Consider the following 144,179-nt stretch of genomic DNA (forward strand, 5'->3'; position numbering starts at 1 on the left):
GGCGTACTTTGCCGGCTGGACGCCGCGAAGTGTACGGCGTGTATGACGGGGCCAAATGGGTCAATAGTTTTGTAATTAGCAGCCGCATACTCTCGCCGCGAAGCGGCATGAACGCAGGCAGGGCGCACGAGTGTACGCGCGATTGGAGTGCCGTTGGACGGCACTGTAGGCACGAATAAAAATTAAAGCTCCGTCCGACGTAACTTTAATCCAAGGTTTCGAGATGCGTCCGACGGAACTCGAAATAAAAATTAAAGTTACATCCGACGTATCTTCAATTTTTATTTCAAGTTCCGTCGGAAATAGCGCTAGACACTGCGAACTACGTATAGATTTATGCGTTGTTACGTCGGACGTAACTTTAATTTTTATTTCAGGTTCCGTAGGACGTAAAGCTAGACACTGCGTACACCGTTATGTTTTTCGTGTGCTTTGTGCGTTTACCAAACGTGCGACTTTGTGCCTGTTGTTTTGGCATTCTGAATTTTTGATTTTATTTCGGGTAGTTGCATAAAGGCAGTCTACAGCGCTCCTTCAAGCGCGTTTGCAATAGCTCCAAACTAGCAATTGAGGGGTTGACCATCGCACCCGGAGTTGCCGTCTGCCCACCCCTGTAGACAAAGTCGCGTCACTGGCAGACTCCATCAGGGTGAGCTGCGTGTTCTTACTGTGCTCGTCTTCATTTAAAGCAAGCACTGTAACATGTGCCCTCCTGAATTTTTTTGTGGAAGGCGCCGCGTTCCTGGTCTATGCTAGTGTAAGAAGTGCTGTGTTAAATTTTCCCTTTTGGCCAGATTAGGTATCTATACAACCAGCCTTACCCTCTTGAGTTCTGCAATTGCCTTTTCTATTTTGGTATTCTATGTCATGCATAGTTTGTCCGTGCACCCGAATAATTCTTGACGAAGTGTAAAAGTGTATACCTGATCAAATTATACTTTTTGCAGGTTATCTCAGAGCTACTCGGTTCAGCAGCAGCATCTTCAACAGGCTCCTCCTTTGTTGCTGTTAACAACCTGGCAGAACCAGCATTGGAGGAACCGAGCTGCTCAGAGCCACTGACCGAGGACGAGGAAGCATATGAGTGCCTGGACTTGAGTATTCCCCGTGTGTATCATGTTGACACGGAGCATTATTCGGAGGCGCCCACATGTGACAAAAGTGTACAAGTGTCAGTGGGTCTCACAATGAAGTCGCAGCATGTTCAGAAAAGTTCTCCTGCATAATCCATTGCTATGTGAATGATGCAGTGAAGGTGTATTGGTGTTACTCATTTAGGAACAAAATCAGCGCTAGTTTTATTCCAACACATGTCGGAGTGTGAGCCAGAGCACGCACCAGTCCTTGGCTTGCCCTACTCTGTCTCAGTCTATCAGAATGTGTGAAGTAATGTATGAAAGGAACAAAAATGTTTACTGGTATTCATTAGCGTGAGCTACCTGTGCTTTGAAGCAATCTAGAATTTTAGTACTCATTTCCACCACGAGAACCATAGTAAACAACTTTTATCACCTTAAGTAGCTTGAATAATTTACTTTTATGTGTATCTTTCTCTAACAACCAAACCTTATAAGAACTATATAGCTCATGCACTATTCGAACAATGTACAAAATGTTTTTTTCTTGAGGTGGCAATGACCATAACAGGGTACATGATATGACAGTATCGCTTCATAAGTTCACCTGCTGCAGTTTCAATGAAATTAGCGAGTTTGAGTATATACCATACGCTAAGGATTTTGGGCACATAATTAATTTCTGCTTTAAAGTCACAGTGTGAGCCTTTTCTCGCAACGCAACAATAACAAATATGCAAAACTAAAACTCTATTCTTCATTGCTACAATGTCCATATTTTTAGAAATGCAGTAATCATTTGTAACGCTTTTCGCATCATCTAAATTATTTCTCTGCAGGAGTGCAGGCTTCCCGTCTGTACACTCATGCGAAAACAGAAACAGAAGTGAACTGTGCATGCAATTGCAAATCAAATAACATCAAGGGAGGGGACGGCAGTGACGAGATCAGCCAACTAGAGCCTGGCACCGACTTGGAAGATGAGGAGGAGAATCTCGATCTTCTTTCGGAAGATCAAGATCAGGATTGCGATCTTTCGGAAGACCATGAGGAAAGGTACGCTCAGCTTGTGCGAACATCAGTGACATAGAAATGGCCTGATGTAATAGGGTGAGACGTGTTGACTAAAATATGAGCATGGCAATTCTGTGCAGCCTACACACGCAACTCTGACCGCTACATAATCATTATTCTCAATGAATAAGGAACGTGGAACATGATTTTGGCCATGGTTCTCCAGCGGAGGAGTTAGACCACGCACCGGGTTCTCTGCAGTTTTTTTCTTCTGACTGTACACATCACTTTTACAGGGAGGCATAACCAGAGGCGGATCCGAGGGGGGGGGGGGCGCCTCCCCCAAACAAAGTCGACCCCCCCCCCCACCCCTCCCCCCTTGTATGAGGGGAATTTGCCTTAACGGAATCCCCTTGGTGATATTAAAGAATGTGAGGACAGTATCCTTACAAATTTTCTGACCCACCCCAGAACGGAGTTCTGTATCCGCCCCTGTGCATAACGTTACTGAATGAACCCTCGTCTTCGTATCAAGTACCAGTAGATCACACTGCCGCCCCACCTGCAAACTCATAATAAAAGGTTAAATAATCTAAAAATTTCTTTTTTTGACAGCTCCAGTGAGACAGACACAACATGGCATGGCAACCGTGTATTCTTGGTGGCGGAGGACAAATTTCGGCAACTCTTCAAGGTCTGTCCGGAGTGCTATGCCAGCTGCAATGTGACGATCGAACCTGTGGGCACAGTCGTGGAGGTCTTTTCTGCGTGCCCTGCAGGCCACCACTCCTACTGGGTCAACCAAGAGATCGTGAATCAGCAACCACTTCTCAACTTGCTGCTCTACGCGGGTATCCTGTTCGCAGGGCAGAACCCCACTCCATCCTTGAGGATGTTGTCGAGCATTGGTGTGCAAGTCGTCAGCTGCTCTACATTTTTCACCCTATAGCGGACTCACTTCTGCCCGGCTATTGGTAAAGAGAGTGTTGACATGCTTCTGCTCAATCACATAGCCAATGATACTAACACCCTACTCACTCACTGCTTGTCTAATGCTTGAAATATCAATATAAGCCGAAAGTTACGAAGTAGACATACTATCTTATTTGCAGGTGTGGAACCAAGAACAGGCCTCTCTGCTGGAAGAGGCGAGGGCCAATCCCCTAAGGCTGGCCGGGGATGGCCGGGCCGACTCGCCAGGGTTCAGCGCCAAGATCGGCCCATACTCTGTGCTGGCTCTCGAGACCACAAAGCTTGTTCATTTCAAACTTGCGCAGGTATGAACGTAGCACTCTGAGCATCAGTTTAGTTTTTTTTTACATGCATTTAGACAAACCTTTAGGAAGAATGTCTACTGTTGATTGTACTAGCGAATTTGAAAGTCTGAACTTTTCATTTCAAATATTGATAGGCTACTTTAACCCTGTAGTGCCTAATGTAATGTGTTTTCACTTGACAGTCTAATGAGGTGGGCGGCAGTGGTCGCATGGAGCTGGAGGGGCTAAAGAGAAGCCTCAGCTTTTGGGAGGCGAAAGGCTTGACCGTGGAGCTCCTCATCACCAACCGTCATGTACAAGGAAAAGCCTTCATGAAGAAGGAAAAGCCCGAGATTCGCCACGAGTTCGACGTGTGGCACGTTTCTAAAGGTACCGTTTGCCTGTTTTGGAATCTATGTCTGAATCTCCAGAGCTGCCTTCCTTTTGTAAAAGAAATCAGTAGCTAATGGAACACAAAATATTGCAATTAAAACAACTCTTTAATACAGTGTGTGTGCTGGCTGAAAGTTTCGAACCACAAATGGCTGAAATATACAACAAGTGGCAAGCTGTAAAAAAAGCCTCTGGAACTATGTGCAGCCTGCATGCCCGAGTTCGCTAAGCCCAAATATAAAGATTGAACAAAGGTCACAAGATAGCGTCGAAAAGGCAGATTTGTTATATTTATCTCATTATTGTAGGTCGATATTTATTCCATACTCTGAAGTCTATCCACTGTGGCCCACTTCCTCTTTAAAGTTTCATCATACTGCAGTCTGGTGTGCTTGCCTACAAAGTTATGCGAAAATGAATCGTGATGAAGCGTTCAAAGATTAAGGGGCTGTACAAATAGTTATTCTTGTTGTTAAACAAGAATTACAATTTCTGTTATTCCTCATTTAGCTGAATAAAGTGCTGCTGTTCTCAGAAACGCATATTCTTATTCTCAGGCACCAAGAAAGAGCTTGTCGCGGCCATGAGGAGCCCCACCTGTGCCGAGCTTGTGCTCTGGAGCAGACCAGTGCAGAACCACCTATGCTGGGCGGCTGCCTCCAGCCAGGGAAATCCGATCCTGATTGTCCCTAAGTGGCTGTCCGTTCTAAACCACGTTCGGGACATCCACAACCACACGGACGCCCGATTTTCCTCCTGTGCCCACGGCGAGCTTGAGCCCAGAGATTAGCAGTTGGATGGTACGTATCAAATCTTGACTACTACTCATCCTTTCTGGTCGCGTTACCATCCCTCCCTAGCCGTTTTTTCTCTCACAAATGCGCTCATTCCAGACTCTGTGGCCTTCGAAAAGCTTCAAGCCATCGTAAACAAGCGATACCTGCTGGCTGACTTGCCGAAACTGTCCACGCGCTACCGGACATATACCGTGGAGGCGTTTCATGGGCTCTTGAACCACTTCTGTCCCAAGTGCTGCCAATACTCGTACAAGGGGATGACGGCAAGGTGAGTTGTAACACGGCAAGATCTTTTCATGGGGCAGCCTCAAATGGGCGTCATTTTCATCTAATAATTGTTTCATATTTTTTAATAAGGCAGTTATGAGAAATACAAATAAAAATATTTATGCACTGCTATTTCTGTACATGTCGTGGTCATCCTAGCACGATGTTGGTGCGAGATCATCTTGACACTTACCTCTGGAAAATCATTGTTTGTCATCATCTTCACAATTATCTCTGGAAAATCATTGCTTCTCTTCAGAACCCAGCTGGCAGTCCTCCATTTCAATGAAAATGGCAACCGCCCTCAAGCGTTGACAGAGGAGGGTGACAAGTGCTATGACATGAAGCACCCCAAGGCCAATGGAGGAGAACCAGTGGCAGTCAAAAGAAAAGAGGGACGAACATATGGTATACATCAAACAGCTTTTTTGTTTATTTAGCTTGATTGCACAGTTTTAATTCAAGATTACAAACTGAAAGCAAAAGGGGCTACTGGTACTGAAGTCTGATTGTACAGCAACATTTAAAATAGTTATACCATTCATTGAACTCAAGGTGATTATGTAAATCTGAAAAGCTATGCGCAGACGTTTTAACACTCTGCACGTGAACTAAATTTTATTATGTTGAACTATTTTGTTACAGACTATGTCAGGAGGCTCCTTGATGTGGTCAGAGATGGGGCCCAGGTGAAAACCTGAGGCCTCGTCCTGATCACGCCTTCCGAGGATCCACCACCACTCTGCAGCTCTGTGAGGAAAGTTCCGCGGCGGAGCTGATAGAAAGGCATAAAACAAGGTTCAACAAATAAGGTTTGTTTTATATGAGGCTACATATCACATTTGGGAGCTTTTATTGCTTTGTCCCAGTAAGCTTACTGTTGGTACACTCTAAGAAAAAAAGTTGGCCTCAAGGGACTAACGGCAGCATTTGGTCCTCTGAACTCCCAGTTGCTCCCCGAAAGGACCATCTGGCTCAAGCTAGGTACCGTGCGCAAAAGCTGGGGACTAACTGCGCTCGACTGGGACCAACCGATCGGCGTGCGCGAGCAAAAGCATCCGTTAGTCCCCCTCAGACAGGGTGCATCTGTATGATTTAGTCCCCGAAGGCAAACGGAATGTTCGCCAGGAGGACGGATGCTATTTCGCTTGTCTTGGGGATCGGCGAGACTCAGCCCAGCACGGCTGAAAGTGTTGACAAAACTCGGACGAAACTGGCGAATTTGTTTAATGTGCCACGAACGTTAAGACATTATACATGGTAGAGCTTCACGCGTTGTGTGAATACGAGTGAACGAAAGTGTTGACTCGACTTCACCCAACTATCTCGTCAAAAAGGAACTGTTGACATTACACAAGTCCCATTTACGTAATTTGCCTTCGCGCAAAAAATGTGCATTTATCCAAACGCAACACCTCCAAATACTAACACTCTTTTTCTTTTTAAAATTAAACTTAACAGTTTGTAGAAGCCACGCTTTTAACACCGGAATCTCGCAGTCAGAATAAATGGTCCCTTCAATCGCTAAAACTGCGCATTCCCACCGGCGATATAAGCAGTAGCGCGATGCGACTAGATCGCATCGCAAAAAAAAATTAGATGGTCACACCGGCGTGTGCGATAAGCGAGTCTAGCGCCTTCGTTGGCGAGTCGTTTTTTGAAAACTCTCGCTCCAAACGCCGTTGATTGGCTCAGCCGCTTCGCGACTAGATCGCATCGCAAAAAAGGCGGGTCTAGAAGCGACTGCTCAAATTGCGTCGCTTTTTGCCCGCGATGGTCGCTTTTGCGATGAATGTTATCCCGCGACTAGATCGCATCGCCGGTGGGAACGCGCCTCCGTCTCTGCGTGACAAACCTTTCTGGGTAGTCCAATGTCGAACTCAAAATCCGCAACGACACACTTGATGCACGGCACGTTCCACTTATAGAGCACATTCAGGGGCAGTATCCAGACGCCTTCATGCCATCGGCGTCGCTGTTTCCAAAACAATCCAGATGAACAACGAAGAACGAACCACGCCCGGAACGTCACACCTGGCAGCACCCTACTAATACAAAACAAATGCAGACTAAAGAAAAAGAAGCCACTCGAGAAAGCTGAAAATTCTTGAGACAGAGAGAGAGAAAAGAAAGAAAAAAAAGTGTTTGCTTGTACGTCACTCGACCGGCGTGTTGAAAGTGGCGACCTTCTCCCGTCCTTGGAGCTCTTCGGTGTCCTTGTGTCGTGGGTAGTGGGAGCGGGAAAAGAGATTATCTTCTGCGCGCACTGACCCCTCCCCCCAATCCCCTACCCCGCATTCTTTGCTCCTTGTACATCGGGGGGGGGGGGGGGGGGGGGCAGATGGGGTCCGTCGGGAAAATGGGAAGTGTCTTTGTTTGAAAAGAACCTGTTTTTAGTAAGTTGAAAGTCGAAATACAGCCTTCGTCGGAGGCTGGTCGCCTTGTGTCGTCTCCCATCATGGCGGGATCCGGTTTGGATTCGCGGTACTGAAGCGCTGCACTTGAACTGTTCTGAAGTCACAAGTCAAGGGAACTCGATTAAGGTATGTCGAAGTGCTTCTGTTTATGGTGTATTTATTAACTGCGGCTTTAGAAAGTGTTTTATTTTGAGCGCGTTCGCTAGCTTGCAAAGCGCGCGTCATGCTCTATTCTTTTTGGCACCATGGTTGCTGATTTTGTTATGCAGCACAGAGACCTCATATTCAATCGTATCGAGCGAAACGCCAGTTCTACCTATGGCTTATTTTTTTTTTGTGTATGTTTCGCAGACACACAAATGGTCAAGCAGGATCGCTTGACCATAAACGCCTGTCCACACATGCAGCGGAGCGCTACAGGCATAGCGCTGACCTTGCGCTAAGCGCGTGCTGACGGGATCGGTCACGAGCTTTGTATCGCACCGACAAAACTCTTGCTCATGGCAGTCGAAAAGTAGCTCATGACACGTGAGCAGCGCTACATCAGCGCTTCGCTGCGTGTGAGAACCGGCATTAATAGAGAGATTTATTCGATTGTACACTAGACTTTCGCGTTGATGGCGGGAGATCGTTCCGTCACTTTGAAGCATAGTTCGAGCTCGCACGCGCTGGGTCTGTAATTCGCAGCGAACGGTCTACTAAAATCTAATATTGCGCTGGTCTGCTGTCAACAGATCGCATGTTGGATGTGAACCATTGTATCACTTATGCAGCCTATTTGTTAATTTATTATGCATGTGTTATAACTTATATTTCATATATTTGTCAAGCGACTGGGTATTTACGCTGCCCTGTTACTAATGATCTAAATTCCTCGCAAACAGGCAAGAAGCTGCCGATGCCCCAATAGACGGTGCTGGAACCACGACCGGCTTGGACAGACGTCCCAGTGTCCAAGCCATCGTCGACGCAAGTGCACTCGTCGGAATTTGGCCTTATCGTGGATTCTACCGCCCAGGAACTTCGACTTCAGTCATCCTTGAATGCGATGTGTATCTACGAGGCAATAAAGCTACGTTTAACCTGAATTCCACAATTTCGTTTCGGAGATTTGTGGCTCGGGACCAAATGTAAAGGATAAACATTTAGTCCCAGAGGTCTAAATCCAAGGGCGCAACGTTTAGACCCAGCGGTCCAAGTGCAAGGGCCTAACAGTTCGTCCTCGGGGTTCAATTGAAACGGTGTAACAGTTAGTCCTCGAGGTGCATTTGAAACGGTGTAACAGTTCGTCCCAACGGTGCTAGTGCGAGGGACTAACTGACGGGGCGCAACAGTTGCTCCCGTTACAGTTGCTCCCCTAGGGGACTAATGGTGGTGGCAGCGCATTTGGTCCCCCGAGGGACTAAGTCGCGCTCCCTTTTTTCTTAGAGTGTACTCCCACTTTTTCTGTTCCCAATGCAGATGTATTCTGGAGTACCCTCAGTCCACTGGGCACCCGACCCTAGGATTCTCCACCTGCAAGCCCTGCAACGTCGCATCATCTCGCCCAGTTGTCGCACGAGGGATGTATTTTTTTATGGTACACCAGCTTTTCCTTTTCTTTCTGATTGGGACCAGTGTGGCGTTTTTTTTTTCTTATAACTTTGCTTCAATCCTGTTTGTAAATTAGGAAAGGTTCACATTTATTATGCACATCTTCTGCGTTTCCTAATAGGGAATATTTTTCTCTATAAACTTTATTGAATTGAAAACGTGTTCCTGCCTTGGATTGGGGGGAGGGGGGGTTAGTACACATTCCGAAACCCGGTGTAAGCTTGGTCCTTTGATGGGAACTTCGTTCGGATCTTGTTGACGACACATCTTAGAAGGATCCGTCTATTCCCTTTGCCGAGACGCTTCCATGTTAGGAGTGCAAACTCCCTGTATGCAATGTTTTGCATATGCCTAGAAAGACAAAAATGAGATATTGAGTGGATTCTTTTTGTTGTTATGCACTGTGGCATAATTTCTTTCTTTTTTTTTGCATTGTGATCTGACAGGGTTTGTACCCTGCACCAACTCTCTAAGTTGATACAGAGAGCACCATTCATTGTACAAATTGTTCTAAATAATTGCTGTTTGTTGAAAAAAACGAGACAGTGATTGCTTCTTTGAAATAAATATGTCATGCTCTGCACATTGGTATACTCACCTGTCTTTCGGATAACAGGGTCTGTAACCGTCGTCCCTCCTGCTTGCCAAGGCGATGTCGAGAAGAGTCTTGTTGAGGCAGGCTTGTTTAAATATTGCCTTATTCGTCACACATTTGTTATTTTTCAATTTTTTTTAGGTTTCTACCACCTCCTGGCAGCACATGCTCTCCTCTTCTGTGGTCATGGTTTTGCACTCTTCACAGGAACACCTATCGAAAATAGGAGAATAAGCCTGTTGAGAATAAGCGATATGGAACTATTTACGAATTGTTATTTTTATTTGTTTTCATATCAACTAACCCTTTGCAAACGAAACGTATGTGCATTCAATAGAGGTAGGAACTTGTATGACTTGCTAGAAACCTGAATGAAATTTTATAGCGTGGAATGAGTGAAAAAAGACAAAGTACACGTTTTGAGAGGATACCATCGGATGTGTGATCTAACGAAGCGAGCGAACGTCAAGCAGCACAGCTCTGGAAGAACACAGGGATTTTAATACGCTCGACACGAATAGACGATTCGGAAACTTTTGTTCATATCAATAAATCTGTCATGATACCGACGTGCAAGCGCACCAAAATGTGTCTCGTGTACGGGAATGGTAAATAAATAAAAAAAGGAACGGGTGATGAGCGCGAAAGCGCGTGCCGTTATTGATTGAGACGAAGTGTACAGTACACCAGCGCATTCGAGGAATAAGCTCGCGAGCTGCACGAAGAGTAACAACAACCTGCAAGCGCACCAAAATGTGTCTCGTGTACGGGAACGGTAAGTAAATAAAAGAAGGAACGGGCGATGAGCACGAAAGCGCGAGCCGTTATCGATTGAGACGAAGTGTACAGTACACCAGCGCATTCGAGGAATAAACAAACTCGCGAGCTGCACGAAGAGTAACAACAACCTGCAAGCGCACCAAAATGTGTCTCGTGTACGGGAACGGTAAGTAAATAAAAGAAGGAACGGGCGATGAGCACGAAAGCGCGAGCCGTTATCGATTGAGACGAAGTGTACAGTACACCAGCGCATTCGAGGAATAAACAAACTCGCGAGCTGCACGAAGAGTAACAACAACCTGCAAGCGCACCAAAATGTGTCTCGTGTACGGGAACGGTAAGTAAATAAAAGAAGGAACGGGCGATGAGCACGAAAGCGCGAGCCGTTATCGATTGAGACGAAGTGTACAGTACACCAGCGCATTCGAGGAATAAACAAACTCGCGAGCTGCACGAAGAGTAACAACAACCTGCAAGCGCACCAAAATGTGTCTCGTGTACGGGAACGGTAAGTAAATAAAAGAAGGAACGGGCGATGAGCACGAAAGCGCGAGCCGTTATCGATTGAGACGATGTGTACAGTACACCAGCGCATTCGAGGAATAAACAAACTCGCGAGCTGCACGAAGAGTAACAACAACCTGCAAGCGCACCAAAATGTGTCTCGTGTACGGGAACGGTAAGTAAATAAAAGAAGGAACGGGCGATGAGCACGAAAGCGCGAGCCGTTATCGATTGAGACGAAGTGTACAGTACACCAGCGCATTCGAGGAATAAACAAACTCGCGAGCTGCACGAAGAGTAACAACAACCTGCAAGCGCACCAAAATGTGTCTCGTGTACGGGAACGGTAAGTAAATAAAAGAAGGAACGGGCGATGAGCACGAAAGCGCGAGCCGTTATCGATTGAGACGAAGTGTACAGTACACCAGCGCATTCGAGGAATAAACAAACTCGCGAGCTGCACGAAGAGTAACAACAACCTGCAAGCGCACCAAAATGTGTCTCGTGTACGGGAACGGTAAGTAAATAAAAGAAGGAACGGGCGATGAGCACGAAAGCGCGAGCCGTTATCGATTGAGACGATGTGTACAGTACACCAGCGCATTCGAGGAATAAACAAACTCGCGAGCTGCACGAAGAGTAACAACAACCTGCAAGCGCACCAAAATGTGTCTCGTGTACGGGAACGGTAAGTAAATAAAAGAAGGAACGGGCGATGAGCACGAAAGCGCGAGCCGTTATCGATTGAGACGAAGTGTACAGTACACCAGCGCATTCGAGGAATAAACAAACTCGCGAGCTGCACGAAGAGTAACAACAACCTGCAAGCGCACCAAAATGTGTCTCGTGTACGGGAACGGTAAGTAAATAAAAGAAGGAACGGGCGATGAGCACGAAAGCGCGAGCCGTTATCGATTGAGACGAAGTGTACAGTACACCAGCGCATTCGAGGAATAAACAAACTCGCGAGCTGCACGAAGAGTAACAACAACCTGCAAGCGCACCAAAATGTGTCTCGTGTACGGGAACGGTAAGTAAATAAAAGAAGGAACGGGCGATGAGCACGAAAGCGCGAGCCGTTATCGATTGAGACGAAGTGTACAGTACACCAGCGCATTCGAGGAATAAACAAACTCGCGAGCTGCACGAAGAGTAACAACAACGTGCAAGCGCACCAAAATGTGTCTCGTGTACGGGAACGGTAAGTAAATAAAAGAAGGAACGGGCGATGAGCACGAAAGCGCGAGCCGTTATCGATTGAGACGAAGTGTACAGTACACCAGCGCATTCGAGGAATAAACAAACTCGCGAGCTGCACGAAGAGTAACAACAACCTGCAAGCGCACCAAAATGTGTCTCGTGTACGGGAACGGTAAGTAAATAAAAGAAGGAACGGGCGATGAGCACGAAAGCGCGAGCCGTTATCGATTGAGACGAAGTGTACAGTACACCAGCGCATTCGAGGAATAAACAAACTCGCGAGCTGCACGAAGAGTAACAACAACCTGCAAGCGCACCAAAATGTGTCTCGTGTACGGGAACGGTAAGTAAATAAAAGAAGGAACGGGCGATGAGCACGAAAGCGCGAGCCGTTATCGATTGAGACGAAGTGTACAGTACACCAGCGCATTCGAGGAATAAACAAACTCGCGAGCTGCACGAAGAGTAACAACAACCTGCAAGCGCACCAAAATGTGTCTCGTGTACGGGAACGGTAAGTAAATAAAAGAAGGAACGGGCGATGAGCACGAAAGCGCGAGCCGTTATCGATTGAGACGATGTGTACAGTACACCAGCGCATTCGAGGAATAAACTCGCGAGCTGCACGAAGAGTAACAACAACCTGCAAGCGCACCAAAATGTGTCTCGTGTACGGGAACGGTAAGTAAATAAAAGAAGGAACGGGCGATGAGCACGAAAGCGCGAGCCGTTATCGATTGAGACGATGTGTACAGTACACCAGCGCATTCGAGGAATAAGCTCGCGAGCTGCACGAAGAGTAACAACAACCTGCAAGCGCACCAAAATGTGTCTCGTGTACGGGAACGGTAAGTAAATAAAAGAAGGAACGGGCGATGAGCACGAAAGCGCGAGCCGTTATCGATTGAGACGATGTGTACAGTACACCAGCGCATTCGAGGAATAAGCTCGCGAGCTGCACGAAGAGTAACAACAACCTGCAAGCGCACCAAAATGTGTCTCGTGTACGGGAAAGGTAAGTAAATAAAAAAGGAACGGGCGATGAGCACGAAAGCGCGAGCCGTTATCGATTGAGACGAAGTGTACAGTACACCAGCGCATTCGAGGAATAAACAAACTCGCGAGCTGCACGAAGGGTTGACTACCCAGGCAGCACACCATTGTTGGACCCCCACTGGCCCAATGTTGGCAAAAAATGGTTCCAATATTGGTCTGACGTTGGCATTTTCGAAAACGCCACCCGATGCAAGGGTGGTCCAACATTGGTACCAATGTTGGACCACTAGTTTGCCAACGTTCTAGCCCACGTTGGACCAACGTGGTTTGCGCTTTTTTATTCAATATTGGCATAGACGTTTCACAGTTAACTGAACCAACATTGGCATCCAGCGCCTCACACATTGGCTATTCCAATGTTGGCATCCAGTTTAATACACTGAATATTTTTGCATCCACTGTCTATGCCATTATTGAATGCCTTTTTTCAGCCAGTGTTCTAACCAGCGTCACAAAAACAGTGCAGAGAACCAAGCAAGTATCTTGCCCTTTTTTCTCAAGCACTGTTTTCTTTCTGGTACTAAAATATAATAAATGCAGCAATTTTACCATATATCGACACTTCAGAAATCATTAAAGCATGCAAATGAATTGCTCATAACGTTTGACAGTTCATAATTTACTTAAATCGAATAAAAAGATTTAAAACATTGTGCAACCAGGGGGGCCTAGGCAGACTCGGTGGCAGACTCGGCGGCAGGCTCGGTAGTGGACAGGGCGGAGGGCTGGGCGAAGGGCTGGGCAAAGGATCCCACGCAAGGGCCTGGCCACAGGATTCTGAAAGAGATAGAAACGGGGATTTGGATTCAGGTGAAGAGTTTCAGAGGCTCTCAGTTCTCTCTTACGCTTGTCAATAATGAATATCAAAATAAAACATAGCTTGATTATTAATCGCCGCCCTTTAATCAACTATTCGATTAATCGGTTCAGTTGCTATTCAAGTATAAAATCTCGAAAGGCCTACCGACTTTTTGTATGTATACTTTTCCATATTATAAACTTTCGTTTCCAGTGAACTATTTTTCGCTATTTTGTATGTAAAAAAACTCAGTGCTGCCTTCTAAAATAAACAGATGCGCAGGTAAGACACCGGGGCCGGCTTGCTGGAATCATTGTCTTAGCTGTAACTGGGTGAAAGAAAGTACTGTAAAGGCTGGGACGCGCGAGCGTCTTGAGGCGAGGTTTGAGTCCCGTTCAGATTGTACGCTGGCTTTGATAGTGCTTTTCTTTCCCCCGTCTCAGCTGTGACACTGTTTCTAGCAAGATGGCCCAGGCGTTTACTATAGTTTTGTTCGTCCGACTTGTCCTTACTCAGTGCTCAATCAATCTAGATTAAAATATTCATAGTGATTTTAAAAAACAATGATCAAATAGTACGAAGGTTATTTTGTAAATTGCTTAGCTCTACTCTTGCAACATCATGGCGTCCCTTAACCTTTCATCTAGCTTTAAGAAGTCTTAAGAATTACAATCTCGCTATTTAATCGACACAAATATTTCCACGTTTACTTGAAAAGAAAAAAAAAACGTTTTTATGATTTACGGTTTTTGCGGCACAGAAATATATAGTTATAAATGTACCCATATTGCCTTTATAATATTTAAAATTTATAAATCCAACCGCTGGCCTCCCTCTTCAGCTCACCAGTGTCAAACGCGCTACTAAATTAACAGTTCAATAAATACCCCGTTATACGTAAGAACCTGACAGTTGAACAAAACTGGATGCTTGAATCAATCAAGAATTTAAAATAAATCACGCACATAAAATAGCTTGTCGTATAAAGACAATTACAGTCGCAGAGCGCGGTGACATAACTGACACTCCACTCGCATCCAACAAGCCGAACCTTGGCAAATAAGGACTACTCAACGCTCTGTGGTATTTGGCTTTAGGCATAGCGGAAGGACGTTTTACTACAACACACATCTACCGCCTAGACGACAGCCATATTTTAAGAAGAAAAATGGAATACAAATGGCTTTGAACGCAGATATAACCGCGCAATCAGAACGTCTCTCACGGTCTCTTAGTATAAAAAGCACTTACAAAGTGTGCTGTACAGGGCCTTTCAGGCCAATCGCTGTGAATTACACGTTGAACTCGTAGGAGATTCCTGGCACAGAGTTCGACACGGTTCAAACTGATCGGATAGTGACAAAACGTACATTGTGTAGCAAGAATACCTATCCCCATGGTCAGGAGGACCTCTCCTTGTCATTCACATGGAAGAGAAGGCGGTCCTTCGTGTCTTCGGTCCGTCAAAGCTAGTGGTCACATGTATGCCCACAACAAAGGAAGATCACCGATGTGTAGGTGCTGTCGAAAGAATATCCATGGTCCTGGCAATCCGCATGTTGAAGATCGTGGATGGCGGAGATGCCGAGCCACTTCGCCCGATAAAAACAGTCTGCTAAGCAATCAAGTGCACTCGGACAACTTAGAAACGGACACCACGATGTCCTGATATCCGCATGATCATCTTGCCGTTCTTGTTCCTTGGAAAAAAGAGCTATTTCTGCGACAAAAAAAAATTATGCATAAATTGCGAAGCGCATCTGCCGACCTGCAGTTCGCGGATGCGCGTGTTGGAAATTGAGGAGACCGTCCCCACCGTCTTCCAGTCGCTACCCTATCTATGGCCTTGGTGCACGCGATCCCACTTTCTGTGTGCGTGGGTGTGCGTGTGTTTCGCCGTCTGGACTCCATCACGCCTAAGCTGAGATTGTAGAGGATGCTAAGAAGCTCGGTGAACTAATCGTAGATCAATTTTAATCACGTGATCACGCTCTCTCCCGTAAACACGCGCAGAGAGCGGTGCAGGTGATGACTCGTCCGGCCGGCGCGTAGCACCCACGGCACTGTCAGCTTAGGAGTTGGCAGTGTCCTCCTCCCTCAAGGACGCTGAGTCTTCTTCGCTTACAAAGCAGACATTTAGAGAGATTAGTGACGGCGTGGGGAAAACGAGGGGGGGGGGGGGGGGGGAAGGGCTTCTGGTCAAAATGTCCAACGAGACGAAATGTCCATCGAGTCAAAATGTCCAATAGGCCACGTGACACCCGTGTCAAAATGTCCATCGAGACAAAGTGTCCAATCGGGTCAGAATGTCCATCGAGTCAAAATGTCCATCGAGACGAAATGTACAATCGGGTCAAAAGGCCCATCGAGTCGAAATGTTCATCGAGACGAAATGTCCAATAGGGTCAAAATGTCCATCGAGTCAAAATGTCCATGGAGACGAATATCCAAAGGGGGTCAAAATGTCCACGTCAAGGTGCTCTATCTTGGTTGATTGACTACCCACAACCCTCGGTTTAACACAAAAAGCGCTAAATTCTTTTGTTTTCTCTTTTGTGGGTCAAGGTCCGTGGAGATACAATTTTGTTCAAGGATTTCGCCCCACTGTCGGGGACACTGGGTCCGATCGGTCGGTGACCCCGTTTAACACAAAGGACCCTGTTTAACGCAAAAGTCGCCGATTTCTTTTGTCGGCCAAGATCAGTGGAGGCACAATTTTGTTCCAACGATTTGCTCGTGCAATGAGTAATTTCTTCTTGAATCTCGTTTTAAACGCTTCTGCTGCAAACGTCCGCATGTGAACCTCGTGGACATGGGCACGAAGCACCTTCCTTGGTTTTTATATATTAAAATTGGCTCAATATAAGATAACATTGTAGAGGCAAAACGATACAGACAAAAAAGAAGACATAGAACACAACCTTTCTTTTTTTTTCCTTTTTTTTTCGTTTGTGTCTTTTTGCGTTTTTCATTCCTTTTAGTCATGAACCAGCTACCTAATCCCAAGTTTTAGTTAGCACTATTTTATCTTTGCTTCAATCACCGTATCCTAACTACAAAATCTATTATTGCATTTGCTGCCGTTATTCATCACGTTTAATTATATTGCCTTAGCTGTCTCCTAATTTGCAGGTTAAGGAAGGAAGCCCTGTTTTAAGCATCACAAAAATAAGCTGGATATCGCGGTCAGCAATAACCCCGCCAGTATATAACTCCAGCAGCTGGAGCAATTAACTCAATTTTTCGGAACATAGCGTAGTCTGATTCATTTTAGGCAATGAGCTGTCACAAATCCGCAAATGCCTCCCGAGCTCGAGACCGATGCAGGCTGGGCCACGAATGCCTTATGCTGCTGTCATGTCGGCGAACGCGAGTGCTGCTCCACCTACCACGAATGCGTCTGGGACCCTCGATCGACAGTCTCGTCAGCTTGGACTACCCCTGACATCGGCAGTCACAAGACGGATTTGAACTACGATACCGCTACATCGGCTGCGTGTGCTTCGACGGTCGCGGGCCGTGCGGGCCAACCTGGTCCGGGGGTCAACTCCCCAACGAACGTTACCGAGGACGGTTTTGTGCCGTGGAAGTCTCGACGCCAAGCAAAGGCCTCCAGTGGAACGTCCAAGAACTGCAAGGTAAAATCTGCACCGCGCAAGGCGCTGTCGAAGGCCCTGTTTGTGTCTAGGCTAGATCCGGACACATCGGTTACAGAGGTGCTCTATATTATCAAGCCTGTTCTGAAGGCAAAGATCGCCTCTTGTGCTAAACTTAGGACGAAATACACCTCGTATGCTTCTTTTCATATATCTGTGGAAGACGAGACGTTCGAGGCCTTAAATAACCCTGAAGTCTGGCCGGAAGGGTGCCTGTTTCATCAGTTTTTCGGGAAACTGGACGCGTCGCGCGTGTCTGAATGAATAGACCAAAATGGCAGCGTCGAAGAACACAATTAAGGTATACTATCAAAACGTCCGCGGATTACGAACGAAGGCAGATGAATTTTCGTCGAACCTAGCGCTTTCCTCTTTTGACATAATCTGTCTTACTGAAACTTGGTTATGTGCCGAAATACATGATTCACAATATTTTACGAATGACTACACTGTGTTTCGCCGCGATTGTGATTATAGCGCCACTGGTTAACGTTTCGGCGGTGGGGTGTTCATTGCAGTCTCGAGCAAGTTAAAATCGTGCCGTAGACAAGACCTTGCGACTTGTGACGAGTGCGTATGGCTCGAAACTTTATTGCGTGTTCGTAGTAAATACCTCATCGGAAACTATTACTTCCCACCTAAATTTGAATGCTCAACTTTTATTTCCCACTTCGACACTTTAACAAGTCTAATTAATTTTAGCGAATACAAAGTGCAAATTTTTGGAGATTTTAACCTTCCAGGCGTAGACTGGGCCCTTGGCAGACTTGATTGTTGTGATTACCTGACAGAGAGCAAAGCTTCTTGATTTTTGCCACTTATCAACTCTTATGGTCTTTCACAGCACAATAATCTAACGAATGCTTCTGGCAATACACTTGACTTGCTTTTATCAAACTTCCTTGTCGGCGCAATAGCGTCTTCGTCACACCCCTTGGTGAGGGTCGATGCTTATCATCCGCCCTTTGAAGCCGAATTTTACTTGCCATGTTTATCGCGAGAACTATCGAAATTCATTTACTGTTACGAAAAGAGAGATTACTTCACCATTTACAGGCATGTAGAATCACAGGCGTGGTCTGAGCTATATGTTTCGAATGACTCAGATTTTGCAGCACAAAAATTGACTTCGGTAATGAAGGAAGCTATCGATAAGTATGTGCCTAAAAGGCTCGTTAAACCGAGGAAATTTCCGAGCTGGTTTTCGAGGGAATTAAAGACGGCTCTGCGTAAAAAGACTCGTTTTCATGGTCTATACAAGAGAACGTGTAAACAAGTATGGTACCAAAAGTTTTCCAACTTTCGTTCCTTAGCTAAAATATTGCTTGCACGTGACAAATACGTCCACGAAAGACATGTTGAAAATAGTCTATACTCTGATCCCAAATCTTTCTGGAAACACGTAATCACCAAACCGCATTCGTTTTCACAACATTCATCTCTGCGCTCTTCTAGTAACGGTGATACTCATTATGTTACATCGCCAAAAGACATCGCTGATGAGTTTGCCTCGTTTTTTAGCAGCTGCTACTTAGCGCCCATACATTCGGTGAAGTCAGATCTAATCAATGATCCCAGTGATGGGGACTCGCTCTCCCTGTTCAGTGTTGCTACACGGGACGTTGAAAAGGCGATAAAAAAGCTCAAGCCGAAATCGTCAGTGGGCACTGATGACATTCCACCATTTATTATTAAAGGATGCTGTGGGCTTCTAGCGCCAATTTTAGCCCATATTTTTAATGTATCTTTGCGTACCAGTATGTTTCCAGCAATATGGAAGGAAGCCTTAGTTGTGCCCATTCATAAAGCTGGTGATGCTGGTATTGTATCAAATTACCGTCCCGTGTCACTACTGTGTGGTTTTGCTCAAGTATTTGAAACCATTATGCAAGAATGTCTTTTCTCTCATTTATCTAAGTATCTCACGCTGCAACAACATGGTTTTATTGAAGGGCGCTCTGTCGAAACTAACCTTTGTACTTTTCTACACTACGCAGCTCCGGTCGTTTCAAACCGAGGGCAGGTTGACTCGGTATATTTCGATCTTACAAAGGCTTTCGACAAGGTTGACCATGCTTTGCTTGTACATAAATTGAAACAATATGGTTTTGCCCCTAAACTTTGTGAATGGGTTTATAGTTACTTGTCATCGAGGAAAAATGTTGTTCGAGTTGATGCTGTTTTATCTAATCCGTTTTTCCCAACTTCAGGCGTACCCCAGGGGTCAGTGTTGGGGCCACTGTTGTTCCTGGTATTTATAAATGATATTTTAAAGTGTGTAAAGTTTGCTAAAGTGCTTTTATTTGCCGATGACATTAAGTTATTCTCAAGTATTTGTTCTGAAAAAGATTGTGATGCGTTACAGTCTGATGTTTTGAGTATTTTGCAATGGTGCTCATCCAACCGTTTGCCTTTGAATATAAACAAAACTAAAGTCATCTCGCTAACTAGACGTAAAAATCCCTTACATGTTAAGTACACGTTGGGAAACTATCATTACTCGAACTGATATGATCAGGGACCTCGGGGTGTTAGTCGATTGCAAACTGACGTTCAGTTCTCATGTAACTACTATTTGTGGTACCGGGTTCAAAATGCTTGGTATGATCTCCCGTTTGACTCGGCACTTCCAAGCACCTGAGGCCATATTACGTTTATTTTGTGCTCTGGTCAGGCCCAGGCTCGAATTCGCTTCTGTCGTGTGGAACCATTTAACGGAGACTGAATGTAGACGTATTGAAGCGGTGCAAAGGCGTTTGGTTCGCATGGTCTATGATCGATACTTCCACAGGAGACTTTACTTCGACCACCATTCTCTGCTTAAGATTTTGAATCTCAGCACTTTGGAAGACCGAAGGCATTGCCGAGATGCGGCTTTTCTACAACAGCTTATCCAGGGTGTAATTGACGTACCTGACCTTTTGGGCAGCATAAAGTTACGTGTGCCAACGAAATTCACGCGACAGTGCGACATGTTCTACCCCGACATGCGATTAAACGTGTCACCAATCTATCGTATTCAGACATCATGCAACCTCCTTGTCCAGCACGATTTTTTTTTTCATGCCTTATTTTACCTTTAACACCTGATGTGTATTTTATGTACTTTGTTACGACTGTTTTATTATGCTGACTGTTCTAATATGACTATTGTGGTTTCCATATGTTTGCATGTTTCATAGGAATCTGACTTCTGTGCACCAATGTCAAAACCATTATGGTGTTTTTGGGCATGCAATAAATAAATATCAAATATCATATACTTAGAAATTGTCAGTGCTGAAATGGTGGTCAACAGAGCCGGCGAATACATAAAGATGAATAGCGTCCGTCACCGGGAACGGGCCCCATTTGTTAATTTAAAAAAATCACCCCCCCCCCTCACCTTTTAACCAGCGCACAAATGTGAAATTTGACAGTTTCTTCCAGCCGCTAGGGTTACATCTTAGTGGACGTTCAGCGTCCGCGACGTATATTAGTTTTTTTTTTTTTTTGCGATTAGAAATATTTTGTTTTTCCCAAACGAAGTTTGTCAGATTTCTTCAAGTCATCACACTACAATCGTTTTAGCGAAAACCCGGGGCGCGTGTAAGTATTCGGAATTCTAAAGACTCCCGTCTCAGCATTATGCAGTGCCAGAGTCTGGGCCAACGATACAAAGAGGTCAAAATGTCCATCGGGTGAAAACGTCCACCGATTCGAAATGTCCAATCGGGTTGAAATGTCCAAAGAGTCAAAATGTCCAACGAGACGAAATGTCCAATCGGGTCAAAATGTCCAAAGTGTCAAAATGTCCAACGAGACGAAATGTCCACCGAGACGAAATGTCCAATATTGGGCATTCAGACCCGTTGGACATTTCGTCTCGTTGGACATTTTGACGTGGAATCCTTGGCTTTTGGAAACCCGGATAGCAAATATCGACGGCCTCGGAACGGCCTCGGAACGGGCGAGAAAGGGTGATAAGAAAACAGTCCCCCCCCTTCCCCCCAGTGCAGTCATTCTGTAATCAAGACTTGGTAGTATATTGTAGTAATTAATGCCATGTGGAGATGTATTTGCTAACTTTTTTTCTTGGAATATAACTGCAATCAGTTGTAATAAGGGGGCTTTTGAGCCCACTGAGCCCACACCCATGTCTCAATGAGCACTTTCTCATACTTCTCAAATGTCTAAAAAGTCAGTACAGGACACCTCGAGCACCCATCCCAGACTGACCATCGAGTTAATTGGGTTGCTCTTCCAAGTTCATCATGCAAAAAAGTGTGGAAAAAACGAGGGCGATATAGAAGAAACACACGGGAGGAGCGCTGACTATCAACTGACAAATTTTATTATGAAGACATATAAAATGCCTCTTCAATCTGTGGCAGTGCGACCCCGTGCTAGGGTATCACATGACTATTAATACAAGCAGAATGACAGGGAATAAAAAGTTAGCCCAAATCTAAGAATTTGATCTCACTTTCTAGCAGTGCCAATGAAGCTTGACTGATGTAGGTGGCTGTTATCTTTTTTATTTGCTAGAAACTGCTAGAAAGTGAGAGCACATTTTTAGGCTAGGGCTAGCTTTTTATGACTGCTCTCGATTCCTTGCCAGCCGTGCAAGGCGCTTGCATCGGCAGTTGGGCTGGCGGTAGAAATGTTTTCGCTCACTTGCAAAGCATTGGTGTGATAGGAAACTCCGCAACTGAACCATCAAGTGCTCCTAGTGACATTGCTCAGAACAACCTAAGGCATGGGCCCATATATGCCAGAATGGCCAGGTTAAACAATTGCTTGGTGAGAAGTCAAGAAAGACTGCCTGTTTAGGTGTTCTAGTATCCTATCGCAGTTGCCGTAATTTTTAGATTCATGCCTTTCTGTCACCGGAAAGATTCTCACAGTATAGTTTCAATCATAAAATGTATTTTTGATACTGTGATATCTTCCCTTTTTAGCTTTTGTCATAAGTTCATTAGCAAGATCCTTTATTATAGCTTGTTTATTCAAACAGTGGCATTTAATTGCTTGATCTGTAGCATTTCTAGCTTTGATGTGAGGGGCAGAGTGAATGGAAGTACACCTCCTCCTTGTCCTCCCCCCCTTTCACCCCAGTTTTATTTTATATTATTTTCTTGTCTTGTAAATTCAGGGTGTCTAATGACCTGGAAAACTGGGCATTGTCAGGGAAATTTTAATTACCGGGAAAAATCTGGGAATTTGTCAGGCATATTTTCAAAAAGTGAGCCCAGTCAGGAAAAATGAGTCAGAAACGCTATCGAGTGCCCTGAGCAAAAACTTGAGGACTTGGGGCGGAAAAATAAGCAATAAATTATGCTTAGACTGGAGTGCAGGCTCTGCTCACCTGATGTAGAGTGCGCTACCATAGCCTCCTCTATACGGAGAAAGCCTGGCGCGTCGCGTGAAAAGACGGCCGCCGTAAATGGGAAAGGAGGGGCGGAGAAACGGGAGCGGAGAGAACCTTGTCCGCTAGCGCCACAAAAGAGCGAGCGGCCAAACGCAGAAACAATCTTTTTTTTTTCTCTCTCTTTTCTTGTCGCTATCGTGGAGAGGAGAACCTCAACGTCCACCCTTTCCCGTTTCTCTCTGCGCCCTTCCGAATCGCCGCGCCCGTTTCTCCCGGAGTACGAAAACGACGGTGACGAAGACGCAAAAACAAGCGTGGTTCGGGGAGCGGCCGCTCACGACCCAAGCGCTCGCTGTCTAGGTCTGCCCTTTCTGCTCTGCGCTACCATATTGGTCACCGTTCGGAGCTCTCCTCCTCTCCTTTTTCCTGCGGCCGCGCGCTCTATGGCTCCGTCGTCGATGTGCCAGGCTTTCTCCGTATAGAGGAGGCTATGGCGCTACTCGATGCAAAGCCAACAAATCCAGTCCAAGCCTTGGATTGGATTGAGGGCACGATAATAGGCTATGTCCAGTTAGAGCTTCTAGATTTAGTAACACATGGGAAAGCCGCAGACACCAATCTAATCCAAGCATTAACCCGAAAGTATTTAAAAGTGTGCATCTGGCGCCCATGCTGCCATTCGGTTATTAACATGTGTGGTTAACCGTTGGTGTTTTCATTGTGTTTCCGGAAGTCGCCTCTTACTGAAGATGTCAGCGGCAAGAAAGTGCTCGTTTAACCCGGATTGGACGAACCCGAATATTTTGGTATATGCAAGTTGGATTAAGCCCATGCAAAATGATGCTCACAGTGCTCAATGCTCAATGCCTTGTGTTGTAATGGTCTCATATATTGAACCGCCTCTACAGAGGTTGGGGAATTTCACCAGAAATTGTCAGGGAAAATCTGAAAAGTCGAGGAATTTCAAAATAATAATTCGTTTGACACCCTGAAATTGCTGTAATAACCCCGAGGAGACTGAGTAGACTTTCTTTGGTAATTATCTTCCTTTCAAATACTGCAAATTGCCCATGTTTGTTCTTCACAGGAGGAGGAACATGTCCATCCTTCCCTATGATACAAGTCAGAGGAGGGGCCTCAAGTTCACCACTCACAGTGGTGCTGGAGGACTGCTCCTTTGAGGTAACGGACATTGTGGCCGGTATTGCGCTCATTCTTGCGCTATACTGGGTCCATGGCATTTCCTACTGTTCAAAAGCATCCCGGTCCCTTGCTGTGATTGGCAACTTCATTGGCTTGACCTGCAAGACCAAGTCCATCTTGGTACTAGATTTAATTTCAAAACTGGAAGATTGAGATCTTGAACAAGTGTATTTTTTACATGTACATTAAAATCTGTTTTTTAACGAGCACCGTATTACTGTTTTCACTCGACCTTGTATGAGGGCCTGTATAGGCACCCTCTGAAAAGGCTCATGCCACACCTTTCGTGCTGCATTCCAGCTGCATTCCATCCGTTCCTACAATCCATCGTCCTGTGAGCACATGCAGAATTCTTTTCGGATATTCGCATCCGTGCATTGCGGAGTGTTGTAGCTGTGAACAAGAAATGCCCATATTCAAGGGAAATAAACACCTTGCTTGAGGGATTCAATGTCTTGGAAGCTCTTTGTTTGCCCTTCTATAGAGTTCAGGCACACTACATTAAAGGGAAAAGATAACACCTAACAGAGGGTACTTTTAGCTCTGACGTAGAGCTTAATTAACACTTCTTATGGAGCTGAAGTTACCCTTTACAAGGGAGTTAAAATAACTCTTGGCATGAGAGTGTAGCCTTGACCACTCATTAGAGTTGTTCTATTTACATCTAAGGGAGTAGCCACAACATTCGCTTCGAGGGTACGTACAACACCACCTGTAGGAGTCTATGCTACTCTTCAAAAGTGTTAATTTTACACCTCATTTAAAGGAGTAACCACTACCCTAGAAAAGAGTAACACTAACTCTCGTCAAGAGTAACTCCTTATTACCCTCAAAAGTGTAAAGTCAACACCTCGTTTTGAAGAGTAATTGTAACTCTTGTCAAGAGTAACTCCTTGTTACTCTTAAAAGAGTAAAGTCAACACCTTCTTTCGAAGATTAACCCTAACTCTCAAAAAAAGGGTGGATACTGCGACAAACCATTTACACTCCAAAAAGTGTTCAGATGACGCCTTTTCTTTAAAGTGCACGCGTGTCCACTCGCAGCGTGGAGCGGGTTCGTTTCAGCCGGCGCTCCACGAGTGGTTGCGCTCTCCGAGTTCGTTTTATCGCTGACACCCCACGCGTGCATGCACTCGCTGCACCGGGAAAATCGAGAGTGCGCCAAAATGCAATCCCGTCATGCCTCGCTCCGGCGAGGCCGGCGAGGAGCGGGAGCAGACGACGGAAGTTTGTCTGCTACGATGTGTCGCGGAACTGAAAGGAAAAAAAAAGTCGATTTTTTTATAGAAATTGCGTCCTGCGGGTAGTGGAATCAAACGCGAGCTTGAACTGTGAGCGTCCCTACCCTACTGAAAAAAACCATTTGAAATTCAAACGGGTGGCAAACTGGTCGCCCGTTTGAATCAAACCTGTCGATCCGTTTGGATCAAACGTGATTATGGGATACGGGTACCCGTTTGGAAACGGTACCCGTTCGAAACGGTACCCGTTTGATACAGGTGCCCGTTTGATACGGGTGCCGTATGGTACGAGTACCCGTTCGACATGGCACGTGACCACACGTTTGAACGTGCCCTTCGAAATGGCAAATTATGCACTAGCCCTAAATGGGTATCGTCTGGGAGGTTGGTTATCTTAAACATATTTAAGATGTCCCGAAACTCATAAACGTATTTATAACATGGAGAAAACACGTAGAACAAATGCACTCGCGTAGGTGCTTGTAAGTGGACAGAAAAACCGACACAAAAGATTGTTTTCAATTCTCCTCGAAGTTTATTACCTCTTCTGTAGACAAGTACAAACGTGCAAGCGATCTGTGAACACTATACAGGTAGACTTTCGGGGAAATTATTCTCCAGGCTGCCGCGCGAATAGGCGCTGCATAATTTTTTAGATAATTTAGAAGAGTACGCGTAGAAGAACGGTCAATCGTTGCCAACACGTAGGTTGCAGTGCACTTACCATAACAATAGCGGACTTGAAAGAGGTAATCCCTGATATTTGTCGACACGGTCAAAGCAGGACAACCACACAAACACAAACGAGAGGGAACGGCTCCTTGGAAGTTTCAACACGATGCGGCGCACAAGCTGTCATTTGCCGAACCCAACCAAACCGCGAGAATTTGCGACTTTTTTGAAGAATCGCTCGTTGCCGACATTCACGTGGGTCTTTTCGAACACTGATAGCTTTGATACACATCCAATACGTTGTCGAGAGACATCCCAATAAGACCGCAGGGTTAGGCGACAGATTGAAGCAGGTAGGACGAGCGAACTTCGAGCAGCAACTGACAACAAGCAGACAAAGAAAAAAGCGGCTGCAAGGCGCGCCCTTCCGGATCTCGATGCTTATCAGCGTGTAGCTCGCGCGCTGCTGTGGGTCACGTGACAGGGGTGACAAGAGAGGAGGGAGGGGGCGAGGTCAAGGCGCTGGGACCACCGGGACAGCCCCTCTCCCTCTCCCCAGGCATTCCAGGGAGATGCGTTTTTGTAGTCCCGAAGAACAAACGCGCGCGCGCGCGCGCGCGCTCCAACTTTGGAAATGGCGGCGGGGCTGCCAGAAGCTCGGCTTCCGCCCGAGCGAAGAAAGAACTCAGCGCAAAGCTCGTAGTTTGAGTGCTGCAACGGCGGGCGTGCTCTCGCAATGCTCGATGTTCTTGCAGCCGCGTGTACGCGTGCTAGCTTCGCTGCGTCTTGAATTAAAGTGAAACGGAGTCTAGACGTACATTCTTTCACGCGGTCGCGTCTTCTGCGAGAGAGATTCGAGCTGAATAAGTAAATTGAGGCAACAAAGATGGACAAAGTATTAAAGGTCTGTCAAAAATATCGGCTCACCAACGTCGCGCGTTTACGTAAAAAAAAAAAAAGGTGTTAGTTTTAGTTGCAGTATAATCGAAAATCAGCGCAATTGAAATATAAATATAATTACTTGCATTACGCGGACGATCTGAAATCGATGAACCGGCGCTCCCAGCCTTCCGGAAAACATTGGCTGCCACGGCTGAAACGCTAGGCGTGCCTACGCCGCCGATCTATACGTTCAATATCAAACGGGCTCCGGAGAGCCGTTTGATTAAACCGGTGCAGTTTGCAACATGGTCGCCGGTTTGAGCAAACGTGCGACAACTTTGCCCAAACGAGTCGCCCATTTGCCCAGACGAGCGACCCGTTTGCCAAATAGGTGACCGTTATGGCTCATACGGGGGACCCCTTTGAGCCATACGGGCGACCCCTTTGACAAACTGGCGACCAGTATGGTTAAACGGTTACCTGTATGTACCCGTTTATTTTCATATGGGCGCCAAATGGTTTTTTTCAGTAGGGTACTGAAAAAAACCATTTGGCGCCCATATGAAAACAAACGTGTCCATACCGGTAACAGTTTAACCATACCGGTCACCAGTTTGTCAAAGGGGTCGCCCGTATGGCTCAAAGGGGTCCCCCGTATGAGCCATAAAGATCACCCATTTGAACAAACAGGTCACTCCTTTGGCAAACGGGTCGCTCGTCTGGGCAAATGGGTCGCTCGTCTGGGCAAATGGGCGACTCGTTTGGGCAAAGTTGTCGCACGTTTGCTCTAACCGGTGACCATGTAGCAAACTGCACCGGTTTAATCAAACGGCTCTCCGGAGCCCGTTTCATACTGAACGTACAGATCGGCGGCGTAGGCACGCCTAGCGTTTCAGCCGTGGCAGCCAATGTTTCCGGAAGGCTGGGAGCGCCGGCTCATCGATTTCAGATCGTCAGCGTAATGAAAGTAATTATATTTATATTTCAATTGCGCTGATATTCGCTTATACTGCAACTAAAACAAACAACTTTTTTTTTTTTTTACGTGAACGCGCGACGTTGGTGAGCCGATATTTTTGACAGAACTTTAACGCTTTGTCCATCTTTGTTGCCTCAATTTACTTATTCAGCTTGAATCTCTCTCGCAGAAGACGCGACCGCGTGAAAGAATGTACGTCTAGACTCCGTTTCACTTTAATTCAAAACACAGCGAAGGTAGCACCCGTACACGCGGCTGCAAGAACATCGAGCATTGCGAGAGCACGCCCGCCGTTGCAGCAGTAAAACTACGAGCTCGCGCTGAGTACTTTCTTCGCTCGGGCGCAAGCCGAGCTTCTGGCCGCCCCGCCGCCATTTCCAAGATTCAAACGCGCTAAAAGGCGCGCGCGCGCGCGCGTGTTTCTTTTTCTTTTTTTTTTTCGAGGTTACAAAAACATTACTCCCTGGAATGCCTGGGGAGAGGGAGAGGGGCTGTCCCTGTGGTGCTCGCCCCCTCCCTCCTCTCTTGTCACCCGAAAAGCCGCGCGCGAGCTACACGCTGATAAGCATCGAGATCCGGAAGGGTGCGCCTAGCAGCCGCTTTTTTTCTCTTTCTGCTTGTTGTCAGTTTCAGCTCGAACATCGCGCGTCCACCTGCTTCGATCTGTCGCCTAACCCTGCGGGCTTATAAGGATGTCTCTCGACAACGCATTGGATGTGCACCAAAACTATCAGTGTTCGAAATGTCCTACGTCTATATCGGCAACAAGCAATTCTTCAAAGAAGTCAGGAATTCTTGCGGTTTGGTTGGGTTCGGCAACTGACAGCTTGTGCGCCACATCGTGTTGAAACTTCCAAGAAGCCGTTCCCTCTCATTTGTGTTTGTGTGGTTGTCCTGCTTTGACCGTGTCGACAAATATCACGGATTACATCTTTCAAGTCCGCTATTTTTTATGGTAAGTGCACTGCAACCTACTTCTTGGCAACGATTGACCGTTCTTCTACTCGTACTCTTCCAGATTATCTATATAATTATGCAGCCACTATTCTCGCGGCAGCCGGGCGAATAATTTCCCGAAAGTCTACCTTCATAGTGTAGAATTACATCGGTTCTTGTTTGGATTGCTATCTTCTCAGTTGTATAAAAGCTTAGAGTGCCTCTCACATTTGACAGATCGCTTGCACGTTTGTACTTGTCTACAGAAGACGTAATAAGCTTTGAGGAGAATTGAAAGCAATCTTTTTTGTCTGTTTTCCTGTCCATTTGCAAGCACCTACGTGAGTAGATTTGTTCTACGTGTTTCCTCCATGTTATAAATAGTTTTATGAGTTTCGGTACGTCTTAAATAAGTTTAAGATAACCAACCTACCAGATGATCCCCGTTTAGGGCTAGCGCATAATTTCCCGATTCGAATGGCACGTTCAAACGTGTGGTCACGTGCAAGGTCGAACGGGCACCTGTATCAAACGGGCACCCGTATCAAACGGGCACCGGTATCAAATGGGTACCGATTCGAGCGGGTACCGTTTCAAACGGCTACCCGTATCCCATAATCACGTTTGATCCAAACGGGTCGACAAGTTTGCACCCGTTTGATTTACCAGTTTGCCACCCGTTTGAATTTCAAATGGTTTTTTTCAGTAGGGGTCTCCTATTTCATGAAGGAAGCAGTTGACAAACCGTGCTTTATTTGTAGGTTTTAAGTCGCTCTGATGCCATAAAAACGCTGAAATATACCAGTGTGTAAAGAAATGCTCAGAACAAACGCATCAGCGGCCCTCGAGACGTTTATCACCAACGTGTGCGGGTTAAAAATAGAACATTTGTCGACTAAACTCTCCAGCAGAGAACTTTGACTGCCCCATAAGCATCAGAGAAAGCTAAACATAGTGATTTTACCCCAGGCTTGGGCAACATAATCATCTTTAACATTTACCTACGTCAGCTAACTTGCCCCGTCGTATTTTGTTCGAGAAAGCTCTCGTTCTCGACGCCCTGACCGAGGCTAATATCTGATCCACCTGTAATGACGATCGAAATCGAACGTCCCACGAAAATGTTTGCTGGACATTCCAGCAGACTAGTTTTAAGCCGTACCCTTTCAGTGGTTTCCACGCATAATGCCATGCTCAAACGGATCAAGATTCTGCTCGGACAGCATCATCAGTTTTCTTCAGTGTAAACGGTTATGAGAATTGAAAGATTGCAACCAGCTGCTTTGTGGACAGCTGGTTGCGAAAATTTACGCCGTCTGTAACTATCTCTATGACAGCCGAGTTGCTTAAAGTCATCGCAAATATAAACTACAGGCTGCAGCGACCAACGTTTGTAGATAAACGTTGGTAGCGACTACACTCTCGCATTCCCACCCAGCACTCCGAACAGCAAGGCGCCAGTTTCGGTTTGAGGTTGGTATTCTTTCTACAACATAGATGGGGGCAGCATCAGTCTTCCGCACTTGGTGCATTTGGCGAATTCGTTTGAGTCAGGGATGGGCAGTAATTCAAATACAAGTATTTGAAATACATAATTCAAATACTTTGTTATTTTGCCTTTGTATTTAATTACAGATTGGGTAATGTATTTGACATGTGTATTTTAAATACTAAAATGTGGGTATTTCAAATACAATTGTAATTAAATACAATTTTGTGGGCGAAAATACATCTTGTTTTTATGCATGTGGTTGTAAGATATAGTCTCTATCCTTTAATCGGCCATTGGGCTTTTTCTTTTTCTCCTCTGGCTTTATTTTAAAGGCACTGTCCAGAGCAGGAAGAAAATTACGTTCCGCACCGAATGCAGTGTCTCTCAATTAAGCACAAGTGTTTAGTGACTTTGTTATTACGGTGCTAGTCCATGGCAAGAATAAAGACGAAATCAGGGGGGTAAAGGTGGGTGAGGAGGAGTGGCAAATCCCGTGCGCCGACATCCTGGGTCCCGAGTGAAAGATCGCGAAAGAGAGCGACCAAAGAGGATAGAAGGGTAGGAGAGGGCATGACGTCGGCCGCGTAGCCTCCACAAGCCATGCTCCCTTGACGCCTCGCCTCTTTCTCATTTTCTTCCTTACTCTCCTCACTTACCATGCCAACGTGACCACATCACGTGACCGTAGCTAGCATTCGTCTTGCTATGGGGTACTAGAATACACCACAGTCTAGCCTTCCATCTGACAAAACCTACCGGACGGAGCGCACGCAAGCCTGCAAGGAGTCCGTCTACAATCAACCATCCATCTCACACGTGACATGTCACGCGCACCAATCGCCAGAGAGATCTGCGGTCACGCTGGGCACAAAATTGTTTAAACTTTTTATGACTAGGCTTCACCAATATTGCGACGTGCCCCCTCCTAGTGCTTATAAACTCGTTGAGAGCGACAGAACACGAGAGAAAGAAGCCAGTGTTGCCAGCTGAAGGACGACAGTCACAATGGTAATCGCGAAGACTGAAAACTTTCATCAATATAGAACGTGATCATTTAACGTTGCAAACTAAATTCTGAGCTATTCTAACGCTTATAAAAAGCAGTATACTCATTACGCTGCGTTAACTTTCCTTCTCTTGAAAATCTCGAAAATCTGGTGGTTCCTCGGTTTCGAATTCCTGGAGCGCGGCCAGGCGCGGCCACCCGCGAAGTCGGTTATCTGGTTCAGTTTAGTTTTGACGGGAGGCCGTACATGTGCGCGCTATGCAAAAGAAAGCTTTGAAAGGAACGCGAATATCTTTTCACCGGTAAGTTCGTGGATTGTTGAAGCTCATGACACTGCTCTGATGATATAATTATATTCCTGAAATCGTAGGCAGGTTGGTAAACATGTGTGGGACCCCGAGGGTCTGCCTGCAAGCTCCGCCGCTTGCGGTAGCCAGAATGCATGGGAAAATGGCGGACCTTTTCCTCTAGAGTTAGTATGTATGATCTCTATGGACGAAATCGACGTTCACAGGCAGACTGACTAAATAAGTGCCAGTGACGACTTGTGATGCTTTCCAGCCTGATTTCCATCCATATTTTTGCCTCGAACATTCTAAATGCGCGGGTCGTCCAGATTTTTGGTAACTGGTGCGAGTTGCAACAATAAAACATTCTCTAGTGCTGCACGTCTTGGCCGTCTCGGTTCTTTGTTGGTCTATACCAAAATGTAATCGACAAAAAAAGCTGCTTGAAGCTTTGTACTTTTTTCACCTGTTACGCCCAAGCTGATTACATTTTTTTTGTGATTATATTTCTAATACGTTACAGAGCCTCGCACACTAACTCCCGAGTGTGCGATGCAAAATTAAAATGAGACTCCTAGAAACCCGTGGCAGAAGCCCTGAAGTCGCTGACGCAAATTTTGAGGAATGTATTTGGAAAAGTATTTGGAGGAGACCAAATACATTTGGTTGTATTTGTATCTTGTATTTAAATGCTTTTTTGAAATGTAATTAGATTTGTAATTAAATACAATTTTGACGAAGTATTTCGATACATATTTGCATGTATTTTGCCCATCCCTGGTTTGAGTCCAGTTCTCCGTGCAACACTCTGCGAGTGCCATGCATTCTGGGAGTGAACTCTAACGGTGCCAGTGCGTGTGAAACGAACTCGCTGTAAAATACCGCTACCAGACGCATCGTCTGCTAACATGAAGGAATAATAACGAGTTTGTTTGCTACTAGGTATCATTCTCTGACAGAAACAAAACGACGAACAGACTGGCAAGTCATCTGCGAACAGAGCCAAGAAGGGACAATCGTCTGCTACAAATTGTGTGCCGCGCAAAGTGAGATGAAAAACTAATTGAAATATGAAACATCGGCTATTTTACGGATGCAATTGTTGTTCTGTGCTTCGTTTGGCTATGCTGATTTGTTTTCTGGCCGTGTGTAACATGACACCCACTGGTGCTAAAACAAGAGCTTGGGACAAGCACCCACCTAACGACGATATCATCCGAAAGAAGGTGACAGGTTCTCACCAAAAAATTGCCTCGTCGACAGCGAAAAGAATTCTCATTGGTCAAGAGCGCTCGTTTGTGGCACTGTGTCCAATCACAGTGCACACCTAGTGAGATCTTGATCGCGATCTCACCGATGACCAAAATCGGGCCCCGAGAACATTTTATTTTTTTCAGTTTTGGCGCTAGTTCTCTGTGTCTGTGAAGGTGCCTATATATTTGCAAATGCATATAGATTTAAAATAAAAAAATAAAGCCAGTTTTTGTAATTATTTATTGTGGGCTGGAATTCGGGGAAGTATTCTTAGAAATGTTGTTCTGTCATGTTTCACTTCTGTGACAGTCATGCAAATGTGTATGCATGCTCTACTTTCAGCTCCTAAAAGACTAAAAACGGCAGACAAAGATCGAGCTAATGAAGGTAATGCCGGAAGGAGTGGCATCCATCATCAGTCTTGCCTCCAGGAAGATTTTGAGATGCAACAAGGAGCTGCTGGAGCACATCACCGTGATCTCAGTGGAAGGTGCCAACTGCAAGCTCATGAAGCGTAAGCTCCAAGCATTGGATTTAATTGCTGAGTGCCTTTTCCATTGACAAGAAGGCGCCAACATTTTCTAAGAACTCCAGTAGGGTTTTGTTGTTGCATCTTTATACTCGCAACTCATTCACTTTGCCAATTTTGTTTTCCTAGCTTGGCTCAGCTGGCAAGCTGAGAAGTGAGTCTGAAACTGTACCATTGTTTCCGGTCAGACTGTCCATTATTATTTATTGTTCTCCGCTGCTATTGTGATATGTCTGCACTGTAATCATGACAGGTGCTTGAATGGTGGCTCCTACTTTCTACACATGGGTCCTAGGAAATATTTTTTAAGGTGATTAGGTGCCCACAATCATGGGCGTCAGCAAAGTGGCGGAAGAGGGTGGGGGATTATTCTGGGGGGTTTAGTTACAACCCTATAACTTTGAAAGAAAACAAGGTTTGCCCCCCTCCCCCTCCTTTTCCTGCAAAACCTACTGCAGATGCCCATGCCCGCAATCTAGGCCAAAGGTTCTGGAATGAGGGTTTATGGAACCTCTCCGTAAAGGCATTTTAGGAATCCGCAAAACTCTGCCGGCAATAATTTTTTTTTTAATATGATTTGGGGCATTGAGTTGAGCCCAGTCCGGCCATGGTGCATTCACAGCTCCTGGAGAAAAGGAATCTACAGAAGAATACCTCTTTTCACTCTTCCTCCTTTTTATTCTTGGTAAACACGTTTGCAGTCCACCCCCCCCCCCCCCTTCCCATTTTTTTACACTGCCTGGCGTTTCCCATCACTGCAGCCAGTCCAAAGAGGGTTTGCTTGCCACGATTGGCGGTTTCCTTCTTTTCTCTATAGCATCCTTTCTGTTAAAGTTGAAAGAGTGTAGACGGAGCTTCTTCCCCTCACCGTACCGTCTTAACCTGCAACATACTATACTTTCGGGAACAAGTTAATAGCTTTCTATCTTTTCTGCCGCCACAAATGCTCTGCAGGGAGTAGCTTAGCATGCTTTTGGCAGAGGCTTTTGCTGCCACCACACGCCACGCTATGAAGTAGAGTGCCACGGTGTGCGCATGCCACATGTCGCATAAAGCAGGGCACTTTCAAGCTGCGTGGATGCAATGACGGCAGAAGAAACACCAGCAGAGCGGACAATACAGAGCATGTGATTAACAGCACTGGTTAATTGCCAATAAATCACATTCTGAATCATTACTGTAAAACCATTTATTTTCGCAAATCGGTCAGAGAGGACATAATCGCGGCCACTAAATTTTGCTAATTCCAGGCACCTGCATTGAAACTCTTAAAGAGATCATGAAAGCAATTTCGAAATTTTATTTGACGGTTGAAATGGGCGTCGGGCTCGTCTCAGACCACTGTTGACCAAGTTCCAGCCCGAACAGAAGCTTGTGTGCCGCACCAATCCATTAAACAGTTGTGGTAATATTCGCGCAGGGACGATGGCTGAGACCCCCCCGCACCCAAGACGGCGGCAGAAGGGTGAACTAAAGTGCGCCGTCAAAGCGTGACGACAACGGGCTCCTCGTCAGGCGATTGCTTCAAACGGTTGAAACGAATGATGCGCTCTTGGTTTAGAATTCAATGATGAGATGCCATACAAAAAAGTAATTTGAATCTTGGATAATTTTTTAAAGTTTTAGTTCGGAATTAATAGGTTTCATAGCGTGTATAGGAATAGGTTCCGTAGCATGTGTAGCGTGTAAGATGACAAGGAAGAAGACTTGTGGAAATAAACGACAGCTGTATGGTGTGCTGGTTTTGAGACGGTGGTGTGTATGTTCCTTTTTGTTTCCTTGTCTCAAGGAAATAAACTTTCGACAGCAAATTTTGAGCCCTGCTAGTGCACACGTTTCTGATCCAAAACTGACTTCGAGACCCAGTAGGTTTCAAAGTCGGTTTCAAATAAGAAAACCAACGCCAAAGTCAACTTCGAAACCTGGGATGCTTTGAAGTGATTTTTGGCGTTAGTTCTCAAAAAGTACGTTATCAATTTGGTGGCCGGGAGCTAAAAGCATTTCATACTTAAAATCATACTCATCACTGCGGCCTTTATTATTCTCTGACTGAATCAATTCTGCATTTATATGCAGGGGGGAACCATCCCTACGGCACCCTGCGTTGCCTTCTCGGGGTACGATGTGGAGGCAGCGAAGAGCATGAACATACACGTTGATACAGTTTGGCTTTTCGAAGTGCAATATGCGGTAGATGGCTTTACTGTGGTCATGGCGGCCTAATGGCTTTTCGGCTTCATCCATGGACAGAATACGTACAATATGAGCTGCCTTCTTGAGAGGTTTTGTCTTATTCTAATCTACTCACAGCTACGGCCAGTTGCAATCAAGGTGATTATTGCAATCAAGAAAACACCTGTAGCCTGATTACTGATCACATAGTGCGATCGCCAAAGTCTGCGAAACTCCTGCCATGACTGTTTCAATTTTCAAAATCACTAAAGGCTTTTTTTTTTTTAGATGGCAGCTGCAAGTTGTGTGGCTCACATACCTAAGTATGCTTCGATTCATGACCAGCTTTATTCGTTTATATTCATCACATTTCTCTAGTCCCCTGTGTTGCTTCCTAGTCTTCAAACTATTAGGCACCTGTATGGAGTAGATACATTTTGTTTTTACGTTTTTATCAAAACGGTTTGTGTCATGATGTCTGGAATTCAGCACCCTTACAACGAAATGTCAAATTAATCTTATGTTAAGATATCTTCTAAAAGTGGAGATGACTGCATTAAATGTTGTGTTTCTTTATCGCTGCTGTTCATACTTTGCATATTACTTCAGTCAAGACACCACCAGTATTCAATATGCCCCGTCCCAGCACAAGCTTTTCAGCCTGGATAAAGTGAGCGTGAGTGAGCACGTACTAAGCAGTTTTGAAGGTAATTAGCGTGCACTGCTGCATTTTCAAAGTTTCGGAAATGCTCTTTTTTAGAAAAAAAAATAAAAGCCAGGCATTGTTGCGGTATATTCATAACATTGTGGCTTTCTTGAAGAATGCGGGCATTCTGAAGGTGTTGCTGAAGGCTTGCCAGGGTGACAGCCCGGTCGAAGGCGACAAGTGCGAGCTAGTACTCGCTCTATCGCAAGCTCTTGTTCTGCGAAAGCACTTCGCAAAGTCGCTCTGGCATGCCTGTAGCCTTTGCTGCCCTACAGTAGTAATGGTAGGCAACTCCGGCTGACACAAGAAATCATACCATAGCTGCCACACTCCGTTTCCCTTTAAAGGGATGGAGAACCGAAATTTGGATTTCAGAAAACGATGCAGAAGCCGTAGGTGGGACGCTACAATCCCTACAACACTACCCTTAGTCATAAGGCGATATCTCAAATGGACGGCCGTATTTTTGGAAAAAGAGGTTGAGATTGAACGAGGCCGATGAGGCCCGTGACGTTCGAGATATCTCGTTTCCTCCTCTCTCCGCTTCGCCCCCTCAAGACGGCGAGGCGGAGAAGACCCGAGGTCGTTACCTCTCCTTCTCGGAGAAACAAGACAAACAAATCTGTCATATGCGGCTCCTTTTTTTAAAAAGATAAGGTCATCCGTTCGAGATATCGCTGTATGAGTGATGTTTTGGTGTTTGTAGCATCTTTTTACACGCTTTTGCCGCCGTGTTTTGTGAGATCCAGATTTCGGTTCAACATCCCTTTAAGTGCAAGTGAAACCGAAAGCCCAAGAACGAGCACGTGGTCCTGAACGTCACTTGCACTGCACAAGCGCGCATGCTTAGCAACATTCAAAGCATGGAGCTTGCTCTTAAAGCCTCTGCATCGGGCTTCCTGTTGCAGCTCGTGTTACCACAGCAAGCTTCTGGGTAGACATTTTTTTATAAGTATAAACTTCACCTGCACCGAAGTGCTCCGACCGGTACTCGGGGCACTTAGTTGCGGTACTTTAGATAAAACAGAAGGGCATTGAGCAGTGCAAACTTCGATTATCGTCAGTTAAGAAGTATTCAGTTAAAGTAATTGTTTCGCTTTATATACAAAATGGCTGGAGTATGCTTAAATGCTGGGTTAGCAACAAATTGCTACCAGGGTCCCTATGCTACACGACAGGACCAAGCAGAATCAAGGGACCGGGAGCCATCCAGCAACCTGGATGCATGGATGGGTTCGGCTTCCACGGGATTGGTGCCACCTGGATCTTGTCCCAAAGGGCCAGCAGGAGCTGGATAGACTCACATTGCGATGCGGGGATGGGGATGCCGAGCGAGCTCTGGACATGCCGCCCACTCAGTGTGAGGGCCAGGTGCTCCCGCTGACTGCCAAGGTGCATGTTGATGAGTTCCTGGAAGGTGTTGTTTACACCCAGCCGTCGCAGCTTGGCGTTCGACGCGTACGGCGGCACCCCCAGCGCCAGCTGTACGCCTTTCGAATAATCACGTCCATCTTGCCCTTACCTCTCGACAGCAGGTTGTGATAGGGCTCACGACGAGTGCTTGGGTCAGCCGGATCGGGTCCGACTCCTTGAACCCGTGTCTGTGACTCGTTATGCTTCTCACCATGCGCATGACTTGCGTGGTTGTCTCGACGAGTCGGTCGACCGTGTACTTGGCTCCGGCATCACGCTGAAGGTGAAGGTCCTAGGATGCGAACCCGCTTCACCACCGGCACGGGGGTGCCATCCTTTAACGTGAGCCGGATGTCCGCCTTCTTGTTTTTCGGGAATTGGCTTGCCCGTGCAGCACGAGCAACAGCTGAGACCTATCGGGGCGCGCTGGAGGTTGCCGGCCTCGAGGTAGTTCTGCACCGTCTCGATGAATTCTTCGAGGAAGTCTTGCCTCCCGCTGTCCGATTCCGACGTAGTCCAAATCGTCAGGTCGTCCGCACAGAGTGGCATAGAGTGTATGCTTCCTCCGGAAAGTCCGTTCTAGTAGGGGAGGCGGCTTGCACATGGCCAAATAACAAGGTGGGTGACAGGACCGAGCCTTGCCGGGTGCCCTTGCTCGAGATCGGGATGGTGCTTGTGCGGATGGACTCGACTCCGATGGTGGCCATCCGGTTGCTCAGGAAGTCCCGTACATAATCATATATCCGGGGCCCGTACCCACTCGAGGCCAGGTTTTCAAACACCAGCGTGTGACTGACATGGTCAAAGGCGCCCTTTATATCCGGGGCCAGGACCGCCCGCGTCGTCGTACAGGAGATTCTGTCAAGGATATCCTCCTTGACCTGGAGCAGGACATCCTGCGTGGAGGTGTGACCAGAGCCCGAAAATGGTGTTCAGGGTGGCATTGAGTTGAATACGGGATGGTCCCCTCAAATATCGCTGTAAACACCTCATCAGGGCATTTGCATTTAAACAATTGGAATGGAGTGTCCAGGTCTGTGACGCTCGGCGGTGTCTCTATATACCTGATGACCTCTATTTCTTTTGGATCCTTTTCAAGAAAGTATATTTTCCACTTCGGGGCACTTTTCTTGATTCTGGCACTTACTACTGCAGGATCTGTTTCACCCTCACTTCCTTCTTTGCTTTAACAGCACTCATTTGATGTTAATGTGGAAGGGAATTGGCTGGATTCCACTCTTCGTTCCTCCGTAAAATGTGCTGGCGTCCGATACCTGCCGTAAAAAAGGGTACTTAAGATTCCAAAAATGACGAAGAGTTGGTAAACATATCATGCCAGGCTTTCTTTTTTTTTTTATTTCCAATGAGCAACACTATATCATGCCAAAACTCCTCCTAAGTGCACTCCTAAGTGCACAAATCGGCGCCTGCACGCAAAGGGCGTCGTTTCCTCAGCAGTGTATTTTACCTTGAAATTTTAAGGCGCGCCTTTCTTTTGCAGCTAGAACATCCTTAAAAATACTAAAAATGCGTTCGCCACGGACGACCGAGTCTTCCGCCGGCAAACGCTGTCGTTTGCCTACGATACGCCTTGAAATTTTCACCCCTGGTCGTTCAGGCGCCGAATTTTCCGGTTGCTTTCCCATACCTTGAGCTACCCAGAAACACCGCGCGCCCCCGTAAATTAAAAAAAAAAAGAAGAAAAAGAATGGAACGGCAATGAGTGTTCTGTTTACTTACCGACTTTGTGCGTGGACCGGGCTACGTTGCGCTGCCTGAAGCATGCGCGTTTTGGAACTAATTCAGTTGACAGTTCCCTTCGAAGATGAAGCCACTGAAGCCACGGCGGTAATTGGACTGGTAGGCTGTTCCCTTTCGAGCGGGCGGAAGAAGACTACGGAGAATTCGGTAGCGAACGGGCCGAAACTCGATTACGTACAGCTTCAGTGGTCGACGCTTTGTTTTCTCGATTGCATTCGCGGTGTTCACCCTGGACTCGCACACTCGGCCGAACCAGCTGGACGGCTGCCGGCGCGCGTACCGACAACGTCGCCATAGCAACCACACCGCGAGTGTGGTTGCCAGACAGAACGGACACGATTTTTTTTTCTCGTCACTCACGTTGAGTTAGTAGAAGTTAGGCGGGTATCATTATAATACATTATACTGTAAGACGTTATTAAGGGATATGTGTACCTACCTGAGACAAAGTCAGGAAAAATATAATTGAAAAATAAAATTGGCGTAATCTTTTCATATCTTGATTAAGACTAGCGTGGCCACTGGGCTAACCGATGCAAGAAATAGGAGGGCATATATACCGCTCGGGGCACTTCTTGGGTTATATAAGTAGGATGTATGTACCATTTGTTTTTGGTTGTGCAGTTGTTCAGTGCTTGTATGCGCGTGTGTGTCTGTGTTGTGTTGTATATATGTCCATGACATGAGTGAATGTGGCCGTGCTACAGGAAGAGAAAAATTGCTGTTTTTTTTTTCTTCAAATATTTATCACTTTTTTTTTTCGTCGCTAGATGGGGGTTGTCGCCGCCCCATTTGAAAAGTGGGGTGGTTGGTGATATATAACTATTAGAGGGCTGGATTCCATTAGTCAATCCGTCGTGTTGATCGCTCCGATTTATTCCCGCTGGTAGCTGTGTCGCCGTGTTATGCTGCCTGATTGCAACAAAAGGAGGTTAGGCGGCTTCCCCAGCGCGTGTTCTAGGCGCTGAATACCGCTGTTCACGCAAAAACGTTCATGAGTGGATAACGCACGTAACAGAGGTGAGCGCGGGCAATAGTTAATCGGGAGCCACACGGAGCGCGAGTGCGATACCTCCTAGCCGCTGTCGACAGGGGGTGTCGGAGCGATTCGTTGTCAACTTGTCGTCCACGGCAAGTGGGCGTTGTGTTCAATAAAGCCAGCCTATCAGTGTTTGTAAAGCTATCCCTTCTTTATAAACACTTCTGATGCCAGGAAAATGCGACCGGCATTGAGCAGGCCGAGCGAGACTTCGGCGACAATCTCGGCTGTTCAGCCGCCAGCGGTTTCGGCCTTACTCGTATTACTTGCGGTGTTGGCACTTTGACATAGAGGTGTTTGGAAAGTTTTTTGCGCCTACAGATGACACCAAATGAGCGTGCCAGCCGTATGCTCTTGCTCCGGCGAGAAGCCGCGTACGGCTCGCCAAGCCTTTTAATCGTATCGCTTGTCGCATACTGGCCGCCATATTGTTTTTAGGGTGTTAGCAGTTACACGATTTTCTTCACCTCCGGCGGCTAACACCCTTACACGAATAAAGGCGTTAGCCAGAGGACGAGCCATTCACACGTATAAGGGTGTTAAAATTTAAAGTGTGCAGGGAAGACACCCAAAACTGTGGGAAGACCGGTAGGAATCAAGGGCTGCCCGGTAGATGACGCCACTGTATTCACTCGATTATAAGCGGTCGCAGGCGTGTCAAAACGACCATTCCCCTAATCGTTTTGGACCACTAGCCTAAATCCACTACCGAGCACCCAATTCGTGCCGAGCCACCGCGCCTCTGACTCCACCAGCGGAAGACGAAAGGCTTCCGGGAGTGACCAACTGTCGTCCCGGCGTTCCCCATCGCGCTGGGCTGTCGTCATTTCCGGAAAGCGCCATCAGGCGTCGGTCGACCGCCGTTCCCGTCATGCTCGGCGAGGCAGGAAATTACGTCGCCCAGAGATTGGCTTCCACTCGGCTCCGGGAAGATCAGCCGATCGAGATCTGGGCGTTCGAACCCTAAATCAGAGTCGGCGCTGCTCCAAAAGGACGTGCGAAAGACATCCGGGTTTATCTCAAACGACCAGTGGCGAACGCGCCCTCCAAAAATGTCGATCCCGGAGGGCGCCAAAACAACGAGTGGAATTCGTCATTACTCAAAGGCGAATCTGTTAAAAAAAAATTAAACAAAACCTTAAATGGACCATGACGACCACTTTGAAGTTCAGTTTAACGATTGATATGAACGCCAAGTGTGTTGCAGGTAATTTTTACCAAGTTTAAGACCGATGTTGCGCTTGCGCGCCGCACAAATTAATTGAATAGAACCAGCAACAATCACACCGGGTCCGATGAGAGCGACGCCGGAGACTGCGGAAAAATGCAACTTATGAATGACGTGGACCGTAACATCAATTGTGGCACGTCGGGCGATTGGTCGAAATTAGCGGAGTCCTCTTGTCCTCGTTTTTGATCGTAAGTTGTAAAAAAAAAAATTCATATTTTTTTTCTTATTTAGAACAAATTACTACATTAGAATAAAACATTTCAGTCGGCGGGCGCGCGTAGTGAAAAGACTGAATAGCTGAGAACCTTTAAAAAAAAGCTGAAACAACTCTTGAAAAAAAAAACGAGTTGGAGGAGAATTCTAGAGTATTTTTATCCCGCGAATTTTAATACTACGTTCATTTTCTACGAAGATTTATACTAAACGTGAGAAAACCCGATATCCTCCGGCCAGTCGTGACGTCGCACTAGGATCTTTGGGCCGCCAAGCGCGTGTCGCTCGTGTGGGCAGCGCGTGCAATCGCAAGCTTGCCAGGTGTATTTTTACGCACTGACGTCAGTCGTGACGTCTATTTGTGACCTTTTCGAAGAGAGCAAGAGAGCACGCCCAGAGCTTTGACAGGTGCTGAAGAGGCGCTAGAGCAAGGATTCCGATAACTCCTAGTATGACGCCACGCCCGTGCACTTTTATATTAAATTTAATGAATAATTTCTGCAGCCTCCGTGCGCCAAATTGAAAAATAATCTCGATATTCGTAATCTTGGAGTCTACATGAAGACTATTTTGGTGTTTTTCCTCAAATATAAAACCGCTTCAGTCTCCCTTCAACTTGAAAAGCGTTTAGTGTGGTACATGTCAAAAAATTGTCTTTCGTTGTTGTGTTTTTTTTTCTTGAGAAAAACAAAATTGGCCAATCATTGTGTTGTGTTCGGTTTGTGGCGCTGCTCTTAGTTCCACGCGCGAATGGAAGTGCAGAAACTATTCCAGGCTGAAGCACTGCAGTTTCCAATAGTCGCCAGGGTCCATTCTAAAAAGCTTCCGTCATACCTCGTTCACTCTAAGAAACAAAGGTGTAGTCGGGTTTATCGGGTGCACATGCACCCTTTTCCTGAAAGATGCACCCTGGGTTACCCAGCAAGGGTACTTGTACACACTTTAAGGGGGAGGAGGATACAATGAGTATCCTCCTCCCCCTTAAAGGCCTCTAGGTGTATCAGTGCGCCCCCACGATAGCCACGCGCCCCGATCAGCTTGTGCTTACATTCCCCCTTCGGGGTCACTTTTTGGGTTGGGCAGTTTGTTAGGAAATATGGAGCTATCCTGTTCACTCGGTGCTGACAGTAGAGTGGACGCTATGCTTGTTTTAAGCCAATCGGGTCTCCGGGTAGGATCACGTGACTACAGTCTCCAATCAAGAGATAAGGCACAGCACGGCACCTGCCTTAAGGCCATGGCCTAGGATAGCATCCACTGCACTTTTAACTTGGGTCGAACTTTGAAGAGAATATAAGTGACAAATTTTCTCGTTGTGTTCATTGTTGGGTTACTCCTGAAGATAAGCCTTTGCGAGGGCGCTCCAATTTTTGGCCTTGAAGAGCTGCAATTTTCTTTTTCTTTCTCTCCCTAAGCTGAAAGCGTGGAAGAAGGTGCGCAGCTGCCGGACCAATGAACCGAAGGCTTTTTTATCCCTCGACATCGCTGTCTGGGCGCGGGTGACGGCAGGAGCGTGATCATGTGGTAAAGGTTTCGCGGGTGACGTAGAAGCTTTTCTTGGGGGCTACGGGCCGTTCATCGAAATACGATTCGTAACAGGGCAATTCGTAGCAGGGCAATTCGTCGCGTAGGGCGATTCGTCATAGGGCTATTCGCCGCTAGGGCATCTAGTCGAAAACTTTTTTTTTTATTCTAGTCTTTTTTTTTGGGGGGGAAAGTTTAAGGGAATTGGAAAGGGGGAGGGGGAGGGGATGAAACGTGTATGTATAAATATCAAGTTCAGAAGCTTTCCAAGGAAATGTCGAACACCGCCTTGTTGTGCGCGTTCTTTTGGAGTTTCGGAAAGGTCGGAGGCTGGTCATCTGAACATGCGTGCTGCGTTGTATCCTGTTTGGATAGTTCACGATCCTTTATCCGGTTTCGATACAATATTCATTTTTAAGCCGACAGTGCACGGGAGGCTGTATGTTCGCCAGCTCAACAGTTTGAGTGGTTCTGCAAGCGTGCGACTTTTTTGTTATTTCTTTGTTATTTAGATTTCGCTTATATTTTTTTCGGAAAGTCCCACAATGAACTTTCAAGGCTTACAAGATAAAGTTTATAAAGCGTCTTTGTCATCCACATCCTTTTAGTTTCGAGGGCACGTTCGTACACCAGCCAAATGCTATAAAATAACTGGCCTAAGCGTTTATTTAGGCAGCCGCTGTGGAAATCATCAGGGCTGAAAGAGGCGGCCCTATTGAAAATCGCTCTGAGGGGACTTCAGGAATTCTTTAATAGGTGTGAAGGGGACTTCAGGAATTCTTGTGATGTTTGAAAGGTGCACCGATATTTCCTGGTGGGTTCGTTGGCCCCGTCAGAGGCTCTTCTGAAATGTCTGAAGTCCCCTTTACAATGCCTTGAAATGTCTGAGAGCCTGTCAAGGACTTTTCTAATGGGGTCGGGAAAACTTTCAGGCTTTTTGAGATGTCTGTGGGGACACGGCCTAGGTGGAGAAAATACATGTAGCAGAATTAGAACATAGCTACGTATTGTTCACAAAGGGAAAACAAATAATTATCTGGAGAATGTCGATCGTATGTGTGTACAATCAGTTTTTTATTACTGCTCTTCTATCAAACACAACTGGGCTCCTCGACCCGTCTGTCACTGGCCGGGTGTTCGGTCGCCAAGGGGGCTACGGGTTCGATCGCCCCATGTGGAGAATTGACAAGGCGCGGGCCGAGTGTTGTTGGCCGAGCGGCGTTTTGAGGCGAACAAGCTTTACTTGTTGCACTAATAATAATAAAAAAGGGCAAGCCGAGAGCAGCGCGTCGCCCAAATTCAGGGACGCTGGGGAGATTCCGAGGGCGAAGCGGTAGCGACTCGTGCCGGGAACCGGTTTCCCCGCGGGGGACGGTCCCCAAAAAGGAAAACAAAAAAAAAATAAAACCATTTTGCTTTTCACCAGAGTCGGAAGTCCTCTCTTTTTCGTCGTCGCCAAAAACACGAACAGGCAACTCAAATACCCCCCCCCCCCTTTTACAATGCCTACACACACACACTGCGCTTCTCTTCGCCCGGCAATGGGGAGAGGGTGCAACACCGCCAGTTCCGGACAGCACGCTTCTCCAATGGTCGGCGGGAGAGAGTGGTGTGAGGAAGCCGAAGAAGTCAGGAGGCCGCTATAGCCATTTTCTTTCCGCTCGTGGGCGGTTTGTTTCTCACCGCCATGGAGATCTGAAACGGACCGGTTTTCTACATCCAGAAAGGTAAGCACTGCTTTGAGGGCTCGCCCCTTGGTCTGTTTTAATCCATGCCGTTTCTTCCTTGGTTCCGCAGGTGAACCCCAGTTCGGCGTTGGCCGCCTTCAGCACCGCTCGAGCACCATCTTGTTCAGCGCATTCAAGGAGATGGTGGCCGGTGTCGGCCTACTCGCAGTGCCTGCGCACCGGGATCATAGCACTGTGGGTCCTGGGATCCTGGGACGGTGGATGACGGCCGCTGTCCCGCCTTGTTCCTTGCGCCTCTTCGTCCGACCGGCCTCAGAGGCATCCAGCGAGCGAAAAATACGCGGAAGACGCCGCCCCGACGACATCGTGGACGAAACCGTGACTGTGCTCGGAATTTCTCAACGGTGACGGGATCTGCTTGCGAGTTCGTGGTTTCGGTAAACGTGCTTACTGAGACTGTGTATGTGTACGTGAGGTGCACCTGCTCCGTTTTATTAGCTGAACTACCGTACATCAGGAATTTACCCAACGGCATTGTGAGTACATTGAAAGATATTTTTCGTTGTGTTAAAGAAGTTAGTTGTTCCTATTTGATATGATCTCTTTCGTCGACAGCTGCTTGCGCCCGGGTTTGAACAAGCGTTGGTTTTTATCGCTTTTTGAGTTTTAATGCGCATGTAAAACTCAATGTCCGCAATAAATTTTCAATAACGTTTTGAACTGAATTTTTGTGTATGGTTCACAGTCATTTGGGCGTCTAAAGGGTTGATGGGCTAAGGGGTTTGGGTTCAAGGGCTGTGGGGCTGGAGGGTTTTTTCTGAGGGGTATACCTGAAGGGTATTTTTGAAGGGTTTTGAAGGCCTGTGCGGTCCCATAATCCTTCAAGGCTGATGGGCCCTTTAGAATTATTTTCAATAGGGGGGAGATGCTGATTTGCGAAGGATTTTTATATACTGTTGACCGAAGGTCTGAGCAGAGCATCTACTAGGTATGTCGAAGAAGAGACACCTTCAAAGACATTGACTGACGTCTCTAAGCTTCGCGTTGTTACAGTCATACATAATCACAGTCATGCAGAGGTTATTTGTGACAGTAATTTTAAAGACACAAATAACCACAGACAACAGGGACATCCTCGAGGCTTGCGCCAGAAGCATAAAATTGTAAACGCAGATGTATAGGTGACATTTACTTGACGTCAATCGTTAGGTGCGTGCGCTGGCATCGGTCGCCCTCTTCGAGGTCTCTTTCTATCCCACGTACGTGTCAGGTGTCGTCTGGCCGGACCTTTCAACGTCGGTTAGCAGCATTATACAACTCTAGAGGGCCTTTTTGGCCGAAACTAGAGGTTGTTCTCAGATTTTGGTGCATTTAAAGCGCCTTAGGAATATCTTTTGTGTGTGTTTCAGTTGTTTTTTGTTGCTCTCAGACTTTTCCACCGCGGCTGCGTTGCTCCATGCGGTAACCGGACAAAAGCTCACCCGTTTTTTCGCAAACCCGGACAAAAGCTCACCTCCTTCTTTTGCTGCCCGGGCGAATCACGGGCTTGGACAACGTGCGGACGCGATGGACATTGTACCATTTTTAGGAAAACTGGTACCCCATCCCATGCAAAAATGTCGAAAGATAAGCCATGACGGGCAGAGAAGCAACGTTTTGGGACCAAAATGTAGGTCACCGCAACTGAGTGGAGCTGATAAGATCAAGCTTGCTTGACTGAAGGTATGCCGGAGCACCCTTGTGCATCGCCCAAAAAACGTCGCGAACCGAAGTTTTTGAACCCGAAATGTGACTGAAGAAGCGAAGTCACCCTTCGGTGAACTTGCTTTTTCATTGCGCTTATGTTACGCTAAACGCATACATAAAGATTAAGCTCAAGGTCCCTTCTTTACTAATGCATGGGTTTTCTTGGGGCTCAAGGTAATATTTGAAGTGAATGGCTGAGAAAATTAATTCTTTCCCTCATTGTGCGTCGTAAAGGTATTTGAATATTCTAGTGTCGCAGGCATGCACCTAAGTTGTCCGCACTCGTCTTAAGACCAACATTAAATTTTCTCCTGGTGAGCTTTTGTCCGGGTCTGTGAAAAAATGGGTGAGCTTTTGTCCGGGATTCGCTCCATGCAGCGCTCCGTGTCGCGCGCCGTGCCCACAGCTTTAACTCTTCTGCGAGACCTGCGATTTTTTTTTACTTTGGGGCTTTACTTTGGGGTAGCACGGCGTGATTACTTCGTTTTGTTTTGCTAGTTTCCTTATTGTTTTTTTTTTCTAGCGGATTTTCTCTACTACGGCCGTGTAACTGTGTTGCTCCATCGCCTCCGTGTCATACGTCTGCTTTCGGTGTTCGCTCCTGTGCAGAAACATACCGTGCGGCTCACAGAGTGCGCAGCTAATGGAAAATGCGCCGCGTTTTTTATTAGTCCGAACTATTTAAAAACTGCATGCAAGCCATTTGGCTAGCGACGAGACAAGCGACGGCGACCCGGTTTATGTCGCTCGCGCGACGAGGCAAACCGCGTGAAAGCGACGAAGTACCAAGGGGATGAGAGCTAAGTTTTCTAGAAGTTCAAAAACCAAGCTACGCAACAGTGAAGGGTGAACCGCATGTAAGCGATTTAGCGAGAACGGCGACAGCGACGGGAGTCGGCGACGAGCGACAGAGATTTCTCACGGTCGCTCGTCGCGCCATTCGGTTTTTAGATTTCTAGAAATCATCGCCTTGGTCGCCTGCTCCCGTCGCTTTCACGGGGTTCGCCTCGTCGCACGAGTGAAAGAGCGACAGGAAAGCGGGTAGTCGTCGCTCGTCTCGTCGGTCGCTAAATTGCTTACGTGCGGTTGAGCCTTTACACACGATACACGGCGGTATCAAAGAAATTAAAACGGCCCGCCCTCGGGATAAACTGTTTTCTCTTTTCTGTTCAACCAAGCTTCAACGATACAAAATTAGCACACACAAACACACAACCAGCGGACGGTCCGTGTACCCAACGCAGTCAAACGTCAAACCGCGACCTCAAAGAAGGCGGATCGCCGGTGGCGCTCCCTAGCAAACTCGAACCTGCACGCTCAGTGAATGCCACCTATGGGCCTCCTGCACTGAAGCTTTGAACAAGCCGTGGCGCCCTCGTTTTGGATAGTACAAGCTCACCTGGCTGAACTCCCACTAATGTGGCGCCTTCGCTGTGATTTTTTTCCTTTTCTGTAGTGCAGAAGAACGGAAAAACACCTTTGGGCGTCCGAAATCGGCTACATTCAACGCCTCAAGACAGTCGAAAGTTCCGGATTCATGCGACCACCGCTAGGGTACGCGTCTCGCATCTCTCAGTGGTGACGTTAGAACATCTGGCGTTCCGACGTTTTTATTTTTTCTTCCCTTTAAGTTTCTTTGGGACGCGTGATACGGCGTTTTTTGGTTCCCGCTCTTATCGTCCCAGCTTTCGCCTGTGCTTCGACGGCGTTAGTTAGCATTTTTCGTTTTTTTCTCTATTTCATTCGTTACCGTGTTTCGCGCCAGAGCAGGCACGCTTCTATATGTGAGGCAGTTTGAGTCGCTCAAGTTTGTACTACCCAAAACAAGTCATTTCTCGCAGCGCCTCCTGGGCAACGCAGGATGCCTACATGCAGAGTTTTGGATGCAAATAAAACACTCTTCGTGAACTGACACCTGTGTGGTTGTGCTATCAAAATCACTGAAACATATTTGTAACTCGGTTGTGTCGTATACCCGCAGAACTAGACAGCGTCTACTGCGAAAGTAGAACATTTAAGCCAAATCTTAAACATTATGCTACAAATCAGAACACCAAATGAGAAATAACCTTCGTTGTTGAAAAACTGTGAAAATTAAACACGTAATAAGGCATCAATAGGGTGACGAATCGTCATCTGGGCGAATTGCCCAATTACGAGTAGCCCTAGGACGAATTGCCCCAAGCGACGAATCGCCCTGCTACGAGTTGTTCTGCTACAAATTGTCTTTCTGATGACCTGATGACTTCCATAGCGACTGCCAAAATAAAATCTTAGACCAGTTATTTTATAGCATTTGGCTGGTGTACGAACGTCCCCTTGGAACTAAAAGGATGTGAATGACAAAGACGTTTTTTATAAACTTTATCTTGTAAGTCTTGAAAGGCCGTTCTGGACTTTCCGAAAAAAAGATAAGCGAAATCTAAATAACAAAGAAATAACAAAAAATCGCACGCTTGCTGAACCACTCAAACTGTTGGCCCGGCGAACATACAGCCTCCCGTCCACTGTCGGCTTCAAGGTGAATAGAGTATCGAAACCGGACAAAGGATGGTGAACTATCAAAACAGGATACAACACAGCACGCATGTTTAGAAGAGCAGCCTCCGACCTTTCCGAAACTTCAAAAGAAGGCGAACAACAAGAGATTGTTCGAACTTTTCTTGGAAGACTTCTGAACTTCATATTTCTATATACACGTTCCATACCCTCCCCCTTCCCCTTTCCAAGTCCCCTAAACTTTCCTAAAAAAAATAAACTAGAAATATAAAACTCAGTTTTCGACTAGATGCCCTAGCGACGAATAGCCGTATGACAAATTGTCCTACGCGACAAATAGCCCTGCTACGAATCGCCCTGTTACGAATTGTCGTTCGACGAACGGCCCGTAGCCCCAAAAAGAGCTTCTACGTCACCCGTGAAACCTTTACCAAATGATCACGCTCCTGCCGTCACCCGCGCCCAGACAGCGATGTCGAGGGATGAAAAAGCCTTCGGTTCATTGGTCCGGTAACTGCTCACCTTCTTCCACGCTTTCAGCTTAGGGAGAGAAAGAAAAAGCAAATTACAGCTTTTTCAAGGCCAAAACGGAAGCGCCCTCGCAAAGGCTTATCTTCAGGGGCGACCCAAAAGTGAACACAATGAGAGGATTCGTCACTTATATCCTCTTTAAAGTTCAACCCAAGTTAAAAGCGCAGTGGAGGCTATCCTTGGCTTTGGCCTTGAAGCAGGTGCCGTGCTCTGCCTTATCTCTAGCTTGGAGACTGTAGCCAAGTGATCCTACCCGGAGACCCGATTGGCTTAAAACAAGCATAGCGTCCACTCTACTGTCAACACCGAGTGAACAAGATAGCTCCATACTTCCTAAGATACTGCCCAACTTAAAAAGTGACCCCCAAGGGGGAATCCAAGCACAAGCTGGTCGGGGCGCGTGGCTATCGTGGGGGTGCACTGATACACCTAGAGGTCTTTAAGGGAGAGGGGGATGATTATTTTTGGTGTACAAGTACCCTTGCTGGGTATCGCAGGATTCACCTTTCAGGAAAAGGGTGCATTTGCGCCCGATGCACCCGACTACACCCTTTTTTTCTTAGAGTGAACGAGGTATGACCGAAACTTTTTAAAATGAACCCTGACGAGTGTTCGAAACTGCAGCGCGTCAGCCTGGAACAGTTTCTGCAGCTCCATTCGCGCGTGGAACTAAGAGCCGCGCCATAAACCGAACAGAACACAATTATTCGCCAATTTTGTTTTTCTCAAGAAAAAAAAAACAAAAAAAAAAAACACAACAACAAAAGACAATTTTTTGACATGTACCACACTAAACACTTTTCAAGTTGAAGGGAGACTGAAGCGGTTTATATTTGAGGAGAAACATTAAAATCGTCTTCATTTGGCCTCCAAGATCACGAATATCGAGATTATTTTTCAATTTGGCGCACGGAGGCTGCAGAAATTATTCATTAAAGTTAATATAAAAGTGCACGGGCGTGGCGTCATACTAGGAGTTATCGGAATCCTTGCTCTAGCGCCTCTTCAGCACCTGTCAAAGCTCTGGGCGTGCTCTCTTGCTCTCTTCGAAAAGGTCACAAATAGACGTCACGACTGACGTCAGTGCGTAAAAATACACCTGGCAAGCTTGCGATTGCACGCGCTGCCCACACGAGCGACACGCGCTTGGCGGCCCAAAGATCCTAGTGCGACGTCACGACTGGCCGGAGGATATCGGGTTTTCTCACGTTTAGTATACATCTTCGTAGAAAATGAACGTAGTATTAAAATTCGCGGGATAAAAATACTCTAGAATTCTCCTCTAACTCGTTTTTTTTTTTTTTTCAAGAGTTGTTTCAGCTTTTTTTTTTAAAGGTTCTCAGCTATTCAGTCTTTTCACTACGCGCGCCCGCCGACTGAAATGTTTTATTCTAATGTAGTAATTTGTTCTAAATAAGAAAAAAAATATGAATTTTTTTTTTAACAACTTACGATCAAAAACGAGGACAAGAGGACTCCGCTAATTTCGACCAATCGCCCGACGTGCCACAATTGATGTTACGGTCCACGTCATTCATAAGTTGCATTTTTCCGCAGTCTCCGGCGTCGCTCTCATCGGACCCGGTGTGATTGTTGCTGGTTCTATTCAATTAATTTGTGCGGCGCGCAAGCGCTACATCGGCCTTAAACTTCGTAAAGATTGCCTCCAAGACACTTGGCGTTCATATCAATCGTTAAACTGAACTTTAAAGTGGTCTTCATGGTCCATTTAAGGTTGTTTTTTTTTCATTTTTTTTAACAGATTCGGCGTTTGAGTAATGACGGATTCCCCTCGTCGTTTTGGCGCGGTCCGGGATCGATCTTTTGGGAGGGCGCGTTCACCACTGGTCGTTTGAGATCAACCCGGATGTCTTTCGCACTTCCTTTTGGAGCAGCGCCGACTCTGATTTAGGGTTCGAACGCCCAGATCTCGATCGGCTGATCTTCCCGGAGCCGAGTGGAAGCCAATCTCTGGGCGACGTAACTTCCTGCCTCGCCGAGCATGACGGGAACGGCGGTCGACCGACGCCTGATGGCGCTTTCCGGAAATGACGACAGCCCAGCGCGATGGGGAACGCCGGGACGACAGTTGGTCACTCCCGGAAGCCTTTCGTCTTCCGCTGGTGGAGTCAGAGGCGCGGTGGCTCGGCACGAATCGGTTGCTCCGTACACACTTAAAATTTTAACACCCTTATTTGTGTAAATGGCTTGTCCTATGGGGAGCACCCTTATTCGTGTAACAGATCACTCTAGGAAAGGGGTGTAATTCTTAGCACCTTAAGAATGGGGTGTAATTTTCGGACACCCTAAAAAAGGGGTGTGATGTTCTCACACCCTAGAATAAAGGTGTGATTTTTCTAACACCCTTAGTTATGGGTGTGATCTCTAACACCCTAAAAAGGGGTGTGATTAATGTCTAACACCCTGAAAAGGGGTGTTACTTTCTAACCCCCCCGCCGCGGTAATGTCCACCTCTCAGAAATTCCTGGGGAGAACCTTGCTTGCGACATTTTTTTTTCTAGCACTGGTGACGTAAGCAAGACTCGACAGGCTTGGAAAGACGGAACGACCGGAAGTTACTTGGGACGCAAGCGGCAGTTCATGTTTTTAAGCATGCTTGCAAAGTACTTACAAATAGGAGAGCGATCTCATGTAATCCGTGATAGATGTATAATCCGATTCCGGCAGCACAGAACAATTCGCAAACACAATGCCGGGGATGAAGGCGGTCGCTCACATTCAACGGAAGCCTCGCGGTCACCGATGAGCAGCTCTCAGTCGTGATAGATGCACAATCCGATTCGGGCAGCACGAAACACCGCAAACACAATGCCGGGGATGAAGGCGGTCGCTCACATTCAACGGAAGCCTCGCGGTCACCGATGAGCAGCTCTCTGTCAAAACTCGTCCAACAAACACAGCACAATAATTCCATAGGCTCCGACGAAATAAATGGCCAATAGATGAAAAAGTTGGCAAAGATGTATTCCGGCCGTTCACAACGAAAAACAACGGTCGCGAAATGGAACTCGTCAGGACCTGCTTTCACGAAAAAGAGAACACTGACGGACGCTTTTTGGAAACCGGATTTACGTGGCCCCCTACAACTCACCATAAACTGGCAAACGGCGAAGGCTATGACCCCAGTAAGCCATCAGCGCGTCAGAGCGAGTCGCGTGAGAAATGTTCGTCCAAGCGTTTTTGTCCTACGGAGAGCGGTCACGTGTTTCGCTCCACACCTCTGATTCGCTAGAAGCGGCCTTCGCACTCGCTCACAGCCACACGGACACAAAAGAAAGTGGGGAGGCTTATCAGAAGAAGAGGTCAAATGGGGGTGGACAAAGCTGCTAATCTCCCTCTGCTGCCTCCTGGGCTGCACAGGGAGGGTCGCCTTGTATGTGGGACCTTGAAGTTGTTGTTCAAGTGGCGGTTCCCTTTCGAAAAGTGTGGAGCCGGGGAGTGGCTTATGCTTTCTGGGTAGAACTCTTTGATCGTCGTCTTGTTTATGCGTTTGAATTCCTTCTTTCTCTTTCCTTTTTTTCTTCATGTGTTTGGAAGTGTATTTATTGGCTCAGTTAGGTGACTTTGTGCTACCCAAAAAAAGGCGCCACTGTTTGTTCCAAGCTTCAGCGCAGTTAAAAAGAAAATAAATAGAAAGATTAATCAAAGCGGAATTTGCTCGCTTTTTGCCCGAGAAAGACTTCTTGGGCTAAAAGCAAGCAGATTCCGCTTTGGCTAATCTTTTTTTTTAATTTTTAACGTCGTATTTTAGGCGGCAAAGAAATAGAAATACCACTCCGTCATAGCCGATTCACGCAGGATACTCTCAACACTCAACTAAAAACGGCGTCGCGTACGTTATGTCAGGATATCGTTGGCGCGGCTCACCCCATTCGTTAAATATTGGCTAAACCAAAATGGTGTGGGCAGAATCTTTTCGAATAGATCCAATATCGGCGACATATGGTGTGTTGCCTGGGCTGTATATTTACACGTCTTCGGTCACCTTTTTGCGAGCAGAGGTGATTTTTTTAAATCGAAGTTGAACTGATAAAACTGATGCACGCGCGACACGTAATTTTCGGCTCCTCTCGGACGAAGAGTTCGATCGGAGTTGCAAAAAACATTCTCTAGCACTTCCTAATCATACGCGCCTTTCTGTGGCGATTAATTATATTCGATGTTGGTACCGCCGTACATCAGCAACCGTTTCATCAAAGCAATAAACATGAACGGTTATAAAATAATGGGTGTAATTGACAGTGTCAACATTACGCCCGTCTCACACCGTGTGAATGAAAAGTGTGTGGACGTCCGTAACCACTTGACCGGGGACGGAAGCATAGAGCACTGCTCATCGTCATTTGCGCTGGGTTTTTGGGCAAAAACTGGTAGGAATGATTGGCCTCTCCTCTGGCGTGAAGAAAAACGGCGTCGATGACAATCATATTGACCGAACAGAGGGGAAAGCGGATTTGTGTAAGATTAATGTGACGCGCATTCTTGCACGTTCTCGTTGATGTCCTGAAGTTTTGACGGGACGTCGGGCCGATGCATCGCTACATAATTCCAAGCAATTTGAGCTACGTCTTGGTATTGCACAAAGTATAAAATCCACCGCTTAAAGCACATATTAGATAAAAATTCGAGCTTGCTAATGCAGGCGACATTTTTTTTTCCGACTCATTTGATAGCTAGCTCCTCGATTTGGGGCGCATGCTGCTATACCGCGATGACGATCAATCGATGTCACGATGTCCTTACCGGTTCCTCGCGTAGACAAGGGTTCCTTCGACGTGATTAACTCCGACTCCTTGAAATCATATAAGTCCATCACACCCTTTCTACACTTTATGAACGGGCAGTGTTGCGACGAGTGCCTACACCCTTCTAACACGATTTCCTGAGCATATTTCAAATTGTGGGTGTGATAGGGGTGTAAGAGGGGTGTATGTAGGGTGTAAGCCTTCTCGTACACTTATGTTACACCCACCAATACTCAAAATCGTGTAAAAAGGGTGTAGGAAGGGTGTTGGTTAAAAAAACACCCTTTTAACACGATTTTGGGTGTTAAAATATTTACTGTGTAGTGGATTTAGGTTAGTCATCCAAAACGACCAGGGGAATGGTCGTTTTGACACGCCTGCGACCGCTTACAATGCTTGAACACAGTGGCGTCGTCTACCGGGCAGTCCTGGATACCTCCCAGTCTTCCTACAGTTTTGGGTGTTATCCTTAGGCATTACTGTATTATCACGGATGAAAAAGTAGGTTCATTTAAAAACTGAAAATAAATGTACAATAAGATGAACTCGCACCCCTAACGAAAGCAAAAAGAACAGCGTCCATCCCGAGACGGCGACAAGAGACCAATGACCCAATGTTGCCAAATTCACCTTCTTTTGTACATAGTCTGTATTCTAAAACATTCCGAACATGAACGAGCGATACGTTACAAGATGAGAACGTTATAGAAAAGACGACAAAGATAAAATGAGAAATTCGGCTAGTGGGGCCCTGGTCCAGTGCCTTCCCGTGGGAGACGCGCGCGATGCCAACTCGGTCGTGAAAATGTCAATAGAAATCAGTTGAGTAAACGTAGCCCTGGAGAGCTGCTCTCACCTTCCCTAGCAGAAAGTGAGATGCCGCTATTAAAGCACACGATTGTTTAATCTCACTTTTACGTGTCATCAATGCTATTCAGTGTATGGAATCGCACTTTTTTTTTTAATCGGAGCGACGAGGGTTTTGAGGAAGCCATTTGTCGAAAACCGCTGGTGTATTCTTCCGCGTCTCCAACGGGCCGGTTTCGTGATATTTGCTTGTCTCGTTAGCCGCGGCGTTTATGTGTGGCCGGCATGTGACGTCATATTACATACTTATTTTCGTGCAGTGATGCAGAAGTCACGTGCTCAGCAAGCAATGGCCACCAGAATGGCCGCTGATGTGATGCAAGTGGAAGCCATGTTTAGAATCCACCGCGAAGAGCAAACCGCTAAGGTTTTTTTTTTTTTTTTTTTCTGACACGCTTTAATCGGCCCTTTTCAAAAAATAGTTTACCTTCCATGTTCAGAGCCAAACTCGACGCTCTAATGGCGGCGCTACGCAGCTTCCGCGCCCTTGGAGAAGCGAGCGCCTTTGAAAGCATGTCGCAAAGAAGAGGAGAATCCATTCTGACAAGTTGGTCCTCGTATGTGGCCTTTGATTCATAAAGTCGGGAGTGTTTGAAGGTAGACGATCTTGATCTTCTATCACAGTCATTAGTGCGGAGAAATTGGAGCTATTGAGACTGCCACGAGATGGCTCTGACATTTGAAAAGGGTGAGTTGCGTTGTTAATGCTCGTTTCGTGAAAAAAGCTGTCTTTAACAACATAATAAATGCAACTTCCTGTTTACGACATTTGACTTATTGTTTTCAATATCTCGTATTTTGTGTAAAATTTTAAAGGGCACTTATCCTTTTCACCCTTTAAAAAGGTTCCTGACATAGCCATTCTTACATTTCCAAGCGTTTTTCTTTCCTTTACGCACGTTTTTGCGACGGAAAATGTATTCGGCTACACTCATTGTTTTCAGCGTTGCTACTGCTCACGCCGGTGATGTATTGATTCTATTTACGAAGACGCTTCTGCATGGCGTTTTTCTTAGTGACGTAATATCGAATTTTACTTTTCTCCTGTGCTTAAACCTCCGAGCTTTTGGGCACGATAAACAGTTATCATGGAAATTCCGCACACAATATTGCAGACGAGAAATAATTTGTATTACGGAATCCACCATACCCCCGAAAGGCGCAGGGTTTAAATAGGCTTGGGTAGACATACTGCATTGATTGTATTCATAGATTCCTTCACAGTCGCTGACATATAAGACGCGCAGGGTGTGGCTTAATAATATAACCTTGATTCTTGCTTCGTGATTGCTTCTTCTGTGTTCTTATCCTCTAATGCTTCAATCCTACTGGATGAGAAGAAATAATGAGATGCTCGTCAGTCAACCGGCCCTTCACTTAGGTTGTGAATGATTGAAGGAGCGGCCTCTTATAAATATATGCCACTATATCTTCCGATAACCGGGAGGGGTTAATTCGGATACTTAAATACGTTGGTATTCTAACGGCTGTATCAAGTAGTGGCCAGGCTATTTAAATCGACTGCAAAATTCGGTTTCTTAACCCATCGCGCTACGACTTTTTGCAGCGTTGCCCACAGGCGGCGCAAATTTTTCTATAAACTTTGCAAAGAGTGAACTTACCTGAGGAAAAAGTAAAGAAAGCAATAGTCTTAATTCCCGTGGAAACCCAGCGAAGCCACCGTTCCTCAATCAATCGGGCGCCCAGGTGTTTGAAGTCTGGTGACTTCACTACGTTTCCATAGGAGTTCAGCCTTTTTTTTTACATTTTCCTCAGGTAAGTTCGCTCTTTGCAAATTTTATAGATCAAATGCACCACCTGTGAGCAAAGCTGCAGAACATCGTAGCACCATTGGTTAAGAAACGGAATATTGCGGTCGATTTACAGAGTCTGCCCGCTACTTGATGCACCCGGTACTACATCCAAAATTCTTCAAAAACACAAGCAAAATAAAATTGCGACTAGGTTAACGCAAATCTAGTGATTATATTTTTTTATAGCTCTGGCACGTAATTCTTGTACTTTTAACCAAACATGGTAATTATTTTTCTTTTTTTTATATAGATTTGTCAAAGCAACTTAGCTTAAGCAGTGTTCTTCAGTACTGCTGGCTCCAAAAAATGATTTGGAACCAGCAGTACGTAAGCCACGTTCCGCGTTCTAAAAAAGTTGTCCGTCTTTTTACGCACTTCGTCGTCATATAAATTCCATGCCGTCGGCCAGGATCCTGGCGGTGTTGCATCGGTGGTGGTAGGAGCCAAAGGTACGAGCTTTCCATTGTAATTTTGACCGTGAATTCTAGCACCAAGCGCAAGGGTTGCAACATCCGAGAGCATGACGCTTTGGCCCCTGTGAGGTCGTTTGTGGACACTTCGGGATTACCTTTAAGGTATGGATGCGATAGGATATTTAACACACCAGTCACAGACGAGCTCTAAATGTCATCGTACTCCACAGTTCAGCCAGCCAAAGGGCGTCACAAATAGGTAGAAAGCGACACCGAGGTCATCATACCGGAGGCAGTTGTTCGCGCATTCAAAGTCTGAGGTACGTCAGGTCTACGTAAAGACCATGCACTTGGTTCCTAAAATTATACCTAGAAATTAAGCGAGGATGCAGATGTAGCTTATTAATGCGGAACGCAATTGCATTGTACGTGCACTGAATGCACAATCACGTAATGCTCGTGTTTTGCCGAGTTCCGAACTGCCACAAATCCTTTCACGTTGTTGGGCAATAGAGAAAATTACTCTTCGCGCTTTTCTTAGCCTCTGTTTGTTCAGATTATGTGTACAATCGGAGTTACCAAATGGCTGTGACCGTCCCAAAACGATGTTTCATTCATCATGGCGCCGTACGATTAGAGCGCCGAAGAGCGAAAAGTTTGACAGATCTCCGAAAGGTTTTAGCAAGAACAGGAACGTAGGCGTGGTATTGAAGGTTAAGATTATAACCATCAATATTAAAAAAACTTGGCAACAACAAGGTAATCTAAATTCTTCAGCTCCTTTGTTTTATGTGGTATGGCACTCTTATAGCATTTTGAAGTCTATAGAAGTAGGATATCTTCTCATAAGCTGCATATTAAGAAATGCACATAAAAGAATAACTAGTGATAACGAAGCACGAGTAGAAGATGCCCCCCCCCCCCCCCTCTTTCCCCGATTTTCCGAATTTGTTCCGTTCGAACTATTCACATAAGTACAGGCTTGCTTCCCGTGGTTCGCTTTTATTCCATTACATTTCCAACGTCTTGTCATTGCAGAAGAGCTTTCTTATTTATGTTGAGTTAATTCTAATTTGTTTGTGAAAGAGAACTTTGCTACGAGATTTATTAAAAATTTATTTTATTAGAAAAACACCGTGACTTGTGACCAACGTTTCGTTTCGTCCTCTGTACCGAGAAGTTCCCTGCAAGTTTGGAACGGTGGGATAACAGGAGCAGTTACGTTCCAGGTGTCGTGTATCCGGTTCTGATTGAAAGCAGAAGCGGCAACTCAAGAGGCGCTGTTCAACTTTCTAAAGACTACGTCATAGACTTGGAGGAATCCAGTGTTTTAGGGGACCGTCTTTATTTTTCCGAGGCTAGGGATGGAGAGGTGAATCACGAATTGGTAAGGAAAGATTACCTTTCACAAGAAAGCATGCTTCCGCCTCATCGATTGAAATTCACTTAATTTAATTAGAAAATAAACATTGTACCTGTTTATTCACTCAAAAGTTATTTGATGTGTCCGCTAGTGCCTTTGGAAGTTTTCGTACATTTGAAAGTGCCATTCAAGCAGAATTGTCTTCGCTATTAATAACGCAAATAACGCACATTTGTTTAAATGACGTGCCGTCTCCCACGATTTTTTTTTTGGCATACTTTGAGAACGTTTTTCTTCCTCGATGATTTATGCAACCATTCGCCCCGATATTCGTTCTGCGTCTTGTTGAAATTCATTGAACGTAATCATTTACTTAGTTTTTATAAAATGCCATTGTTTGCGAAAGAAAAAAAAAAGCATGAGCAGTTCCAGTCTGTGAAGGTTGATGGCCAACGAAGCTGTTTAGCACACGACAGAATTTTGAACAAAGGTGCAACCAGATTAATTGTCTTGATCGGTGGTCACCGTGACGAGCCGGAGGAAAAAAGACACCCGCGACGCGACCGCCACCCGGCGGAAAGTAGACACCCGCGACGGGACCGCCAATCCGGGACAGCGGAATGAACGGAAACTAGGCTCTCAAGCGCTTGGGGCGACTACGAGGAGAGGGCGGTGCGAGAGTAGACATAGCGGACGCGGGTCGCACAGCGCGAAATCTTTGAGAAACCTTTATTATCTACCTGAGAGTCTACTGATCTTGAAAATGGAGCCCATTGATAACTAATCTACTGAAAATGCATATCCAAGTTGAGACATAAGGTTTTGCATAAAATGAAGCAATTTTGCACCAAATTTCGAAACTGAGTTTTAGTTGACGCGCACAAAAAATCAACGAAACCCTATAGCCATAAATAGCTTGGCTATAAAAATAACCGTTTAGCATTTCAGCTGCTAATATTATAAAGATCACTTCGCAGTTATTTTACTCATATGTTGTTTTCAGATGGATACTACAGACATGCGTACTAGTGTTTATGAAAATTCGGAACACAAGGCTTCCTTTACAATTACTGAAACAAGTGTGGGAATCGAAATGGTATGTACAAATATTTTTGAAGTATATATTCGTATAGGAACAATAAATACGATTATACAAATGTACAGGAGGTTATGCAATCATTATTTATAAATCCTGTATTTGTAAACTACATAGATTTTCGCGAACATTTTATAAACCTGCAGCGCTTTTTTAAGTTTCGAAAAAATGAAGATGTATTAAGCATATTGGAAGTTCACAACGCCACCATGGCCAGAAATTTGTGACAAGCTGTTCTAGTTCACTTATTTACCGACACGTGGCGTATTCACCTTTAACTTTTACGTCGTGTGCAAATTCCCGCCAAACCGAAATGCGTTCCGCGTGCAATGAATAAAATTGTGAAAAATAGAAAATAGAGCTACGTTATCAGAGCTTCTCAAACAGTACTACAGAAAGGGGGAAGATCAATTGATGGACAGCACAAAGAACACGCAGAGAGCGTGCTGACGCGGCAGTAAAACCCGCACCAGTGTTGGTGGTTAATTCGACGAGACGGGTTGTTTGTGTGTGTCAGTGTGTGCGTGCGTCCGTGCGTGCGCGTGTGCGTGTGAACGCGCGCGCGTGTGTGTGAGCGTGTGGTGGGGGAGAGTGTAAAAGCAGCCTGTGAGCGCATTTTGAGGCAAACATACGCAAGACGGGCGCAAAGAGCAGACGAGCACGGCGTATCAGCGCCTCCCGGTTGCAAGAAGTCGATAACACTATTATTCCGCGTTTTCATATCTAGCGATATGGAAGCAAAAAAGTCAGATCTGCGGAAGAATTCCGAACAAGTATTCGAAAAACTACCCGACAATACATATGCGATATTTTTGGAAAGTTGTTTGCAGATTGGCGAGTGTGTCGAGTAAACTACAACAAAAAGGATCCATATTTTGTGTTGCCTAAATTAGGCTTTCATGAACTCCACAACCATCGTATCGCTACACTGCCTCCGCTGAAGTCATCAGGAGCGAAATATTCTCTTTGGTATGACCACTCGCTGTGCTGATGTCTGGCTTCCTTTTTTCTTGGGATTTTTCTTGAAATTGGTAAAACTGAAAAACTCCGAACTGAAATTTTTGAATTAAATGAAACCCCAGGGTAACTGGAAAAATTGCTTTATTTCTGTTGACCCCGAAAACAAACCGCCCTTTTCCGCGAGGCTGCTTCCTTCTGCTGCAATTATTGTTTCTGCATGGGCCACTTGTTGATAACTGGCGCGAATAGCATTGTGTGCTGTAAAAACGCGATAGATGTGCAATAGCTTTTACGACGTAAGCCCTGATAAACCCTGATTTCTGGTCGACACCAGAAATAGATACCGAAAACAGAGAACTTTGAAAAAATGAACACCCAAAGACACCCTTAAATTTAAAAAAGAATACACAAAAATACGGAACCCTACCTATAAGTTATAACGAAATCTAAAAGCTGCACCAACATATACGAAATCCAGCTTATAATTAGGATTCTGCGTTTTCGGAGTTTATTTCTGCTTACAATCGCGGAGTGTTGTTTAGTGCTTATTTTTTACCATGAATTCGGAGTTCTTTGGAGCTTTCTTTCATCGTACAGAGTTTTTCGGCTTTTTCGGTGAAGTGAACGAAAGGTTGAAAACAGCAGTTTGTGAATTTAGTAAAAGTATCCTTTTCAATGAGAAACGTGTTCGACGATTCCCCTTTTTTAAAATAGAAGCTAAACGGAAGTTCTTTGTGATCATACAAACGAAAATTGATACTGCGAGGGCCTGAAAAGGCCTGCAGTTTTTCAAATAAATAAATAAATATTAGATATAGAGAAGTAGAGCAAAACTTGTTCGAAGATCCCTGGAAAATATTAAGACCAGTAGGATTCATAGCAGTTGGCGGTCCTGAAAAATCTGAGTTTTTTGGGTAAATATAAATATTAAAATATTTTACCGGAAGTATTTTTTCGATTTTATCGAATTTGTCCGAAAACACAGAAGCATACTTATAGTACTCATGTCCGCCCCAGGAACCGGAATACACGTAATATATTTAGAAGCCTTTATTAAGTAAATGGAGGAAGGATCTCCACGGTGACGATAAAAATAAAAAGCCGGTTTAATTATGCGAACTGTGTTAAAAAAGAAGGAAATAATGAATTATTTATTTTGGAGGTATCGTTGAACTGTACCCGACCGTCATCTCGATCCTTTCAGTGCGAGCGCTCTCTCCTTCCTCTTTCTTAGTTTCTTCCGTGTCTATTTAGTCTCCGGAAGCTTGCATCTTCTTTTTCTTGTCTACAATACTTAATGATATCACCAAACGTACAGAATTACGCATTCAGAACCCGTCTAAAACTGTACCGCGCTATTCATATAGTCTCATTCTCGATTTATTGGCGTGTCAGATCTTAGGCAATGTAAGTTCATTCATCCTCTCCAGACTCGTCGACTAATCTCGCTCTTTTGCTTACTTCATCGGTTCCTTCAAAACTTCGGTCAGTCCAGTTCACCTCTTTTGGAACCACTGCCAAGCGGGGCAATGCCAGCTCCAACGGCAAGGCTAAGTCCGTCCTGATATTTTTTATAGCGTTGCTCCCCCCCCCTCACTCTGTCTGTCTCTCTCTCTCTCTCTGCCTCTCTTTCTCTCTATTTTATTAAAAACCACCGGATTCTTTTCGTAAAAAGCAGCGAAAGCTTCCAGCGAATATTTCGTTCAGCATCCATCCTTTTAAAACCTCAGCACTTCCTCGTGCCATCCAGAACTCAAACGATCTTTCCGACAATAATTGACACCATATCAGATCGCAAAAAGTTGCGCGGTGCACTGGTTAACAGTTTCTTTCCACCAGGCTGGCACTCAACAAACTGAGTTTTTTCTTCTGTTGTTGAGCTATTGTAACCCTTAAATTGTGTTCTTGCTCCCAAGGGCTTACTTATCAAAGCACGTTTATTCCGATTATCACAAAACGTTCGTCTGCCGTCGAAGGAATATTCTAAACTGTGTCTTTGTTTTTTGTGTGTCACTATTGGGCTTATTCACATGTCATCACTTTTTACATTAGTGCTACATACCTCTTCCGCGGCAGACATTTTCAGCGCTCAAGAATAAATAAAGTTGTGGCTACGCTTTCCGTGAGAAAGTCAGGAAATGCATGAAATACATTTGTTTATTGCTCATTTTTGTTTATTTATTACCTACAGTTCGCCCTTGGGGCATTATTATTTTTGTTTATTTATTACCTACAGTTCGCCTTGGGGTATTAATATTTAAATGGCGGGGAGAAGTTCGCTCAAATATGTGGCCGAGGACTCGAGATTGCCTTTTCGAGTAACCAGACACTTCGTTTGCTTTGACGTTCGCTCGCTATGTAATACCTCACCTCAGCTTTCAGGCCCACGTGACAAACTCCCACAATTCTGCTTAAAACGGCGTTATGACCATATCAGGAGTTCTTAGTACTTATCAGAAATTTGCACACGCCACCACGTTTTTGGAGCATGACATAAGAGCAGTAGTGAGGACTGCTGCACCGAGATTGTGAAGATTATTCACATTTCAAGAAACAGGCTGCTGCGCATGTGCGTTGTATATAATCAAAAACACGTACGTGTGGAAAAATACAAATGTTGTTCTGTCAACAACATGACTGATATTGCCTTTTTCACTTCCGCATAATTCCAGCGTAACTTTCTGATACTCCTATCAGAAAGGTAATTCCGAAAGTGCAATGCAACGCCGTTCTTATTCTAATGCGTGAGTACTACTCCGCTGACACAGCGGCCACCGAGCGAGATTGGTTCCTGCTAGTAAGAAGAGGAAATCGGAGGATTTAGGAACGACTTTATAACTCCACAGTAAATTCAGCTGAAACGAGCGGAACTCCCGAATCTTTGATTTTGTCCAAACGCCGAGGTCTAGTATAAAAACTAATTCGAGTAAATATGCGATATATTCCTGAAGTATGCAATTCTTTGGTCCTATTCCGTTAATTGCTTTAAACAGACACAGTCGTTAAAATTTGATCATATAGCATGACCTCTCTACAATGATTAGAGCCTGTGTTCCTCAAGGCCTTCAAATACTCTAACAAAAACGTCGTGAGCTTATGTTAATGTCTGCCCTCACACATCATAAAGTTAAAAAACCTTTCTCAGTTTTCACGTCGGTCGGTCTGTCGAGGGGGTGGTGGTTGCAACCACATAAGATATCGCCCCTACTGAAAAAAACCATTTGAAATTCAAACGGGTGGCAAACTGGTCGCCCGTTTGAATCAAACCTGTCGATCCGTTTGGATCAAACGTGATTATGGGATACGGGTACCCGTTTGGAAACGGTACCCGTTCGAAACGGTACCCGTTTGATACAGGTGCCCGTTTGATACGGGTGCCGTATGGTACGAGTACCCGTTCGACATGGCACGTGACCACACGTTTGAACGTGCCCTTCGAAATTGCAAATTATGCGCTAGCCCTAAATGGGTATCGTCTGGGAGGTTGGTTATCTTAAACATATTTAAGACGTCCCGAAACTCATAAACGTATTTATAACATGGATAAAACACGTAGAACAAATGCACTCGCGTAGGTGCTTGTAAGTGGACAGGAAAACCGACACAAAAGATTGTTTTCAATTCTCCTCGAAGTTTATTACCTCTTCTGTAGACAAGTACAAACGTGCAAGCGATCTGTGAACACTATACAGGTAGACTTTCGGGGAAATTATTCTCCTGGCTGCCGCTCGAATAGGCGCTGCATAATTCTTTAGATAATTTAGAAGAGTACGCGTAGAAGAACGGTCAATCATTTCCAACACGTAGGTTGCAGTGCACTTACCATAACAATAGCGGACTTGAAAGAGGTAATCCGTGATATTTGTCGACACGGTCAAAGCAGGACAACCACACAAACACAAACGAGAGGGAACGGCTCCTTGGAAGTTTCAACACGATGCGGCGCACAAGCTGTCATTTGCCGAACCCAACCAAACCGCGAGAATTTGCGACTTCTTTGAAGAATCGCTCGTTGCCGACATACACGTGGGTCTTTTCGAACACTGATAGCTTTGGTGCACATCCAATACGTTGTCGAGAGACATCCCAATAAGACCGCAGGGTTAGGCGGCAGATTGAAGCAGGTAGGACGAGCGAACTTCGAGCAGCAACTGACAACAAGCAGACAAAGTAAAAAGCGGCTGCAAGGCGCGCCCTTCCGGATCTCGATGCTTATCAGCGTGTAGCTCGCGCGATGCTGTGGGTCACGTGACAGGGGTGACAAGAGAGGAGGGAGGGGGCGAGTTCAAGGCGCTGGGACCACCGGGACAGCCCCTCTCCCTCTCCCCAGGCATTCCAGGGAGATGCGTTTTTGTAGTCCCGAAGAACAAACGCGCGCTCGCGCGCGCGCTCGAACTTTGGAAATGGCGGCGGGGCTGCCAGAAGCTCGGCTTGCGCCCGAGCGAAGAAAGAACTCAGCGCAAGCTCGTAGTTTCAGTGCTGCAACGGCGGGCGTGCTCTCGCAATGCTCGATGTTCTTGCAGCCGCGTGTACGCGTGCTACCTTCGCTGCGTCTTGAATTAAAGTGAAACGGAGTCTAGACGTACATTCTTTCACGCGGTCGCGTCTTCTGCGAGAGAGATTCGAGCTGAATAAGTAAATTGAGGCAACAAAGATGGACAAAGTATTAAAGGTCTGTCAAAAATATCGGCTCACCAACGTCGCGCGTTTACGTAAAACACACACAAAAAAAGAAGGTGTTAGTTTTAGTTGCAGTATAATCGAAAATCAGCGCAATTGAAATATAAATATAATTACTTGCATTACGCGGACGATCTGAAATCGATGAACCGGCGCTCCCAGCCTTCCGGAAAACATTGGCTGCCACGGCTGAAACGCTAGGCGCGCCCACGCCGCCGATCTGTACGTTCAATATCAAACGGGCTCCGGAGAGCCGTATGATTAAACCGGTGCAGTTTGCAACATGGTCGCCGGTTTGAGCAAACGTGCGACAACTTTGCCCAAACGAGTCGCTCATTTGCCCAAACGAGCGACCCGTTTGCCAAATAGGTGACCGTTATGGCTCATACGGGGGACCCCTTTGAGCCATACGGGCGACCCCTTTGACAAACTGGTGACCAGTATGGTTAAACGGTTACCGGTATGGACCCGTTTATTTTCATATGGGCGCCAAATGGTTTTTTTCAGTAGGGGCACCTTCGGTGGTTGCACGGACACGTGATCATGATCATAAGGGATCACCTGTCCATCGTCACTGAGGTCACGTGACCATAGCCCGTGGGGTCCCGTCCACCACGTGACCACATAAGATATAGCGCACCTTTGATGGCCACACATGGTCGCGTGACTGAGTCGGAAGCAACCTGACAATACTGATAATAGCGCACTTTTGCTGGCCACATGTTCATGCGTAAGCGTCGTTTGTTTGTGGGTGGGGGTCACGTGACCATGGCCCATCGGTTTTCGTCCACCACGTAGCCACACTAGAAATAACGAACCTGCTGGTCGCACGGTCAAGTGCCCATGATCCGTGGGGTCACGCGTGACCGTCGACCACTACGTGATCCCCCCGCAGTACCCTTCCGGAGCGTCTTCAGAATTCCAAAAAAGCACTCACGGAAGAAGCCATATAAAGGGCCTCACGGAAGTCGACAAAGATTCATGGAGGTTTCATAACAGTTCCAGACCCCTTTAACGAAGAAGCGTTTACGCCATAAAAGACGGTGCAAAATGCTGCGAGTTCCATGAGAATCTCCTACACGATTTGGTTTATAATTTCTTATTTATAGCTATGTCTAATTTTTCTCTTCAATGAACCGCAGCAAACGTAACGATTCATCCAAGCCAACCCAGCCCGGTGAGCGTGCCACATGACTTTACATTTTTCGCACTGCTGCGCAATACCGTCTGATCACGTGGCGCACTCTCTGTGTTGGTTTGGTTCCGAGGTTCGTGAAGTACCTTTCTGTTCATTTGTGACTGAGACAGAGTAATACCCGTTTCTTTCTCAATGCTCTTTATTCCAGGGCTAACATAATTTTCTACAGCAGTACGCTTCCGGCCACCGTTTTATTGAACAAAGACTGAGGGTCTGGCTACTTTGTTAGGAAAGGGGAGATCAAAGTTAGTGTTAAAGAAAAAACATAGCTTAGCTTATCACTTCGCGTCCGCATACTCGATGCACGCACGCGCGCACGTTGCGCTTTTAGAATTGCTTTGAAGGCTCGTTGGGCGTTGTCGTGTTGTCCATGGGCCAAGCAGTTTGGCGAGTCTGAAAGGTTTCAGTGTTCATCCGCTCAGATGTTGTTTCTATGATATCTCCTCGAACCTTGGTCTCTCTATACTCAAGTGGTAGACGACGCGAAATATATAATTTTCATCCCTCTACTACATGCTGGTATCATGGCAAATACTCGAAAATAACTCTATTTTGAAAAAAAAAAAACGCTTCAAAGTGGACCTGGTTTTTCAGTACTGACGGTTTCGCCCTACTTTTCAAATTTGAGCACACGCGCCTTCACAGGGAACTTTTGGAGCACGGCTCATGCACCCATTCTGGGCGCAATATATAATTTTCATCCCTCTACTACATGCTAGTGCCATGGCAAATACTTGGAAATAAATCTGTCTTGAGAAAGACCGCTCCGAAGTGGACCTGGTTTTTCCGTTTCGACGGTTTCGTCCCATTTTTAAAGTTTGAGCACCCGCGCCTTCACAGGGAACTTTTGGAGCACGGCTCATGCACCCATTCTGGGCGAAATATATAATTTTCATCCCTCTACTACATGCTAGTGCCATGGCAAATACTTGGAAATAAATCTGTCTTGAGAAAGACCGCTCCGAAGTGGACCTGGTTTTTCCGTTTCGACGGTTTCGTCCGATTTTTAAAGCTTAAGCACCCGCGCCTTCACATGAAACTTTTGGAGCACGGCTCATGCACCCATTCTGGGCGAAATATATAATTTTCATCCCTCTACTACATGCTAGTGCCATGGCAAATACTTGGAAATAAGTCTGTCTTGAGAAAAACCGCTCCGAAGTGGACCTGGTTTTTCCGTTTCGACGATTTCGTCCCATTTTTAAAGTTTGAGCACCCGCGCCTTCACAGGGAACTTTTGGAGCACAGCTCATGCACCCATTCTGGGCGAAATATATAATTTTCATCCCTCTACTACATGCTAGTGCCATGGCAAATACTTGAAAATAAATCTGTCTTCAGAAAGACCGCTCCAAAGTGGACCTGGTTTTTCCGTTTCGACGGTTTCGTCCCATTTTTAAAGTTTGAGCACCCGCGCCTTCACAGGGAACTTTTGGAGCACGGCTCATGCACCCATTCTGGGCGAAATATATAATTTTCATCCCTCTACTACATGCTAGTGCCATGGCAAATACTTGGAAATAAATCTGTCTTGAGAAAGACCGCTCCGAAGTGGACCTGGTTTTTCCGTTTCGACGGTTTCGTCCCATTTTTAAAGTTTGAGCACCCGCGCCTTCACAGGGAACTTTTGGAGCACAGCTCATGCACCCATTCTGGGCGAAATATATAATTTTCATCCCTCTACTACATGCTAGTGCCATGGCAAATACTTGGAAATAAATCTGTCTTGAGAAAAACCGCTTCGAAGTGGACCTGGTTTTTCCGTTTCGACGGTTTCGTCCCATTTTTAAAGTTTGAGTACCCGCACCTTCACAGGGAACTTTTGGAGCACGGCTCATGCACCCATTCTGGGCGAAATATATAATTTTCATCCCTCTACTACATGCTAGTCCCATGGCAAATACTTGGAAATAAATCTGTCTTGAGAAAAACCGCTCCGAAGTGGACCTGGTTTTTCCGTTTCGACGGTTTCGTCCCATTTTTAAAGTTTGAGCACCCGCGCCTTCACAGGGAACTTTTGGAGCACAGCTCATGCACCCATTCTGGGCGAAATATATAACTTTCATCCCTCTACTACATGCTAGTGCCATGGAAAATACTTGGAAATAAATCTGTCTTGAGAAAAACCGCTCCGAAGTGGACCTGGTTTTTCCATTTCGACGGTTTCGTCCCATTTTTAAAGTTTGAGCACCCGCGCCTTCACAGGGAACTTTGGGAGCACGGCTCATGCACCCATTCTGGGCGAAATATATAACTTTCATCCCTCTGCTACATGCTAGTGCCATGGCAAATACTTGGAAATAAATCTGTCTTGAGAAAAACCGCTCCGAAGTGGACCTGGTTTTTCCGTTTTGACGGTTTCGTCCCATTTTTAAAGTTTCAGCACCCGCGCCTTCACAGGGAACTTTTGGAGCACGGCTCATGCGCCCATTCTGGGCAAAATGTATAATTTTCATCCCTCTACTACATGCTAGTGCCATGGCAAATACTTGGAAATAAATCTGTCTTGAGAAAAACCGCTCCGAAGTGGACCTGGTTTTTCCGTTTCGACGGTTTCGTACCATTTTTAAAGTTTGAGCACCCGCGCCTTCACAGTTAACTTTTGGAGCACGGCTCATGCACCCAATCTGGGCGAAATATATAACTTTCATCCCTCTACTACATGCTAGTGCCATGGCAAATACTTGGAAATAAATCTGTCTTGAGAAAAACCGCTCCGAAGTGGACCTGGTTTTTCCGTTTTGACGGTTTCGTCCCATTTTTAAAGTTTGAGCACCCGCGCCTTCACAGGGAACTTTTGGAGCACGGCTCATGCACCCATTCTGGGCGAAATATATAATTTTCATCCCTCTACTACATGCTAGTGCCATGGCAAATACTTGGAAATAAATCTGTCTTGAGAAAAACCGCTCCGAAGTGGACCTGGTTTTTCCATTTCGACGGTTTCGTCCCATTTTTAAAGTTTGAGCACCCGCGCCTTCACAGGGAACTTTTGGAGCACGGCTCATGCACCCATTCTGGGCGAAATATATAACTTTCATCCCTCTACTACATGCTAGTGCCATGGCAAATACTTGGAAATAAATCTGTCTTGAGAAAAACCGCTCCGAAGTGGACCTGGTTTTTCCGTTTTGACGGTTTCGTCCCATTTTTAAAGTTTCAGCACCCGCGCCTTCACAGGGAACTTTTGGAGCACGGCTCATGCGCCCATTCTGGGCGAAATGTATAATTTTCATCCCTCTACTACATGCTAGTGCCATGGCAAATACTTGGAAATAAATCTGTCTTGAGAAAAACCGCTCCGAAGTGGACGTGGTTTTTCCGTTTCGACGGTTTCGTCCCATTTTTAAATTTTGAGCACCCGCGCCTTCACAGGGAATTTTTGGAGCACGGCTCATGCACCCATTCTGGGCGAAATATATAACTTTCATCCCTCTACTACATGCTAGTGCCATGGCAAATACTTGGAAATAAATCTGTCTTGAGAAAAACCGCTCCGAAGTGGACCTGGTTTTTCCATTTCGACGGTTTCGTCCCATTTTTAAAGTTTGAGCACCCGCGCCTTCACAGGGAACTTTTGGAGCACGGCTCATGCACCCATTCTGGGCGAAATATATAACTTTCATCCCTCTACTACATGCTAGTGCCATGGCAAATACTTGGAAATAAATCTGTCTTGAGAAAACCGCTCCGAAGTGGACCTGGTTTTTCCGTTTTGACGGTTTCGTCCCATTTCTAAAGTTTCAGCACCCGCGCCTTCACAGGGAACTTTTGGAGCACGGCTCATGCACCCATTCTGGGCGAAATGTATAATTTTCATCCCTCTACTACATGCTAGTGCCATGGCAAATACTTGGAAATAAATCTGTCTTGAGAAAAACCGCTCCGAAGTGGACCTGGTTTTTCCGTTTCGACGGTTTCGTCCCATTTTTAAAGTTTGAGCACACGCGCCTTCAAAAGGAACTTTTGGAGCACAGCTCATGCACCCATTCTGGGCGAAATATATAATTTTCATCCCTCTACTACATGCTAGTGCCATGGCAAATACTTGGAAATAAATCTGTCTTGAGAAAAACCGCTCCGAAGTGGACCTGGTTTTTCCGTTTTGACGGTTTCGTCCCATTTTTTAAAGTTTGAGCACCCGCGCCTTCACAGGGAACTTTTGGAGCACAGCTCATGCACCCATTCTGGGCGAAATATATAATTTTCATCCCTCTACTACATGCTAGTGCCATGGCAAATACTTGGAAATAAATCTGTCTTGAGAAAAACCGCTCCGAAGTGGACCTGGTTTTTCCGTTTTGACGGTTTCGTCCCATTTTTAAAGTTTGAGCACCCGCGCCTTCACAGGGAACTTTTGGAGCACAGCTCATGCACCCATCCTGGGCGAAATATATAATTTTCATCCCTCTACTACATGCTAGTGCCATGGCAAATACTTGGAAATAAATCTGTCTTGAGAAAAACCGCTCCGAAGTGGACCTGGTTTTTCCGTTTTGACGGTTTCGTCCCATTTTTAAAGTTTGAGCACCCGCGCCTTCACAGGGAACTTTTGGAGCACGGCTCATGCACCCATTCTGGGCGAAATATACAATTTTCATCCCTCTACTACATGCTAGTGCCATGGCAAATACTTGGAAATAAATCTGTCTTGAGAAAAACCGCTCCAAAGTGGACCTGGTTTTTCCGTTTTGACGGTTTCGTCCCATTTTTAAAGTGTGAGCACCCGCGCCTTCACAGGGAACTTTTGGAGCACGGCTCATGCACCCATTTTGGGCGAAATATATCATTTTCATCCCTCTATTACATGCTGGTGCCATGGCAAATACTTGGAAATAAATCTGTCTTGAGAAAAACCGCTCCGAAGTGGACCTGGTGGTTTCCGTTTTGACGGTTTCGTCCCATTTTTTAAAGTTTGAGCACCCGCGCCTTCACAGGGAACTTTTGGAGCACGGCTCATGCACCCATTCTGGGCGAAATGTATAATTTTCATCCCTCTACTACATGCTAGTGCCATGGCAAATACTTGGAAATAAATCTGTCTTGAGAAAAACCGCTCCGAAGTGGACCTGGTTTTTCCATTTTGACGGTTTCGTCCCATTTTTAAAGTTTGAGCACCCGCGCCTTCACAGGGAACTTTTGGAGCACGGCTCATGCACCCATTTTGGGCGAAATATATTATTTTCATCCCTCTATTACATGCTGGTGCCATGGCAAATACTTGGAAATAAATCTGTCTTGAGAAAAACCGCTCCGAAGTGGACCTGGTTTTTCCGTTTTGACGGTTTCGTCCCATTTTTAAAGTTTGAGCACCCGCGCCTTCACAGGGAACTTTTGGAGCACGGCTCATGCACCCATTCTGGGCGAAATATATAATTTTCATCCCTCTACTACATGCTAGTGCCATGGCAAATACTTGGAAATAAATCTGTCTTGAGAAAAACCGCTCCGAAGTGGACCTGGTTTTTTGTTTGGACGGTTTCGTCCCATTTTTAAATTTTGAGCACCCGCGCCTTCACAGGGAACTTTTGGAGCACGGCTCATGCACCCATTCTGGGCGAAATATATAATTTTCATCCCTCTACTACATGCTAGTGCCATGGCAAATACTTGGAAATAAATCTGTCTTGAGAAAAACCGCTCCGAAGTGGACCTGGTTTTTCCGTTTTGACGGTTTCGTCCCATTTTTAAAGTGTGAGCACCCGCGCCTTCACAGGTAACTTTTGGAGCACGGCTCATGCACCCATTTTGGGCGAAATATATCATTTTCATCCCTCTATTACATGCTGGTGCCATGGCAAATACTTGGAAATAAATCTGTCTTGAGAAAAACCGCTCCGAAGTGGACCTGGTTTTTCCGTTTTGACGGTTTCGTCCCATTTTTTAAAGTTTGAGCACCCGCGCCTTCACAGGGAACTTTTGGAGCACGGCTGATGCACCCATTCTGGGCGAAATGTATAATTTTCATCCCTCTACTACATGCTAGTGCCATGGCAAATACATGGAAATATATCTGTCTTGAGAAAAACCGCTCCGAAGTGGACCTGGTTTTTCCGTTTTGACGGTTTCGTCCAATTTTTAAAGTTTGAGCACCCGCGCCTTCACAGGGAACTTTTGGAGCACGGCTCATGCACCCATTTTGGGCGAAATATATCATTTTCATCCCTCTATTACATGCTGGTGCCATGGAAAATACTTGGAAATAAATCTGTCTTGAGAAAAACCGCTCCGAAGTGGACCTGGTTTTTCCGTTTTGACGGTTTCGTCCCATTTTTAAAGTGTGAGCACCCGCGCCTTCACAGGGAACTTTTGGAGCACGGCTCATGCACCCATTCTGGGCGAAATGTATAATTTTCATCCCTCTACTACATGCTAGTGCCATGGCAAATACTTGGAAATAAATCTGTCGTGAGAAAAACCGCTCCGAAGTGGACCTGGTTTTTCCGTTTTGACGGTTTTGTCCCATTTTTAAAGTTTGAGCACCCGCGCCTTCACAGGGAACTTTTGGAGCACAGCTCATGCACCCATTCTGGGCGAAATATATAATTTTCATCCCTCTACTACACGCTAGTGCCATGGCAAATACTTGGAAATAAATCTGTCTTGAGAAAAACCGCTCCGAAGTGGACCTGGTTTTTTCATTTCGACGGTTTCATCCCATTTTTAAAGTTTGAGCACCCGCGCCTTCACAGGGAACTTTTGGAGCACGGCTCATGCACCCATTCTGGGCGAAATATATAACTTTCATCCCTCTACTACATGCTAGTGCCATGGCAAATACTTGGAAATAAATCTGTCTTGAGAAAAACCGCTCCGAAGTGGACCTGGTTTTTCCGTTTTGACGGTTTCGTCCCATTTTTAAAGTTTGAGCACCCGCGCCTTCACAGAGAACTTTTGGAGCACGGCTCATGCACTCATTCTGGGCGAAATGTATAATTTTCATCCCTCTACTACATGCTAGTGCCATGGCAAATACTTGGAAATAAATATGTCTTGAGAAAAACCGCTCCGAAGTGGACCTGGTTTTTCCGTTTCGACGGTTTCGTCCCATTTTTAAAGTTTGAGCATCCGCGCCTTCACAGGGAACTTTTGGAGCACGGCTCATGCACCCATTTTGGGCGAAATATATCATTTTCATCCCTCTATTACATGCTGGTGCCATGGCAAATACTTGGAAATAAATCTGTCTTGAGAAAAACCGCTCCGAAGTGGACCTGGTGGTTTCCGTTTTGACGGTTTCGTCCCATTTTTAAAGTTTGAGCACCCGCGCCTTCACAGGGAACTTTTGGAGCACGGCTCATGCACCCATTCTGGGCGAAATATATAATTTTCATCCCTCTACTACATGCTAGTGCCATGGCAAATACTTGGAAATAAATCTGTCTTGAGAAAAACCGCTCCGAAGTGGACCTGGTTTTTCCGTTTTGACGGTTTCGTCCCATTTTTAAAGTTTGAGCACACGCGCCTTCACAGGGAACTTTTGGAGCACGGCTCATGCACCCATTTTGGGCGAAATATATCATTTTCATCCCTCTATTACATGCTGGTGCCATGGCAAATACTTGGAAGTAAATCTGTCTTGAGAAAAACCGCTCCGAAGTGGACCTGGTTTTTCCGTTTTGACGGTTTCGTCCCATTTTTAAAGTTTGAGCACCCGCGCCTTCACAGGGAACTTTTGGAGCACAGCTCATGCACCCATTCTGGGCGAAATATATAATTCTCATCCCTCTACTACATGCTAGTGCCATGGCAAATACTTGGAAATAAATCTGTCTTGAGAAAAACCGCTCCGAAGTGGACCTGGTTTTTCCATTTCGACGGTTTCGTCCCATTTTTAAAGTTTGAGCACCCGCGCCTTGACAGGGAACTTTTGGAGCACGGCTCATGCACCCATTCTGGGCGCAATATATAACTTTCATCCCTCTACTACATGCTAGTGCCATGGCAAATACTTGGAAATAAATCTGTCTTGAGAAAAACCGCTCCGAAGTGGACCTGGTTTTTCCGGTTTGACGGTTTCGTCCCATTTTTAAAGTTTGAGCACCCGCGCCTTCACAGGGAACTTTTGGAGCACGGCTCATGCACCCATTCTGGGCGAAATATATAATTTTCATCCCTCTACTACATGCTAGTGCCATGGCAAATACTTGGAAATAAATCTGTCTTGAGAAAAACCGCTCCGAAGTGGACCTGGTTTTTCCATTTCGACGGTTTCGTCCCATTTTTAAAGTTTGAGCACCCGCGCCTTCACAGGGAACTTTTGGAGCACGGCTCATGCACCCATTCTGGGCGAAATATATAACTTTCATCCCTCTACTACATGCTAGTGCCATGGCAAATACTTGGAAATAAATCTGTCTTGAGAAAAACCGCTCCGAAGTGGACCTGGTTTTTCCGTTTTGACGGTTTCGTCCCATTTTTAAAGTTTCAGCACCCGCGCCTTCACAGGGAACTTTTGGAGCACGGCTCATGCGCCCATTCTGGGCGAAATGTATAATTTTCATCCCTCTACTACATGCTAGTGCCATGGCAAATACTTGGAAATAAATCTGTCTTGAGAAAAACCGCTCCGAAGTGGACGTGGTTTTTCCGTTTCGACGGTTTCGTCCCATTTTTAAATTTTGAGCACCCGCGCCTTCACAGGGAATTTTTGGAGCACGGCTCATGCACCCATTCTGGGCGAAATATATAACTTTCATCCCTCTACTACATGCTAGTGCCATGGCAAATACTTGGAAATAAATCTGTCTTGAGAAAAACCGCTCCGAAGTGGACCTGGTTTTTCCATTTCGACGGTTTCGTCCCATTTTTAAAGTTTGAGCACCCGCGCCTTCACAGGGAACTTTTGGAGCACGGCTCATGCACCCATTCTGGGCGAAATATATAACTTTCATCCCTCTACTACATGCTAGTGCCATGGCAAATACTTGGAAATAAATCTGTCTTGAGAAAAACCGCTCCGAAGTGGACCTGGTTTTTCCGTTTTGACGGTTTCGTCCCATTTCTAAAGTTTCAGCACCCGCGCCTTCACAGGGAACTTTTGGAGCACGGCTCATGCACCCATTCTGGGCGAAATGTATAATTTTCATCCCTCTACTACATGCTAGTGCCATGGCAAATACTTGGAAATAAATCTGTCTTGAGAAAAACCGCTCCGAAGTGGACCTGGTTTTTCCGTTTCGACGGTTTCGTCCCATTTTTAAAGTTTGAGCACACGCGCCTTCAAAAGGAACTTTTGGAGCACAGCTCATGCACCCATTCTGGGCGAAATATATAATTTTCATCCCTCTACTACATGCTAGTGCCATGGCAAATACTTGGAAATAAATCTGTCTTGAGAAAAACCGCTCCGAAGTGGACCTGGTTTTTCCATTTCGACGGTTTCGTCCCATTTTTAAAGTTTGAGCACCCGCGCCTTCACAGGGAACTTTTGGAGCACGGCTCATGCACCCATTCTGGGCGAAATATATAACTTTCATCCCTCTACTACATGCTAGTGCCATGGCAAATACTTGGAAATAAATCTGTCTTGAGAAAAACCGCTCCGAAGTGGACCTGGTTTTTCCGTTTTGACGGTTTCGTCCCATTTTTTAAAGTTTGAGCACCCGCGCCTTCACAGGGAACTTTTGGAGCACAGCTCATGCACCCATTCTGGGCGAAATATATAATTTTCATCCCTCTACTACATGCTAGTGCCATGGCAAATACTTAGAAATAAATCTGTCTTGAGAAAAACCGCTCCGAAGTGGACCTGGTTTTTCCGTTTTGACGGTTTCGTCCCATTTTTAAAGTTTGAGCACCCGCGCCTTCACAGGGAACTTTTGGAGCACGGCTAATTCACCCATTTTGGGCGAAATGTATAATTTTCATCCCTCTACTACGTGCTAGTGCCATGGCAAATACTTGGAAATAAATCTGTCTTGAGGAAAACCGCTCCGAAGTGGACCTGGTTTTTCCGTTTTGACGGTTTTGTCCCATTTTTAAAGTTTGAGCACCCGCGCCTTCACAGGGAACTTTTGGAGCACAGCTCATGCACCCATTCTGGGCGAAATATATAATTTTCATCCCTCTACTACATGCTAGTGCCATGGCAAATACTTGGAAATAAATCTGTCTTGAGAAAAACCGCTCCGAAGTGGACCTGGTTTTTCCGTTTTGACGGTTTCGTCCCATTTTTAAAGTTTGAGCACCCGCGCCTTCACAGGGAACTTTTGGAGCACAGCTCATGCACCCATCCTGGGCGAAATATATAATTTTCATCCCTCTACTACATGCTAGTGCCATGGCAAATACTTGGAAATAAATCTGTCTTGAGAAAAACCGCTCCGAAGTGGACCTGGTTTTTCCGTTTTGACGGTTTCGTCCCATTTTTAAAGTTTGAGCACCCGCGCCTTCACAGGGAACTTTTGGAGCACGGCTCATGCACCCATTCTGGGCGAAATATACAATTTTCATCCCTCTACTACATGCTAGTGCCATGGCAAATACTTGGAAATAAATCTGTCTTGAGAAAAACCGCTCCAAAGTGGACCTGGTTTTTCCGTTTTGACGGTTTCGTCCCATTTTTAAAGTGTGAGCACCCGCGCCTTCACAGGGAACTTTTGGAGCACGGCTCATGCACCCATTTTGGGCGAAATATATCATTTTCATCCCTCTATTACATGCTGGTGCCATGGCAAATACTTGGAAATAAATCTGTCTTGAGAAAAACCGCTCCGAAGTGGACCTGGTGGTTTCCGTTTTGACGGTTTCGTCCCATTTTTTAAAGTTTGAACACCCGCGCCTTCACAGGGAACTTTTGGAGCACGGCTCATGCACCCATTCTGGGCGAAATGTATAATTTTCATCCCTCTACTACATGCTAGTGCCATGGCAAATACTTGGAAATAAATCTGTCTTGAGAAAAACCGCTCCGAAGTGGACCTGGTTTTTCCATTTTGACGGTTTCGTCCCATTTTTAAAGTTTGAGCACCCGCGCCTTCACAGGGAACTTTTGGAGCACGGCTCATGCACCCATTTTGGGCGAAATATATTATTTTCATCCCTCTATTACATGCTGGTGCCATGGCAAATACTTGGAAATAAATCTGTCTTGAGAAAAACCGCTCCGAAGTGGACCTGGTTTTTCCGTTTTGACGGTTTCGTCCCATTTTTAAAGTTTGAGCACCCGCGCCTTCACAGGGAACTTTTGGAGCACGGCTCATGCACCCATTCTGGGCGAAATATATAATTTTCATCCCTCTACTACATGCTAGTGCCATGGCAAATACTTGGAAATAAATCTGTCTTGAGAAAAACCGCTCCGAAGTGGACCTGGTTTTTTGTTTGGACGGTTTCGTCCCATTTTTAAATTTTGAGCACCCGCGCCTTCACAGGGAACTTTTGGAGCACGGCTCATGCACCCATTCTGGGCGAAATATATAATTTTCATCCCTCTACTACATGCTAGTGCCATGGCAAATACTTGGAAATAAATCTGTCTTGAGAAAAACCGCTCCGAAGTGGACCTGGTTTTTCCGTTTTGACGGTTTCGTCCCATTTTTAAAGTGTGAGCACCCGCGCCTTCACAGGTAACTTTTGGAGCACGGCTCATGCACCCATTTTGGGCGAAATATATCATTTTCATCCCTCTATTACATGCTGGTGCCATGGCAAATACTTGGAAATAAATCTGTCTTGAGAAAAACCGCTCCGAAGTGGACCTGGTTTTTCCGTTTTGACGGTTTCGTCCCATTTTTTAAAGTTTGAGCACCCGCGCCTTCACAGGGAACTTTTGGAGCACGGCTGATGCACCCATTCTGGGCGAAATGTATAATTTTCATCCCTCTACTACATGCTAGTGCCATGGCAAATACATGGAAATATATCTGTCTTGAGAAAAACCGCTCCGAAGTGGACCTGGTTTTTCCGTTTTGACGGTTTCGTCCAATTTTTAAAGTTTGAGCACCCGCGCCTTCACAGGGAACTTTTGGAGCACGGCTCATGCACCCATTTTGGGCGAAATATATCATTTTCATCCCTCTATTACATGCTGGTGCCATGGAAAATACTTGGAAATAAATCTGTCTTGAGAAAAACCGCTCCGAAGTGGACCTGGTTTTTCCGTTTTGACGGTTTCGTCCCATTTTTAAAGTGTGAGCACCCGCGCCTTCACAGGGAACTTTTGGAGCACGGCTCATGCACCCATTCTGGGCGAAATGTATAATTTTCATCCCTCTACTACATGCTAGTGCCATGGCAAATACTTGGAAATAAATCTGTCGTGAGAAAAACCGCTCCGAAGTGGACCTGGTTTTTCCGTTTTGACGGTTTTGTCCCATTTTTAAAGTTTGAGCACCCGCGCCTTCACAGGGAACTTTTGGAGCACAGCTCATGCACCCATTCTGGGCGAAATATATAATTTTCATCCCTCTACTACACGCTAGTGCCATGGCAAATACTTGGAAATAAATCTGTCTTGAGAAAAACCGCTCCGAAGTGGACCTGGTTTTTTCATTTCGACGGTTTCATCCCATTTTTAAAGTTTGAGCACCCGCTCCTTCACAGGGAACTTTTGGAGCACGGCTCATGCACCCATTCTGGGCGAAATATATAACTTTCATCCCTCTACTACATGCTAGTGCCATGGCAAATACTTGGAAATAAATCTGTCTTGAGAAAAACCGCTCCGAAGTGGACCTGGTTTTTCCGTTTTGACGGTTTCGTCCCATTTTTAAAGTTTGAGCACCCGCGCCTTCACAGAGAACTTTTGGAGCACGGCTCATGCACTCATTCTGGGCGAAATGTATAATTTTCATCCCTCTACTACATGCTAGTGCCATGGCAAATACTTGGAAATAAATATGTCTTGAGAAAAACCGCTCCGAAGTGGACCTGGTTTTTCCGTTTCGACGGTTTCGTCCCATTTTTAAAGTTTGAGCATCCGCGCCTTCACAGGGAACTTTTGGAGCACGGCTCATGCACCCATTTTGGGCGAAATATATTATTTTCATCCCTCTATTACATGCTGGTGCCATGGCAAATACTTGGAAATAAATCTGTCTTGAGAAAAACCGCTCCGAAGTGGACCTGGTGGTTTCCGTTTTGACGGTTTCGTCCCATTTTTAAAGTTTGAGCACCCGCGCCTTCACAGGGAACTTTTGGAGCACGGCTCATGCACCCATTCTGGGCGAAATATATAATTTTCATCCCTCTACTACATGCTAGTGCCATGGCAAATACTTGGAAATAAATCTGTCTTGAGAAAAACCGCTCCGAAGTGGACCTGGTTTTTCCGTTTTGACGGTTTCGTCCCATTTTTAAAGTTTGAGCACACGCGCCTTCACAGGGAACTTTTGGAGCACGGCTCATGCACCCATTTTGGGCGAAATATATCATTTTCATCCCTCTATTACATGCTGGTGCCATGGCAAATACTTGGAAGTAAATCTGTCTTGAGAAAAACCGCTCCGAAGTGGACCTGGTTTTTCCGTTTTGACGGTTTCGTCCCATTTTTAAAGTTTGAGCACCCGCGCCTTCACAGGGAACTTTTGGAGCACAGCTCATGCACCCATTCTGGGCGAAATATATAATTCTCATCCCTCTACTACATGCTAGTGCCATGGCAAATACTTGGAAATAAATCTGTCTTGAGAAAAACCGCTCCGAAGTGGACCTGGTTTTTCCATTTCGACGGTTTCGTCCCATTTTTAAAGTTTGAGCACCCGCGCCTTGACAGGGAACTTTTGGAGCACGGCTCATGCACCCATTCTGAGCGCAATATATAACTTTCATCCCTCTACTACATGCTAGTGCCATGGCAAATACTTGGAAATAAATCTGTCTTGAGAAAAACCGCTCCGAAGTGGACCTGGTTTTTCCGGTTTGACGGTTTCGTCCCATTTTTAAAGTTTGAGCACCCGCGCCTTCACAGGGAACTTTTGGAGCACGGCTCATGCACCCATTCTGGGCGAAATATATAATTTTCATCCCTCTACTACATGCTAGTGCCATGGCAAATACTTGGAAATAAATCTGTCTTGAGAAAAACCGCTCCGAAGTGGACCTGGTTTTTCCATTTCGACGGTTTCGTCCCATTTTTAAAGTTTGAGCACCCGCGCCTTCACAGGGAACTTTTGGAGCACGGCTCATGCACCCATTCTGGGCGAAATATATAACTTTCATCCCTCTACTACATGCTAGTGCCATGGCAAATACTTGGAAATAAATCTGTCTTGAGAAAAACCGCTCCGAAGTGGACCTGGTTTTTCCGTTTTGACGGTTTCGTCCCATTTTTAAAGTTTCAGCACCCGCGCCTTCACAGGGAACTTTTGGAGCACGGCTCATGCGCCCATTCTGAGCGAAATGTATAATTGTCATCCCTCTACTACATGCTAGTGCCATGGCAAATACTTGGAAATAAATCTGTCTTGAGAAAAACCGCTCCGAAGTGGACCTGGTTTTTCCGTTTTGACGGTTTCGTCCCATTTTTAAAGTTTCAGCACCCGCGCCTTCACAGGGAACTTTTGGAGCACGGCTCATGCACCCATTCTGGGCGAAATATATAACTTTCATCCCTCTACTACATGCTAGTGCCATGGCAAATACTTGGAAATAAATCTGTCTTGAGAAAAACCGCTCCGAAGTGGACCTGGTTTTTCCGTTTCGACGGTTTCGTCCCATTTTTAAATTTTGAGCACCCGCGCCTTCACAGGGAATTTTGGGAGCACGGCTCATGCACCCATTCTGGGCGAAATATATAACTTTCATCCCTCTACTACATGCTAGTGCCATGGCAAATACTTGGAAATAAATCTGTCTTGAGAAAAACCGCTCCGAAGTGGACCTGGTTTTTCCGTTTTGACGGTTTCGTCCAATTTTTAAAGTTTGAGCACCCGCGCCTTCACAGGGAACTTTTGGAGCACGGCTCATGCACCCATTTTGGGCGAAATATATCATTTTCATCCCTCTATTACATGCTGGTGCCATGGCAAATACTTGGAAATAAATCTGTCTTGAGAAAAACCGCTCCGAAGTGGACCTGGTTTTTCCGTTTTGACGGTTTCGTCCCATTTTTAAAGTGTGAGCACCCGCGCCTTCACAGGGAACTTTTGGAGCACGGCTCATGCACCCATTCTGGGCGAAATGTATAATTTTCATCCCTCTACTACATGCTAGTGCCATGGCAAATACTTGGAAATAAATCTGTCGTGAGAAAAACCGCTCCGAAGTGGACCTGGTTTTTCCGTTTTGACGGTTTTGTCCCATTTTTAAAGTTTGAGCACCCGCGCCTTCACAGGGAACTTTTGGAGCACAGCTCATGCACCCATTCTGGGCGAAATATATAATTTTCATCCCTCTACTACACGCTAGTGCCATGGCAAATACTTGGAAATAAATCTGTCTTGAGAAAAACCGCTCCGAAGTGGACCTGGTTTTTTCATTTCGACGGTTTCATCCCATTTTTAAAGTTTGAGCACCCGCGCCTTCACAGGAACTTTTGGAGCACGGCTCATGCACCCATTCTGGGCGAAATATATAACTTTCATCCCTCTACTACATGCTAGTGCCATGGCAAATACTTGGAAATAAATCTGTCTTGAGAAAAACCGCTCCGAAGTGGACCTGGTTTTTCCGTTTTGACGGTTTCGTCCCATTTTTAAAGTTTGAGCACCCGCGCCTTCACAGAGAACTTTTGGAGCACGGCTCATGCACTCATTCTGGGCGAAATGTATAATTTTCATCCCTCTACTACATGCTAGTGCCATGGCAAATACTTGGAAATAAATATGTCTTGAGAAAAACCGCTCCGAAGTGGACCTGGTTTTTCCGTTTCGACGGTTTCGTCCCATTTTTTAAAGTTTGAGCATCCGCGCCTTCACAGGGAACTTTTGGAGCACGGCTCATGCACCCATTTTGGGCGAAATATATCATTTTCATCCCTCTATTACATGCTGGTGCCATGGCAAATACTTGGAAATAAATCTGTCTTGAGAAAAACCGCTCCGAAGTGGACCTGGTGGTTTCCGTTTTGACGGTTTCGTCCCATTTTTAAAGTTTGAGCACCCGCGCCTTCACAGGGAACTTTTGGAGCACGGCTCATGCACCCATTCTGGGCGAAATGTATAATTTTCATCCCTCTACTACATGCTAGTGCCATGGCAAATACTTGGAAATAAATCTGTCTTGAGAAAAACCGTTCCGAAGTGGACCTGGTTTTTCCGTTTTGACGGTTTCGTCCAATTTTTAAAGTTTGAGCAACCGCGCCTTCACAGGGAACTTTTGGAGCACGGCTCATGCACCCATTTTGGGCGAAATATATTATTTTCATCCCTCTATTACATGCTGGTGCCATGGCAAATACTTGGAAATAAATCTGTCTTGAGAAAAACCGCTCCGAAGTGGACCTGGTTTTTCCGTTTTGACGGTTTCGTCCCATTTTTAAAGTTTGAGCACCCGCGCCTTCACAGGGAACTTTTGGAGCACGGCTCATGCACCCATTCTGGGCGAAATATATAATTTTCATCCCTCTACTACAAGCTAGTGCCATGGCAAATACTTGGAAATAAATCTGTCTTGAGAAAAACCGCTCCGAAGTGGACCTGGTTTTTCCGTATTGACGGTTTCGTCCCATTTTTAAAGTTTGAGCACACGCGCCTTCACAGGGAACTTTTGGAGCACGGCTCATGCACCCATTTTGGGCGAAATATATCATTTTCATCCCTCTATTACATGCTGGTGCCATGGCAAATACTTGGAAGTAAATCTGTCTTGAGAAAAACCGCTCCGAAGTGGACCTGGTTTTTCCGTTTTGACGGTTTCGTCCCATTTTTAAAGTTTGAGCACCCGCGCCTTCACAGGGAACTTTTGGAGCACAGCTCATGCACCCATTCTGGGCGAAATATATAATTCTCATCCCTCTACTACATGCTAGTGCCATGGCAAATACTTGGAAATAAATCTGTCTTGAGAAAAACCGCTCCGAAGTGGACCTGGTTTTTCCATTTCGACGGTTTCGTCCCATTTTTAAAGTTTGAGCACCCGCGCCTTGACAGGGAACTTTTGGAGCACGGCTCATGCACCCATTCTGGGCGCAATATATAACTTTCATCCCTCTACTACATGCTAGTGCCATGGCAAATACTTGGAAATAAATCTGTCTTGAGAAAAACCGCTCCGAAGTGGACCTGGTTTTTCCGTTTTGACGGTTTCGTCCCATTTTTAAAGTTTGAGCACCCGCGCCTTCACAGGGAACTTTTGGAGCACGGCTCATGCACCCATTCTGGGCGAAATATATAATTTTCATCCCTCTACTACATGCTAGTGCCATGGCAAATACTTGGAAATAAATCTGTCTTGAGAAAAACCGCTCCGAAGTGGACCTGGTTTTTCCATTTCGACGGTTTCGTCCCATTTTTAAAGTTTGAGCACCCGCGCCTTCACAGGGAACTTTTGGAGCACGGCTCATGCACCCATTCTGGGCGAAATATATAACTTTCATCCCTCTACTACATGCTAGTGCCATGGCAAATACTTGGAAATAAATCTGTCTTGAGAAAAACCGCTCCGAAGTGGACCTGGTTTTTCCGTTTTGACGGTTTCGTCCCATTTTTAAAGTTTCAGCACCCGCGCCTTCACAGGGAACTTTTGGAGCACGGCTCATGCGCCCATTCTGAGCGAAATGTATAATTGTCATCCCTCTACTACATGCTAGTGCCATGGCAAATACTTGGAAATAAATCTGTCTTGAGAAAAACCGCTCCGAAGTGGACCTGGTTTTTCCGTTTCGACGGTTTCGTCCCATTTTTAAATTTTGAGCACCCGCGCCTTCACAGGGAATTTTGGGAGCACGGCTCATGCACCCATTCTGGGCGAAATATATAACTTTCATCCCTCTACTACATGCTAGTGCCATGGCAAATACTTGGAAATAAATCTGTCTTGAGAAAAACCGCTCCGAAGTGGACCTGGTTTTTCCGTTTTGACAGTTTCGTCCCATTTTTAAAGTTTGAGCATCCGCGCCTTCACAGGGAACTTTTGGAGCACGGCTCATGCACCCATTCTGGGCGAAATATATAATTTTCATCCCTCTACTACATGCTAGTGCCATGGCAAATACTTGGAAATAAATCTGTCTTGAGAAAAACCCCTCCGAAGTGGACCTGGTTTTTCCATTTCGACGGTTTCGTCCCATTTTTAAAGTTTGAGCACCCGCGCCTTCACAGGGAACTTTTGGAGCACGGCTCATGCACCCATTCTGGGCGAAATATATAACTTTCATCCCTCTACTACATGCTAGTGCCATGGCAAATACTTGGAAATAAATCTGTCTTGAGAAAAACCGCTCCGAAGTGGACCTGGTTTTTCCGTTTTGACAGTTTCGTCCCATTTTTAAAGTTTGAGCATCCGCGCCTTCACAGGGAACTTTTGGAGCACGGCTCATGCACCCATTCTGGGCGAAATGTATAATTTTCATCCCTCTACTACATGCTAGTGCCATGGGAAATACTTGGAAATAAATCTGTCTTGAGAAAAACCGCTCCGAAGTGGACCTGGTTTTTCCGTTTCGACGGTTTTGTCCCATTTTTAAAGTTTGAGCACCCGCGCCTTCACAGGGAACTTTTGGAGCACAGCTCATGCACCCATTCTGGGCGAAATATATAATTTTCATCCCTCTACTACATGCTAGTGCCATGGCAAATACTTGGAAATAAATCTGTCTTGAGAAAAACCGCTCCGAAGTGGACCTGGTTTTTCCGTTTTGACGGTTTCGTCCCATTTTTAAAGTTTGAGCACACGCGCCTTCACAGGGAACTTTTGGAGCACAGCTCATGCACCCATTTTGGGCGAAATATATAATTTTCATCCCTCTACTACATGCTAGTGCCATGGCAAATACTTGGAAATAAATCTGTCTTGAGAAAAACCGCTCCGAAGTGGACCTGGTTTTTCCGTTTTGACGGTTTCGTCCCATTTTTAAAGTTTGAGCACCCGCGCCTTCACAGGGAACTTTTGGAGCACGGCTCATGCACCCATTTTGGGCGAAATATATCATTTTCATCCCTCTATTACATGCTGGTGCCATGGCAAATACTTGGAAATAAATCTGTCTTGAGAAAAACCGCACCGAAGTGGACCTGGTGGTTTCCGTTTTGACGGTTTCGTCCCATTTTTTAAAGTTTGAGCACCCGCGCCTTCACAGGGAACTTTTGGAGCACGGCTCATGCACCCATTCTGGGCGAAATGTATAATTTTCATCCCTCTACTACATGCTAGTGCCATGGCAAATACTTGGAAATAAATCTGTCTTGAGAAAAACCGTTCCGAAGTGGACCTGGTTTTTTCCGTTTTGACGGTTTCGTCCCATTTTTAAAGTTTGAGCACCCGCGCCTTCACAGGGAACTTTTGGAGCACGGCTCATGCACCCATTTTGGGCGAAATATATCATTTTCATCCCTCTATTACATGCTGGTGCCATGGCAAATACTTGGAAATAAATCTGTCTTGAGAAAAACCGCTCCGAAGTGGACCTGGTTTTTCCGTTTTGACGGTTTCGTCCCATTTTTAAAGTTTGAGCACCCGCGCCTTCACAGGGAACTTTTGGAGCACGGCTCATGCACCCATTCTGGGCGAAATATATAATTTTCATCCCTCTACTACATGCTAGTGCCATGGCAAATACTTGGAAATAAATCTGTCTTGAGAAAAACCGCTCCGAAGTGGACCTGGTTTTTCCGTTTTGACGGTTTCGTCCCATTTTTAAAGTTTGAGCACCCGCGCCTTCACAGGGAACTTTTGGAGCACAGCTCATGCACCCATTCTGGGCGAAATATATAATTCTCATCCCTCTACTACATGCTAGTGCCATGGCAAATACTTGGAAATAAATCTGTCTTGAGAAAAACCGCTCCGAAGTGGACCTGGTTTTTCCATTTCGACGGTTTCGTCCCATTTTTAAAGTTTGAGCACCCGCGCCTTCACAGGGAACTTTTGGAGCACAGCTCATGCACCCATTCTGGGCGAAATATATAATTCTCATCCCTCTACTACATGCTAGTGCCATGGCAAATACTTGGAAATAAATCTGTCTTGAGAAAAACCGCTCCGAAGTGGACCTGGTTTTTCCATTTCGACGGTTTCGTGCCATTTTTAAAGTTTGAGCACCCGCGCCTTCACAGGGAACTTTTGGAGCACGGCTCATGCACCCATTCTGGGCGAAATATATAATTTTCATCCCTCTACTACATGCTAGTGCCATGGCAAATACTTGGAAATAAATCTGTCTTGAGAAAAACCGCTCCGAAGTGGACCTGGTTTTTCCATTTCGACGGTTTCGTCCCATTTTTAAACTTTGAGCACCCGCGCCTTCACAGGGAACTTTTGGAGCACGGCTCATGCACTCATTCTGGGCGAAATGTATAATTTTCATCCCTCTACTACATGCTAGTGCCATGGCAAATACTTGGAAACAAATCTGTCTTGAGAGAAACCGCTCCGAAGTGGACCTGGTTTTTCCGTTTCGACGGTTTCGTCCCATTTTTAAAGTTTGAGCATCCGCGCCTTCACAGGGAACTTTTGGAGCACGGCTCATGCACCCATTTTGGGCGAAATATATCATTTTCATCCCTCTATTACATGCTGGTGCCATGGCAAATACTTGGAAATAAATCTGTCTTGAGAAAAACCGCTCCGAAGTGGACCTGGTGGTTTCCGTTTTGACGGTTTCGTCCCATTTTTTAAAGTTTGAGCACCCGCGCCTTCACAGGGAACTTTTGGAGCACGGCTCATGCACCCATTCTGGGCGAAATGTATAATTTTCATCCCTCTACTACATGCTAGTGCCATGGCAAATACTTGGAAATAAATCTGTCTTGAGAAAAACCGTTCCGAAGTGGACCTGGTTTTTTCCGTTTTGACGGTTTCGTCCCATTTTTAAAGTTTGAGCACCCGCGCCTTCACAGGGAACTCTTGGAGCACGGCTCATGCTCCCATTCTGGGCGAAATATATAATTTTCATCCCTCTACTACATGCTAGTGCCATGGCAAATACTTGGAAATAAATCTGTCTTGAGAAAAACCGCTCCGAAGTGGACCTGGTTTTTCCATTTCGACGGTTTCGTCCCATTTTTAAAGTTTGAGCACCCGCGCCTTCACAGGGAACTTTTGGAGCACGGCTCATGCACCCATTCTGGGCGAAATATATAACTTTCATCCCTCTACTACATGCTAGTGCCATGGCAAATACTTGGAAATAAATCTGTCTTGAGAAAAACCGCTCCGAAGTGGACCTGGTTTTTCCGTTTTGACGGTTTCGTCCCATTTTTAAAGTTTCAGCACCCGCGCCTTCACAGGGAACTTTTGGAGCACGGCTCATGCGCCCATTCTGAGCGAAATGTATAATTGTCATCCCTCTACTACATGCTAGTGCCATGGCAAATACTTGGAAATAAATCTGTCTTGAGAAAAACCGCTCCGAAGTGGACCTGGTTTTTCCGTTTCGACGGTTTCGTCCCATTTTTAAAGTTTGAGCACCCGCGCCTCCACAGGGAACTTTTGGAGCACGGCTCATGCACCCATTCTGGGCGAAATATATAATTTTCATCCCTCTACTACATGCTAGTGCCATGGCAAATACTTGGAAATAAATCTGTCTTGAGAAAAATCGCTCCGAAGTGGACCTGGTTTTTCCATTTCGACGGTTTCGTCCCATTTTTAAAGTTTGAGCACCCGCGCCTTCACAGGGAACTTTTGGAGCACGGCTCATGCACCCATTCTGGGCGAAATATATAACTTTCATCCCTCTACTACATGCTAGTGCCATGGCAAATACTTGGAAATAAATCTGTCTTGAGAAAAACCGCTCCGAAGTGGACCTGGTTTTTCCGTTTTGACGGTTTCGTCCCATTTTTAAAGTTTCAGCACCCGCGCCTTCACAGGGAACTTTTGGAGCACGGCTCATGCACCCATTCTGGGCGAAATGTATAATTTTCATCCCTCTACTACATGCTAGTGCCATGGCAAATACTTGGAAATAAATCTGTCTTGAGAAAAACCGCTCCGAAGTGGACCTGGTTTTTCCGTTTCGACGGTTTCGTCCCATTTTTAAAGTTTGAGCACCCGCGCCTTCACAAGGAACTTTTGGAGCACAGCTCATGCAGCCATTCTGGGCTAAATATATAATTTTCATCCCTCTACTACATGCTAGTGCCATGGCAAATACTTGGAAATAAATCTGTCTTGAGAAAAACCGCTCCGAAGTGGACCTGGTTTTTCCATTTCGACGGTTTCGTCCCATTCTTAAAGTTTGAGCACCCGCGCCTTCACAGGGAACTTTTGGAGCACGGCTCATGCACCCATTCTGGGCGAAATATATAACTTTCATCCCTCTACTACATGCTAGTGCCATGGCAAATACTTTGAAATAAATCTGTCTTGAGAAAAACCGCTCCGAAGTGGACCTGGTTTTCCCGTTTTGACGGTTTCGTCCCATTTTTTAAAGTTTGAGCACCCGCGCCTTCACAGGGAACTTTTGGAGCACGGCTCATGCACCCATTCTGGGCGAAATGTATAATTTTCATCCCTCTACTCCATGCTAGTGCCATGGCAAATACTTGGAAATAAATCTGTCTTGAGAAAAACCGCTCCGAAGTGGACCTGGCTTTTCCGTTTCGACGGTTTTGTCCCATTTTTAAAGTTTGAGCACCCGCGCCTTCACAGGGAACTTTTGGAGCACAGCTCATGCACCCATTCTGGGCGAAATATATAATTTTCATCCCTCTACTACATGCTAGTGCCATGGCAAATACTTGGAAATAAATCTGTCTTGAGAAAAACCGCTCCGAAGTGGACCTGGTTTTTCCGTTTTGACGGTTTCGTCCCATTTTTAAAGTTTGAGCACACGCGCCTTCACAGGGAACTTTTGGAGCACAGCTCATGCACCCATTTTGGGCGAAATATATAATTTTCATCCCTCTACTACATGCTAGTGCCATGGCAAATACTTGAAAATAAATCTGTCTTGAGAAAAACCGCTCCGAAGTGGACCTGGTTTTTCCGTTTTGACGGTTTCGTCCCATTTTTAAAGTTTGAGCACCCGCGCCTTCACAGGGAACTTTTGGAGCACCGCTCATGCACCCATTTTGGGCGAAATATATCATTTTCATCCCTCTATTACATGCTGGTGCCATGGCAAATACTTGGAAATAAATCTGTCTTGAGAAAAACCGCTCCGAAGTGGACCTGGTTTTTCCGTTTTGACGGTTTCGTCCCATTTTTAAAGTTTGAGCACCCGCGCCTTCACAGGGAACTTTTGGAGCACAGCTCATGCACCCATTCTGGGCGAAATATATAATTTTCATCCCTCTACTACACGCTAGTGCCATGGCAAACACTTGGAAATAAATCTGTCTTGAGAAAAACCGCTCCGAAGTGGACCTGGTTTTTCCATTTCGACGGTTTCATCCCATTTTTAAAGTTTGAGCACCCGCGCCTTCACAGGGAACTTTTGGAGCACGGCTCATGCACCCATTCTGGGCGAAATCTATAACTTTCATCCCTCTACTACATGCTAGTGCCATGGCAAATACTTGGAAATAAATCTGTCTTGAGAAAAACCGCTCCGAAGTGGACCTGGTTTTTCCGTTTTGACGGTTTCGTCCCATTTTAAAGTGTGAGCACCCGCGCCTTCACAGGGAACTTTTGGAGCACGGCTCATGCACCCATTTTGGGCGAAATATATCATTTTCATCCCTCTATTACATGCTGGTGCCATGGCAAATACTTGGAAATAAATCTGTCTTGAGAAAAACCGCTCCGAAGTGGACCTGGTTTTTCCGTTTTGACGGTTTCGTCCAATTTTTAAAGTTTGAGCACCCGCGCCTTCACAGCGAACTTTTGGAGCACGGCTCATGCACCCGTTTTGGGCGAAATATATCATTTTCATCCCTCTATTACATGCTGGTGCCATGGCAAATACTTGGAAATAAATCTGTCTTGAGAAAAACCGCTCCGAAGTGGACCTGGTTTTTCCGTTTTGACGGTTTCGTCCCATTTTTAAAGTTTGAGCACCCGCGCCTTCACAGGGAACTTTTGGAGCACAGCTCATGCACCCATTCTGGGCGAAATATATAATTTTCATCCCTCTACTACATACTAGTGCCATGGCAAATACTTGGAAATAAATCTGTCTTGAGAAAAACCGCTCCGAAGTGGACCTGGTTTTTCCATTTCGACGGTTTCATCCCATTTTTAAAGTTTGAGCACCCGCGCCTTCACAGGGAACTTTTGGAGCACGGCTCATGCACCCATTCTGGGCGAAATATATAACTTTCATCCCTCTACTACATGCTAGTGCCATGGCAAATACTTGGAAATAAATCTGTCTTGAGAAAAACCGCTCCGAAGTGGACCTGGTTTTTCCGTTTTGACGGTTTCGTCCCATTTTTAAAGTTTGAGCACCCGCGCCTTCACAGGGAACTTTTGAAGCACGGCTCATGCACCCATTCTGGGCGAAATATATAATTTTCATCCCTCTACTACATGCTAGTGCCATGGCAAATACTTGGAAATAAATCTGTCCTGAGAAAAACCGCTCCGAAGTGGACCTGGTTTTTCCGTTTTGACGGTTTCGTCCCATTTTTAAAGTTTGAGCACCCGCGCCTTCACAGGGAACTTTTGGAGCACAGCTCATGCACCCATTTTGGGCGAAATATATAATTCTCATCCCTCTACTACATGCTAGTGCCATGGCAAGTACTTGGAAATAAATCTGTCTTGAGAAACACCGCTCCGAAGTGGACCTGGTTTTTCCATTTCTACGGTTTCATCCCATTTTTAAAGTTTGAGCACCCGCGCCTTCACAGGCAACTTTTGGAGCACGGCTCATGCACCCATTCTGGGCGAAATATATAACTTTCATCCCTCTACTACATGCTAGTGCCATGGCAAATACTTGGAAATAAATATGTCTTGAGAAAAACCGCTCCGAAGTGGACCTGGTTTTTCCGTTTTGACGGTTTCGTCCCATTTTTAAAGTTTCAGCACCCGCGCCTTCACAGGGAACTTTTGGAGCACGGCTCATGCACTCATTCTGGGCGAAATCTATAATTTTCATCCCTCTACTACATGCTAGTGCCATGGCAAATACTTGGAAATAAATCTGTCTTGAGAAAAACCGCTCCGAAGTGGACCTGGTTTTTCCGTTTCGACGGTTTCGTCCCATTTTTAAAGTTTGAGCACCCGCGCCTTCACAGGGAACTTTTGGAGCACGGCTCATGCACCCATTTTGGACGAAATATATCATTTTCATCCCTCTACTACATGCTGGTGCCATGGCAAATACTCTGAAATAAATCTGTCTTGAGAAAAACCGCTTCAAACTAGACCTGGTTTCTCCGTTTTGACGCTTCGTCCAACTTTTCAAATTCGGGCCTCCGCTCATCCACAAGGAACTTGTTTAGAACATTCGGGTCTTTAACTGGGAAAAATGATAGAATTTAAGTCCATCAAATCAATCATGGTACAACTGCATATCCTTGAAAATAAACCTCCTCGATGGGAAAGGCTTTCGAGCGAGGACGTTACGTAGTTCTCAATTTCCAATGTTCTCCTCGCTGGATCGACCGACATGTTTTTTACTTGATATTTTGAATTTATGTGCTTGACGTGTCATGAAGAGACCATCAAGTACAGTCAGCTTCCTTGCCAAATAATCACTCAATATTCCCACTTTATTCGCCCTAAATGTAGCTTCGCCAAGGTCAATAATTTCTTAATGATTAATAACAATATTTCAATACCTTTTCTTAGCCATGATAAAATTTCTAAATGAAAAAAACAAATAATTGCTTTCTTTGTTTGGTAGTTTAGTGATCCCAGCAGCAGAATGCAGGAAACGATTCTGAACAGCTGGCTGATCGATTATGCGCCTGTTTCGACAAACTGGTCTCAGGAACCCGAGCAAATAAGTTTGAGAGAAGACAGAGCGTACACTACGCTTCCTGGATGTTTTTGCCTTGTCGCAGTTATATGGCAAATCTCGTATCTTTCTGTATTTTTAAATTAGGGAGGTTTGAAAATCACTTTGTGTGGCACGTTTGGGAGAGGTGCCCCAGAAGGATGTTTTTTCTAAGCATTACAAAATATCATACAAATCACGAAACTTTGTCATATGATTGGGGGAGGGTTGTATTTATAATATACAATTAAAATTTATTTCACTGACCTAATAATATATTTTAAAAACCGATCAAACCTGATACCACCCATAGTGGCTATGCATCAAATAATTTACTCGAATGAGGAACCTGCAGTTTATGCGCTGTAATCTTGACTTTTTTGCGGAAGGATTGGATCGGGTCAGAGATTGGACTGGTAGCATGGCAAATCTGAAAAAATGTGATGTTGAGCAAATATTGCCGTATTTCTATATTTATTACATTGCTTCTATGGGAGCGTTGCCATAATCCGCCAAGAGATGGCGCTAGCATGCGATGGCACAGATTTCTGTGGATGAGCGTCTAAAGAACATTATTTATGAGAATTTTAAAATAAATATTTAGAATACTTTCTCCATATATTGCTTCCTAACCAATTGAATTTTTAGTAAGGATGAAATGTTTGGTTAGCGATTCAAAAACAGTCTGCAACGGGCGATGCTTGCAATATTCAGAAATCTTTCACTTTTTTAACAGGAAGGATACCTAAACTTTACACACGGAATTGAGCCACTGCGATTACATGACAGATCCGGCCGAACCCATCACAGAATATTTCCGCTCCCGACGCCTGAGGAACCGATACACTTGGAAAGTAAGTGACAGAATCAAACACTACACTAAATATTTGTTGAAAATTCTGCCTTTAAAGGCTAGACTTCACGAAGCAAAAATGATTACAAATGCTGAACTTACGACCGAATTCCTTCCTCCAGCGTTTTTTTTCGCCTGCGGTGTCAATTTTGGTACGCTCTCAGTTATTTGCCATTTATTATCTCGATGAATTAATTCCCCTCCCGTTTTTCCTCTAACAAAACATTCCGTTTAAAGCGTGGCGAAATGATCGCATTAATTAATTGTCATTGGGAAATGAAAAGAAGTGCTTGCAGAGGCCACGGCCCCTCAGTATTTCAGTATTTTTTTTACTCGCATCATTTCAACGGCTCCTGTATTAGTGATCTGAGTATGTAATCTGATGTTAAGAGTATTCAGTATCAGATTATGTATGATCTCAAATCGTACCAATAATTAGCACTTTCGCAGTTAACGGAAGGGGTCACTGGTTTGGCAGCCGGAAAAAAGTTATTATATCCTTATATTCAAGTTAACACAGCTTAAGTGCGTTCAAAGTTGCCGTTCACTTCTTCCTAAATAATTTAATTGGTAGCACTCAAGAGTTCCGAGCATATATATTTCTACAAATAATTTTTAGGACGCGGAATATACTGGCAATTATAACGTCCGTTATATTTTTACTTAATTATACTTACTGTTTAGGTAACACGTCAAAAATATCACTTCGTCGCCTTTTCTTTCAAACGAAACGAATGATGTACTCTATTTTGGCATGGTTCGGCTTTGAGGTGATGGCATTAAGGTAAACACATGCGCTGACATCGGATATTGTAATTATTTGTGAAAATTATCTTGAAGATATCTTAACGACTAAAAACCGCAAAAACGGGCCAGCAAAAAAGAAAAAAAAAACAAGAACTAATTTACAGCAAAACACGAACTGTTCATTTATACTTTTGATGAACAAGCATGCCTTTGAAAAGTTATAACCTTTGACTTCGATTACTTTTTATATTCAGTATCACTATTATGTTTACAGTTCCCTTAGAAGACCGTTCCGATGAAAGTCTACTGCCAAGAAGTAAGCTTATTTTGTTTTTATAACATTTAACATACCTCAGCAGTCCCTTCAACCAATTATCCAAACACCAAGGAGCAGGCTGCAATTCCAGTTACATGCGCGGCATACATCCTGGCTATTTTATAACTATGATGCAATTTTCTGTACACAGTAGAAACCCTAAGTTTTCTGCTTGAGGTTTTTGCTTTGAAATAATTCGGTAGACGTCAGCACGTGCTGCGCGAGTAACTGCAATTCGAGGCCGCACTTTGATGATATAATGAGTTTGAAAGCATTTAATTGGAGAGACTGTTTCACTATCTTGCACAAAAAACAAGATCAACTTATCTGGCATTGTGATTTAAAAAAAAAAAAGATTACAAGGTGAATTCTAAACTCGAGAAGCACTGAGGACATGCCATCATTTGAAACCTTCTAGGTGACACTGCAGAGCCACCCACCGTGTGGCGACCTGAAATGTACGTCATGTTTGACAGTGTAATACACAAGTACCTGCAAGGAAACAAAGACCTACAGACTCGATACATCATAAGGCTAATGAACATGGTGCGTATGCTTTACATTTGTTCTTGTTCGGAAATAATTTAGTAATATCTGTTTTCATTGACCAAACAAAAAGTGCTTATTGAGGGTTTCGTGCTCCGATTACTGACGCCCGTTCGAATGCCTTATTTTTTCCACGAAGGTGAATGCTATCTTCAAGACGGTTGGCAAGCCCCGAATAAACCTCCAGCTTGTTGGAATACTCGGGTTTCAGGTGCGTATTGATTGTCCAACCCCCAAAGGTTGGTATCTCTAAGTTTGAAAGTCTTGTTACGGCCGCCAAGAGTGCAACACAATTGTAAACTCAAAACGTTTTAGAAGAAAATTGTTTTTTCTCAGTTAAAGTGGACTTTTTTAGTTGGAACCGTTTCGATCAGATTGCGCTTAGCCAAAGGGACTCGAGTGAGAGGAAAACAATAACTATTTGTTTAACTATAAATTATTCGATGCCAATGATTTAAGTCAGATTTATTTGCGTTATACCATATTAAATTATATAACATCAGTATAGCCATGAACTAGTGCATTTGATCACTAGATGTATTTTTGAACATCACAGATTGACTAATAAATCCATCCTACCACTGAAAATAATGAGGAAGAAATAATTACTCTAAATTAGAAGTAGGGTTTAAGTTACTTTTGTTTAGTAAACTTTGACTTTGTAGAACAAAAAAAAAAAAACAGCTTAATATTGTGTGGCTGCGATATGCTCAGACGACTGCTTTATGCTTGATTTCAGTGCGTTATGAGATTTTTGTTTTCTTCAGCGATTAATTGATTTAAAAAGAAAACAATGAATATACAATGCATCGCATGATAGAAAAATGGTAAATTATGAAACTATTTTGGGATTAGTTTTGTTGAAATGCTTTTATTCAATTTATTGTAGTGAAGCAGGTATAAATCAAAGCACTATAGAAATCATAATAGAAATCACGATTTAAATCGTCCTAAATTTATTCACCACCATGCTGTTAACGCTCATGTTTTCTGGGTTGGAAGAATATTGTATTGGTCAGCTTGATACAAAGTTTTGTTTTCGATATGATAGTGCAGCAGAGCAGGTTTACACAATTGTGCCGGATGCAAAAATATATTCAGTTTAGTGATTTTTATTATAGGTAAATGATGAAAATATTATTAGTTATTATATAAACTACCATACGTTTAGCAATTCGTGTGAAATGACAACGGACATGGCAGTAAAACAGATAAAAATATCCGCAAATTATTTACCGTTCCCACTTAGACGACTTTTTTTCCTGAATTCATGTGTGTGTCACGTGTCAAAAATTCACGGGACGTCATTTCTTCTGCTAAATTTAGCGGAGGAACTGAATAGGTGTTGAGGTCACGTGGCGTCAATTTTACTGCTAAATCTAGCAGACAAATTAAAATTTCGTTTAGGTCACGTGACCAAGTCAGATGACATCACTTTTTCCGGCATATTTAGCGGAGAAACAATATTTTTTTCTAGGTCGCGTGACATGAAGTAATGTAACGTAATTTCCCCGCGAAATTCAGAGGGGAAATAGCAGAGGTCAAGCAAAAGTCGGGACTCGGAATTCCGTTGTTCTGTTTTCTGAGTTGCATCGTGGGCGCGGCAGCAGTATTGTAGGCATTACCGAGAAAAAGTAACAAAATACGTTAATCAGCACAGCAGATGATATCAAGGCCATACCAATCATAGCTGTCGCCCATCTTTTGTATTCTCCTCTACAGCATATATGTAACATTGCATTAGTAACTACTACTTTTCCCCACGGCATGAAAATTCCAAGAGCTGCTGTTTTGCACAAAGCCCTGGTTCTGTTGACAACATTAAAAACCGTAGGCTCAGATCCGTACTTTCTTTATTTTTAAAAGTATTAGGACATCTGATCAAAATACGCTTATGTAAATTTTCGAATGATAGAGATATCTTTGTAATGCAGCAATACGGTTTTCAAGAAAAAAAGTCAACAGAACTGGCGTTACTTAGTATCAAAGAAAATTAATCAACATTTTAAAAATAAACTATTTACCACTGGAATATTTTTAGACTAGAAAAGCGTTTGATTTCACTAAGCATGATATATTGTTTGAGAAACTACCGTTTTATAGAATTCGAGGTGTTGGTAAGTACGTAGTTACTTATCTTGCCGGTCACAATATACGTGTTTTAATGGATACCGGTACCAAGCCAGAACACATTTCGCATGGGGTTCCACAGCGGTTTATTTTAGGTCCTCTGTTTTTTTATTATTTCTATTAATGATATTGTACCTATCCTGAACACTCCTGAAATAGTTTTTGTATGCCGACGATAAGAGCTTTTTTTTTCTCGTCCATTTTTACGTCAGCTAGAAGTTACGGTTCACACATGGCTCAACGAGTTATCGGACTGGCTTGACCACAATCACCTTCAGTTAAACGTTACGAAAACAAAATATGCAAGTTTTAAGCCACGAGGTAAACCTGACGATTGTGATATTGTTTTTAAAAATTCCAAGACTCGGTGATCGAGCGTGTAATCGTTTATGAGTAGTTAGGAGAAATTTAAGCTGGACACCTCATATAAATAAAATGCATGCAAGCAGCTTGAGATCTATTGGTATTTTATACAAAATTAGATAGCTGGTTCCATGCTGGTTAAACCATCAGTTGCACTATGCTTTAGTTACTTTCATCTCCATTACTATTTATTAGTTTTCTTGTTCAACAGCAACAAAAATATTGATAGGTTGTTTCTTTTGCAAAAGCAAAAGCTATACGTTGAACAGAAAACCTTGAGCATACTGACCACACAGCACCATTCTTTTGGAGCGCAGATCTTAGCCGCCCGTTTCTGGCTTGAGCAGCGTCGGCGTAACCGTGAGATGACGTGACCCCCGTGAGGTCACGTGACACCAGTGACATCACTTGACCTCCGTGAGGTCACGTGACACTGGTGACGTCACGTGACCTTCGTGATGTCACGTAACCCCCGTGAGGTGAAGTGACCCGGTGAAGTCACGTGATCCCCATGAGGTCACGTGACTCCAGTAAGTTCACGTGGCCCCTACGACGTCACGTCACCCTTGTGAGGTAACATGACCCCGTGAGGTCACCAGGGTCACGTGACCTCACGGTTACGCCGAAGGCATTGCCGTCGCAGTCGCCATTGGCGTGACTCTGAGCAGTAGCAGGCAGGATGAGGAGGTTAGGAGGAGGGAGGAGTATACGCTCCCCTCAGTACCCTTCCCTCCTTCTCCTCAAGAGCTGCGCTCTAATTCGGTTTTACAGGGAGTTGCACACTCTAAAAGAATTCCGTGAGTGAACTTTCCCGCACAACACTCGGAGAACCAATCAGCGCTACTTATGCAGAAAGCTCAGCGAATGATGATACCGCAGCATATGTTTCGACCAAAAAAGGCAGTCCGAGTTGTGACATTAAGCAAAGCAAGCCTGACGTTTTGCATTGATTAATGTCACAACTCGGACAGCGTTTTAGGTCTAAAAATATGTTTTGGCATCGTCATTCGCTGAGCTGCCTCCGCAAGTTGCGGTGATTGGCTCTTCGTGTGTTGTGCGGGAAAGTAGAGGTACGGGCGTTTCTTAGGGAGGAAGCGGCTTTCGGATTTTAAACACAGTTTTCTTACCACTAAAAATAATAAGAGACTTCAACTGTTTTTTGACGCACATCTTCCTAGTAATACACAATGCAATCTTCGACACGGCTCCTATAAAGTAACTTGGTCTAAGACGAACTATGGACATTCACCAGTTAGCATACTTGATACCTGATTTCTTAAATAAAACTTCAGCCGTTAGGAAAACAATCTCAGGTTGTGGAACAAAACGCAGCTTTAAAATTAGTCTACAGCGGGACCTTGTCTCATGTCATGTTGAGTAAATACTTTTAGGTTATATTTTCATTGTGTATGAGTTGAATTACCTGTCTCATTTATTTCCAAAGTATTAAGTGCACTGACGATTGTATAAGCATTGTACAAAACATGCTGTGTTGATTGTTGCTGATGTGCTATTTTATCTTCTTGTAATCTTTAATGATTATCGTTGTTTTTTTTCGCCTGCTGAGCATTGTAAACGTGTGATAGACCCGCGTCAGGCAGAGCTAATCTGCCTTAATAATAATAATAATATCTTTATTTCCATCAATTTTGATGGGGGAGCCCGAGGAAAAAAGCTGCGATATGCAGCTTGACTGCATATCGCAGCTTTTTGCATATCGCACCTTTTGTCCTGTTACCATAGGCCTAGTGTCTTCATAAAGCCAATTCAATTCGATTAATTGGAAATGAAAGGAACGTGTTACAGTTACCGATATAAACTAACGCACGTTATCTTGGCTTTTCTTTTTTAGTTATGAATTGATATGTTTGATGATTTCACGTTACAGGAGTACTTAATCGCCATATTTCTAGTAACATTATGTCCATGCAGACACTGAACATAATTACTTTATCTTTTTATGGCTTCACCCAAATATTCACAAAAAATGCAAAGAAAAAAGCAAAAAAATCACTTAGCTTCGCGCCTTGAAGTTCGAAAGAACATTTGTGTAATTTTGTTTAAACTTTTAGGAAGTAAAAGTAACTAGTAACGTAAGTACATTACCCGTTACTGTTTTGAAAAGAAGTAACGAGTACGTTACGTGTTACCGAAAATAAGTAACGCGTTACCGGTAACGTCGTCACTTGTAACGCGTTACCCCAACGCTGGCGCTGAGTCATAAACTCAAGAAAAGAACGTTGCACTCCGAAGTAGAACACGACCCAATCAACAGTGAGACATCAGTCAGGGATGATGTCCGGCTTTTTATAAAGGAAACAGAGAGAAGAAAAGCGCCCTTACGTTGAAGGTTACATATGTCACAAACAGCGGCACAAAGCAAACGAATGGTTTCGTCTCGTTGCCGTTACAATCCATTAGGATACGCGACTACGATATTGACTGAAGAGGACACCGTGAAAAGCAGATCCCGTAAGTTGCTATATTCGATTTGTGCTTGTCGGTCTCTTTATGCATGATAGAAACCACTGCTATTTATATCGTTTCTTACTTACTCTTATTAGCGCCACCAGGTGCATGCTTAAGGACCATTAACATGCCATTGCACATTTACGCTCCTTTTACTTATAGGCGACCATAACCATGCAACAGGCGAGCAGAGGCTTGTGAGGGACCAGCTGCGCTTGGTGCTGAAAACGTCAGCAGCACCCAACCCGAATACACCCATGCCAAGGTTGTTTAAGGAGGAACTTCTCGAAACCTGCTCTGCAGTTTCCTTACAAATTATTATATCTATCACGCCTCCAAAGTATTAAGCAAAGTTTGCTGAACAAAAACACTAAGATTCCTTTAGGTGCCAGATGAAGAAGCAGCAGATGTACCCACGTTGGCCAGCCTGAAGGATTCGATGTATCGAGAAAGGCGCTCATCGCAGCCACCCGCGGTTCCTTCATCAGCCGACACTCCGCAAGACAACGACGCCCACAAAAAGACAAAAATAGCAGAGCCCTTCTTCATCGTCCACGACCGCTGTTACCCTCGTGTTGAATAGTTGCCTTCGCAACACGAGATGGCACGCAACGGCTGTCGTCAGTTAAAATTATATTTTTTTTCCGGACGAGACTTTATTTGTTCTACTATCGGGGAAAAATGAAATGCGAACAGAGGAGCGTGTGGCTCGCGGTACAGGCTGCGCCGCCTGCAAGTGAGCCCAGGAGCGAGGGTGCGTGGCCTACTAAAACGTGTTCACGCCCCTCCCTCTGCGCTCCCCAAGCTTCAGCAGTGCGCCTCTTGGTGTGCTGAAAGCTATCACCGCTATCCTTGCTGGCTCTGCGCGTGCGGTGCAAAGAAGCTCGCCCCATTTGCCGAGCAGGCAAAGATAGCGGTGACAGCTTTCAACGCACTGAGAGGCGCACTGCCGAAGCTGGGGGAGCGCCAATCGAGGGGCGTGAACACATCGAAGTAGGTCAGCACCCTCGCTCCTAGGCTCACTTCCAGGCGGCGCAGCCTGTACCGCGAGCCACGCGCTCCTCTGTTCGCATTTCATTTTTCTCCGATAGTACCTTACATGTGTGACCAACTTGTAATTCTGCATGTTGTAATTGACGGAGTGCCTAGCGCAGCCGTTTGATTTCTGTTGTCGGGTCGGCTAGCTACAAACTTTTGCCCGTGCGTTTGAAGGGCTATAATTACAATCACATTTGCTGGGATTCCTTCCTTGACCCCTGAAAATTTCATGACGGATTTTGAGCAGGCGCTTTTTGGCGGTCTGCGCGTCGTGTTTTCTCAAGCTGCTCATCGCGGGCGCCATTTTCATTTTAGCGCAAAAAATGTGGGCTTCTGTTCAGGGGGCTGGGCTCCAAAGCGCATATTCAAGAAACAGCCAGCTAAGGGCGTCATTCATAAGCTCGCGGCATTTTCCTTTTTTTCGCCTTCGGACATCCCTCGCCCCTGGGCGTTTCTGCGTTGGTGCGTATATTGCTCGGTGTTCCGGAACTTATTGGATTACTTGATTACTTTGATGCGACTTGAGTGAGGGCATTTTCCACCGGAACGGTAGCACCATCACGGAAACAGGAGATCCAGAACCAACATTTATTTGGAGGCATGGCAACGAAAAATTAAAGCCACGTCGGGAAGATCGCACCCGATACGCTTCGCGTTCGTTCACTTAATCGAGAGAGACGAGGTCCAAACAAGAGTCATCTTGCTTCAAGTTGGAAACCGGGGAGCCGTACGCGCGCGAGGCCGCAAGTGGGCTAAAAAAGTCAGAAAGCTGGGGGAGAATGAAGTACGTCTTCACAGTGTCGTCATTTCGCTTTTTTTTCATTTTTGAACTATGCTCAAGCTTTTTATGAAATATAGGCATTGCTGAGAGCTTTAGTCGGAGAAATGAGTGTGTGACAAAAGTTGCAGTCAATTCTTTGTACCAGTGTGTGATGTGTGAGAAATAAAACCAAGGTACGTTTGTCGCAAACAGATGGTATCCCTCTAATCGAATGCAGAAAAATAGTTTCGAACAAGCCTGAAAGGAGGGAGGGGAGGGGAAAGGGTGCTAGTGCGTGCCTGTACACATATCTTGTATCTGATGGTATGTTGGGGCCCTGAACAAGGTAAGAAAGGAGCGTCGGTCTGTGTTGCGAAGAAGGGTTCCAATGGTTCGGTGAGGGTATCAAAGAAACGACTTATTTGGGCTATGACCTTGCACTGTTTTAATATCGCGATTACATAACACCGTGTAAATGAATAAGAAAAGAATGACATATGACTCAATGTGATAGTGCCAATCAAAAGAAATTGGGGATTTGTCTCACCAAATCGCTTCTGTTCGCGCAGTCAAAGCCGCTGGCTTTATTTCGAAGTAACCATTCGTTTTATATTTCAATTTTGTACAATTTTAATTTTTGTAATGACAAATTGCGTTGTAAAAACAAAACTAGCTCCTTTCTTGTTCATTTTCCAAAGGTCCGTATGTTTCTTTTAGCTTATTTTGCTTAGAAGTCTCAATGCCAAGTATTGCACAATTTTACAAAAAATTAGACCTAGAAATATCATTGCACCTAGGAAGTACTACTTTTCGATGATAACCAAGCACCATTTTCAACGGTGGTCTAATTTGTAATTGAAAAAGTAATAAAATATAAACATTTTCGTTTAATTCTTTATCTTTACAGACGAAAGATGATGAGCATTTTATTCTGGAGGAAGGTAACCTAGTCGCAGCGATCGAGTCAATAAAAGCCTTTGGACAATTCACGAAAGACACAACGTTCGCAAAGCCCGCCGATTTCTACGTGATGCTCGTTGGGTAAGCAAGATCACGTAATTCAGCCTGAGGTCTAGTTGTGCCGTGAGGCAGAGATAACATCCCAAGCAGCACGTTGTGAATGGGCCGTCGCTGGCAAGTGTACCATGGCCAACCAGATTTTCGATGGCCCAAACTTGGCCAAAGTGCTCGGCTATGGCAGTGTTTTCGTCCTCGTCTGGTGACTTGCCATTCACTTTATGCCAGTCGCTGGCCATTCACTTTAGGCCAGTGACTGCCATTCACTTTAGGCCAGTGACTGACCATTCACCTTTGTCCAGTGGCTGGCCATTCACTTTAGGCCAGACACTGGCCGTTCACCTTTGGCCATGACTGGCCATTCACATTTGGCCAGTGACTGGCCATTCACTTTAGGCCAGTGACTTGCCATTCACCCTTGGCCAGTCACTTTCGGCGAGCCACTGGCCATTCACGTTTGGCCAGCCACTAGCCATTGACTTCCGGCCAGTCACTGGCTGAAAGTGGCTATAATTATACACTTATTACATAATTTATCACAGACTGCCAAAAAATGTGGGTGTTCCTCAGAAGACGGTCAAGAGTTTCGGGAGGTCAAGTTTGAGAACTCAACCCCAGAAACTTTTACATAGTAATGACACGCGAAGCTGCTGCAAGGCTGCTCAATATTTATTGGACTTTTTGAGTATTAAGTCTTAGGACGCTGGTTGCGACCACCATTCCAGTCGTCGTGGGTTCAGGGATGGTATGTTGTCCCACCATTAAGATCCCCCGGTAGTGCAGCAGTAAAAAAAAAATAAAAAGAAGTAACTTTAGGTGAAGGGACAGTGCAACAATAGAGATTTTGAGTAGATCGTTCCGATACCTCCGATAGCCCCGATAACGATACAATGCATGCGCAAGGGAGGCGGTGGCGGAGTATCGGGTATCGTTATCGGAGTCATAGGAGCGATCTACTAAAACTCTCCACTGTTCAGTTACAATATTTTTCACTTTACACAAGCTTACTGGCACTAATGCGAAAGAGAAGCCTTGAGTACACAGTAAAAGTTTTTACACACTTAAGGGTGTAAATCAGTTTGTCCCTGGGCTAACAACCTTATGGCGTTCAGGCAAGCACCCTTCATAAAGGGTGCTTGCTAACACCCTTGGTAAAGGGTGCTTGGCATGAAATGGGCACCTGCTGAAGTGGCCCAGTGGATGCTGGGCCACCCCAGCCAATCTGGCGCCGGGAGGGTATCATGCGACGTTTTGGTTATGTGGAGTACAAGGTCACATGACGCTCTCTCGACGCTGGATGGGCTGGTAGCGTCCGCCGCGCTCGGACGAAGGGTGAAATGAAGTATAGACCCCAGTGAACATTTCATTGGAGTGTGTCCAATACACATATCACAACTTGTAAATAGTACAAAAATAATATATGGTATTGCATATTCTTATATTATTATTATATGATTTACAGCTCATCATGTTTACTGAACACATTTACACTTTTTCACTTAGAGGGATTGCCACATCACCACATACGAGGCATGTGATAAAGAAATATTGAGTCACACTAAACACAACTCACTTCATGAAGTAATACAAAAGAGCTCCTTGCAAGCCACATCATAACCCCGTGGGCAATTGGGAAGTGCTACTGCACCCCCTTTTCTCGAACTCTAAGTGAGCAAGCAATGGCCCCAAGCATCGCACTGCATGGCTGAACCATTATGAACATCATGGTCTGCCACAAACGAAGCATGTAAATCTTTCCTGTTTGGAGATCAAGTGACATGTTTTGTTTGACTCAGAGGATTGCAGGCAACCCACGCTTCGCTGATCACTTGTCTCCTACGCGCATCTGGCTCAACACACAAATCGCGCATTGTACCAAACGGTCCAAGAAGACGGAACGGAAGGACTCCCCTCATTCTCGGACCCTCGTTCGTGCAACCGGAAACAGCCATTCTCCCCCTAGAAGATTAGCCCGTCGCTCAAAACTCGAACAAAAGTTGCTTTCCCCACCCCGTTCAGCCCTAAGCTGACAGTGTTGTGGAAGCTACGTGCTCCTTGGGCCAGCCCACGTGGGCCAGCCACACGCTCGTCACGCCACGGGTACTTCGAACGGCTCGGTTGTAACGCGCTGACGCTATTGACACCACCACAACGCTGCCAGCGCCACCAAGGGCAAAGCTGATAACCACGCCTTTTTGCTACTCCACGAACGCGGGGAATCTTTTCTGCTTTTGTTGCGCCGGATATCCCATGACGCATCGCGCTCTCCGTTCGCTTCTCTTCGAGCGCTTGCTCGAGTGCACCCTTTGGAACGCAAAATATAACCAGTCGTTTAAAATACAAACATGCGATTATCATTTACGGTTATTATCCGTCATGCTTGACTCACTTGCGAACGAAATCTGAATATTTCAATTTTTGTTTCCGTACCCCTTTAAAGAACACAACTGTGATGATGATTTAATGAATGATGATGATGAAATAATTTTGACTAAAGAGAGTGACCACAAGGGTATACTAAAAGAATCACTAACAATGATGAAACCTAGAAACCTATTAGTGCCTTCCCTGTGTTTTGCCATTGAGTGGAAGAATTTTCTTGGCCTATATTTTTGTTAGAAACAGGTGTGATGCATCCGTCTGTTTTTTTTTTTTTAATCTTGATGTTGTGCATATTTTTTATTTCCTAGGTTGAAAGCTCAAGGCATTCCCTGTTGTTTGTTCAATCACATTTACCCCAATGTTAGTACGTCGCTTTTTTATGTTTACTGTCCTTGGGTACATCAGGGGTTGTGAACAGTACAACGCTGTAAGGCCCAGGAAGGAATTCCTTTTGTAAAGTTTTGCAAGCAGAAGAGAAATTGTAAAGACTGACTTCATTTCTTCTCCTGCGTTTTCTTTTTTGGGTCGCCTATTCATTTTTGCCCATTAATACTCAGCTGTGTTTGATACTTCTCTGCGTTTGTGTCATCCTTAAGAGAACCCGTCTTTAATAAATTATGTGTTTAGCCTGTTTAGCTAGCTTGCACCCTCCTTTTTGTTTTCGTCCATTAATAAATGACTGCAGGATTCAACTGCAAGCACGGTGTTAATGCATACTAATAAATAGCAGCATACTTTTATTGACTAGTGCTGATGATTGGACTAGTTAGTAGCCAATTATTGAAAAGAAAGCATGAAGAATAGGGAAACAGGATATGAACACAACACAGCTCTGTGTTGATATCCTCCTTGTCCGTGCCATTCACATTCCATGTTTTTAATAACACATTTATTAATAATTTTCTGCTTGGTATCATCTGTATATGGGTTCACTGGAACGACCCATCTGCTATTGCATTCACTTTAGGGCAGCTCCCCCTTCCTCATGGTGCCATCGTTCAGGAAGTGCAAGGCGGGTGTCACTCTCACTCTTGTGGTTCAGTTCCCCAGGTTCCCATAGGTTTCAAGCTGCTAGCCAAAATGAGTCAGGCCTACCAGCCCTGCAGGAAATGCCAATTCCACTCTTTTAGACGTAGATACCCACATTTTGCGTGTACGTGAAAGAAGCTCCAACAGAGAGGAAACAAAGTGATTTTCCTTTTTTTAATGCATCCTTTTCTTTTGCTAAGAACATACATAAACGTTACACGCTATTGTACATTCGGTGGTGCGGCTTAATTTAGGAAGAGCACTTTTTTTTATATATCTTTTATATAAAAAACTCAATATAATGGGTCGGGCATAAATGGTTGCTATGAACTGCCCTATACATTTTCACATTACCTGATATCACCAAAAGAGTAGAGTAGCGTAGGGCTGCAATGCACCAATTACGACTTTGTAACCCATTAATAGTTGGCATTTATTTGTTTATTACTATTGGCTATTATACTTTGACAGAAAGAATAACCGGGCGAGTTGGTACGGTGGTAGTCTTTGAACTCCATCAAATATTCAGGTTTGACATTAGTTAATTTTTCCGCCTTTTTTCACGTTTTTGCCTTTTCTAGCTGCTCTGATATTTGTAAGGGCTTTCGCCACTACTGAAAAACGTGACATCTAAACTCCTTTTATTTTTTGCATCACGCAATCGTAAACATAAAAAGTGTGCCGGTTCGGTAAACACGAAGAGACCTAATTTCCGAGGGTGAAACCTCTAAAAACAATGGACAAGTAAAAGAAACAAACACAGGGCGTTGTTTGTTCGTTGTTTTTAGCGCTTTTACCCTCGGAAATATGACGAAGAGACCGCGCGTCTCTACGCATAGGCATTAGCTCATGCAAAAAATCATGCTGCATGCTCGCTCTTCTAACGTTTTTCTCGCTCCCGCTTTATGAAACAAATCGGTGGTGAGCGGCTGTTAGGGCAAGACGTCAGAACTAGCATGACCTGTGATTAACACTTTGGGACGGCGACTGAATGCTTGAACTGCCGTCAGACGGCACTTGAACGCTCCGCACAAGCGTCGTCGGACGAGCGCCGCACGACGGCGCAAAGAACATGCCCACGGTTCCGCCGCCCGGGAATCTTTCTCACACTGCGGAGCGAGCCACAGGTTTTGAAGATACGCTCTTTTCAAATAACAAAATAACACAGGGCAGAAGCATAGTTAGAATCAAGCATAGCTTAGCAAGCGCACGGTGCACGACAAAGTTTGAAACAGCAGCCCACTTCGCAGAAACAAAAGAAAGTTGCTAACCGGCGTTTGCACGAGTCGTGCGTGGGCGGTTCTGAACTTACGGGCGTTGGCAAGACGCAGCGTCTCCCAGCTCTCAGTCATCGATTGTTATTCTTGAACACGGTATTCCTAAGGAAGATATTTAAAATATCCACTAAAACGGCTAAAACGTAAAAAAAGGAGATTTCCCAAGCCTCTCGAACTTCAAAAACCATTCAACTGAGCCCAACGGAAGCTGATTGCGATAGCGATGGTCTTGCGCAGTCTTCAAGAGTCTCTTTTCCTTTTTATTTATTGTTATTTTTTTAGAACAATACTAAGCAAAATATTTTTATATCAGTAGCAATAAGAATTTCACTAAAATAATATTGTAAAACATTACAAAACGTGAGTAAATCTTAGGTTTTATTTAAACTTTAGGTTGTTTCTTTTTTGTGTAAACCGAAACCGAAACTAACTTAAGCAAAGTTTCCTTCGTCGTAATTGTTTGCGTGTATGTGTGTGCATGCGCGTGCGTGTTTTTGTGCGCGCACGTGTGGATTCGTCCGCGTGCATGCGCGTGTGCGTTTCTGGTTGTGCATGCGTGTGCGTCTGCGCGCGGGCGTGGGTTTGCGCGTGTGCATGCGTGTGTACGTGCGTGCGCGCGTGTATGTGTGTGACTGCGAGCGCGCAAGCGTCTGTTTGTGCGTTCTATTGCACTGCGCCCGCAAGAAGAACAATTATATGTCCCGGGACACTGTTAAAACACTAACTTATTGATTATTATTATTATTATTGTTTTTGTTGTTATTGAAACATAGCCCTGAGACTTTAGACACAGGGCCCTAAACTTTTCTATAGCCGGCTGTGGCTGTATCTAATAATTTTTGAGGCCGACCATGCAAAGCTACAGGAGAGATAGCCTCCCATTGAATTTCCCATAGACGACCATAGGCCATTTTTTATGGGATGTCTCGGACTGGTTTATTATGGGATTTTCCTCTTCATGTGTGTGAGTTTTTGTGCATGTCACCATTTTCTCAAATTAATATTTTACTCAGGTTGACATGGTCATGGAACAGGTTCTAGCAGCATGTCATAAATATTTGTCAAACATTTTCACAATATTTTTATTTCATGTTGCCAGATATAAACGCGAGACTAACTGATTTTCTTACTGTACAGTTCCATCAAAAAATATTTGTAAAAAATGCTAATATAGAGCATTTCACCCTACTTTCTGATTTCTGAGCATGGAGTGATTTGTAAGAAAATTGGATATGAACTCATCTATAAAATTGTGTTTGCAAACATAGGAATTGTATGCAAAAGAGGCACTTTATTATTAGCTATCTGCATGAACTACAACTGACATTATAAGAAACTAGACTGCTAACAACTGTTGCTTTTCAAGCATAAATCTTACCTTTACATTATGTACAGAGCCATATATAAGCTTTCCAAAACCATTTCACATTATTTATTCAGCACCCCCTTCTACACCCTTCTCCCATTCTTCACTAAATGTAGGGTGCAACACGAAACAGCAACTTTTTCGGTAAAATTATGAGGTTGCATTCCTAGTTTTCAGGGTGTTAGAGGGTGCAGCCGAGGGTGTATGTTGCTACAACACCCCTTTTACACCCTTAAAGCTGTAAAAACGTTTACTGTGTAGTACGGCCGAGCATCACTGGCGTCAATCACCACGATAGCGTCAATAGCGTCACGGCGTTGCCCACCACCCGCCAACAACCACGTTGTTAACAACAAAACCAGCGTTCTGCACATCTAGGTCGAGATGTTCATTTTCTTTTTCTTTTACGCGTGGTTCGATTTTGAACGTTTCCGTTGCGTTTTTAACCGAAGCTGTTAGCTTTCCTTGGCTCAGGAAATCAGTATCCTAGCACCTATATCAAACATTACTGAGACTAGCTTAAGTTTAATCAATATATGAGAGACGTCTTGTTTAGGCTCTTCCAAAACACAAAGACTGAAATATCCAATCTTATCCGATTCAAGCACAAGCTGATCGGGGTGTGTGGCTAGCGTGGCGGTTTACTAAGCTGAGTGCATTGATACACCTATAGGTTTTTAAGGTAGAGAAGGGGGCTTATGGTCGGTATACGGGTACACTGGCTGGGTAAGGGAGGGTGCGTCTTCCAGGAAAGGGGAGCATGTGCGCCCGATGCACCCGACTACAACTTTTTTTTCTTCGAGTGCAGTTGGGAAGTAAATATGTGGAGCACTAACCGAAAAATCGCGGATGTGGTATTCGCGCTAAGAGGGCCGCGCATCGACAGAGCTGTATTGTTAGCGCGAAGATGACGTCGGCGCTGCTTTCGTATTTTATTTTCATAGAACAACGACGGGCACAATATTTTCCCACTTCTAGTAATGTTCCAAATGAACATATCGCACGACAGTGCTAGTTAAGGCCTTTCAAGTCTAACGAAAAAAAAACTGAATAAAACGGTAATCGTTTGCTTGCGCTAACAGTGTTTTCGCGATGCACGCACTAATATCCTGCCAACCACTCTCTCATGATGCTTCTCTCGCTGCCCGTCGTTATGCCAAAGTTTCGTCAACGCGATGAAAGTTTAGATTATGGGTGTCCCTGCGGCGAAACTGAAAATCAGCACTTTTGGCCGAACACTTGTCGACCATGTTTATGTCCACGGCGGCCAAGCTGAGAATCAGCTCTTCTGGCCAAACACTCGCCGGCCGTGTTTATGTTTCCGGCGGCCAAGCTGAAAATCAGCACTGCTGGCCAAACACTTGCCGGCCGTGTTTATGTCTCTGGCGGCCAAGCTGAAAATCAGCACTTCTGGCCAAACACTCGCCGGCCGTGTTTATGCTTCCGGCGGCCAAGCTGAAAATCAGTACTGCTGGCCAAACACTTGCCGGCCGTGTTTATGTCTCCGGCGGCCAAGCTGAAAATCAGCACTGCTGGCCAAACACTCGCCGGCCGTGTTTATGCTTCCGGCGGCCAAGCTGAAAATCAGCACTACCGGCCAAACACTTGCCGGCCGTGTTTATGTCTCCGGCGGCCAAGCTAGAAATCAGCTCTTCTGGCCAAACACTGGCCGGCCGTGTTTATGTTTCCGGCGGCCAAGCTGAAAATCAGCACTGCTGGCCAAACACTTGCCGGCCGTGTTTATGTCTCCGGCGGCCAAGCTGAAAATCAGCACTGCTGGCCAAACACTCGCCGGCCGCGTTTATGCTTCCGGCGGCCAAGCTGAAAATCAGCACTACCGGCCAAACACTTGCCGGCCGTGTTTATGTCTCCGGCGGCCAAGCTGAAAATCAGCACTTGTGGCCAAACACTTGCCGGGCGTGTTTATGTCTCTGGCGGCCAAGCTGAAAATCAGCACTGCTGGCCAAACACTTGCCGGCCGTGTTTATGTCTCCGGCGGCCAAGCTGAAAGTCAGCACTGCTGGCCAAACACTCGCCGGCCGTGTTTATGCTTCCGGCGGCCAAGCTGAAAATCAGCACTACCGGCGAAACACTTGCCGGCCGTGTTTATGTCTCCGGCGGCCAAGCTGAAAATCAGCTCTTCTGGCCAAACACTCGCCGGCCGTGTTTATGTTTCCGGCGGCCAAGCTGAAAATCAGCACTGCTGGCCAAACACTTGCCGGCCGTGTTTATGTCTCCGGCGGCCAAGCTGAAAATCAGCACTGCTGGCCAAACACTCGCCGGCCGTGTTTATGCTTCCGGCGGCCAAGCTGAAAATCAGCACTACCGGCCAAACACTTGCCGGCCGTGTTTATGTCTCCGGCGGCCAAGCTGAAAATCAGCTCTTCTGGCCAAACACTCGCCGGCCGTGTTTATGTTTCCGGCGGCCAAGCTGAAAATCAGCACTGCTGGCCAAACACTTGCCGGCCGTGTTTATGTCTCCGGCGGCCAAGCTGAAAATCAGCACTGCTGGTCAAACACTCGCCGGCCGTGTTTATGCTTCCGGCGGCCAAGCTGAAAATCAGCACTACCGGCCAAACGCTTGCCGGCCGTGTTTATGTCTCCGGCGGCCAAGCTGAAAATCAGCACTTGTGGCCAAACACTTGCCGGGCGTGTTTATGTCCCCGGCGGCCAAGCTGAAAATGAGCACATCTGGCCAGACACCTGCCGGCCGTGTTTATGTCCCCGGCGGCCAAGCTGAAAATCACCACTGCTGGCCAAACACTTGCCGGCCGTGTTTATGTCTCCGGCGGCCAAGCTGAAAATGAGCACTTCTGGCCAGGCGCTTGCCGGCAGTGTTTATGTCTGCGGCGGGCAAGCTAAAAACAGCTAGTTTGTGGCCGGACCCTTGCCGGCCTTGTTTATGTCTCCGGTGGCCAAGCACTTTAAGTGGCCAAGCTGTCCAGACACTGGCCAACCGTCGGCCGATCGAAATTCACTTTCTGGTGCTGCTTGGGATGTTCTAGTTCCTTATGGCGATTCAATGCTCCCGAAGGATATGTGATAGATTACGGCGGTCGTGCGACAATTTTCGGACTTAACAATAAATTACGCACTGCTGAGATCATATCTTTGACTTCCATAACCTCTCAAAACAAATTAGCTTTTATTTCAACTCAAAAGCAGGCGTAGAATTTGTTTTTCGTACAGAACCGAGCACAGTTAGCTTTCAACTCGTTGCCGGAACAAGTGGCCACATGATATTCTATTACGGATTCGAGGCAGGCGAGTGTCACAACCTTGGCAAAGGCCGGTGGGGTATTACTACAGGGGGATTCAAGGAGAGGCCAGGCTCTTTATATCGACCGCAAAATTCGGTTTCTTATCTTATCGCGTTCCGATTTTGTACGGCGTGGGCCACAGGTGGTGCATTTTTTCTATTAAATTCACAAAAAAGCGAGCTTACCCGAGCAAAAAGTAAAGAAAGAAAAAAGTGAAAGCCGTTTACAACTCCCTGTAACGCCGAATTTGAGCGCAGCTCTTGAGGAGGAGGGAAGGGTACTGGGTGGGTGGGTCACGTGACGATGCCGATGTCGTTATCAGTGACGTCACTGCTGACGTCATCGGTGACGATAACGATGCGGATACCGATGACGTCATCAGTGATGATGACTATGAAGATGCGGATGCCGGTGATGTCATAAGTGACGTCACCGATGACGTCATTGATTACGATGCGGATGCCGGTGACGTCATCAGTGACGTCACTGATGACGTTATCAGTGACGATGTCATCGGTGACGTCACTGATGACATCATCAGTGACGATGACGTCATCGCATCGTCATCAGTGATGATGACGATGACGATGCGGATGGCGGCAACGTCATCAGTGTCGATGACGTCATCGGGGCGGTCACGTGACCTCGGGGTGTAATCGGAGCAAATACCGAATGCAGATGATTTGCTACGCATTAAGAAAATGCGACACCCATCTTGCGAAAAGCTTTCTGTTTTGAATTCGATTCATTACGTAAAATGTTATCTACCTGGTGACAAGAGATGCCCAAGGCTTCCTCTATTTTACGCACCTTTATTGGGCGACATGCAAAACGTTTCCTCTACAGTGTCTGATGTGCTGCCCGTTTCAATGTGTAGCGAACCTGATTCTTCGCTTAATGTGTGCCACAATGCTGGAGCATCAAAACCCCAAAAACTCACTGTTGGAAATGAAGACGATAAATATCAAGGGCATCAAAGCTGTATTTATTTTCCTTTTTGTCCTGTTTATATATAATATGACCATTGGGCCTTTGATTTTACTTTTGATTAAAAATGCACGAGGCTGTTTCACTCAAACGCTCGTCAAAACTAGACTAGAAGATAAATCGATTTCATATTTACATTCACTTCGTTTGATTTAGTTGGATTCCGGAATGTTTACACTATGTCCTTGCACAAGAGAAGGTAAAGACACCGCACACACGAATGGCATAGAGAACCCAGCACGAGCGCTCGAACAACGAACCTTAACAAAAAACCGAAAAAGTCTACTCCATCATAAACAACCTTCCCATATCCTAAAATTGGGCGTAGTAAATGTTTGTAAGGAGGCAGTTTTTTGCTAGGTGAAAAACACCCGAGGATGATTTGTTTTAACCTCCACAACGTGACCTGCAAAGCTTTGATATGTTTTTCTTATGTCATGCGTTTCATTCGTAATACTGGCAGATAAGTGTTCCACTCATTATATGCTAGTACCATCTAGATTACGGGTTCAAAGCAATAATACATTTTCATGTTTTCTTGAAAAACAGACATCTTTATTTTTATTTCGGCATAGTTCAGTTATTAGGAGGCGGTATCTAGCTATACACATATGTGTTTATATCTGTCTAACCGATATGTGTTCAAGAAAGGACACATATGCGCTGATATCTGTCTCCCCCTTGTCTTCGTGGTCTCTGGGCTGTATTTACCTTACCTAGTGATGAACAAACTCGCCTGCATCGCCACCTTTGCTACCCTCGTACTTCGGTCCGACTCGTTCCAGCAAGCTTGTGTAAAAAGCATTTCAATCCGAAATTGTAACATGCCCTCTTTTTTAAGTGCCGCTTAACTTGGCTTTACGGCAACGCGACAAGAGACGTGTAAAAAAGCTTCGTTGCCCCTCAAAACGAGGGGTAGATGTGCATAATTTAGTCTAATACGCGCTGCATGCTGGAAGTTATTCATGTATTATTTCCGAGGATATTAAGACCCTTTATTTATGCGAATCCCAGTGATCTCAAATTGTCAGTATTAGGCTGTTGTGACAGCTTCTTTGTTACGTCCCCATCGCCGTGTAACTCACCTGCAGAGACTGCATAAATGTAGCTTTCACTGCTTTTCTAAGAAAGGACATGTAAAGCCTAAAAAGCACAAACTATATGTACATACACCGTTTCACGTGATTAATGTTCACAGCAGCAGGAATGCGCATAATTATTATTTTCATATTTGCATTTCAGGCGCAGCTTAGGGAGACGTGACAAGTACAATAAGAAATTATATTCTGATATTAACGGTAAGAGGGTGGGGTCAGAAGGTGCTCCGGACCACACATTTATGCTGAATCTTGAGAAAATCGGAGTTTAACCAATTATTTCCGAGAGATGTTTAACGAATAACGATGGACATTCGCCGTTTCTGCTAGTTAGTAACACGAATCACTGAGTGGGATTTTTAAGTTGGTATCAGTTTTCACAGAAGATGACCTTGACTGAATAAAATTAACATTTCTTGCTTTGAAGCAGTTGGAGAAAGTCAAGTTCAAAATCTTTTTAAAGCACGTTTTGGCCACTTAGTTCAGAAATAAAATTTGACATGAAGGGTTGTCGTCAGATGATGGTCATAAAAATCACATTCAACAAATATCTCTTGAAATTTTCACTTCTATTCGTGGTGATCTTTCTACAACACGAACCGCGAAAATCAACAACAAATTATGACTACATTTTTATTCTACGTAAAACTGTAAGACTTGAAGTGTACGCGTGTCCGCAAAAAAAGTGTTTTTCATGACAAGACAGCCTATGCATTGCCAAACGCTTAGTGCCTTCCAAATGGAGCTCTAACGGTACAACCTAATGCCAAAGTTTTAAAACTCACTCTTTGCGAATTCGAAAGTTAGAAGCAATTTTTTTAAATTTTACACTGGCTAAATGACTCCCGTTTTTGGCAGCCGACGCCACTCATTTTCATGCGTTGCTGGACTTCGTCGACTGCCATCGTCTTATTGAGAATTTCCTAAAACTGCTCATAACATTTGAGTCAGCAAGTTGTGAAACTTTGGCATCAGGTTCGAGCACGAGCGCTACACTTGACCGAAGACTCAGCGTTTAGTAATTCGTAATTTAGCTTTGCGCTGAAAAAATTAACTGTAGATGTTTGTTTGTGTGTTTGCTTTGCTTGTACCTTTCTGAAAACAAATTGTCCCTGTAAGCACGCAGCCCCACTTCTAGACACGGCTTGTTTCCTTGGAATTTGAGACTTTTGCGCAAGCGGTCATGCCTCGGCTAAATATTAACTTTAAGTGGCTGAACGTCTCATAATTCTAAATAGCTGCTGTTCCAAAAAGGGGTTTTTTCACATCCCAGCGTATTCTTACAGGTTGAAAGCAACGTTATTGAACGTTTTTCGTAAGCAACAGATGGAGTATTATTTCCAGGTCTCGCCTATACTGGAATGGTCTGCGTGAAAGGCTGGAATGTGGCTATGTGCGAGGAAGAACCTCCTCTGTTCTATGGATTCACCACAATAACCCACGAAATCGGGCATTTGTAAGTATCTTGTCGCTTCCTCCATAAACACATGTGCCAAGCGTACCACCCGGGAAAAGCTTTTTTAGTCACCGTTAATAAATCCCATACCATTCATCATCGCTACGGACAATGCATTATGGGCCGATAAAAAGCGTAAGCATAATGAGCCTTGCTTTGCGTTTGCTAATTTGTCCCTGATTATAGTGCTGAGCATTAGATGGTTTTCATAGCATGAACATTATTTTCGCAGGCTCGGGAGCATGGACGATGGAAGTGGTCCCTGGACAAAAGTCCCGAATCATCCTGGTGCTCTTGCCTGCAAGTCCCCAGATCAATACATTATGAGTCCTGTACTGAAACGTGGACCGCCTTTCGCGTTTTCGCATTGTAGTGAGGCGCAGATGGAATTTGTTATGAAGTAAGTATTTGCTTGAACTTTCTTAGGCGCTGGCATCATCGAACCTTTATTTTCCTTTGGACCCGTGACATTTCCTATGCTATTATTTCACCCTAACTTTGAATGCATCGTTTGCCAGTTAACGGGGATGTTACTTTCAATCGTAGTTACTTAAATCGTAGTTCACTTAAAAGGAAGCTAAATCCACCAAACGAATGACGACGCTAAAAGCGTTACCATAATACCGGCACCATGTTCCTTAAGCTGTCAGGGATAGTTGAAAGAAACTTGCAGCTCACCTGTCATTGGAGAGGAAACGAGGCTGCAAGTTCACAACTAAAATATATTGTATTGTGGTTGTGCTCTTATTATCGCTATAAACAAATTATGTGCATTATACCGAATTGAAGAAACATCAAAGCGTTTACCAAACGGTAGCTGAATTCATTAAACGTGACAAATAATTTTTCTTTTTAGAGTAATAGTACGTCCGTCGTAAACGAACTGAACCGAAAGAAAGATTACAATATTGATTGATTCGACGCCCTTAAGTCCCGGTCACACTGAGGCAACACAAGAAAAACGCGTTTCTGGTGACCCTCTCACATCGCGGCAACAAGAACAGCAGGGCAACACATTGCTGTCACCCGGAATCCGTGTTGGCCGATGTGTTGTCCGACCACCCTATCACACCGCGCTGACGTCGGGCCCAACGCTTGGAACACTCCGTCATCTTGATTGTTTACCTTCGTTCGTGTGTGACGAGGCGTCGCCGGATATGCCAGTATTCAATGTGCTACAGCGTTTGAAGGGCCGGAAGTTGCTACGGGGCGACATCAACTAATGACTGTGGCTAGAAAACTTGACACGGGGAGTATTTTCCACCCTTTATTTTGTGAAGATGTTCTTCATTCGCTGACAACGATTTAGCCCTATAGGAGGAAAATGAAATCGCCGATATATGTTAGGAATCTACGACATCGTATAAGTTGTTTCTGTTCAGTTTTTTTTTCTTTCATGCAACCCTATTTCTATACTGCTCAGTGTGACAGGGCCCTGAAAAATTTTGTTGGCAAGGATTTTGGATAATGACTCCAATTAAAGAGGCTTAGTATATTGGCTGCCTTCTGCTAGTGGAAGGATGCTTTTCTCTCTTTCTTCGTGTGTGTTCATTAAAAATTTAAATGTTGTATTATTAATCTAATCTCATGAATCAGGGAAACACCGGTTATGAAAATATGCCCTGGAGAAGAAGAACGGGGGGGGGGGGGGGGGGGGGACAAAAGACAAACAAATATCTCCAAACACAGTTAATTTCTCCTAGCTGTGTTGAGATTTGTGTTTGTCCTTTGTCCCCTTGTTCTTTTTCTACAGCAATTATTTTCATCATGCTTTTCTAGCTCGCTTGCACCTTTGCATTATTATCATTATCATAATAACCTTGATAGGCAGCTCTTTTACCCTTCCGTATTGAAAAATCTCAGTTGTATGAGAAATTTCTCCGTCCAATAAACACATAGGAATCATACAAGATATGTAAGAACATATAAGAACTATATAAGATGTATAACAAACTTGTGAAAAGTTTTTCATGTGTTCTTATGTGTCTTTTATAGTTTTTACGGTTCTTATATGGTTCGTATATTTTCTTTTATATCTTATGTGATTGATATGTCCGAAATGAACACAAGAAATTTCTCATACCAGTGGCTTTTTCACTAGGGTTGTTGGTGTTCGACCGGCGAAAGTTGATAAAACCTGTTTGCTGTACTGACGCCTAGCTCCTGATTAGGTCAGTTAGTAGAGAGATCCACTGAAATAGAGAGGTTCCTGATTCGATACCAGGACCAGGCGGATATTTTCTGTCGCGCACCAGTCACCTAGCTCTGTTTAGAGATTGGTGTTTGTCCTCTGTCCCCGTTTTCCTCTTCTCTAGGGAATATTTTCATCATTCCAGTGCAGCTCGCTTGCACCTTTGGATTAATTGCATTAAAATAAAAACATCCGTATTTCTCCTATTGCACACACCCAAATTTTGATATATTGTTATTTTAAAACATATAATGATCGATTCGTGTTGTTTGCAGGCTACATGGAGAGCAGTGCTGGAAAACACAATCCGACGGTGACTTATTTAACGTCACCAAGGAGGTTGCGAGCCGTTTCTTAACACCGGAAAGGTTTTGCCGACGCATTCACTCGGAGGAATTTTATTCGGCCGTGAGCATCACACCCATTCCCCTTTGTTCCTCTCCCTGAAATCCGATCAAGGAGAGGATTTCAGGGAGAGGAAAGGTAAATCCGCAGCATGCTGCAGGTCTGTCCAAACAGGACACGTTATGTGCAGCCACAGTATTTGCTGTCGCTGCAAATGAATGGTCTCATGCCGTTCCAATCCGCATGCAAACGTTTTTCTTTTTTTTTTTTTCTTTTTTTGCTGGGGGAATTGCTATTCACGACATGGGTTCTTGGAGAGAGGTTTTAAGGGCGCTGATTACGTGTATTTGGAGTCACACGCTATGCTGGCTGTCGTCAAGACCCCACTGATGTTGGCAATCTCCAATCGTCTGAAAACAAGGGAGAGAAGGGGACGATAGTGGAGAGGCGAAGAGGAAAGGCGTGCTGTTTGTATGGTTAATGCCCGCAGCAAACTTCACGCCTTTTAGAAGCGTGCACACTTTTTTTTCCGTGCACGACATTTTTTTTTTTTGTTTTGGAAACCCTTGAGTCGGTGCCCTAATAAACACGTTCCCAATAAGAAAAGTTACCTTTTAAGTAATGCCGATTATGTTTGTGCTGTGTCATGAACATACGTTACATCTCAGGCCTGCATAGAGCTACGTTCATTATGGTTCGAAAAGTACAATCTCAATTTTTTTCTTTGTAAGAAAGAAAAAAGACATGTTTTAAATTTGTTTATTTACATTAATTCAAACGCCTCTTAGGTATCGCATATATAAGGACTAGACCGTTGGTTAGGAAACCCAGATATAAAGGGACGTGAAATCGCTAAACATGTACCGGAAATTGAACCTACTTCACAACAAATTATCTTCCATAAATAATAATGCAAGTACCACTAAAGTTTAATGTTTTCACCCAGTAAGAGATATTACAGGCCCATAGATATAAAATTTGTCAGCACCTCCTTATTCGCTGACCATCTATCTCAATTGTAAAAAAACATTGCTTTCGGAGACCTTCAGACATTTGCTGTAGTGTCTTTGCTTATGTGCACATATGTTTTACAGAATTTGATATCTAAATTAATATTGTAAAAGTTATCAAACTTTTGTCCTACAGCAAATATTTGAAGTTAACTGCCTTTCTTGCCACAAATAATTTCAGAGTATGAAGAACTGCGTCATAAAGTGCCGTCATTCGAAAACCTTTTGGTCCATAACGGATAACTACCACTTCGCTCCATTTGGCTACCCATGCGGGCATAATGGCGAGGTAGGATATCCAAGATACTTTCTTTTTAAGATTTCAAGCAGCTTGGGGGGCATAGGTGTTTCTGATGAGTGCAGAGAAGGGAACCTGTTAGTTAGGAGAGCTAGAGCACCAACAACATAAGAAACGCATTAAGTGCCGGGTACTGAACATCTTACTATTGCTCGGTAGCCAATAAGATCTCGGTATCAGAGGATAAGAGCGTCGAAGAGCCGATGACGCTCTCAGGATCAATACCATAAGGGTCCACATCCTGCAATCATTCAGCTGACAGCGACTCTATGTGTGCTTCAAGAACGGCTTACCAGTATATATTCTCCTAGGGAACACTAGGTGGATAATTAATGTTATATATATTCTTAGTTAGCTTAACTCTTTAGAGGTGCAAAAAATATCCGGCTCCAATTAATCTTCAGTGATACTCTGACTGTTCTTTTAGGCTTTTTGGATTTGTTTTCAAAAAGGCTGTGATTGCTACACTAATAGTCTGCCATCTGTAATGGTGCAAAAATTATAATGTGGTCCCAGCGACCTACAAAGTACACCTGAGTAACCCAGGGCGGATAGATTGGGCAAAAAAAAAAACGTGAACTTTTCTTTGTTTCACCATCAGAGGAAGATAAGCTCCTCTACTCTCGGTGATTAGACGTTTCCTTTTCCCGACTGTCCTCTTCTCTGAAGCTCCCTCTGGCATTGTGGAAAGAGTGAAGGAGTTCGTGAAGGAGCTTAATGTGCAATTTTTAAATCTACCCTTCTCGAAACGATTTTTAAAATATAATTTAGGCCTTTTTTTGTAAAGGTTTATGGGGCGGGTTTATTAAAATGATGGTTTTTCAATTTATGGTAAAAATCGGACAGTTAAAATTTGGCATCGAATGTAACGAGACAACTAAGCCTCTCCCAGTTTTGCAATACAAGCGGTACATCGATAAATTTTTTTTAGAACTGAGATCAAAATTTATATTTCACATGTAGCTTGAAAGAAAGATACAGACACTCAAAAGGTTTTCTAAAATTCTATCGGGGTACATGTGTACCGCGACACTGCTTAGTGCTGTCTATCTCCGATTCCACATTGAACAGCGAGGATCACCAGCAAGTGCAGTCTTTCGAACTACGTAGAAGAAAAAAAGACCGCAGATTGACCAAACACCGCTTACCCATTTTAAGCATTCTTAGTCTGATGTTAATTACCAACAACTCTTTGACGTGAAGCTCAAAATAATTGGAACTGTGCTATCTGATGGCTCTTTCGAAGCAACCAAACCCATTCGGCATGCCACATGTTGCTCGCACACACATTATAACCGGACGGAAAACAAATAAGGAGAGTTCGTCACAAATAGCGAACAGGTCAAACCCACGTAAAAGTGATATTGACGCAGGAGGCGCTTCTTCTATGTCAGTATTTAGTGCGTATACGTGTATGTTTGTCTTGTCTTAAGTTGTTCGCACATGAATACACAAATGTACTACAACTATATATTTTCAGACTTATCTTCTTGCTAACCTTGTCCGATTTTTTTAATGCTTATTTTTAACGTATATCATGCTCCAAAAACCGAAACCAGACCAGTACGCGTAATGGAGAGATCCTACTTTAAATCTTCTGCGTGGTGCTTAGAATCGCGTAGCAAGCATAAATTAACGGCTGGTTAATATTCCTCGGTGTCTCGCCGCGACAAATTTGAAAAATCTGATATGAAAATTGTTCCCTCTTTTTCAGCGGTGCTGGTTTGGAAAGTGCAAAATTATTGCTAGTGAGGTGTCTTGAACAGTTACAAGGTGAGAAATTGTGGTCCCAAATATCCATGCCCATGAAGAAGTATAAATAAAAGCGTTTCTTGTTGATTTTCGCATTAAGTGTTATATGAGAAAATAATCACAATCACCATATACGTTTACAATATCTTCTTACAATGAAATGCCTATTAGAACGTTTTATGAACTTCATTTTGCTTTAGATGCAAAAATAAGACGAAAAACGAAATACAGAGACTTGACCGACCGGGTCGTTTTTCTTTAATTTTAGTAGAACTGAAAAGATTCTTCGCGGCAGCCATTAGTCCATGTCCTGATATCTGCCGGACTACGAATCAATGAAGAGCGAGAGCACTGCAGCAACTTGTATCTGATCATTCGAGGCAAATCCATTTTATTTATCAATTGCCCCAGAATACAAAACAGCAGGCACTTATAAAGCCTTTGTTTCGGTTGCGCAGGATAGCTTTCTGGTTATCGCGTATCTTCTCGCGCGTGTCAGCATATTTTGTCGACATTGAAATCTAACGTCTTCATCACGTGACAAAAAAAAAATGAAGTGAGCAAGAAGTAAATTAAAGGAAATGCCGTCTCATTTGAAGGAGTCATGAGTAAATTTAAAATACAAATTTAGTTCTAGAAAATAAAACCGGTTTTACTTTTTGCACAATGAAACTACGTATCTCAGAAATTTAGAGCTTCGTGAATAAAGCGAATTCAAACGCATTGAAACGCCGCTGTGTGTAGGAACCTTCTTTTTTGTTGACATCGTTTATTGCCAATCGCGTTGTGAGTGGCGCTGTTACATTACGACGATCACTAATCGTTGCGTGTCGTTGTGGCGCACCTAGTGAGACAAAGCACTGTGAGAGACTGAACGCAGAGTTCAATCAGCTTTGCTAACCCAAGACGTGACACAAGTGTGGTCCTGCTCGAGGAGGCTCGGCGTGAAAGCAACGCAGTCTTCGGCTCGCGCGGGGACGTGTACCGATGTTTCAGTACACCACAGCCGCAAAAGGGTCTCGGATGAAAAGGTGGATGGATGTGCAGGAAAGATCGCGGCGTGCTAGACGAGGTCTGACAAAAGCTTTTTGACATGAACGCGGACGAGTACCAGAAACTGCAGCCGTCAGCCTAAAACCGTTTCTGCAGCTCCCTTCACGCCTGGAACCAAGAATTGCGCGACAAACCGGACAAAACACATTGATTTCCCAGTTTTGTTTTTCTCAACAGAAAACAAAAACAACAACTACACGATCTTCTGTGGATACCAAACTAAACGCTTTTCAGGTTACACGCCTCTCGGCTCTTCAGTCTTTTCCCACTGCGCGCCCGTAGACTGAAATAATATTTTATTTTAATAGCAGTAACTCGTTCTGTCAAAAAAAAGCGTATAATTTTCGTTGCTACTAAATAAGAACAAAAACACCGAATTTAAAAAAAAAAAAAAACTTACGATCAAAAAAGAGGAGGAGCGGACTACGCTCATTTCAGCCAATCACCGAACGAGGCTGAATTGATGTCATGGTCCACCCAAAAGCTGGATTTTGTTGCTGTCTAGGGCGCCAATCTTCTGGGTCCCTGTGTAATTGTTGCTGGTTGTTTTAAATTAATTTGTGCGCCGCGCAAGAGGGACATCGGGCTAAAACTTCGTTAAAATTACCTCCGAGACACCTGACACATATATCATCAAGACACCCTGTTGGAAATACTTGATGATGGAAAGATTATGGAAAAAACCTCATTCAAGCGTCTCGTATTATGGAACGTCCCATACCAACCTAGTGGATTATGTCGGAACCATGAAGGCCAACGGAACCATGCATGTGAATGGAACCATGCAGGGGCACTCAACTATACAAGCCTAACGTAATCAAACAACAATTTCTCGAGGAAACCCGGTCAGTGTAATCCCTGTAGGCAGAGACTAACATTTTTAACTATTCATCTCATCATCCTCTCATCTCTCTCTTCTGACATTTATGAAGCCCCTCATCCCACCTTTTTGTCCCTTAATCCTTTCCCCTGTGCAGTGTAGCGAGCTATGACAAAAGTCCAGCCTTACCTATCTGCCTTACCCTCTCCACTTTATTAATAATAATAAAATGAAACGTAATATGGAACATCCTATACCAGCGAAAAGGCGGTGCCAGCATGATGGAGCAATGTGGATAAATTCACCCTCATGGCCCCACCATTCTGGTATCGCGTTTTTCAATGCGAAAGCATTAACTCTCTCATGGAGAGACCCGACGTCATCAGCTTTGAAACCATGCAACGTTTTTCAATGCGAAAGCATTAACTCTCTCATGGAGAAACCCGACGTCATCAGCTTTGAAGCCATGCAAAACCGCACCAATGACTTTTTGACTGGTTTTAATTGGCACCGAACATGAGCGCACTGAACGTAGTAACTTAATCAAACTTTTCTTTTCTCAAATTTCGCTTTATTTTAAAAGTTATAGGCGAATTAGAATTACAAAAACAAGCAAAAAATAACCTCCTTCGTGACGTTGTAGGTCCTGGCTTGAGTGGCCGTGAACTAGAGGAGGGGCAGTGAGCTCATCGAGCGTTCACGGTTGCCGCACTCCGGGTCAACGGCTCGAGAGGGCGCCACTAAAGCATATGTTGGATAGGCTCTATGAAGCTGGCGGCCGGGGCGGCTCGCATTGGATTTGCTGCGCGATTAAAGACTATTTCGGCATAACACTTCATGGGCCACAATCTTTACCCCGCAAACACGGGGTAAAGATCAGTTCACAACGGGAGCCACTTCGCGCTGCCATGCCGCCAAATGGCCAAATCGCCAGCAGGGCCCGCGCCAAAGGACTTCGGAACGCTCGGAACCGGTCGGATCGTTGAGCCGGTATACGACCGCAGCGCCGCCGCGTACATCCGGGGCTTTTCTACGCTGGCCGTTCGTCGTAGCCTCATCCCACTAATTCTATCTAGTATGCGCCGTTTTTTCCGCCGCTTGGTGGCGGGTATGTCGACGGGTCTTTTTTTGTTTCCGTACTTTATAAACTGCATTTGTTTTCTTTCTGATCTAAAATACTGAACAAAAACTTCTTTTTTAAATAATTGAAACGGTTCGAAGCACTTATATTTTGTGTTTCCACTACGAAAAATCTTTTAGCGGCTCTGACCAGTAGTAAGCCTAGGACCAAACACGTCACATTTTGCGCGCTTTCGGTACCGCGGGTCGCCCTCGTCGGTGGAGGTGGTTTCCGCGCCGTCCGGTTAAAATATGACGCACTGATATCTAGTTACTCTCTCCGTGCCCGCTGGCTCGCCCGGACGCGTATTTTGAAATCCTACCCATTACAGGGGGGCGGAGCCAAGGAAAAAACAAAAACAAACAAAACAAAACTATGTCGGCTCCTATTGGTCCACGTGACTATGACGTCATTGGCTGTTCCCTTTAGCGGCAGCAGCCCCTTTTTTATTTTTGTATTGTTTTAATTACAAATGCGCTTTAATAGACACTTGCGCGAGCTGCAATAATAGTTAAAATAGTTAACGATGCTTTTAATTAGGGACAAAAGTCGTTGCGCTAGCATTAAATAACGTCCAAAGATGCGATTGCACGGCCGAGACGACACGGACGGACGTGTTTACGCTGATGTGCGCGCGGGCTTTATCTCGCACGCTTCCAAAGGTTTGTGGTTTCTAGTTTATGTAATTGTGTTTTTATAGTCTCCAGCATCTCCGCGCATTGAAACACGCCGCACTCCAGAATGCCAGTGTCAGTTTGATGGAGGCGATACTGTTTGTATTGTACGCCGAGCTACTGAAGCCTTTAAGCCTGGCTGGAGAAAAGACGATAGACTTGTTTGCATTTAAAACGTGAAATGTCGTGTTCGGAAGGTACGTACGTACAATGCCAGACCAGCTGAACCAGTCCCACACGAACAGTTGTTTAGACTGGTGCTCGACCGCGAGAAGCGCACATCCGAGAAACTGCCTACGATAGCAGCCAACTTCGCTGAACTCCGAGACATGTCGGAAGGGTTCCGCACCGCGGGAGACTGCAACGCCGAATCTGTACCGCGGAGTCGCACAGGTTCGCTTGCGAAGGACCTTCACACGGTTATATGCGAAATATAAGATAGTCGCACCTTAATGACACTTATCAAAGCTTTGGCATGCTATTGTGAAGTATCACAAAATCTGCAACTTCAAAATTTGTTTCTGGAAGAATGCGGGTTGACTGCATACCTCCTGAAACAGTGCAACCTCGTTTGAATAGTTCAACCTACCTAGGCCTTCACAGGCATGAAGCAGTCTCTCAACACGAACAATGACCCTCTTGTCACCATATCAAATGAAAAACGAGTTGGCTGGACCGTTATAGGGTTGAAGAAAGTGTATATTTAGAAAACGGTAAAAATATATACAAATGTGCAAATATACTTGAATCCTCCTCAGCTTGTGTGGACTTGATTTTCCGGTTCTCTTCACCGGTCTTGTCACCGTCCCAAAGCTCCGGCAAACCAACTGTTCACCTGCTTGGTCGTCGAATCCAGGTGCTCTAACAGTGGCACCTGGATTCATACACTTGCGGGCACCTACCTATCTTAAAATGGCAATGCCTCGGGCACCTGCCAGAATTAAAGATAGTTGGGTGGGTTCCTTCAAGTCGCTGCCAAGAGTTGCTCCTGCCGGTGAATTATCATTCCAGCTTCTGGTCTGCAGGTGCCCCGGGGTCGCCGCCCAGAATTCCCGCAAGGGCCTCAGGTCATTACAGAGTTTGTCTGGTTGTCACTGAAACACTCGTCAGGTTGATCATCGGAGTCAACTTGCACGGGACACGCCAAACTCTGCTGTTCAACCCTTGCCGCTAGCTGCTCGCTCCCGGTTGGTTCGCCTCTCCTATTCCTGGCTGGATCCCCTTCACCAGAATTTAGTTGCACTAAATTTCTCAAGTGGCATGTTAAGCATTCTGTCAACAGTTTCCCAGTCACATCACTTCGTAGCCCTAAATAATTGTGTTGTGTGTGTTTAGGCTGCCAGAAGTTATTCAGCCTCAGTGGGCATCAGGTGTCTCAGCTGTAGGTGAGAAATGTAGCCAGTGCAGTACCCCTGCAAGCCTAGGGTCTTTAACGACCATTAACATCCCAACAAACACAATATATTTTCCTGCATAACCTATTGCACAGCCAACAAACTCCCCATTTTGACTATGTCATTAATTAACTGGAAACTTCACCCAGTATTATTTTCAATCCTTCCTACCTACCAAGGCTTTCCTCCTACCGTATTGCAGCTCGAAGCACATACAGCAAAAGCTTCTTCCACACAGCAGTTTTAGCTTGTCTTAATAATGATTGGGGTTGTGTGGATATTTATACAGCGTGTAGTTGGTCAGCCATTTCAAAGTTGCGACGAGTCACTTGCTGCGGGTGACCTATTTAGCCAGTGCAGTACAACCGCTAGTCTGGTGTGTTTAACGTGCCTTATGATATACAACCGCATGCCGGTATGATGCTCATCCAGATAGAAACGAGCAGGGGTGGCGATTGAGCCCAGGATTCCTGGGCTCTGCAGCGCGAGCTTTCGCTCCATGTGCTCCGAGCTGTTGTGCGCTACTCCACTCGTCCACCAATCCCCCTCTTTTAGCTTGTCTTACTAAACTGACTGACTGCAAGCTCATTTCCATAAAAAATATCAACATGTCTTCACATTTGAGATAACAAAAACAATTTCTCATTTTAGCAGTAGCCTGCATAGCGTTCGACATCCTATACTCCTGGCTAAAATGTATGTTCTACCACTTTTGCAGTTGTACACTGTTAGTGCAGACAGGACACCTGTGTTATTTCACATTTTACTCAAACAGGGTATAGGCAAGCATAAAACATTTACCGCTTCAATTGGTTACCTGAATGATCATTCTCCGCCATACTGTAGTCGTTTTAATGACAGCCTCACAACTTAAAATACGAACAAGAAAAACCAGCTCTTGCTTGTTTGTGCTGTGTTGCACCTGTGTTGCCATCCTCGCATAAAGCATCATGTTTATAATGTATGTCACTGTCATCTTGCGTCTCCATTTGTTTCTCTGGCCAACCGACATTCATGAAACACAGCTGAAAAGTATTGTCTCCTATTTCCTCTCGCTACTTCTGTGACTCGCAATGGTTTAACAGTGTATGAAAGGGGTGGTGCAATGATTTTCATACTTTGGCCTATTAACTGCAAGAACTAATCTGTGTCACTTATAGAATAAAGAACATTCCTGCGTGCGCTAGTTTTTATTTAAAAAAATTAAACAAATCAAAGGTGAAAGTGACCATCAACTCTCACGTCGTCTTTCAAGTGACGTCTCTGGGGGCCACCTGGCTTCCTTTTGTGTTCTCCCTCACAAACCCCAGAAGCTTCCTTTGCAATTGTCGACTTTTCAAAGATAAGCATCACCGCAGGTCGTGGCAAGCGATCGACACAAAGGACAGTTTGTCACGGGGCTGCTGGCCAGTGTAGCAGGAGAGGGGGACAGGTTTTGTTGACTTCCACGAATACACCAGTGACGTGCCAGGGTAGGTGCGGTGCAAGCTACATGCTCGTTGGACCAGTCATATTTAAATCTTTCACCATGTAATTACGCGTTCGTTCATGCCCACAGTCGGAGAGTGGGGTGAGGTGATGAAAGGGAGGTGGTTGATCGGTTCGGAGAGCGCATAGCTCCCACATCACTGACAGCTTAGGAGTGAACAGAGTATAGAGTAATTTCTGCTAACATATCTCCTTATTCTTCAAGAGCCATGTCACTTCTTCATTCCTAATTACTGAGAAACTACTCAATGTTAATAGGTTTATAAATCTACTTGCTAAGCTTTGATCGTTAAACCTTGAAACAATTTTTGAAGTCCTAGGCACAAAGACGGCCCAACCTTGATAACGAATGAAGTCCATAAACCGAGATGTAAGTGTTACAAAGCTTTAATTACAGTCGTGAGTTTTGTATTCACCATGGGTATGCCACATTTCAGTGCATTCCTAAATGTGGGAAATGCTTATGTAGTGCCCTCTGCAGTTTTCCATCACTTAGGGACTGTAGCTTGCTTTCTCGTCAGTTGTGTTTTGCTCTCGTGCAGCTTTCCAAATGGACGAGAAAGTAATGTGGTTGTAGGTTTAGAAAATATATTTGGAATAAAAATCGCCTCAAACCTTTCTAAATGCTGCAAGTTCAAGCTCCTATCTTTTTAGAAGCACTCTTAACAGTGAGCACCTTTTGACAAGTTCTTTTTGGTAAATAACACCAAACTTGTGATATCACAAGAAATACAGTAGACTCTCACTAATTCAAACTCTAGGAAGCTGCGACTTTCGTTTGAATTATCAGAATTTTATCTAAATATGATGCAAGATAAAATTATGATTTGCCGTATGAATGGCTACACACAGAAAGCAGATATATTTGATGATTTCCTCTACATAGGCCTAGTGATCGTAAGCAGGTATGCCAAAATTGAAACATTTGTGAAATGTATGACATAGTTTATTTATGCCTTACAAATGTTATTTGTCGTGGACCGTTAGACAGCACATGACAACTCAAAACAAAATTAAGCTTGTTCATTGGGCCAAGAAGTTGTCTAATACGAACTATTAAGCAGGGAACACACAAGCGATGAGAATGGGCACCGCGCAGCAGTTTTCATAGCAACTTGCACCGACGCTGTGATGTGGACCTATGCGATGCCGCAGCGTCCGCTCAAGTTGCTATGGAAATTTTCGTGTGATGCCCGTTTTCATAGCTCATGTGTGCCCGCTTGAGCCCCGTTGAGTGCGCTCCTCACCAAGCACTGGTGCACTAAGGGAAGAATCGCCCGCGGAAGCAAGAGCGGTATATAGAGAGAGTTTGGTCAATGGGGGAAGCGGACAGAGCCAGGTTGTGCACCAGACGCAGACAGAGGGCTTGACATGCTCTCTTGGCCAACGAGAAGCCGAAAATAATTTCCTAGTGGACCACCACTAGGGGATTATTTTTGACTTTTGGTTGGCCAAGAGGGCATTTCAAGCCCTCCATCTGTCTGGTGGACGCCAAGTGCGTAAGAATTATATATAGTAATTCTTCATTGTTCAACATATGGAGCACGTGTTGTTTCGATTATGATCATGGAAAAAGATTTAAGAAACGAATGTGCCACTCAAACCAGGGCTGGATTAAGGTACGTAGCTAAGGGGGCTGCAACCTTGGGCCCTGGGCTCTCGGGAAGACCTGTGCTGGACCTTAAAACTTGTAAAAAGAAAATTGTGTTTAATTTACTACAGTTCACACCAAGAGCAGAAGGAACACTAAGAAGTGCCTCTGGCGTTTTGGCCTTCTCGTTCCCTTCCTTTTTCTTTTTCCAGCAGGGAGATGGGCATACTATGAAGTTCCAGTCTTTAGACTAGCTGGCATTTGTGAGGTTGTTATACAAGAGCGTGCCAGGTCAACAAAAGTAAGGTCGCCTCTCATGCCCCTTGTCGGACGGTGAAGCTGTCGACGCCGACGGTCACCTTCAAGTCTTCTAATTTAAACTCAATAAAAAAACAACACAGAAGTTGTTTTTTTTGTTTTTTTTTCTTTTTTGCATTGTTTACGAACAATTGGCTGTTGGAAGTTAAGCAAGTGTTGTCAAAAACTACTCGAGCAGTACGCATGGTACACATTTTTTTGCAACCTTTTAGCGAAGTTGCAGCCCGTCGACATTACTGCATTTAGAAGGAACAATATTAGAACTAAAAATGATTGAAACATTTTCCCTCTTAAAAAAGACAGCGTGTGGGTACAAGAATTCGAAAATATCTCCTCGATTTTCATGAAAAATTTTTTGAATGAGTGCTACTGGCTTGATTCCCCTCCCAAAAGGAAAGAAAAATATTTTAGCCGTTTCAACTATTGGAATATTTTTTTCTGCCTGTATAAATCAAGCGGAAGTTCTAGTCAAACGAGTGAACGGGGTCACGATCTTCAACAGATATTCTTTAGTTTCCTTTACGGAGCTGCTGGATATGACCAATACATCTAAATCTTTTCCTAAATATTTCATTGTGAGTTTTGTACCTCAAAATTACTCTATAATGTGCTAGATCGGTTGATTTGTTTCAAAGCAGTTTCTAATCAAAAATTCCCTCCACTTCATTCTCAATGTGATATTCTATGAATTCCATTGAATCTACAAATCTAGAAAAGGCTCAACAAATGTCATACGATGAAAAAATATCTAGATTTCAAAAGGTTTTAAAACTTGCATGCAGTTATTGTTGTTACCTCCACCACCATGGTGATTATTATTATCACGAGTAGGGGCCTCGTAACAACCTTAGCCCAGGGCTCAAAATATCTTAATTCGGCACTGGCTCAAACTCAGTTTTGTTCGAACGGACTCTGACGACTCCAACGGCAAATTCCTGGTCCTTGGCACCTGGCATACGGATCACGTCAACCATTCTGCTAGTAGCACAGATTTTTTATGTCTTCTATATCTTTGTACGTCTTCCACCATGATTTTGCATAACCGTGATTGAAACATCACGTGCACCATATTTTCAGTCACAGAGTTACTCCGACGCACTTACTAATTTTTATTCTTGCGACCACTGTCAGGGTATTATTCTCGGACTCTGGTTGGTCACATTCGAACTTGAGTAGATGCCCTGGAACACGCCCAGCCCGCTTTCTGCAAATGGCACCTCCTCATTTGCCTCCTATAGTTTTCAATGAATGGCCAAACTCTCTCTATATATGGGTCTGGTGGAAGCAAGCTCTGCAGGTGTTGCCTCTCTGCAGTGTACCAATGCTCGGAAAGAAACACACTCAACGAGGCTGTAAGAAAAAAAAAATTGGAATTACACAAAACGCCGTATGAATTAAACACCTTATGAATACATTAGCGAAAAAAACTTAGCGGGACAACCAAAATTTTGAAATTTGTTTGAATGAAGAAGCATGAAATATCAATTTCAATTATTGCAAGCCTACTCTACTCAGCATTGCAAAGTGCATTCCACTAGAAACAAGAATTTATGACAGAATAGAAAGAAAACATCTAATTTTTTATTAGAAAAGCAAAACAAGTTGTGAACAAACATCTGTGTTGTAGGCTATACACTTAAATAAATAGGGCTGCACCAGCAAGTTGCATAAGAACAAACATTCTGCATTGGTGGATGTCAATGTCTGAATGCTAGTGAAAACCTGGGAAATATTTTAGGGGCGAAGCTCCTTAGGGTCTAGCCTTGTCCGTCTGGCGGCCATGCTCACATCGATTGCCATTGCATCTGTCTTCTTAAAAAAAGAAAAAAAAACATGTTTGCGCAGTCGACAGGATTCAAACCTGTGCGGGGAGACCCCAATGAATTTCTAGTCCATCGCCTTAAGGCCACGACTGCGGGACGAGTAGGGGGCTCTGAGATGTGGTAGTAACTCAAGAGCTGGGGATGTCATGGCTGAAACGTTGCATGTAGCCGCTCAACGTCTATACAGGAGAGGGCGCTGCGGTCAAATGCGTATATAATCGCGTTAAACTTTGCATGCATTCGATCAACGTTTATAGATGAGAGGGCGCTGCGGTCAAATGCTCAAATGCGTATATAACCACGTACCATACCACACATTCTGTTTCTGACATGGACTGTTGACTCGGGCGGTGGAGATGCGTTCCCACGGCTTCTAACGGATCCAAGCTGATCCGCCAGAAGAACCACTGGCTCTGCGTTTCACCGACCGTAAAGCAGTAATAATGAAGTTGAAACGCAACCCGGAACTCGGCACTACCTATGAACAAAATCAGTATCATCAGCACCACCAGAGCTTTGCCCCAATCAACATCATTCACCACGTGGAGATGCAGTCATTTTATTTTGTCAATGTTCAGCTTCTTAGGCTTCATATTCTTGTTTGGTCGTCTTCATTTGTAGCTCAAGAAGGGACATAGCACTTAGTTCTTAGCTGTTTGATGATTATGTTTCTCACGAATTTTCAGGACACCGCAAAAAATGTGCACTTGTGCCAGAAAAACAAGTACAGTTCCCAAGTAAGCAGCAAGTACTTCACAGGTGCCCATGCAAATTACCTCTTTTAGTGTGAAACATTCTTTAACTAGGTGTTCAGCATTTCTTGAAGCCTGGATAAAAGCGTGGCCGCGGGGGTCAACACTGGTTAGTTGACGGATGAGGGAGGAGGAGCGAGGTGCTCGACACTGATTCGTTAACGGGGAGGTTGTGACCAGGGGTGGAGTAAAGCAGGAAATACATGAGCAATGTTACTGGTCGACCCTAATATTCAGAGAAGTAGGAGGAAAAAAAAATGGTACAAAAGTAATAATTTACAGCATTTCTACCCATTGTATAGTTAGTTTAATTTAGGTCAAAGCAGAAATGAAGTATTGAACATATACAACCACAAACACACGCACTTAAAGCGCAAGTCACAGGACATACACTGCACTTGATTTAGTCGATGAAAGAACACGTACAGGAAGATGGGCTAAGGCCATAATATGTTGATGCCGCGCTTTGACGATGTTTGGTTGGTCCCATTTGCACGTAGCATTGGCTGCACTTTGAATTAAGATGAAATGAAGCATGCAAATTGCTTGTCCACTGCATTGGTAGGTTGATCACCCACGTCTAAATTTCCATGTGATGTCGGCAATGTCAGGAGCTAAAAGTCCCGATAAAACATTGCATAATAGTAGGATGGCGACTACTGTGATAAGACAGAACTATGGTCTTGTACTCCTGATGCGATCACTTGATTGCAGGCTTGTAAAAGTTACTTCAAAAATGTACCTAAGATACAGTTACAGTTACTCATACGAAAATGTACCTAGGTGCGTATCTAGCTACTCGCTTAAAAATGTACCTAGGTACAGGTACAGTTACTTCAAAGGTACTTTTTATTTTAGGTCAAGTATTTTTCTCAAATTTGTCACATTATTATTAGAAGTAAATCTTTTGTGTACTGGGATGTACACAAAAACAAGTTTGATAAACATGCTTTATTGGTGTCAATGGGCCCGCCCTGTTCCCGCCCTGTTCCCGTGCCTAGCTACCAGCGAAGTCAAAGCTAGCGCGATCCCAATGCTCTGTGCATTCCTGAGTCCTGACTCGCGCGTGGGCTCGTACAGTGTGGTCACCGTTACGGGCTCCATGCGCGCGCTTGTAGCTTCGGCTGCGCTCCCACCGAAGCTGAAACGAAGTATAGTTGAGTTGCACCAAACTCTGGATGTAGTGCTGGTAAAGCCTCATCGTCCGCTTCGGAGCACAAAGCACTGCGCGACTCGCGCGACTGTGGTGTCTGCTCCGCGGGTGTCGCTTCTCTGCAGCGCGTCGGTGCATGCCAAGGAGCGCACTCAACGGGTAACTCGCCGTGATCCGATCGTCACTTCGCCAGCACATCGAAAATGAATCGGAATTTTTGAAGCGAATATCAGATACCACAACATTGGAAGCTGCTGCCCAAAAAAACAACTCTATTCTGAACTAAAACGTTCCACAACAGTGAGGGTCGTTAGATGCTGCTGCCGATACGTTAAAAGAAGTGCAGGCTGATAAAACTAAATATCCTGTATTATCAGAACTCAGTGTTACATATTTAATTGTATTTTTTATGTGACGACCAGATAAACTCTTTTTTTTAAATGTTTTTTTTTTGTGTTTACTTTGTTGAATTTTATATATCCTGTCTTAAAAAAGGCGACATGCGCTGTGTTCCAATAATAGAGATGGGCTTTATATAGCAATGCACCATTACTTCATTTTCAAGTAATATGCCAACATATGCCGGACCCTGCTCCAAAAGGGCCACTAAATGCTCCACAACAACATTTTGCCTGCTACAAGTCCTGCTCCAAAAGGTCAAATGGCACTTCCATCACTGCGTAAGGTTTGTTATGCTCCGTACTATGTGCGTTTACGTCCGTCAGTCGGCCAAGAGATTGACGTTGCGTCGCACGTCAGGGTAGCAACTTTTCGTGCGTACAATACGCCTGCTACTGAGTTCTCGTTGATCTCAACTGCGGATGTTCCGTAACTGGGACTTAGAACTTTGCAGGACCCCCTCGAAAACGTTGTTCAAAGCCTGTCCCTGCGTCAACTCACTCTTCGTTTTTTTACGTGTTTCGACCCATTCACCACTCTGACTTCACCTATATATCTTATATGACGAAGTAGAGGTCCCTCGGTAGAACAACGGAAGCTTTATTTTCGACGTTTCAACCGGTGTGTGGTCTTCGTCAGGAATGGGTAACAAAAAAAGGTTTGGTCATACTTATACAAAATTACGGTGCAAGTCCACTTTTCAGGGCGTCTGGAGCGACGGTAAGAAGTCGATAAAAAGATGTCCGGATGCGCTAGGTAAACTAGGCTTCCGAGAAAATGAACCGCCCCACAACAATTATCTGTAAGCTGCTTTGTCATTGGTCATTTAGATATCGTCTTCATTTTAGTTTTACTGGAAGCAACCACTTTTTCCCTTTTTAATGCCCGCAGGTCCGGAATTTTCCGCCGCTGTTGACCATCTTTGGCGTCTGGCAGAAATATCGTTTTCGTCTCAAGTGCCAATGCTGAAACTTAGTTGGATTAGTGTCCTGCGCCGCTGAGCTGTTCTGATACGGTGCAATAAGTATTAACTAGTCATGCTTTGCTTTTTTAAGAGGTCTCACAAGGAAGCACTAAAGAGTGTTGACAAGAGCAAGACGAATGACGACAGAGTAAAACGGAAAGCCGCGGCACCTAAGGAAAGACCCGAATGTAGCACAGGGCCTCCACAACATAGAATAGCAGCAGCCCAGCCATCAGTGGCAGACTATATCAGGAGCTTGAAGTCCTCGTTCGGCCAGAGTACGAGTACTTAGATTATCTGCCGTTGATGTTTGTATCCTTCTACTGGTGCATTAAGTTTTGATAACGAAGCCTGCCAGTTTTGTTGTGCTTAATTATGTGAAATGAACATTTACATATCTAAGGTCTCCCAATACTCTTTTCCGCACGTAATTATAATTGTGACTCTGGAAGTAGTATTTGTAGGGGGTGTTTTAGAAACCAGGAGGGAGTTTCTTCAGGCGTAGCATTTTCAGTTTTGTAAAGTACAAAATTTGAGCTCAATTTATAGCGTGGAAACACTACGTGATGTTAAATTGCTTTACGACTGTAATTATAATTTGTTTTCAGTTATATGTTATCTTGCATTTTCTACGATTTTGACGAAGTGAATAGAAAAGTACCTGTAAAAAGTAACTTTACTTAGTTACAAGTTACTGGAAAATGTACCTAAGATACAGATACAGATACTGAGAAATGAAAGTACCTAGGTTTGTACCTCAGGTACAACAAAAGTACCTAGTTATCGATTTACAGTTACTTGTACCTAGGTACTTTACAACCCTGCTTGATTGTCATGTCTGCTACATCCCTCAGTACCGCCTCTCGCAAGCGCGTCGAGCTTCACTGCTTTGCACCGGAGTGCTAGGAGCAGTGGCTGGCATGGGGGTGCTCCTGGGTTTGCCCGATAGGCTCGGAAATTATGCTCAGTAATATTACAGATCACCTTCTTTAGTCTTGATCTTCAGCCACATGGAGGCTAAACAAGAAACTCCTTGTTTATCCACCCGTAGGGAAAACAAACCACACCATTTCTCTGCTCAACAACCACACTGGGCAACAGCAGCACTAACAATGAGTGATTTTTAAAAGCAAACTCTTGTACACTACACATAGCGTAGAACAGCACCTTTAAAAATGCCGTCGGAGTTAATTTAATGCCTTGGGAGTTTCGCGTGACCCTAGGGAGGGGTTTATAGTCACGTGGTATGTACACAGTGCTGTATTAGCTCCGATAAGTTGTGGCGTCGGCTGCAGTCCATTGTGAGGTGAAACGAAATATATATTCCAAAAAATAGGGCAATTGGTGGCCTTTAGTCAAACAGTCTATACTCGTTTCACCACTAAGCTGGCAGTGCGGTGGAAGCTAGTGCTCGTTGGATCAGTCGTGTGTTCATCTGTCGCCACGGGATCTCGGTCCGCCAACACCCATGTGCAGAGAGCGGGGCCATGTGATGTAGAAGATGCAGCTGACTGTGCCTGCGAGCGTGTATCTCCCACCTCACTGTCAGTTTAAGGGTGAATGGACTAGTCCTGTTGTACGTGTGCCTTCTTTGTTGTCCTTGTCAAGTTTGCGCTATTTGAATCATGTCTTGACATACTTCGTTCGTGTGAAGATCAGTCGTGGGTCTTTCCTATAAACCACGAATGGGGCGTAGCCGAGTTTGGGCCCTTTGGTGTGTCGTCTGCTTCTGTCTCTTAGTCTCGAGTTTCCATATTGTTGAAAGTTCACCATTCCTACTTCTAACTTGCCTGTTACTTTTGTTTCCATGAGATCAAACGGGCTCATCGACGCTGGTTGTCTGGCAAAATGATCTTCCTGGTTGAGCGAGGGGAACGGCGACTGTACCAGTAACTCTGTTCAATAAATTCCTGAGCTACGGTTGAAAACTTTCGCGTGTTTGTCATTATTCTGTGTAGTCTCGTGACGAGTAGACATGAAGATGACTCGCCAGCGTAAACTCGTTCAGGTTATAATTTCACAAATAATTAAAAGGCGTGTGTAACTTAAGACGAAATATGTAAGCAATCAATAATCAATGTCGGTAAACAATACAACTGACTGATGTCATCCTTGTGTACTCGTAAACTGTCTGACAGGAATCTAACATATGGCAGAACCCAGGAACGAGCACTTACCTGCGACTTACCAACTGTCATCCGATGGTTTAAAATGATAGTTTTCCAAGTCAGTCAAGTGTGGAAACTGCGATTCAAGCAGCTACTTCTCGCCGAACGATTGCTCAACGCGGAGGTAGCGGAGGCCCGAAGACAATGTAGGCCGCCATTTTGTCGATGGGATTGATGCCGTTGGGACTTGTTTTGACCGATTTTGAATTGTGAACGCCAGAGTTATTTAAATAAATCATAAATGACATTTATAGCTTTAAATATATTATAATTTATCTAATACTGGATACAAATAATTCTTAGGTTAAAACTAGCAACGTCATTAACCAATCGTGCGTCTATCATCGTCATCATCATCACCAAGGAAAAATGGCTGCCTCCAGACGAGCGATGGAACGTACCCTTGTAGGCGTTTGCATGTTGAGTATATTTATGAACTTTGAATGCATAACGTTTATGTAAGCCTAGGTAAAGAGCTAAAAAAAAAAAATCAATTTCGTCGCTTCATCTTATTCACAAGCTGCGAGGCTTTGTGACTGTTATTATATTTTTTACATATACCAGCTTGTTTGCGCCATTACATTTAGTGAATTCGTCCTTGTCGTAAACCAATTTTGCCCGTATTGTCCTTCGTGGAATGGGTCATCGGCCCTTCTGAGGCACCGCTGCTTTCGATAGTTCTTAGTGCGAACGTGTTTCCACCACATTAGCATAGTAACTTTTTGAGGGATAAGTTCCAGTGGTGGAACTGCTGCGCCATTTGCGCTAAAACGAAAACCCTGCTAATATACTGCAAAGGTGGTATTTGCGCACAATTTGCGCCAAAAGGGAGCTGTTCTCAAAAAAGGAAACGAAGTGTCTGGCTCGTGGAATTCTTGGCGATGTTACTGAAAATTAAGAAAGTACAGTTGTTTCTTTGGATGCCTAAGTACCATGTTTGCATTAATGCAAAGGTGCAAGTGAGCTGGAAAAGAATAACGATAAGAATGCCTGGAGAAGGGAGTCTAATTGATAAAACCCATTTGCTCTACTGGCATCTAACCCCTGGTTAGCTCAGTTGGAAGAGCAAATTGGACGTTTTAGTGATTTTTACAGCGTAAGGTTGGTCTGCCAGTAGGGGCGACACTGGTTTAAACTGTAGATGAGCAATTTTGCCAGTGCAGTACGACTGCTAACCTGGGGTCGTTAACGTGCTCACGCAGTAGTGATACACGACCGCACGCCGGTACGATACTCATCCAGATTGGAACGGGCAGGGGTGGGGCTCAAACCCAGGATCCCTGGGTTCTGCAGCGCGAGCTTTCGCTCCACGCGCATCGAGCTGGGTGTGCGCTTCAGCCCACTCGGCCACCGATGGTAGAGCACTCCACTGGAAATGGAGAGGCCCCTGGTTCGGTACCAGGACCAGGCGGATATTTTCAGCCGTGCACCAGCCACCTGGCTGCGTTTGGAGATTTGTCCTTTGTCCCCTTTCTCCAGGGATCATTATCGTTACTCTGGTACAGTGGTCTGCAATGAGCTAGAACGCACAAACTGCAATAAGGCAGTACAGACAGCACCATACAAATGCTATCAAGTGCTCGGCAGAGTGCGGAGAGGTATCGCGTGTAGGGGGTGCTTCTACGAAGTTGAACATGCCCATTTCTGGCAACGCTTTCGCTTGCCACCCCCTTGGCTCTACAATCTGCACTGCCCGATCGCTGTTCACACAATTTTACTCGTATGTCGGACCACTGTACTAACCATTATTCCTGAAAGCCCTTTAATGGTACCATACACTCATGATTTACAGTAGATATTATAATAGAAAGTCCCTACAACACTAAACAACACTACTAATGCTCGAACTATTAAGAATTTATCCGATTTTTATATAACATCCTATACTTCGCTTCAGCTTAACTCCGGACGCAGCCAATGCTACAAGCGTGAGCATGTGGTCCTGCACAGTGCTTGCAATGCACAAGCGCGCATGCTTGGCAGAAACACTGAAAGCCCAGAGCGCACGCTTGTAGCATTGGCTGTATCTGGACTTAAGCTGAAACAAAGTATAATGGGATGATCATTGATGTTCAAAATGTATAGGCATGATTGTCTTGCACGTCACAGTAAATTTCAATGCTTTTCTCCTTAACTCGGCTAATCATCTTGAGATTTCAATGCTTTTCTCCCCTACTCGGCTAGTCTTCTTCTATTAAAAGGCATACCAGATTTGCCATGGCTTACAAAAGTGCTGGACTTGTGCCCCCGTTCTCATAGGAGAACAAAAGAGCTTGTAATAATGAGAATTGTTGAGGATTAGGGGAATAAAAATGAGTATGAGCAAGGAAGAGCGATCCAATCTGAGACCAGGACTAGACAGCCAGGTCGGTGGGCTACAAAGGGAGTTGCCTCCTTGTAAGACAAAGCCCCAGAGGTGCCCGTGGGATGTTACAGGCAGTGGGAGAGGGCCAAAGCTCTTTATAGACCATAACTGACAACAACCCAACCAATTAACAGCAAGGGAACAGTGCAATTTGACAAAGGACAAGAAAACAAGTGCTCAGACACGCTGCTGACGCTCATTTGAGGGTTTATTTTCAAGAAAACCAAAAAAAGAATACAAGAAAAAAAAAGACAATTCATAAAACAATTTTTAACATGCCATATCATTTTCACACAGATCTGCCATAATTCTTGATAAAACAAAACCCGTCACTCCCCGGTATACCGACGGAACGCTAAAACATTCGTCTTCCCTTCTCGATAAAATGAAAAAGGCCCTATCGATTTCCGTCTTATTTCTGCTATGCGCCAAGATCGTCAAAACATTGACCGAAGGGATGCAGCTACGCCTATTGAAATGCACCACAAGGTGGCCTGAGGGGGAGGAACGGAGAGAAAGGGAATGCTCCCTCACATTCACATACCTCCTTCTCTGTCCATGGTACAATCTACGACAAGGGAGGAGGATCTGATACCAACACCTGTGGCACATAGGACAAAGGAAGTGCAGCGGTTAACATCAGATTGAGAGTCCTGGGTTCCACCTCGGTTTGCGGCACTGAAAAGACCACTGGCAAACTCTGCTTGTTAGCCAAAGATTTGACTTGGTGAAAAAGGGTGTGAACAAAGGGTATTACCACTGGTCTGGATGTCAGTTAACAGAGACAGCCAAGCCTTAACAGTCATTACAAAGAAACCCACCGAGGTAAGGCTGGAGACTTGTAAGCATACTGTTCTCGCATCTATGTCAACATGACTTTAACAATGAAGCTCGTTTGCATGATGCAGCAATCACGTGCTTCACCAGCTTAAAATGTGTCGAATCATGTAGCATTAGCCCCTTTTTAGAATGTGGTTCATAGGACCAACAGATGTGAGGGGGCTTAAGAGCAAGCTTCAAGCCTAAATATTGCAAAACCTTACCTGTGGATGTCTCATACTTTGATTTCAACCCGAAAGAACACTCCTTAAAATTGCCCAATGAAGGTGACAAAGAGCGATTAGCTACAGATGTCTGTCCAGGCGAGAACCCAGCAACTGCCGCTCACCAGAGAGACCGAACAGCATTTCACTGAAGTAAGACTAGAAAATCAGTTAATCCAGATTGATCTTGACATCTCATGCAGGGGCGGACGCAGGTATTTTCGAAGGGGGGGGGGGGGGGGGGGGGGTCAGCGTATCATATAATTACCCCCCCCCCCCCCCTTTCCCGACCCTGAACTTTTACACATGCAGAATTCAAGAGGGGAGTCAGGACATCTGGACCTCTTCTCTGAATCCACCACTTTCATGTGCTGTGAATTGGAAGGGTCACAACTGAAATGGCAAGCAGCCATTATGAACACTTGGGGTGTAGCGCAATGATTTTAATGTTGAAATAATTTGCAGTTTGTATTTTTTATATTGTTTATCAAAGCACCAGTGAGAAAAAACGTGTCATCTTCCCCCGAAAATCTGCTATTCTGCTGCGTAATTGCACAAAAAAAAAAAAAGAAAAAAAATTATCGGCCAATTTGCAGCTGCGTGTAGCGGTTATAGAAACTACAGTGGCATGTCACTGGGGTACACGCAGAAGTCAACCAAACCTGTCCCCTCTCCTGCTACACTCACCGGCGGGCTTGTGGCAAACCGTTTTTTGTGTGGATCGCTCGCCACGACCTTTGGCAATGCTAATTCTTGGAAAGTCGACAATGGAGCTTTTTCCAGTAACGAGCGCCACCTGGGGAGTTGTCTTTGAACTACAAATGAAGGGCAGCCCAACTTGCCTCCGCCTGCCAGAATACTATGGCATCATGCCGTTGTATTGATCTTCGTTGCCCTTTTAGGCCTGTTCACACACTTGCTTTCACACACTTGCAACTCCTTACAACTGAGTGCTTTGAAATCTCTTAAAACTTCTTAGTCAAGAGAACACACTGGCAGCCTAGCGCTATTTACGCGGTGACCCTGGAATTGCATTTCACAAGAGCGGAGGTTTTGCGGTGTTGGGGGAAGCGCACATATGCATGCACGTAACATAGGCTGCACCTCTCGAATGGCATGAGCGACCGCTGTAAGTGTTTCGTGCCAAGCCCGAGAGATGGCGCAGCGGCCGCGGGCGGGACAGAGCCGTTTATACTGAGAGAGTTTGGCCGATGGGCGGAGCTTGTTGGCCGCTAGAACAAGCGGATTTCGCGATAACACAATATGGCCTTACTTCTTTGTCTTGTTCATTCCTGAGAAATCGCGTAGAGTTCCTATGAGTCAGAGCCACAATATGGCAGACGGAAGTAGTCCTCCCCCGGTTGTCAGACTACGCTGCTGTGGTTGTCAGACTGTCAAAATCTCCTTAAGGCCAAACTCTCTCAGTATAAACGCCTCTGGGGCGGGGGCGGTGAGGCGGGGTGAGGAAGACGAAGTTGTCGGGCGGAACGCGAGGGTTAGAGACAGGAGCGATACCGCTGCGCGCAGGTATGCGAAGGAATAAAGTGTTTAAGAGATTTCTTGCGTGTGAGTACGACCGAGGCAACCAGTGACGAGGTACGTCACAGCAGGACTTCAGAGGTCAAATGTGCGTAATACCTATTAGAAAAGGTTGTATATAACATTGACAAAAGGTTTCCGAGCCAAGAAAGGGTGATGTGCGAGAGAAATAGAAAATATGCAGGACCACCAAGTTCCCACCTGGCAGTCCCGCAATCTACCTGCTACCCAATACAGTGCAATCCACTTATAACGATACCAGAAATAACAAGTGCTGCTTTTAACGATCAGTTTCTAGAGTTTCAAGACTAGAAATGCCCAGCTTCTAGTCCAGATACAACAATAAAAGGTTATAACAATTGAATTATCAGGTTTTCTCATTATCATTATAAGTGGAGTCCTGCATATCTGTGGATTATCTGCGGATATCCACAGTAAACTGGCGGAAGCAGATAAAAATCAGACAACTTTTGGCGGATTGCGGATCAGATGCGGATGTCAGGGACTGCGGATAAGGATATTTGCGGATCCGGATCTAAATTTTTGCCCGGTGGCATTCACAGGGTTCACAGGCGTTCACTCATGAAATGCATTTTGGAGCAGGTTGGGAGCAGCTAAGACTACATTCTGCAGCAGGCTAGGAGCAGCTCAGATCAGTTTTCATTGAACTTCAGCTAGTGTCTTAGACAAGCACGGGAGAAATTTCAATTGTGCTTAGCAGCACGGATAACGTGAGTGGTTGGGGATTTAGGTAGATGGGATAACAGTGTAACATATGCAAAAACACTTTGTAAGCCTTAATGAGAATCAAAAAGCAAGTACCATACATTTCTGAAGACAGTGTCCTTGATTGTTTTTGAGTGGCTTTCAGCTGCTCAAAATTTAAACTGCACTGCTTATCGCACAACCCACACGTGCTCAACATTGTAATTATATGTGCGAACCACGTGACGTGTGTAAGCAACGGACCTGCAGCTGCGCAAAGGAACAGGGCAACAAATTTTGAGTTTATCCTGCTGTGTAACTCAATATCGAAGCAGCAGACTACGATTAACGGAGTTATCGTATTCGAAGCGATAAGCAGGAGCAAGGTTAACGTACGCCAAGGAGATCTACCGTTCGCGTAAGTGCTGCTGGCCAGTAACGTTTCAAATAGGACCCCGTTTCAGTTCTACCAAATCACGAATTACTTTGCGTGAATGCGGTTCCAACTTCTAACAATAAAGTACTAAAAGGAATCTTTTGCTTAATTGTTTTCAACTGGCTGACGTCTGGATCCCGGGCCGCAGAGCCTCACGGAATCTGATGCTTAACGACTTGACCTCACTTCGGCCGACTTGCTTAACCGCTTATGGTTGAAGAATAACAACCCAGTAGCAGGTAATGTAGCGCTTCGAATCGGAACCCCAGTTTTTTCGCGCGCTTCCGACTCGGGATACACAGGGAGAGTAAACAGAACAAACGACTGCAAGGCCAACCAGGCTAAACACGCTCATTGTTGCCAGTCAAGTCGATAGAAACCGAAACCAAGTCAAAACAGAATTGTTTTTGCTGCACGTTTTGCGATTTAGTGCATAAAGGTGCAAGGTATTGGCTGTGGCGCAGTTTCTGCTACAAGGTGCAGGATGGCGCAGACAAATGCGTCTGGCGCAAAATGGCGCAGCAGTTCCACCCCTGCACTAAGTTCGTCGACTGACGTTTCATCTACAGATCGTTTCGTTGACACGCAATGTTTGATCAAAAGGCTTCCCGTGTTCGTTTCATCGAAAACCCTGACACGTTTCGTCAAACACAACCCTGTTATTTTCGTAACAAACGTTTTGCGTCTCACCTGGATTACAGGGGAAAGGGAGGCATGGTTAGGTTAGCAGGCCTTAGTGAATCGCACGCTAGCTTTTAGCGGCTTAGTGAAGAAATGCGTTGTCAACAATACAACAAACAGTCTGTCCATGAAATGTATGTCCATGAAACGTATTTCC

At 44.9% G+C, this 144,179-nt stretch overlaps 1 protein-coding gene and 1 pseudogene across 1 annotated transcript; both read left to right on the forward strand.

The window, feature by feature from the left end:
* Nucleotides 1-3,576: 3,576 nt before the first annotated feature.
* On the forward strand, nt 3,577-5,614 carry LOC120848629 (annotated as a pseudogene).
* A 50,691-nt stretch (nt 5,615-56,305) lies between these two features.
* LOC120836201 lies at nt 56,306-115,944 on the forward strand. The gene is made up of 10 exons (XM_040220658.2): nt 56,306-56,354; nt 58,847-59,004; nt 59,984-60,076; nt 93,584-93,701; nt 94,722-94,763; nt 95,182-95,309; nt 95,449-95,520; nt 102,977-103,110; nt 114,630-114,685; nt 115,829-115,944. The coding sequence occupies exons 1-10, from the start codon at nt 56,306-56,308 to the stop codon at nt 115,942-115,944; spliced, it is 966 nt and encodes a 321-aa protein (XP_040076592.2).
* Nucleotides 115,945-144,179: the final 28,235 nt, after the last annotated feature.

Source organism: Ixodes scapularis, unplaced genomic scaffold, assembly GCF_016920785.2.
Source record: "Ixodes scapularis isolate PalLabHiFi unplaced genomic scaffold, ASM1692078v2 PGA_scaffold6__148_contigs__length_123643588, whole genome shotgun sequence".
Lineage (NCBI taxonomy): Eukaryota > Metazoa > Arthropoda > Arachnida > Ixodida > Ixodidae > Ixodes > Ixodes scapularis.

Excerpts from the sequence above, each read along its gene's own strand:
- LOC120836201 (XM_040220658.2), top strand. The coding sequence starts at position 56,306 with ATGTATTCGGCTACACTCATTGTTTTCAGCGTTGCTACTGCTCACGCC. Across the intron at positions 59,005-59,983 it reads GAGAGGTGAATCACGAATTG|ATGGATACTACAGACATGCG; the intron begins GTAAGGAAAGAT and ends TGTTGTTTTCAG. Across the intron at positions 95,521-102,976 it reads TTGGAATACTCGGGTTTCAG|ACGAAAGATGATGAGCATTT; the intron begins GTGCGTATTGAT and ends TTATCTTTACAG.